This window comes from Salvelinus namaycush, chromosome 30 (assembly GCF_016432855.1).
Source record: "Salvelinus namaycush isolate Seneca chromosome 30, SaNama_1.0, whole genome shotgun sequence".
NCBI lineage: Eukaryota > Metazoa > Chordata > Actinopteri > Salmoniformes > Salmonidae > Salvelinus > Salvelinus namaycush.
Window position 1 is genome coordinate 20,444,193 of NC_052336.1, and position 106,283 is coordinate 20,550,475.

Sequence of the window (106,283 nt, forward strand, 5' to 3'; positions counted from 1 at the left end):
GTTTGTTTTAATTATTTATTTGGTGACGTGAATATATTTAGTATAGGCCTAGTTTTATAAAAAAACAATTAAGTTTTTAAATGTTTCACTTTTTATATATATATATATTTTTTTACCCCTTTTTCTCCCCAATTTCGTGGTATCCAATTGGTAGTTACAGTCTTGTCCCATCACTGCAACTCCCGTATGGACTCAGGAGAGGCGAAGTTCGAGAGCCGTGCGTTCTCTGAAACACAACCCAGCCAAGCCGCACTGCTTCTTGACACACTGCTTGCTTAACCCGGAAGCCAGTCGCACCAATGTGTCGGAGGAAACACCGTACACCTGGTCGATTGTGTCAGCGTGCATTGCGCCTGGCCCGCCACAGGAGGCGCTAGTGCGCGATGGGACAAGAACATCCCTGTCGGCCAAACCCTCCCCTAACATAGACAACGCTGGGCCAATTGTGCACTGCCCCATGGGTCTCCCGGTCGCGGCCCGCTGCGACAGAGCCTGGACTCAAACCAGGATCTCTAGTGGCATAGACCTTAGACCACTCAGGAGGCACTATATTTATTTTTATGAAATTCACTGAGGAGGATGGTCCTCCCCTTCCTCCTCTGAGGAGCCTTCACTGATTTTCAACCACATAAAATATGCACCCAAGACGAACTGAAGTCTTATCAGAAACTTGTTTCTTTTTAAGGAAATGAAGCTTTTCATTTCCTTAAAACCGGTCAAACTGATGACATTTGGATATTTTGCACAGGACCAATCTTTCCACTGTTTTGGAGTTATTGCGTTTTCTTCCCGGTCCCTAAACAAAACAGACAACTTTACCATTGTTACCTAGATTACTAATGCATTCATTCTATCGATGTAAGACATTATTTTGCTGAGCACTACTTTATTTAGTCTTCTGGGGCAACAAGTTATGACAGAAGAGAAGCTGCATGTATCTTAACTATAGTTGACATACCAAATGTCGAACAAAATGTCTGAAATTATAATATGGCCTACCAAATGTTGGAAATTATAAGCAGAAACATGTCTAAATTAGGGGTGAAAGTAGCCAGTAGGCTATAAGGTCCAATGCGGTGTATCAGCAAAATAAATAATTATTATTTGAAGTGATTTGTTTGACAATCAGATGTAAACATCATCACACTACACCATGATATGTGAAACTGAGCCTGCACAGACTGCGAAAAACATCAGTAAAGGGGATAAGATGTTTACATGCCTCAGTATCCCGTCTAAGATCTGCATATCCCAGGCATCTTATCCGAGTTTCTCATACCCGGGATACAAGATTTTTCGGGTTATTGTAAACGGAATATGATGTTTATGTGTCAACTAAAAAAATGAATACTTGAGTATCCCGAATAATAACGGGATATTGGTGTGCATGTGAACGTGGTCAGTGTAGTGTACAGATGTAGGATCTTAATTTGAGCCATGTTTGCTACATCAGGAAAATAATCCTGCAGCAACAGGAAATGTGAATTATATGTGGATTACAATGAAATTACATTTTTTGTAGGGTTTAATACATTTTTCATAAGGGAAAATCAAGTCTGAAATTTCAAGATGGAAATTACAAACTTCATAAGCCTTTTTAAACCTCAAATACAATTTTTCCATTTCCTGCATTACATCATTAGGCTATATCATTAGGCTATAGGCTAACAGACGGTATAATGGGTCCGCACTGAAAAAGATGTCACATAACGCTTACTTCATTTTTAGGTTTATTTATTATTTTTACTGTATCAGGGATAGCGTACACAGACGTTTCGGCTTGCAGTCTTCTTCAGTGTGTAGGTACATTTTTTTAAATTCAAAACAGTATTGGTAGGGAAAAACCGGTGAGCAGCAGGTGCTTCTAATCAGGGTTGCCACTCATCTGCCAATCAGGGATGTGGCTTTTCTGATCTACCTGTATACCACAAAGAAATTCAGAATTATTGGGTATGGGAGCGGCCACGAAGGGCAATTGAGGGCATCAGGCGTGAACCATTCATGAATCAATTGCTTTAGGTGTCTGCTCACTTGGATACATTATATCAATTCATGAGATAGCTTACCACAGCCTATATCCTTTTTGAACATTCATTTTGTTGATTTCATTTGCATCATGTAGGCATTGTTAAAGTTGAGCAAAATAGACAAAAAATACATTTCTATAACCCTTTAACCATGTATATTTCATATACATTTTGAAAAAACGTGGACATGTTTGGTTTGTGAAAGTTATCTTGATAAATCACCTGTATGGCATTAAATTAGTGCAGCAGTTTCCCTTACCAGCTGATCATTCTACCACAGCGGCTGTCTGTATATCCTACAACCTGATGAACAAAAGCATGAAGAATGGTATAGTAGCGTAAGTATCACCTTTGGACATGCATAGCCTGGGCTGGCATAAAACAATCCCGAGGGGATATACAGTTGAAGTCGGAAGTTTGCATACACTTAGGTTGGAGTCATTAAAACTCATTTTTCAACCACTCCACAAATTTCTTGTTAAAACAAACTATAGTTTTGGCAAGTTGGTTAGGACATCTACTTTGTGCATGACACAAGTACATTTTCCAAAAATTGTTTACAGACAGATTATTTCACTTATAATTCACACTATCACAATTCCAGTGGGTCAGAAGTTTACATACACTAAGTTGACTGTGCCTTTAAACAGCTTGGAAAATTCCAGAAAATGATGTCATGGCTTTAGACAGGCTAATTGGCATCATTTGAGTCAATTGGAGGTGTACCTGTGGATGTATTTCAAGGCCTACCTACAAACTCAGTGCCTCTTTGCTTGACATCATGGGAAAATCAAATGAAATCAGCCAAGACCTCAGAAAAAAATGGTAGATCTCCACAAGTCTGGTTCATCCTTTGGAGCAATTTCCAAATGCCTGAAGGTCTCACGTTCATCTGTACAAACAATAGTACGCAAGTATAAACACCATGGGACCACGTTGCCGTCATACCGCTCAGGAAGGAGACGCGTTCTGTCTCCTAGAGATGAACGTACTTTGGTGTGAAAAGTGCAAATCAATCCCAGAGCAACAGCAAAGGACCATGTGAAGATGCTGGAGGAAACAGGTACAAAAGTATCTATATCCACAGTAAAACGAGTACTATATCGACATAACCTGAAAGGCCGCTCAGCAAGGAAGAAGCCAGTGCTCCAAAACCGCCATAAAAAAGCCAGACCTGTTTGCAACTGCACATGGGGACAAAGATCGTAGTTTTTGGAGAAATGTCCTCTGGTCTGATGAAACAGAAATAGAACTGTTTGGCCATAATGACCATTGTTATGTTTGGAGGAAAAAGGGGGAGGCTTGCAAGCCGAAGAACACCATCCCAACTGTGAAGCATGTAGGTGGCAGCATCATGTTATGGGGGTGCTTTGCTGCAGGAGGGACTGGTGCACTTCACAAAATAGATGGCCTCATGAGGCAGGAGAATTATGTGGATATATTAAAGCAACATCTCAAGACATCAGTCAAGAAGTTAAAGCTTGGTCGCAAATGAGTCTTCCAAATGGACAATGACCCCAAGCATACTTCCAAAGATGTGGCAAAATGGCTTAAGGACAACAAAGTCAAGGTATTGGAGTGGCCATCACAAAGCCCTGACCTCAACCTTATCGAAAATTTGTGGGCAGAACGTAAAAAGCATGTGCGAGCAAGGAGGCCTACAAACCTGACTCTGTTACACCAGCTCTGTCTGGAGGAATGAGCCAAAATTCACCCAACGTATTGTGGGAAGCTTGTGGAAGGCTACCCAAAACGTTTGACCCAAGTTAAACAATTTAAAGGCAATGCTATCAAATACTAATTGAGTGATTTTAAACTTCTGACCAATTGGGAATGTGGTGAAAGAAATAAAAGCTGAAATAAATCATTCTCACTACTATTATTCTGACATTTCACATTCTTAAAATAAAGTGGTGATCCTAACTGACCTAAGACAGGGAATTTTTACTATAATGAAATGTAAGGAATTGTGAAAAACTGAGTTTAAATGTATTTGGCTAAGGTGTGTGTAAACTTCCGACTTCAACTGTAACTTTAAAAGGACACGATAGCTATTCAAGAATTGGGGAGAGCTTTGCTTATTTGCAGTTCTCGCTCCTACAGACTGCTCTCATAGACTAGACATATTACTATGATATGCTACATGGTTACATAAGATAGAAGGTTACTTATGGCAAAAAATTAAAGGAGTGGGGTTGGTCGAGGTGGATGTATAATGCGAACGGCGTGTTCAAGTCTAATTACGGAAACTTCAGCATTTTAGCAACTTTTCGCTACTTTTTAACTGCTTAGCATGTTAGCTAACCAGTGCTTGACTTGGACTGAAATAGGTACCGATACTGTTTTAAGGTTAGGGTTAAGTGAAGGGGTGGCTCAAAGTGGCGCAGCAGTCTAAGGCATCTCAATGCAAGAGGCGTCACTGCAGTCCCTGGTTTGAATCCAGGCTGCATCACATCTGACTGTGATTGGGAGGCCCATAGGGCGGTTGGGGGTAGGCCGTCATTGAAAAATAAGAATTTGTTCTTAACTGACTTGGCTAGTTAAATAAAGGTATAAAAAAAAGTGGATCAGGTTAGCTTGACTTGGGCAAGAGCTCACTGAGTACCGGCACCTTAACTGTTCTACTGCTTGAGCTCCTGTTCCTCTTATAGAATATTAGATGAAAAGTATTGTGGAGCTCCTGCACCTAAATATAACGCTTTTAGCTAACCCTTCACCTAACCCTAACCTTAACCCTTTTAGCTAACCCTTCCCCGAACCCTAACTTTAACCTAACTCCTAACCTTAACCCCTAACCCCTCATGCTAGCTAGTGTTAGCCACCTAGCTAGCATTAGCCACCACAAATTGGAATTCGTAACATATCCCTTTTGCAAATTCGTAAAATATTATATGAATTGCAAGTCGTAACATATCATAGTAATTTGTAACATATCATACAAAATGGATGATGGACATCCACAAATTAATACATACCATACGAAAGGTAACATATCATACTAAATGGAGTGTCTCAGATTTATGTAGACTACAGAGTAATACGAAATGCTCTAAAACCACGTTGGCTCCTATGGCAACCCATCAGCTTCATGAATATTCATCCTACCAGAACGTTTGGGACAATAGATGTCAGCGGGTCCTTGGATGCTGCTGCTGATGCAGCCTATGGTGCGTGATTGCATTGCATTGTTTATTATTGAGAGGCAGCTGACACGAATCTGGAGGAAAAGAGCATCCCTCCTTACGCTGTTCATGACCTCCTCGTCTCCTCTCTGTCAGTCGGCACGTTCCTCACATATCATGCTAAGGTGGCTTCTACCAGCTTTTTCCCCTCACTTGGTGCGCACACGGTTTGAGCGTACGTGCCTACCATGAGTGTTATGGTGAATCGGACTGTCAATGCAGCGAGAGAAGGCATATCTAAACTGTAAGGTAATGATCGAGAGAGGAGCCTCTTCCTGTATTTGCACCAGAAGAGCCACAGCCGCCCGTGTCATGTGTATCAGTGTAATGCTTTCAGGGTTTGAGATTAGCTCCAGACTGGTCGCTCTCACTCACAGATAGGGAGCTGTGAGGTTCGTGGCAATACTTCTCAACAATAACCATCGTATTCTGGACATCTATTGCATTTGAAATTGTTCGTTCCGTCTCAATGTCATAATGGACAGGTTGCACTCCTCCATGCGTAAAAGGCTCTACAGTTTGCCACAGCATATTGGACAGAAAGCTTCTATTATGGGCGAAGGAGAAGACGGCGACAAGGACACCCGGAGGAAGAGTATTAGGATGAAACCCTTGCCGTCACCAACCTCCAGAGGAAGCTTCAAAGGCATTGGGGAGACCAGAAGTGGAGACACGGTGATCATGGAGACGGACATTGGAAGACCAACGAAGACCAGTTTAAACGGAGATTGTCGGAGATTTCGTGGCAGTCTCTCCTCCATCACCAGTCGGCATGTGCACGACTCAGACTCGGCGGAGCAGAGGCGCCTCATCACGGAAGGGGACGTCACCCCGAGCGAGGAGAGCCCCCCCGGAGCTATTGGCGGCGGGGTGGACCAGGGTGCGCAAGGCGCCAGCGGGGGTGGTGCTGGTGGTGCCCAACATGCTTCTCTTGACCAGGAATCAGGGTTCATAAAGTTGGATGGCATTGATCAAATTTTGCCGGACGACGAGAGATTGTACCAGGCAGGATTCATACACAGGCAGTTTGGGGCAATGCTGCAACCGGGGGTCAACAAGTTCTCCCTAAGGATGTTTGGGAGCGAAAAGGCGGTGGAACGGGAACAAGAGCGGGTTAAATCCGCCGGATTTTGGATAATTCACCCTTACAGTGATTTCAGGTAACTAACTCTATTGCGCTCTGGTCAGACGTCAGAGCGTCATGCGCGGATGAAGTGTAGGCAGGATGCGTTCATACACACTCACGTAGCCTACAAGGCAAATGAAATGGGTACTTTATTTTCAATTGATAATTTCACTATCTCACTATCAGGCACAATGGCAAATGCATTAGTGATAGGGTATTTAATGATGGCATAAGAAAATGCAGTCATCTCGGATATAAAAGGATACATTTGGTTTAGCCCTAATTCTGTGCATAAATGTGTGTGGAACAATTTGTTTAATGAATTGAAAACAAATAAAAAATAATTTACACGTCGGAGGATTACATAATCCCATGATATTTACTCTTCATTTTAAATGTATTTATTAGACATCAGCTATAATATAGCTATTCAACATTGGAAATAGAACGATAAAGTCAAAACAGTCAAATAAATGTAATGTAGGCCAATATATACGTGGCATCAGAATAATGTGTGGCAGGAACATGCCAAACATCACACACATAGATGGTTCTCAAAGGTGTCTGTTCAGTTTAAAAAACAGAATCAATCGAAGTGCACCAATGTAATGTTCTCTCTTTTTCATTAAATCCAAGTTATATTCAGGGAAATGATTTAACACTAATCAATGTACAGCAACTCTATTGGCTTTATGTGAGGTGATGTGCTAATGACTGAATAATCCCCCCCCCCCCCCCCCCACACACACACACACACACTAGTATTTAAGGTTTCAGGTTTCATGTGTTCAAAATTATCAGAACCAGTTCTACCTATAAATTACCAGTATCATTCTTCAAGTTTTCATATGAGGTATAAATGGAAGTGCAGCCACATTCTCTTGTTATTCATTAAGTATTGCCCTTGACTGTGACATTGGCTATACAGTACAGTGCATGCATGCATGTGATGCATGGCTTCAAATGTAAAGCACAGGATTGCTTAGCATTATGGACATTGTCCATTATTGATGCTATACGTCAAGGGCCTACTGGCCATATGTCCAAAACCATACAGTGAATTCTGAAGTATATCCAGAGAACGGGTGAAACATTATGGTGAAACATTATGGTGAAACATCATGGTGAAACATCATGGTGAAACATCATGGTGAAGCATCATGGTGAAGCATCATGGTGAAACATTATGGTGAAACATTATGGTGAAACATTATGGTGAAACATTATGGTGAAACATCATGGTGAAACATCATGGTGAAACATTATGGTGAAACATCATGGTGAAACATTATGGTGAAACATCATGGTGAAGCATCATGGTGAAACATTATGGTGAAACATTATGGTGAAACATCAGGGTGAAACATCAGGGTGAAACATCATGGTGAAACATCATGGTGAAACATCATGGTGAAACATTATGGTGAAACATCATGGTGAAACATTATGGTGAAACATTATGGTGAAACATCATGGTGAAGCATCATGGTGAAACATCATGGTGAAACATTATGGTGAAACATTATGGTGAAACATTATGGTGAAACATCAGGGTGAAACATTATGGTGAAACATAGCTACAGAGAGTATGATATACAGCCAAACCAATATGAATGTAGCCTGCATTTATAAAGCATTTTCACACATTTTCAAAATATGCAGTGATCTTTATAATCCCAATAATGTAATTAAGTTAATAACAACCTCTTACACAGGTTTAATTTATGTAGTGGATTGTAATCATTCAGCTCATGCATGTAATATAGGATAGATTAGGAGGGAATATTTTATTAAGGAATAATGTTTTTACTCCAAAAGTGGATTACAGTATCGCAGCAACCAGCTACAAAGTTTGATATTGCAATTGTAATATTTGTTATGCATAATTTAAATAGTAAATATATATTGTACAATATCATACTATATTAAACTATATTACAGTTGAACACAATTTGAAACAAATGATAGTAATATACATGAATGCTTATTGTTCTTTCATGTATGAGTTCAATCAAATTATCTCAAATTCATTCAACATTTGAGAGGTGATCTTAACTTACCTAGTCATCATACTTTCCAGTATTCTGATACGTTCAAAAACATTTAGGTAATTTATACATTTAGTCTCTGGCTGCCATATTGGGGATCTGTATCAGCGTTTCAAGGACAGTGAAATGGCACATGAAAACCTTTTCAAAAGTTGACCTCTGACCTCATGCTTACCTTATTTTTTTGAGGTGACACTGAATTGTCAACTTGACATAGACCATCTCTAATCATATAGTTAAAATAAAAGCCTCCAGCTATTGACATTACATGTTGGCTAATGCCTTTATTGTTACCAGATGAAACGCTAAGTGCAAACATGTATCATAGTGTTGTGAAAGACAATAGCAGAAGCCTAATTGCCCGACAGATCTTTCCCTGTCCTTGACATTGGATTTGATCTAGCTAGTTTGTCTTTGGTTCATCTACTGTACACTGATATAATGATATACAGTAATGCCTCATCCAAGCCCATCACCTGTCACACAAGCAGAAGGTGTGTCATAACAGTAGTGCTTCAAGAACAAGACCAGGTTTGTCTCGCTTGTGAGAGACAAGTCTGCGTGACGAGTGTTTACAGGCAGGCTAGGCTGGCGGCCAGAGAGGGAGAGAGGGAGCAGGCAGGCAGCAGTGTCAGGCAGGCAGATAGAGAGGCTGTGGATAGAGAGAGAAGGGCTCAGGGAAAGGAAGGCTCTCCATGGAAAACAGACTGATTTATCTGCTTGTTTCCCCATTGGTCTTGTGAATCTACACAGACATTCTGCTGCCTTCACATCACAGGATGGTGCACATTTCTCAGATGCCTGGATTACTTAGCTCAGGCTGCCAAGAAAAGAAATGGGATGTAATTTGCTTTGCCTTTGCAAGAAGTGTATGTGTCTGTGTGTGGGTGTGTGTGTGCACTGTGCAAGTGACAGTGTATAGTAGTAGAAATGCATATCAGTGTAAGTTGGGAGTTGAATCATACGATTTATTGTACCATCATTTTTGATTTGTTTCATCCAGGGTTATATTCCAACAGTGTTGAGTAACCTTCATAGTACACAGTATTCAGCAATTGGAACACTGGATTCCTTTTGTCTTATTGTCAGTATTCTGATTATGTTTACGCATTTCATACCAAGGTTATAGGATGATTTCTTTCTCAGTGGGGAGTATTGATATTCAGCCAGGGCTAGATCACAGATGCTGCAATCAATTACCTGACTGTTACCCCTCTCTCCCACCACAAGTGCCATCGTCTCCTTTCCCAATGTGACCCCTCCCACCTGTACCACTACAGTTAGCACCTCCTACACCAAAGTCACTCCTCTGTCTCCCACACCTGCAATTGCCTCCCACTCTTGCTATAATTACCTACACTCCCAACTCCACTCTTTCCCCTTATAAAGAAGTGAGACGAGAGTTACTCTATAGACAGAAGTCTGCCATTTCTATTATACCCACTCCCTCGGTATCTACAGTCTCTGACTCCCCCTGGCATCCAACACATCCTAATGTCCAGTGGCCATGCCTGCCAAGTGGCATGAGAATCAGGTCAATCACTTGCCCTGCTCAGTGTGTGTGGGAGGGTATTACTGTATATCGGCGTAATTATATTTGAAACATTTCGGCTAGCTGACAGCAGTTTACACGCTATAAAATCAGTTGACTGATTATATGGGACGTTCCTCTCACTTGTGCAATTAAAAATCTCTTTCAGTCCTGACTCATTGTTAAATGGTCTGCTATCGTTATAATTTAGTCATCCAGTTGATGCCTTTACCCTTAACATAGGTCACGATGAACATTCTGTGCTTCAGCAAGCTTAAGTGTCCCCATTGAAGTACAATACTCTGCTAATGAGTAGTCTTGAAAACCCGACTCTAAGCAACACAGTGACTAGGGTCTGGTTTCAATGATGGAATCTTTTGGCATAGAGGAACTGTCACTGCCTACGTTACTACTTTATCACCTTAAATAAACTATACAAAATAGTTGCTAGCAAGATGGAGATCACAGAGGCTATTTTTAATGAGTGCGTTTCTCAAGTGGCTAGTTTGCACTGGTTTTAGTTAAGGTAGTTGATGCAAAGGTATTGACTGCAAACTTTGGTTCTGAATCGTGACGTTCTGGCATGTCTGCCTCGTGATTTATTGGGAGTGTCCGCAGATTTTTTGTCTTCCCTTATCGATGTAGGCAGTGACGTAGTTCCTCTATGCCAAGAGTCCATCATTGAAACCAGACCCTAGTCACTGTGTTGCCTATGGTCAGGTTTTTGATACTAGCTAATGAGTGCAACTGTCTAAATGTATATGAGTTGAGCAAACAAACTACTTTTTTGCAGTGTCATCCCACTAAGCACCCTCCACTAACAGGTTGTATAGTTACAGACTTGTGTGAGAGATTGGATTAATTCTTGTTTGCGTGGAGAATCATTGTACCATCTAAATCGCTGTGAAATATATTTACCATAACCAAAAACATTGTATTTTCATCTGTTTGAAGCTGGTGTACAAAACCGAAAGTAAAATATGTAAAAACAAAACTTAAGAACTGGAAGCATAGCAATAGCGAACATAGAACAGATCTACTGCTTCTTAGACTTGCTTTCAAAGAGAATGACATATCTATAACTCACATTTCTATGTGAATTTGGTCAGGTCACCCAAAAAGTTGCATATTGCAGCTTTAAAAGAGGAGGATTATGATAATGAGGAAGTGTTTGTTTCTGTGTTGTTGCCATAGAATAAACACAAAATAGTGCCCCTGGCAGGCATATTGACTACAATCAGAGACAGAAATAACACATGGCTGAAATTAAAGTATAGAAGGAGATGAAGGATTATCTTGTAATGGGCATGGTTGGAGAAGTCAGAACTCTGTGATTGAGTTTCAATTTCCCTGGCTGCACCAAAGCCTTTGCTATTTAATATTGTCATTATAAGCACAAATTAAAGTGTCACTGGGAGTCACACACAGTCATGACTACAGAAATTCAGCAATATTTTCTCTTCTCAACTATTGTATAACTTTGAGAGGGAGAGGAGGAGCACAGCACATCTTCTGATGGGAAAAGACGGCTTAAAAATGGCATCGTAATCCAATCTAAAGGCTCATTTCCAGAGCCAAAGCTGTACAGCCTCATTTCTGCTCATTGCTGAACATGAGTCTTCTTCCTTCCTGTGGGGAAGTGATGTAGTCAGCCAGCCAGCCAACCAGCCTGCAGCAGATGTGATTGATTGGTGTTTTGTATGGGGTGAATCAGTGAGAGATTTGGCAAGGTTAATGACGGATGATGTGGCAGCAAAACGTTATTCTCCAATCTTTAAGTACCTTTTAATAACCTTGTAATTCAGCAGCACCCTTAACGATGCATCATCAGTAGTAGTATACTGTTTAATACTGCCGTATCCCCACGGAGTTGGAAAAATACAAGATTTTTAACATGAAAGCTTATTTTGGTTTTAAAGACTCTATTAAGCATAAAACAGTGCTGCCAACCCAATCAGAAGAGGGGGTTAACCTGGCCTGCTGTGTCTGTCAATCAGTCGACTTCCTCCCTCCGTCTCACCCTCTGCCAGGAGATTCCCTGTTCAAACCTTCAAATCCCACATCTCAACTGGCGTTTTATTCATCCTGCATAACCATCACCATCTCCCCAAAGAGATTTCACTCGGCAGTAAAAAAAGGCCTCTAAAAAGGCATCTTCTAGTTCCTTCTCCTGTTACCTTTCCAGAGGAATACATTAAAGAGAAGTAGAGCAGATTTAGAAGACAGAATGCACATTACTGTAGGTTGAATGCATTTCAAGGGCCAAGAAACACCTTTATGTCCAAATGTGCATTAGCAGAAATACTTCCTTCTGAATGCATATTGTAACACCCATTAGTTCAGCTTGCTTTAGCTCCCCATGACAGGGTTATTATCCTGTTTCTAAAATACATCTCTGTTTGGAAATGTAGTGTAGCGATCAGCCTGTAAAACTGGGATAAGAGTTGTGCTTGTCATTATGAAGCTAAAGGGGAATGCTTGCTGCTGAATCAAAACTGTTGCTCTGGAAATGCAAATGTTTCAGCAGCTCAAAAGTAAATATATGAAATGTCCCTTGTATTCCAGTCTGGACAAGTATTCTGTGTGTATAAAGGCTTCAGTTTGTATCCCCTTTTTGGTTCATCCAAACAATAATGGTATCCCAATTCAGAATGAGGTCGTATAACTGACTCCACCTTTTCTATTTTGTGTACATAAATGAAGATTGCACATTGAATGAAAGCAAAACTGTATTTGTATGGTGGCTCGTCATATTGATCTTGTGACAGTGCTTTATAAATGTGTCTGTTGGAAGCACAACAAATAGCTTGTCATACAGAAATTCAGCTTTGCCTGTTCAGTCATTGATTGTTTCATAGGTTGAGAAAACTTTAGGCTAAATCAATGTAAAGTAGACTGTTTCTAATACACTATAGTGACTGGGTAATAAAACCTCTCGGAAAATTTCCATTTGAATGACAAATGACACAGGTTTAATACATGGCTGCAATGCTCTAGTACTGTTCCTCTGCTTGCTGACACACACGCTCGCACACACACACTTTATCGCTCTCTCTCGACTTGCTCGTAGCTCAGGTAGAAAGGGAGGGGGTGGGATCAGATGACAGTGTTGTCTACGTTCAGCCAGGTTGAGTACAGTTGATTTGAGGGTGCGTTTTCATATTGATTTGTTTGGGTCTTACGGGACCTCTAGCTTGTCATTGGGTGATTTATAGAAAATGAGCTGGGAGGAAATAATGCAGTCTCTCCACCCTGCTTGGTGGCCACATGCAGCCGTAGGCTCGGACTGACTGCTCAAACCCAATTGGTGGGTGTTGAGAGTGAGAGTCGCCCCCGGCTCCGGCCCCCAGCCAGCCCCCATGGAGCATGTCTCCCCTCTCCTCTGCACGGCACACCACAGTACAGTGCTAATAGCCTATGGAGTAGGGGATGCCATAGTGGGGAAATGGGTGCGGCGGGAGGAGTCATTGCACCCTTTTTTAATTTAGTGAAGGTAAAGCACAGGATTAGCGAGAGCTCTGGGTCTGGCCGAGCCTGAGAGTGGGGTAATCAAAAGAGGCTGCTGCCGTGTCCATCCACCAATATTAGAAGCACACATCACATCACAGGAGATTATTACAACACAATTTATTTAATGGAGGGAGGATGGGATGGAGAGGCTGAGGGTGGGCCGTGCCGTGGGGGCGGGCTGCCAGTCAACGTGGCACGGCGGCAGAGTGATTGAAATGTACCGTGTTACCTCAGTACACTTGTGGGACCGTGACACGCAAAGCAAACACGCCTCATTTGAGAATATATGTATATATGTATGTCAATGTATGTATGTCAATGTATTTTTTTCCTATTATGTCATTTAATTAGAAATTAACAATAGCGTTGGTAATCTGCGGGGGTGAGATTATATTGATTGATATAAATTTTTTTAATGTATTTTTGTCACCTGGCAAATACTGTGTTGGTTCGTTGTGTGTCCATCCCATTGCACTGTCCTCTGCAACGTCAATTTATAATCTCACCAGGTGGATTCACAACCCCAGACAGCCCAGATCCATTCACGACTTTTTCTTCTTTTAACACTTTTCACTATCAAATGTGTTTTTCCTGCCGCTAGACGTCTGTGATTATTGTTCCGCGGACCAGTGGTAAATATGTCAGTTTCAGTTATCTCAACGTTTCAGGGGCAGTGTTGTGTGATGTGAAAAAGTTATTTTTATCTCTATTCATCACCCTACAGTGAAGGAGAAAGTCTCAAGCCCTGTGTGTGTGTGTGTGTGTGTGTGTGTGTGTGTGTGTGTGTGTGTGTGTGTGTGTGTGTGTGTGTGTGTGTGTGTGTGTGTGTGTGTGTGTGTGTGTGTGTGTGTGTGTGTGTGTGTGTGTGTGTGTGTGACATCTAGGTGACCTAGAGCTCTACAGCCTGCTAGGCATAACTATCCCCAGGCCATTTGGATAAAAGACCTGTGATAGGAGAATATAGAATGAACTAGCATTCCCACATGAGATAGGGAGAGGGAGTCTAGATTTTCTGACTAAAATCTATGTGGATTACAGTCAGATATCATTGTGGTGATGTTTCTTAATCTGGGGACATGATGGCAGCCTTGTGAAATTAACAGCAAACTTTCTTGAAGAAATAAAAGTTTGATTTGTAATCATCAAAGCCAGCTGAAGCAGTAATTACCATTGCTGCAGGTTCCAGTGACACATTACTGAACACATTACTGAACACATTACTGTGTGTATCAGTGACGTGCGGGGAGGTCGGTGGCTGGTGAGGCACTAGCTATTATCAAAGCCAGATTTACTCACAAATAAACCTTGCTGAAGCCCAAGTTCACCATACAACAGATAGCTTCAACAACCAGAGTGACATAGGCTATTAACCGAAATTGACAAAAATATTCACCAAATGTAGGCCTAAATACAAATGTAGCCAAGATACACAAGCGATAGCCTCCGATGGCCGAATATTTCATATCATCCGACGCTGCTCAACTCAGCCCCACCATATCATAGACCGATGTACCCAATCACAATTACAAACAATAGGTGGCATTAAAATACCAGTATATGGACACAATTCCACTAATGCACCGCATGTGCAAGCAGGCACACACACATATTATGAGAAATATTATTACACACACATATAATTAATAATATTTCTGTCACATCCTGATCTGTTTCACCTGTCCTCGTTATTGTCTCCACCCCCTCCAGGTGTCGCTTGTTTTCCCCAGTGTATTTATCCCTGTGTTTCCTGTCTCTCTGTGCCAGTGTATTTATCCCTGTGTTTCCTGTCTCTCTGGGCCAGTGTATTTATCCCTGTGTTTCCTGTCTCTCTGGGCCAGTGTATTTATCCCTGTGTTTCATGTCTCTCTGGGCCAGTGTATTTATCCCTGTGTTTCCTGTCTCTCTGTGCCAGTTCGTCTTGTATGTTAGTCAAGTCAACCAGTGTGTTTTTCCCGTACTCCTTTTGCTATTCTCTTTTTGCTAGTCCTCCCGGTTTTGACTCCTGCCTGACTCTGGACTTCTTTCCCGCCTGCCTGATCATCCTGCCTGGCCTGACCTTGATTCTGCCTGCCCTTCGGTACCTTTTGGACTGGTTTTGACCCTTTTGCCTGTCCACGACCATTCTCTTGCCTTCCCCTATTGGATTAATAAATATTGTAAGACTCCAACCATCTGCCTCCTGTGTCTGCATCTGGGTCTCGCCTTGTGTCATGATAATTTCTAACGGTCCAATTATCACGTTTCAGGTAAGACCCAAATGCAGACTGTGTCGAAGTAAGAATGTTTATTACAGCAACGGGGCAGGCAAATGACAGGTCAAGGCAAGCAGGTGTCGATAATCCAGAGAAGTGGGGCAAAGGTACAGGATGGCAGGCTGGCTCAGGGTGGGCAGAAAATGTAAAAATAATCAAGAGACAGGAACAGAGGGCAACGCCGCATGGCGTCCTACCTGGGCGCATAAATGGTTGAGTGGGGTGCTGGCGTTGGAACTCAGAGATGAGGCCTCGGTCCAGGATGTCCCTTGCAGAGACCCAACACCTCTCCTTCAGGCCATAACCCTCCCAGTCAACCAGGTACTGGAATCCCCTGCCCCGAGGTCGAACCTACAGGAGACGCCTCACCATGTATGCCGGTTGGCCGTCGATGAGACGGAGAGAGGGGTGGGCCTGGAAACAGGAGACAAAGGGCTGTGAGACATGGGTTTACATCTAGACACATGAAAAGTAGGAAGTATACGGAGGGTATGAGGCAACAGAGGACAAACAGCAGAGGAGGTAATGATCTTGGAGCAGGGTAGAATGGTGTCGGCTTCCGGAGGTGTAGCCGCAGGGCTATAGCGGCGTGCCAGCACATCAGGCTTGACATTCTTGGGTACCGGTCGGTGTTGCGGAAGCGAAGTGGCCCGGGCCTTACTGAACCCCTCCCGGAGGTCCTGGTACTCCGCAGGAATGGCAGAGAGGTCCGGGGCAATTTCCAAGCCCTCAAGAAGAAGTCCCGGGGCAGGCAGCGCTGACTTCAAGCAATGAGTGTGGCAGAATTGGCTCAAGCCCACAATGACACCAGTAGACCAGTCAATAGAGGGATTGTATCGCTGGAGCTAAGAGAATCCCAATACCACGGGAACCTGCGGAGACTCAATTAGCAGGAATTGGATCATCTCGCTGTGGTTCCCCGACACTCGTAGGTTGATGGGGGTGGCATGGTGGGTGACCCGGCCTATAGAGCGCCCGTCCAGCGCTCTAACACCCATGGGAATGGAGAGGGGTTGAGTGGGGATGCCCAGCTCGGACGCCAGTTTAACGTCCATAAGGCTCATATCGGCCTCCGAGTCGATGAGTATCTGGAGAGACTTGGAACTGATCGCCCCACAGCAGGGTGACATAAAGAGGGGGGCGAGTAAAGGGAGAAGCAAAATTATCTTTAAGACCCACCAGAGTACTCATTCCTACAAATGAGCTAAGTCTCTTGAAGGGACAGGTAGACACATAATGACCGGCAGTACCACGATACAGACAACTCTGGGTGTTAAGTCTGCGTATGCGTTCGGCTGGAGACAGCCTAATCCTGCCAAGCTGCATTGGCTCGGGAAGAGGCAAATCGGCAGTCTTCGGAGGCTCATGGAGGATCTCAGGTAAGCTCGGATCCTCTCGGGGACGTAGACGCCGGGGACTTCCGGAGTTCGTCAGATGCAGGATGGGATCCTTGAGTGAGTGATTGGGACCACAATCAGACCTCTTCCCCCTCCTACGTTCCCGTAGCCGTTCATCGATCTGGATGGTTAAGGCGATGAGTGAGCTGAGATTCGTCGGTAGTTCCCGGGCTGCAAGCTCGTCCTTTAATTCCTACGATAATCCGTGCAGGAACGGGTCGAACATCGCTTCCGGGTTCCAGGCACCCTCCGCTGCTAGCGTACGGAAATCCACCGCATAGTCTGCCACACTGAGGGAGTCCTGCCGAAACTGGAGTAGCTTCCGGGCAGCCTCTCTCCCGGACACCGGAGCCTCAAACTTTTTTCTCTTCCACGAATCCCTCCAGACTGAAGCATACGGCCGACTGTTGTTCCCAAATGGCTGTAGCCCAGGCAAGGGCCCTCCCGGACATAAGCGTGATGAGGTACACTATCTTCGAGCGGTCCGAGGGGAAGGAGGAAGGCTGCAGCTCCATGACGAGGGAACACTGAGCGAGAAACGCCCTACAGGTGCCCGAGTCTCCATCGAAGCGGGGTTCCCGGGAAACCGGGGTTACGGTGCTGCTACCAGCCGGGTTACTGAGGGGCTGGGAGGTTATTTTCGTGGTAGGGTGCCTAGTAGACAACCCACGGAATTGCTCCCGCAATGTGTCCAATGCTTGGTCATGCCGTTCAGCCACGGTCTGGAACCCTTCCATCAGACCGCGAAGCAACTCCTTGTGCCTATCAATGGTGGCTCCTTGGGAGGAGATGGCATTGCGGAGCTGGTCCAAGTCTGCTGGGTCAGTCATGGCCAGTTCGTACTATCACGTTTCAGGTAAGATCCAAATGCAGACTGACTGTGTTGAATTTACAATGTTTATTACAGCAACAGGGGCAGGCAAACGACAGGGCAAGGCAGGCAGGGGTTGATAATCCAGAGAAGTGGGGCAAAGGTACAGGACGGCAGGCAGGGGTTGATAATCCAGAGAAGTGGGGCAAAGGTACAGGACGGCAGGCAGGCAGGCTCAGGGTCAGGTCAGGCAGAAGTCGGTAATCCTGAGTAGTGGGGCAAAGGTACAGGACGGCAGGCAGGGTTAAGGCGGGCAGAAAAGGTCAAAACTGGGAAAACCAGGAACAATCAAGAGACAGGAACAGAGGGAAAAACGCTGGTAGGCTTGACGAAACAAAACGAACTGGCACCAGACAAACAGAGAACACAGGTATAAATACACAGGGGATAATGAGGAAGATGGTCGACACCTGGAGGGGGGTGGAGATAAGCACAAAGACAGGTGAAACAGATCAGGGCATGACACCAATGCAGCCGCTTTTATCTCAATATCAAATCGTATCTGGGTAACAATTAAGTACCTTACTGTAATTGTTTTTCAATTGAAATGGTCAAAAATAAAAACAAAAATACGAAAAGAATAATAGCTTCTCAGCAAAAACAAATTTCTCAAGCAAGAATTTTGATAGGACTGCCTGGGAGTGGTCTGAGAGAGGGGCCTCATTGCATGAGCCTAATAGGAGGGATATGTAACCTGATAACTAATTGTTATTGGCAGAGAGAAGGGCAAACTCTCTTTGTTATTGGTCTATTAATGTATATTGCCTGGACCTCCTGAGTGATGCAGTGGTCTAAGGCACTGCATCACAGTGATCGAGGCGTCACTACAGATCCGGGTTTGATCCCGGGCTGTGTTGCAGCCGTCCGCGACCGGGAGACGTCAATTCAACGTCTATTCACATTGATTCAACGTAACTTCATTGTAATGACGTGGAAACAACGCTGATTCAACCAATGTGTGCCCAGTGGGTTAGCATTGTGCATGGTCACATGTTGTTTTTGCTGCTCATTTGTCTTGTGGGGTATGCATGGGTCTCCGAGCTGTGTGTTAATAGTTTAAACAGACAGCTCGGTGCATTCAGCTTGTCAACACTTCTTACAAAAACAAGTAGTGATGAAGTAAATCTCTCCTCCACTTTGAGCCATGAGTGATTGACATGCATATCATTAATGTTAGCTCTCCGTGTACATTTAAGGGCCAGCCTTGCTGCCCTATTCTGAGCCATTTGTAAAGTCCCTCTTTGTGACCACATGACTGAACAGTAGTCCAGGTGTGACAAAACTAGGGCCTGTAGGGCCTGGTCAAACACTATTTTTTCAAAAGGTTTACCTAGGGATGGTAACATGCTGATTGGTTGGCTATTTGAGCCAGCATTCTTAGGTAGCGGAATGACTTTTGCAAATAGGAGTGGCAATAATTTACCATCCAAGTTGTCAGATCACAGTGTCTTGTCATTGTTGATAGACAACAATAATTTTTTCACCTCTTCCACACTCACTTTACGGAATTCAAAATGATGCTTGTCTTTCAACATTTGATCAGTTATACTTGGATGTGTAGTGTCAGCATCTGTTGCTGGCATGTCATCCCTAAGTTTGCTAATCTTGCCAATGAAAAAATCATTAAAGTAATTGACAATATCAGTGGGTTTTGTGATGCATGAGCCATCTGATTAAATGAATGATGGAGCTGAGTTTGTCTTTTTGCCCAAAATGGTCATTTAAGGTGCTCCATAGCTTTTTACTGTCATTCTTTATATAATTTATCTTTGTTTCATAGTCTAGTTTAGGCACATAATTTCTCAATTTGCAGTACGTTCGCCAATCGGTTGTGCAGCCAGACTTATTTGCCATTCCTTATGCCTCATCCCTCTCAACCATACCATTTTTAAATTCTTCATCAATCCACAGGGATTTAACAGTTTTTACAGTCATTTTCTTAATGGGTGCAAGCTCATTAGTAACTGGAATAAGCAATGTCATAAATGTGTCAAGTGTCTGGTTGCTCCTCATTACACACCACAGATCAACAACATAGGAATCACTACAAAACTTATTGTATGACCTCTTATACACTATATTATGCCCAGCCTTTGGAACTTTGGTTTTCCTAGATATGGCTACTATATTGTGATCACTACATCCGATGGATCTAGATACTGCTTTCAAGCTAATTTCTGCAGCATTAGTGAAGATGTGTTCAATATACAGTATGTTAATGGTTTCATTCCTGTGCTGTTTCTAACTACCCTGGTAGGTTGACTTATAACCTGAACCAGGTTGCAGGCACTGGTTACAGTTTGAAGCTTTTTCTTGAGTGGGCAGCTTGATGAAAGCCAGTCATTATTTAAATCACCCAGAAAATATACCTCTCTGTTGATATCACATACATTATCAAGCATTTCACACATGTTATCCAGATACTGACTGTTAGCACTTGGTGGTCTATAGCAGCTTCCCACCAGAATGGGCTTTAGGTGAGGCAGATGAACCTGTAGCCATATTACTTCAACAGTATTTAACATGAGGTCCTCTCTAAGCTTTACAGGAATGTGGCTCTGAATATATATACAGCAACACTTCCACCATTGGCATTTCTGTCTTTTCTGTAGATGTTATAACCATGTATTGCTACCACCACTGTATCATCAAAGGTATTATTATCTAAGTGAGTTTCAGAGATAGTCAGAAAATGAAATTATGAGAAGAGCAGGCAGTACAGGTGAAAACAGTACAGGTTATTTTTGTTCATACCACTCCTGTGGTACGATCTGATGATTTTCTGTTCCTTCTTCTGAGGAAGGTCAGGAAGCCAGCTGTTTTTTTATTTATTTAACCTGTATTTAACAAGGCATGTCAGTTAAGAACAATTTCTTATTTACAATGACGGCCTACCCCGGCCAAACCCTCCCCTAACCCAGACAATGCTGGGCCAATTGTGCGCTACGCTATGGGACTCCGGATCACGGCCGGTTGTGATACAGCCCGGGATCGAACTCTGGTCTGTAGTGACGCCTCTAGCACTGTGATGCAGTGCATTCAAACGCTGCATCACTCAAAAGAAGATGTATAGTGTCCATTTTGTCAGGTTGTTTTTACTCGCTCTCTAGCTTCCTTACGCAGTTTACGAGATGAGCAACACATTATGTAGACACGCCCAAATAAGCAGTGCTTTTCCCACACAGCTTGTTTAAGCCTTAAAGGCAATATGCCAGCGCAAAATAAGAAATCCGCTCAATGCATGGAATGGAGCTAGTGTAAGCAGCCAGGCCTATACCTACCCTGTCCATCAACAGTGACGGCAGTCAGGAACGGTGGTGTGTCAACGATTTGAATGGATGGGAAGGTAGGCAGGTCGACAAGAGCATTTGATGCAGTTTTAGCACATTTGTGGATTTTGGGCATGAAAAACACCAAACTCATTGTGAAAAAACATTACATTGCATAAAAGAATGGCAATTTTGTATATAATAGATTTTTTCTTTCGTATATAATTGAATTTCTTTTTCTTTTGATACAGCTTTTTTATTAGATTAGAACAGTATAGGGCCTACCCTGACTGCACGTCACTGGTCTCTCTCCGGCAGCGCCCCATTCTACACGCACCCACACACACACACACACTTTCTCTCTCTCTCCTGCTGAAGAGGAGCATGCATAAAAGAGAGACAATATTTTGAGTCCTATTTTTTTAATCATCTACCATAAGCGAGCTATTAATAGTGAGTGTCTGTAGAGAGTGATTGTCTATACACTGAGAGAACAAAACATTAAGAACACCTCGTTCCATGACATAGACTGACCAGATGAAAGCTATGATCCCTTATTGATGTCACATGCTAAACCCACTTAAATCAGTGTAGATGAAGGGGAGGAGACCGGTTTTAAGGCTTGAGACAATTGAGAGATTGTGTATGTGTGCCATTCAGAGGGTGAATGGGCAAGACAAAAGATTTAAGTGCCTTTGAACGGGGTATGGTTATAGGTGCCAGGCGCACCGGTTTGAGTGTGTCAAGAACTGCAACGCTGCAGGGATTTTCACACTCAACAGTTTCCTGTGTGAATCAAGAATGGTCCACCACCCAAAGGACATCCAGCCAAATTAACACAAATGTGGGAAGCATTGGAGTCAACATAGGCCAGCATCCCTGTGGAAATCTTTCGACACATTGTAGAGTCCATGCCCCGGGTTGCACAGAGTGAGTGTGTAGAGAGGGAGTGTCTGTAGATCGTGTCTATACAGAGTGAGTGTCTGTAGAGAGTGAGTGTCTGTAGAGAGTGTCTATACAGAGTGAGTGTCTGTAGATAGTGGCTATACAGAGTGAGTGTCTGTAGATAGTGTCTATACAGAGTGAGTGTCTGTAGAGAGTGTCTATACAGAGTGAGTGTCTGTAGATAGTGAGTGTCTGTAGATAGTGTCTATACAGAGTGAGTGTGTAGATAGTGAGTGTCTGTAGAGAGTGTCTATACAGAGTGAGTGTCTGTAGAGAGTGAGTGTCTGTAGATAGTGTCTATACAGAGTGAGTGTCTGTAGAGAGTGAGTGTATGTAGATAGTGTCTATACAGAGTGAGTGTCTGTAGATAGTGAGTGTCTGTAGATAGTGTCTATACAGAGTGAGTGGCTATACAGAGTGAGTGTCTGTAGATAGTGTCTATACAGAGTGAGTGTCTGTAGAGAGTGTCTATACAGAGTGAGTGTCTGTAGATAGTGTCTATACAGAGTGAGTGTGTAGATAGTGAGTGTCTGTAGAGAGTGTCTATACAGAGTGAGTGTCTGTAGAGAGTGAGTGTCTGTAGATAGTGTCTATACAGAGTGAGTGTCTGTAGAGAGTGAGTGTATGTAGATAGTGTCTATACAGAGTGAGTGTCTGTAGATAGTGAGTGTCTGTAGATAGTGTCTATACAGAGTGAGTGTCTGTAGAGAGTGAGTGTCTGTAGATAGTGTCTATACAGAGTGAGTGTCTGTAGAGAGTGAGTGTCTGTAGATAGTGTCTATACAGAGTGAGTGTCTGTAGAGAGTGAGTGTCTGTAGATAGTGTCTATACAGAGTGAGTGTGTAGAGAGTGAGTGTCTGTAGATAGTGTCTATACAGAGTGAGTGTCTGTAGAGAGTGAGTGTCTGTAGATAGTGTCTATACAGAGTGAGTGTGTAGAGAGTGAGTGTCTGTAGATAGTGTCTATACAGAGTGATTGTTTGTAGAGAGTGAGTGTCTGTAGATAGTGGCTATACAGAGTGAGTGTCTGTAGATAGTGTCTATACAGAGTGAGTGTGTAGAGAGTGGCTATACAGAGTGAGTGTCTGTAGATAGTGAGTGTCTGTAGATAGTGTCTATACAGAGTGAGTGTGTAGAGAGTGAGTGTCTGTAGATAGTGTCTATACAGAGTGAGTGTCTGTAGAGAGTGAGTGTCTGTAGATAGTGTCTATACAGAGTGACTGTCTGTAGAGAGTGTCTATACAGAGTGAGTGTCTGTAGAGAGTGGCTATACAGAGTGAGTGTGTAGAGAGTGAGTGTCTGTAGATCGTGTCTATACAGAGTGAGTGTCTGTAGAGAGTGAGTGTCTGTAGAGATTGTCTATACAGAGTGAGTGTCTGTAGAGAGTGTCTATACAGAGTGACTGTCTGTAGAGAGTGAGTGTCTGTAGAGATTGTCTATACAGAGTGAGTGTCTGTAGATAGTGTCTATACAGAGTGAGTGTCTGTAGAGAGTGTCTATACAGAGTGAGTGTGTAGAGAGTGAGTGTCTGTAGATAGTGTCTATACAGAGTGAGTGTCTGTAGAGAGTGTCTATACAGAGTGAGTGTGTAGAGAGTGTCTATACAGAGTGAGTGTGTAGAGAGTGAGTGTCTGTAGATCGTGTCTATACAGAGCGAGTGTCTGTAGAGAGTGAGTGTCTGTAGTTAGTGTCTATACAGAGTGAGTGTCTGTAGAGAGTGTCTATACAGAGTGAGTGTGTAGAGAGTGAGTGTCTGTAGATCGTGTCTATACAGAGTGAGTGTCTGTGGAGAGTGAGTGTCTGTAGAGATTGTCTATACAGAGTGAGTGTCTGTAGAGAGTGAGTGTCTGTAGATAGTGTCTATACAGAGTGAGTGTCTGTGGAGAGTGAGTGTCTGTAGATAGTGTCTATACAGAGTGAGTGTCTGTAGAGAGGGAGTGTCTGTAGAGATTGTCTATACAGAGTGAGTGTCTGTAGAGAGTGAGTGTCTGTAGATAGTGTCTATACAGAGTGAGTGTCTGGAGAGTGAGTGTCTGTAGAGATTGTCTATACAGAGTGAGTGTCTGTAGAGAGTGAGTGTCTGTAGTTAGTGTCTATACAGAGTGAGTGTCTGTAGAGAGTGTCTATACAGAGTGAGTGTGTAGAGAGTGAGTGTCTGTAGTTAGTGTCTATACAGAGTGAGTGTCTGTAGAGAGTGTCTATACAGAGTGAGTGTGTAGAGAGTGAGTGTCTGTAGATCGTGTCTATACAGAGTGAGTGTCTGTGGAGAGTGAGTGTCTGTAGAGATTGTCTATACAGAGTGAGTGTCTGTAGAGAGTGTCTATACAGAGTGAGTGTCTGTAGAGAGTGAGTGTCTGTAGATAGTGTCTATACAGAGTGAGTGTCTGTGGAGAGTGAGTGTCTGTAGATAGTGTCTATACAGAGTGAGTGTCTGTAGAGAGGGAGTGTCTGTAGAGATTGTCTATACAGAGTGAGTGTCTGTAGAGAGTGAGTGTCTGTAGATAGTGTCTATACAGAGTGAGTGTCTGTGGAGAGTGAGTGTCTGTAGAGATTGTCTATACAGAGTGAGTGTCTATACAGAGTGCAGAGTGAGTGTCTGTAGATAGTGTCTATACAGAGTGAGTGTCTGTAGATAGTGTCTATACAGAGTGAGTGTCTGTAGATAGTGTCTATACAGAGTGAGTGTCTTTCGAGAGTAAGTGTATATAGATAGTGTCTATATAAAGTGAGTCTCTGTAGATAGTGTGTCTGTAGAAGTTATTTTGATAGTGAGTGTCTATAGATAGTGAATGTGTCACGTTCTGACCTTAGTTCCTTTTTTATGTCTCTATTTTGGTTTGGTCAGGGCGTGAGTTGGGGTGGGCATTCTATGTTTTGTGTTCTATGTTTTCTATTTCTGTGTGTTTGGCCGGGTGTGGTTCTCAATCAGAGGCAGCTGTCTATCGTTGTCTCTGATTGAGAACCATACTTAGGTAGCCTTTTCCCACCTGTGTTTTGTGGGTAGTTGTTTTCTGTCTTTGTGTCTGTACCAGACAGGACTGTTTCGTTTCATTCTCTTTGTTGTTTTGTTTAGTGTTCTGTTTTAATAAATTAACATGAACACTTACCACGCTGCGCTTTGGTCCGATGATTCCACTTCATCTTCAGACGACGAACGTTACAGAATGTCTATATAAAGTGAGTGTCTGTAGATAGTCTGTAGATAGTGAGTGTGTATAGATAGTGAGTGTCTATAGATAGTGTCTGTTGATATTGTCTTTAGATAGTGTCTGTAGATAGTGAGTGTCTTTAGATAGTGTCTGTTGATAGTGTCTGTAGATAGTGAGTGTCTGGGCCTCTGTCCCAGTCTCAAATCTCTGGAAGACTGAAACAGGTTTCCCTCAAGAATTTCTCTGTATTTAGCGCCATCCATCATTCCTTCAATTCTGACCAGTTTCCCAGTCCCTGCCAATGAAAACATCCCCACAGCATGATGCTGTCACCACCATGCTTCGCTGTGGGGATGCTGTTCTCGGGGTGATGAGAGGTGTTGGGTTTGCGCCAGACATATCGTTTTCCTTGATGGCCAGAAAGCTCAATTTTAGTCTCTACTGACCAGAGTACCTTCTTCCATATGTTTGGGGAGTCTCCCACATGCCTTTTAGCGAACACCAAACGTGTTTGCTTATTTTTTCTTTAAGCAATGGCTTTTTACTGGCCACTCTTCCGTAGGCCAGGTCGCAGTTGTAAATGAGAACTTGTTTTCAACTAGCCTACCTGGTTAAATAAAGGTGAAATAAATAAAGCCCAGCTCTGTGGAGTGTACGGCTTAAAGTGGTCCTATGGACAGATACTCCAATCTCCGCTGTGGATCTTTGCAGCTCCTTCAGGGTTATCTTTGGTCTCTTTGTTGCCTCTCTGATTAATGCCCTCCTTGCCTGGTCCGTGAGTTTTGGTGGGCGGCCCTCTCCTGGCAGGTTTGTTGTGGTGCCATATTCATTCCATTTTTTAAATAATGTATTTAATGGTGCTCTGTGGGATGTTCAAAGTTTCTGATATTTTTTTATAACCCAACCCTGATCTGTACTTCTCCACAACTTTGTCGCTGACCTGTTTGGAGGTCTTGGTCTTCATGGTGTCGCTTGCTTGGTGGTGTCCCTTGCTTAGTGGTGTTGCAGACTCTGGGGCCTTTCAGAACAGGTGTATATATACTGAGATCATGTGACAGATCATGTGACACTTAGATTGCACACAGGTGGATTTTATTTAACTAATTATGTGACTTCTGAAGGTAATTTGTTGCACCAGATCTTATTTGGGGGCTTCATAGCAAAAGGGGTGAATACATATGCACACACCACTTTTCAGGTTTTTATTTTTTATAGTTTTTTGAAACCTGTAATTTTTTAAATTTCACTTCACCAATATGGACTATTTTGTGTATGTCCATTACATGTAATCCAAATAAAAATCATTTTAAATTACAGGTTGTAATGCAACAAAATAGGAAGGGGGATGAATACTTTTGCAAGGCACTGTAGTGTCTATAGATAGTGAGTGTCTATAGATAGTGTCTATAGATAGTGTCAATATATAGTGACTCTCTATAGATATTGTTTATAGCTAGTGTCTATAGATAGTGAGTGTCTGTAGATATTGAGTGGCTGTAGATAGTGAGTGTCTATAGATAGCGTCTGTAGATATTGAGTGTATATATATAGTGTCTATATATAGTGTCTATAGATAGTGTCTGTAGATAGTGAGTGGCTGTAGATAGTGAGTGTCTATAGTGCGTGTCTATAGATAGTGTCTGTAGATATTGAGTGTCTATAGTGAGCGTCTATAGATAGTGTCTGTAGATATTGAGTGTCTATATATAGTGTCTATAGATAGTGTCTGTAGATAGTGTCTGTAGCTATTGAGTGTCTATATATAGTGTCTATAGATAGTGTCTGTAGATAGTGAGTGGGTGTAGATAGTGCGTGTCTGTAGATATTGAGTGTCTATATATAGTGTCTACAGATAGTGTCTATAGATAGTGTCTGTAGATATTGAGTGTCTATATATAGTGTCTATAGATAGTGTCTGTAGATAGTGTCTGTAGATATTGAGTGTCTATATATAGTGTCTATAGATAGTGTCTGTAGATAGTGTCTGTAGCTATTGTGTGTCTATATATAGTGTCTGTAGATAGTGAGTGGCTGTAGATATTGAGTATCTATATATAGTGTCTATAGATAGTGTATGTAGATAGTGCGTGTCTATAGATCGTGTCTGTAGATATTGAGTGTCTATATATAGTGTCTATAGATAGTGTCTGTAGATAGTGAGTGGCTGTAGATAGTGAGTGTCTATAGTGAGTGTATATAGATAGTGTCTGTAGATAGTGAGTGGCTGTAGATATTGAGTGTCTATAGTGAGTGTCTATAGATAGTGTCTGTAGATATTGAGTGTCTATAGATAGTGTCTGTAGATAGTGTCTGTAGATATTGAGTGTCTATATATAGTGTCTATATATAGTGTCTATAGATAGTGTCTGTAGATAGTGTCTGTAGCTATTGTGTGTCTATATATAGTGTCTGTAGATAGTGAGTGGCTGTAGATAGTGCGTGTCTATAGATCGTGTCTGTAGATATTGAGTGTCTATATATAGTGTCTATAGATAGTGTCTGTAGATAGTGAGTGGCTGTAGATAGTGAGTGTCTATAGTGAGTGTATATAGATAGTGTCTGTAGATAGTGAGTGGCTGTAGATATTGAGTGTCTATAGTGAGTGTCTATAGATAGTGTCTGTAGATATTGAGTGTCTATATATAGTGTCTATAGATAGTGTCTGTAGATAGTGTCTGTAGATAGTGAGTGTCTATAGAGAGTGAGTGTCTATAGTGAGTGTCTATAGATAGTGTCTGTAGATATTGAGTGTCTATAGATAGTGTCTATAGATAGTGTCTGTAGATAGCGAGTGGCTGTAGATATTGAGTGTCTATATATAGTGTCTATAGATAGTGTCTGTAGATATTGAGTGTCTATAGATAGTGTCTATAGATAGTGTCTGTAGATAGTGAGTGGCTGTAGATATTTGAGTGTCTATAGTGAGTGTCTATAGATAGTGTCTGTAGATATTGAGTGTCTATAGATAGTGTCTGTAGATAGTGAGTGTCTATAGAGAGTGAGTGTCTATAGATGGTGTCTGTAGATATTGGGTGTCTATATATAGTGTATGTAGATAGTGAGTGTCTATAGAGAGTGAGTGTCTATAGTGAGTGTCTATAGATAGTGTCTGTAGATATTGAGTGTCTATAGATAGTGTCTGTAGATAGTGAGTGGCTGTAGATATTGAGTGTCTATATATAGTGTCTATAGATAGTGTCTGTAGATATTGAGTGTCTATAGATAGTGTCTATAGATAGTGTCTGTAGATAGTGCGTGGCTGTAGATATTGAGTGTCTATAGTGAGTGTCTATAGATAGTGTCTGTAGATATTGAGTGTCTATATATAGTGTCTATAGATAGTGTCTGTAGATAGTGAGTGTCTATAGAGAGTGAGTGTATGTAGATAGTGTCTATAAATATTGTCTATAGATAGTGTCTGTAGATAGTGAGTGTCTATAGAGAGTGAGTGTCTGTAGATAGTGAGTGTATATAGATAGTGTCTATAGATATTGAGTGCCTATAGATAGTTTATATGGATAGTGAGTTTCTGTATATAGTGAGTGTCTATAGATAGTGAGTCTGTAGATAGTGGGTGTCTATAGATAGTGAGTGTCTATAGAGAATGAGTGTCTATGGACAATGTCTATAGACAGTGAGTGACTATGGACAATGTCTATAGATAATGAGTGACTATGGACAATGTCTATAGATAGTGAGTGACTATAGAGAGTGAGTGACTATGGACAATGTCTATAGATAGTGAGTGACTATGGACAATGTCTATAGATAGTGAGTGACTATGGACAATGTCTATAGATAGTGAGTGACTATGGACAATGTCTATAGATAGTGAGTGACTATAGAGAGTGAGTGTCTATGGACAATATCTATAGATAGTGAGTGACTATAGAGAATGAGTATCTATGGACAATGTATATAGATAGTGAGTGACTATAGAGAGTGAGTGTCTGTAGATAGTGAGTGTCTATAGATAGTGAGTGACTATGGACAATGTCTATAGATAGTGAGTGACTATGGACAATGTCTATAGATAGTGAGTGACTATAGAGAGTGAGTGTCTATGGACAATGTCTATAGATAGTGAGTGTCTATAGAGAATGAGTGTCTATGGACAATGTCTATAGATAGTGAGTGACTATGGACAATGTCTATAGATAGTGAGTGACTATGGACAATGTCTATAGATAGTGAGTGACTATAGAGAGTGAGTGACTATGGACAATGTCTATAGATAGTGAGTGACTATGGAGAGTGAGTGTCTGTAGATAGTGAGTGTCTATAGAGAATGAGTGTCTATGGACAATGTCTATAGATAGTGAGTGACTATGGACAATGTCTATAGATAGTGAGTGACTATAGAGAGTGAGTGACTATGGACAATGTCTATAGAGAGTGAGTGACTATAGAGAGTGAGTGTCTATGGACAATGTATATAGATAGTGAGTGACTATGGAGAGTGAGTGTCTGTAGATAGTGAGTGACTATAGAGAGTGAGTGTCTGTAGATAGTGAGTGACTATAGAGAGTGAGTGTCTGTAGATAGTGTCCACTATCAGTTGTTGACTATGAGAAGAACCCTCTTGCAAAATGTTTGTTATCTTACCTTTTCTCAGACCAGTCATGTTTGAGAAACCGACGTGGCCTCTATTCACCAGGCCGTTGGCAGCAGTAGCAGTGCTGCCTGCTAGAGTACTACTAAACGATAGGGAACCAGTGGGGCTCCTACTCAGGCCCTCCATAAGTGGAGAGGTTGTTGCACTGAGTGGAGTCTAGCAGAATAAAGAACCCTGTCTGTGTGGTTGCCATGATTCACAGGAAGTACTTCCCCGTTCCCCAGCCGCAATGTGTTTAGCCTCCTCCCACCCTCACGCTACGCTGGCCGTCTGACTAGAAGACTCGGGAAAATGGCTGGATTGAGAGACATGCAGTGTTGGTGTGACTCTCCCATTTCTCTTCCCCGTCTCCAAAGACATCTTCTTCCCCCTGTTATTTGTAAATCAGCTTATTTTCCCGGGCTGTTGTTAGCACCTGAATAGGGAAGACTGAATAGGGAAGATGGTGGCAGGGAAATATGTTTAAATCAAATGCATTTGCACTATTAAGCACATACACTCAAGAAATGACATAAATAACAAATAAACAAGATAAATCCGCTCCTATTTGGTTTAACAGTCAGATAAGCCTCTGCTTTTGCCTTCTCACGCAGACCAGATCAACTCTGCATTGCGTCCCACATTTGTATTTCATTTTATGCTTAAAAGGACTTCTTAGTAAGGGTTTTCCATAAACTGCTGGGTTTTAAGCTGCATTAATTTTGGCTATATTTTTCCCTCTTACCCATATCTTTTTGGGGGGGAGGGTGGGATAAAATGTTCTAAAATGTGCTTACAATTTCTGTGGAGTTTCGAGCAACAGGGCTCAGTATATGAAAAGAGGAGAGATTATGTGCTCCTTTATCCACTGAGCAGAATATAAGGAGATTCATTCTTCCTCCCTCATTCTCTCCTCAACCTTTCTCTCCCACTCATTAGTTTCACACCATCTTGTTTTCACTCTCGGTTCCCTCTCTCTCTCCGTGTTCCACATTTATTTCTCGCCCTTTCTCTCTCGCTCTCACTCTGACCGTGGATCAACATCTCTGAGATGGATAGAAAGGCTCTCATTCCTGCGGCTCCATTTGCTGATTACATCACCAGGTTGGGGAAGATAATTGACAGGTCGGGACTAAGGGAGTGAGGGGGCTCGGGGTAGGAGGGAGGGCTGGGGCTCGAGCTAGGCTAGGGCTGAGTGATGAGGGGGGCTCTGGGGCCGAGGTTGGGGTGTGAGGCTGGGGCTACATGGGGCTGGGGGTTGAGATTGGGGTCTGGGGAAGGGAGCGGCAAGGTGACAGTGTAGCCTGCAATGTGACTGACTGCTAATATAATGGCAGCTACAGTAGTACATTAGGTTAGCTCTTCATCTGGTTTTGGAGACAGCTGTTCACTCTACTGGGAAACAGGGTGATGTGTGTATAGGAGGCACCCAGCACTGCGCTGTTCACTCTCCCACATCAACACTCAGTGGTTGACTGATAGAAGAACCCTAGACATGACATGGGAGATACAGTACATAGATAACAATGAATCATGATAATAAAGATGGCTGCAAATAGGGTGCGAAATGGCAGGCAGGCAGGAAGTAGAGAATGGTGATCCAGCTGCATGTAGTCTGGGGGATGAGAGCAGGCTGGAGAGCAGTCTGTGGGTGCATCTCAAATGGCACATTATTCTATGGGCCCTGGTCAAAAGTAGTGCACTATTTATATAGAATCGGATGCCATTTCAGACACAGCCTGTGTCTATGCCCTGTGTTCTCCTCTGATAGGCCTATGGACTGTGCACAGTGGTCCTTTTGTTTTTGTGGAGGGCACAGTGAGTTGCTGACTGCGCTGCTTGCGGAGTATCCTTGTGGAGTCTTTTATTCCCCCGAGCAGGTAACTAACGGGCCGTGCTCTGTTCTGCTTCTACTCTGCTCTGGGGAGGGACTCTGCTGTGTGTGAAGAACTCTGTGCGCTGCGACCAGGGACAAGGACAGGGACACTGTGCCTCTCTACTGGTGGTGGCAGCCAGCAGCACCTTAAATAGAAAAAATGGTAATATGCTACAGGGGTGCTGGGCGGTGGGGAGAGTCTTCTCCGACTCCTTCAAACGTTCGGTCTCCCTTGTACTGCTGTTTATTCTGCAGTGGCTACGTTGATTAGATTGTTGATATTCAGAAGAGAACGATTGAGTATCCAAAACTGATACATATTTTAGATGGGCTTATTGCTTGATCTCTAGCTTTGCTGTGTGGCTTTGTTTTATTATGGGGTCTTAGTATTTGTCTTTGGAAGTGGTTCATTTTTCATGAATAAGCGGTACATTGCATGTGTTTTCCAGTCACTGGTCACAGTGGAGGTCATTATACGCTTGACAGTTACCAGTATGCATTCTCAGTCTATATGCAAAAGGATTGGACTCTTCTTAGCTGTCAAATCCCAGAATATACGATCTATTAACTCTGACTTGAATATAGACAAGGCCTTAGACAGTATAGATCTCTACCAGCTTCAGCATCAGAGGTCAAACCTGTCTCTGCTCTGGAGTTTAGGTGCAGCTGGGAGACTCTTACAGAACAGGGTTTTTCAGCTGGATGAAATTCCTGCAGTGGACCAGCATCACCTGGCTATTGTAGTCTTATTAATGGTATTATTCATATGTTTTGCACTATTAGGAAAGGGCTGTTCCTTACATTAGATTCCCTTTTCTCATGTTGGTGTTTAGTAAATCAATTTGGTGCTTTCTCTCCGGTGAATTCTTCTTACAACAACGGCAGTGCTCAGGACTGATAAAACAGTCAGTCTCACCTAAAAATAGTCACTTTCGACTGTGTAGCCCAGTGTCAGTGATGTGCTCCCTGCTCGCAGTGAGCCCGCCGGCTGTGCTTAGCAAAGTCAGTGCCGTCATTGCAGTTCATCGGAGCGGGGTGTCAACAAACAACCCTTTTAACCCGATTCTCTCCTGGACACTTCATTTTCCCCCTGTTATTGTCTCATAGTGTGCCATCTGGCCCAATGGAGAACTGTCTTGCACAATTGCTATGCAATGTGTTTTGTAGCCTTCTGTGTGTATGTATATGTGTGTGTGTGTGTGTTGTCTTGTCCTTTTGGCAAAATTTGCTGTCTGGAAAATGTATGGCTGTGTTGTCCTTGTAATAGACTAACATGCTTCATTTTCACTCATCACTCGCCTATCAGAACAGGCCTAAGGGTTAATGGATTCCCGCCACTGCACACACCAACAGACACAAACTTACAGTTACACACACACTTACAGTTACACACACACTTACAGTTACACACACACACACACACACACACACACACACACACACACACACACACACACACACACACACACACACACACACACACACACACACACACACACACACACACACACACACAGTCAAGCCAACTGTTCACTGTGCCCGTAGTACAGTAGTGACACCCCTAAGACGGGTTAGAGTAGCCAGTGGCCAGTAGTCAAATTGATGCAAGCAGTGTCTGCTGCTTGTGTCTAATGTGACATGGGGCCGCATCCTCAGGCAAATGGCGAATCAGCAAGTTTGACGAGGATTCCTCATCCTCACACAAAACAGCCTCTCACAAGAACTAGGTAAGGGAGAGAAAAAAACACACAAAACAAGGGCATGAATTATTCAAGAGGGGAACTGCTTTTCATATTCATAAATAGATCAACATCAGTCATTCAATCAGCCAGAGTCACATTTACAGTGGGAATGACTGTGCTGCTGCTCTCTGGGAAGAGCAGGGAGGAACAGGAACACCACACACTGTTGTTCTACTGTCCTCATTCAGTCTGACGCCATGCCGAACGAACACACACACACACACTGCTCCTCATTCAGTCTGACGCCATGCCGAACGAACACACACACACACACTGCTCCTCATTCAGTCTGACGCCATACCGAACGAACACACACACACACACTGCTCCTCATTCAGTCTGACGCCATGCCGAACGAACACACACACACACACTGCTCCTCATTCAGTCTGACGCCATGCCAAACGAACACACACACACACACTGCTCCTCATTCAGTCTGACGCCATGCCGAACGAACACACACACACACACACACTGCTCCTCATTCAGTCTGACGCCATGCCGAACGAACACACACACACACACACTGCTCCTCATTCAGTCTGACGCCATGCTGAACGAAGAGGAACACACACACTGCTCCTCATTCAGTCTGACGCCATGCTGAACGAAGAGGAACACACACACTGCTTCACATTGTCTGATGCCATGCCGAACGAAGAGGAACACACACACACACACACACACACTGCTCCTCATTGCTGTCTCTGTCTGCAAGACTAGTGTACCCGACATGACAGACAACCTACCTGGATGCCATGCCATCGCTCTCCCAGCGTGTCTGCCAACAGGTAGAGACAGCACCCCGCGGGAACGCACGCACACACACACACACACAAACCGTCTGTAGATCCTTTATGCCTTTTCAACATGTTCATGTTGGGTGAGAGTAGTGTGTGTGAGTAGCTCACTGTGGGTGATGTCAGAGCCCCAGTGTGACGGTGACACCAGGCTGGGCTAGTGTGGCCCCAGGTAGCTCCAGGACAGGGTGGCGAGTGGGAGAGAGGTTTATCTTGTAGCAGGAGGCACTCTGAGGGTAAAAACATGGGTCTGCAGTCCTTGGTCTCTTCCCAGGAGAGCAGACGGTGTGGTGTGTACCGTACCTCTGTCTCTGTAGACGAGCAGGCATGGAAATGTCACGGTCTGTCGTCATGACAGTGAGCAGTCCCTCCCCAGCACTATAACAACTCAGGTGTAAGCTATGCAACCGGGGTCATTTCCCCTCTCGCTCCCTCTCTATCGCTCCCTCCCTCTCTGGATCTCTCTCCTCCCTCAAACTCTCCCTCTCTCTATTGCTCCCTCCCTCTCTATGGCGCTCTCCCTATCATCCTTCTCCTCCCCCTCTCTCTCCCTACACCGCAGCAGCGTACCCCTGCCTGCACTGATATCACCATGAAGGACGCTGCCTTTTGTTTTATAAAGGGAAAAGCTATCAATCCACAAGTCAGTGCTTTCAGACAGACATAGAGATAGGGCTTTTGTGCCTTTGCGATGTTCGTCCACCACCCTGCCCTGCGCTGCGCTCACTGCTCAGTCTATCTATATTTATAGAACAATGTTCCTTTATGTCAGGATAGAAAACACAGTAAATGGATCCCTGCTATGTTTAGGTGGGCTGACCCCCATCAGAAGGCAATAGCAAGAGTGAAAAGGAAAAAGAGCACACACACACACACACACACACACACACACACACACACAGAGACACAACTCATGCACATTTACACAGAACCAGATGTGTGTCCTTGATTCTCGAATAGAAATACTAATACATACACTACATGACCAAAAGTATATGGACACCTGCTCGTCAAATATCTCATTCCAAAATCATGAGCATTAATATGGAGTTGCCCCTCTTTGCTGCTATAACAGCCTCCACTCTTCTGGGAAGGATTTCCACTAGATGTTGGAACATTACTGTGGGGACTTGCTTCCATTCACCCACAAGAGCATTGTTGAGGTCGGGCACTGATGTTGGCGATTAGGCCTGGCTCGCAGTCGGTGTTCCAATTCATCCCAAAGGTGTTCAATGGAGTTGAGGTCAGGGCTCTGTGCATGCCAATAAAGTACTTCCACACTGATCTAAAAAAAAAATCTGTATGGACCTCGCTTTGTGCACGGGGGCATTGTCATGCTGAAACAGGAAAGGGCCTTCCCCAAACTGTTGCCACAAAGTTGGAAGCACAGAATCATCTAGAATGTCATTGTATGCTGTAGGGTTAAGATTTCCCTTCACTGGAACTAAGGGGCCTAGCCGAACCATGAAAAACAGTCCCAGACCATTATTCCTCCTCCACCAAACTTTACAGTTGGCCCTATGCATTTGGACAGGTAGTGTTCTTCTGGCATCCGCCAAACCCAGATTTGTCCGTTTGAATGCCAGATGGTGAAGCGTGATTCATCACTCCAGAGGACACGTTTCCGCTGCTCCAGAGTCCAATGGTGGAATCCAGAGTCCATCTCTAGCAGGGCAGACATTTGATGAACTGACTTGTTGGAAAGGTGGCATCCTATGACGGTGCCATGTTGAAAGTCACTGAGCTCTTCAGTAATGCCATTCTACTGCCAATGTTTGTCTATGGAGATTGCATGGCTGTGTGCACGATTTTAAACACCTGTCAGCAACGGGTGTGGCTGAAATAATTTCAAGGGGTGTTCACATACTTTTGTATATATAGCGTAGGTTTCCATCCAATTGACGACAGATTTTCATGCGAATTTAAAAAAATCTGCATAAAAACAATATGCGCATTTTCCCACCAGAGATGTCTTTCCTTCTAAATGGACTTGTTGCGGATAAAATGTTGTGCATAATGGTGTAGTGCACATAAAAATTACTTTAGCAGTTATATTCACGTAGCATTTTCAACTCTACCGATGGTTTTGTCACAAAAACAATGTCTGTTATAAAGCAAATGTGCCCGCTCTGGTCTTGCCACATGTACTCTAGTCAACAGTTCCTAGCCTACATGATGAGATTATTATGGACAAGAGCCAGATCATTTTTATTTGTCAAACCGGCAACGAAGCATCAATCATCATGTCACCAGAATCAGACCATCAATATTTATTGGAAAGGAGCATCAAGATCATTGCGCACTTTCACCACCCTGTGAAGTTCCTCATAACTTATTTAATCTGTAGTTTAATAAACTGTATGCTTTCCAGAGTCGTAGTGGGAGGACAACACAACATATCATCACTTGACTCCAAGTTTACTTCGATATGATGGTTATTATATCAATATTTGCGCATAAAGGCGTTTCTACAGGCATTTCTCACATAATACATTTTACAAACACAAAAATAGCTCACCTTGTCTTTAGTTTTTTCATCATTTGAAAGTTTACTGACAAATTAGCTGTTTCCATCAGGCCTGTCTGTAACGATCGTCGTCATATTCCTCCTCCTCGGATGAGGAGGAGCATGGATCAGACCAACACGCAGCGAGGTATGTGGACATAATGATTTATTAGACAAAACGACGAAACACAAAATAACACTTTAGAAAACAAAATAACAAAACGAACTAAACAGACCTAAACTTACGAACTTACATGAAACGAAGAACACACAAACAGGAACAGACAAACCGAAAACAGTCCCGTGTGGTAACATGTACTGACACGGAAGACAACCACCCACAACAAACAATGTGAAACAACCTACCTTAATATGACTCTCAATCAGAGGAAACGCCAAACACCTGCCTCTAATTGAGAGCCATACCAGGCAACCCATTAACCCAACATAGAAAACACATAACATAGACTACCCACCCAAAACTCACGCCCTGACCAATTAAACACATACCAAACAACAGAAAACAGGTCAGGAACGTGACACTGTCTTTCATTTTTTTTATCCGGCATGTACCTTACTCGCATAAAAAGGTTGGATGGAAACCTGGTTAGTAGCTAGATTTCCATCCAATTGGCGACAGATGGTAGTGTGAATACTCTAAAGTCTGTATAAAACAATATGCACATTTTTCCACCAGAGATGTTTCCATCAAATTGACTTGTTGCGGATAAATCGCTGTGCGTGATGGCGTAGTGCACATAAAACATATCTTTTGCGGTGAAATTTCCATGTACTGCTTCAAAAACTTGATTGAAATGTGTTTTCATTGCATTTTCAACTCTACTGATGATTTTGCCACAAAAAACTATTGCGTTATATAGCGAATGTGCCCACTCTGGTCTTGGCTCGCACGCTTTAGCCAACAGGTCACAGATACAGTGCGGGTATAGCCTACTTCATGATGCGATTATTATGGACAAAGAGACAGATTATTTGTATTTGTCAAATGGCAGCCAAGCATCGATCATCATGACACCAGAATAAGACCCTCAATATTTATTGGAAAGGAGCATCAAACTCATCACCTTGCACATTAATCACCCTGTGAAGTTCCTCATAACTTATTTAATCTGTAGTTTAATAAACTGCATGCTTTCCAGAGTCGTAGTGGGAGGACCACACAACATATCATCCTCACCAGTTGATTAATTAAATCAATATTTGCGCATAAAGGCGTTTCCACCGCCATTTCTTGCATAATTAATTTTACAGACACAAAAAGATCCCATCTTGTCTAACGTGTTTTGTTTTGGAACGTTTAACGACAAATTTGCTGTTTTCATCAATCCTCTCGTGAAATGTTTTATCCGACCCTCGCATTAAAAGGTTGGATGGAAAGCTGGTTGTTTGTTCCACAATATTTTCATCGTGGGTCACAACCTTCATGACCACGGTTGTGAATCTCTGACATTGAGGAGACTTAGAGACATGACGTATCGGGGAACAGACACACGGTTGATGTCTGTAGTAGGCTATAGTATGTACAGTACATGACCAGTGGCTTGGGAAGGCTGTTGACCACAAATACCCCATTACTTTATCCAAGGGAACAGGTGGAGTTCACACAGGTGTGTGTCTCCTCTCTTGGCCCCAGGCCCTCTCAGGGGATCCTGACAGTAGCTTACATACCCCTCCATCCCTCTCTCTGAAGCCCAGTAAGCATGTGGAGGAGCACTCCTCCCCTGCCTCTCCACAGCCTTCCCCTGTCTCTTCTCAGCCTCCCATCTCTCTCTCTCTCTCTCTCTCTCTCTCTCTCTCTCTCTCTCTCTGTCTGTCTCTCTGTCTCTCTGTCTCTCTGTCTCTCTGTCCAAACAGACAAGACAGTCAAGACAGTCTGCCAGCTGGGCTTTTTCTACTTCCTGATGTCTGTGTTCGTTTCTTCACGACCCAGTTTAAACTAACAGTCAAGTCCTCTGAGGTCACCATGAAACTGGCAGAAAAGTGGCGAGGACAATGAGCAGGTGTTGGCACGAAAATAAATGGATATATTAGCACATAGTGATTGCAGCGACATTAAGGGCCGTTGGTGCACCTCCAGCCCGTTAGCAAGCTGTTTTGTGTTCATGATGTCAACTCACATACTTCTTCCTGACATGGGGAATACGAAGAGTAAATGTCATTACCCGTGTACATGTTATTTCCTTTGAAGTTTTGTCTTGTCCTCTTGGGCTTTAAATCTTAACATGAGCAAACACAGTGGCAGAAACGTCTTTCTAAATATAACTCCGCTTGACTAGAAACTGAAACCGTGGATACCCTTTTACTTTGAAGAAATACTATTACTGCCACTGTTTCGTGTGTCAGTGTGTAAGCGAGAGGGCGTTTAGTGTGTGTCAGTGTGTGCGTGCATGTGTGTGTGAGTGAGTGTGTGTGTGTGTGCATGTGTGCACACGCAGGTGTGTGTGTGTGTATTTTTGTAAACCGTAATCCATGGCTCAACTGTCTTAGACAGCTGTGTGTGTAATATCTCTGTAATGAATGTTTATTTCAAAGTAATGTAACGTGTCCACAGACAGGCAGCACAGTGATCTCAGAGGCAATTGGAATGTTCATCTCCACTGAGAGGCATCACAGCAAAGCAACTATCAACATTGTGAATAGTATATTTTTCATTCTTCTGGGTCTCTGCTTTAAATTGGTTTTGCTCTGAGATGGATTTTTATGGGTCCAGTTAAACTTGAGTGGTTAAATCATCCTGCCCTACCCGCAAGAACCAGTTTACAATGCGTGACGCGCTCCCTCTGTACCATCTATAGAGCACCAAGGATACTGTATATCAACATTTATACAACACAACCAATCTGGATTCAATTACAAAGCGGGCGGAGAGTGTAATTTATAACCAAACTGCGACTGGGAAGATGGACAATGTCACCCAACACTTTGTAATCGACATTTAACCCTCGTTGACCTTTTTAAATGTGCGCCCAGTAACCACAAGCAGGAGACAAATAGGTTACGCATCAAGACAGACTGGGCAGCCCAGCCTCACATTCAATTCGCGCATATATGTACAAAATGTATTTCAGCAGATTTCGTGCGTTTTTGTGCATTTTTGGGGTGGTTCAATTCGTTTGAAAATACACGAATTTCTGTGCTACTTAATTCGTGCGAAAATACACTAATTTCTGTGCTACTTAATTCGTGCGAAAAGACACGAATTTAACCAGTAGGCGACACACAAGCCGTTGCAACAACCATAGACGCGATCGCCTGTATTTATTTATTTTACGTTATGAATATGTAGATATTTTGTCTTTTTTTAACCATTTAACCATAAGAGGTTATATATATATTGTCTTTATTTAATCCCTATTAAAACATTGTGGTTTTATGCCTATATGTACTGTTTTCGATTTTTTCTGAACAGACTTTTCAGGATAGAATGAATGTAAGCAATGCATGATGGTTAATGGTGTTTTATTCGGTTGTAGTTCCATGTATTTCTTAAAAAATAAACGTGTAAACCATTTTTATTGAACAGAATGTAACTGAAAATACAATGGCAGCCTTGCCATTGTCCATCAATAACAAAACATTTTTTTTTCGTATAACATTTGGGGAAACGTATGCAGTCATTGTAGTCTTACATTTTGTTGGCCAACCAAAATTACCAAAACGTTAACCCGTAATAAGGCTAGGGTGGCTGAGTGTAAATACATGGCTCTGAGTGTAAGCACCTTTTCACTAGAAACGTTCTTGTGTTCAAATTACCGTCAGTGCGAAATAGCTAGAAAGCTTTCGTATTTCCACTTGGCTGCACCTACGGTTACAATAACAATAACGATAAATCAAGTGCAATACCTGCGTCGACCTGTGTCGAGCAGCAAAACACCGGAAAGCTTCTAGCCTACCGGAAAGTTACAAGAACAAGAATAGTTACCTCATCCGGTCATGTGACACTCTGGATGCCCCCTAAAAGCAATTTCAACCGTTTTGAAAAATGACGCCTGGTAACCCCAAAAAAATACCAGGTGCATGAAAAGTTTGGACTTAGAATATTTTTTGAAAACCTCCATAAATCACTCAGGCCATTGACTCGAGAAGAAAAAACCTAAAATATTTTCCAGAAGAAAAAACAGAATATTTTTTGAAAACCTCCATAAATCACTCAGGCCAGCACCCATTGATTTGGGGCGGTAGTATAGCGCTCCCAGAGCGGGTATGGAAGTCTGGATCCCCCCTAAAAGCATTTAAGGCTCTGTGTGTCTTTAAGCACCATACTTTTTCACTCCATCCTTGCTGTGTGTGTGTGTGTGTGTGTGTGTGTGTGTGTGTGTGTGTGTGTGTGTGTGTGTGTGTGTGTGTGTGTGTGTGTGTGTGTGTGTGTGTGTGTGTGTGTGTGTGTGTGAGAGAGCTTTTCTTTGACATCTGTTTAGCGAAATTACTGATTTACAGTTCATGAGGGTTGACCGATTCACACATTTAAAGTTTTGGAAAGATCTGACTTTTTTAAACCTTCGAAACAGCACCTATGACCCCATTTTAAGGCACTTCCGGTTGGCACAGGAAGCTATAAGTAAATACATATCCTGATCGGGGTATGCTTTTACAGAATCCTGAGTTTTAAGTCTATACGTTAAGAACTGACTGATTTACACAGGGTTGAATGCACTATATATCACAAACTGCTGGTTGGGTATGGCAAAACACTTTTAGGGTGATTTTATCACTTCCGGTTGCTCCAGGAAGCTTAGAATCAACACAGGTAGACCTCATAGTGGCTTGATGGATTGTCATTGAAGACAGGTTCATAAGACATTCATAACCCACATAGGCTTCAGGTTGAATTTAGGGGTGCAGGCAATGTGTTCCTATGGGGTGAGATGTCATTGTAAACTGTTTGACGTAAACACCTTCTTTTAACTGTTAAGGGTTAATGCCACACGGTCAATGTTAGGCTTGCACAGAGACCTTAGGAACGTTCCTGAGGTCAAATTGTGCTTCTAAACCTTAACAGTTCTCTCTCTGTCTCCCAAAAGCAAAAGACTTGAAATGTAGGTCAAGGGTCATCTTCTTGTCACTGTCGCTGCGCTCAGACCGAGCAAGCTACGGTCAAGCGGGGCATCTCGTTGAACTCGGCACGGCTATGGTGATGTCATTTTTAGTGGTGATTTCAGAATGCTATTTTGGTGGTTTTTCACTGTTGAAACATATTGCAAATGCACAAAAGTCAACTAGCAAGTCAGTGTCCATCAGCTAATTAGATATTTTCAGACACCAAACTGATACCATCTGACTCCAAACTCACTTTTTCCAACTCGTTTAGAAGCCAACTATCACATATTTCAGAGCAGGCCCAAAATTCACAGCGCCTTCCATTTAAACCATAATAAAACAAATAATACGTAGTTATGTTCTAGCTGCGGGTCCAGTTTTCACATTATGTTTAGCCCTATGTGAGGCGACCTCGAATCCCAAGTTTCGGCTCGATAGGTCATTCGGTGCCCGAGCAAAACCTTAATTGGTGCTGAAATTCCACTTTTTTCCATGCCTTGCTACGGGGTCCTTGAATGAGCTATCGGACAGAAATGTCGGGGTCCGTCTCTATGAGCCGAGCCGGTTTCAATGCACCTAGTCTTGCAACTCTGGGACTTTTCTAAATGTCACCATTTTGTAATGCTCAAAATGAATTGAAGTCAATGCAAATGCACCGAGGCTTTTTATCGGTCCGAGAACCTTCTAGAGCCACATAACTCACCGTGCTTAATCGACCTGAGCTCTAGAACAGGTTTGTAAAGTTTCAGAACTCTAGGTCTGACGGTTCTTTAAAAGTTCAAACAAAAGTAACTATTGCAGGCACTGTCTGCCTCTAAGCCCCTCAGTGTGTCACTCCATCCTTTCTGTGTGGGTGTGTAAATTTTTCCTTGAAATCTGATGGGATGAATGACTGATTTACAGTTCATGAGGGTTGCCTATTCACATATATTAAGTTTTGGAAAGATTTGACTTTTTTAACCCTTCGAAACAGCCCTTTTGACACCAATTATGGCACTTCCGGTTGGCACAGGAAGCTGAAAGTAAACACATATCCTCATTGGAGTGGGCTTTTACAGAATCCTGAATTTTAAGTCTATACGTTAAAAATGGACTGATTTACATAGGGTTGAATGCACTATTTCTCTCAAACTGCAGGTTGGGTATGGCAAACACTTTTAGGGTGATTTAACCACTTCCGGTTGCTCCAGGAAGCTTAGAATCGACACAGGTAGACCTCACAGTGGCCTGATGGATTGTCATCGAAGACAGGTTCATAAGGCATTATTAACCCACATAGGCTTCAGGTTGAATTTAGGGGAGCAGGCAATGTATTCCTATGGGGAGACATGTCATTGTAAACTGTTTGATGTAAACACCTTCTTTTAACTATTAAGGGTTAATGCCACACGGTCAATGTTAGGCTTGCACAGATCGGGAGGACCTTAGGAACGTTCCTGAGGTCAAATTGTGCTTCTAACCTTAACGGTTCTCTCTCTGTCTCCCAAAAGCAAAAAACTATGAAATTGAGGTCAAAGGGTCATTTGGGTCCTTCTTCTTGTCCCTGTCGCTGCACTCAGACCGAGCTAGCTACGGTCAAGCGGGGCATCTCGTTGAACTCGGCACGTCCTGGAGATAATGGCAATGCCATTGCAGGCTTTGTGTGTCTTTAAGCACCGTACTTTTTCACTCCATCCTTTTATCCCCTTTTCTTCGTGGTATCCAATCGCTAGTAATTACTATCTTGTCTCATCGCTACAACTCCTGTATGGGCTCAGGAGAGACGAAGGTCGAAAGCCACGCGTCCTCCGAAGCACAACCCAACCAAGCCGCACTGCTTCTTAACACAGCGCGCCTCCAACCCGGAAGCCAGCCGCACCAATGTGTCGGAGGAAACACCGTGCACATGGCCCCCTTGGCTAGCGCGCACTGCCCCCGGCCCGCCACAGGAGTCGCTGGAGCGCGATGAGACAAGGATATCCCTACCGGCCAAACCCTCCCTAACCCGGACGACGCTAGGCCAACGGACCTCCCGGTCGCGGCCGGCTGCGGCAGAGCCTGGGCGCGAACCCAGAGACTCTGGTGGCGCAGCTAGCACTGCGATGCAGTGGCAGAGCTTCGAGACCCACTTAAAAAATGTTCGTCTGAACACACTGCAACTGGATCTGTAACTTTTTTTTTTTTTTTACTCCTTTTTGTGAACATGACCAATTTGTCAATGTACGATTTCTCTTAAATTACGATAGATAAATGGCTGGTTCTTTTTTTCCTGACACCGTATGCTTATGTACTTTGACGTGAAGCGGTCAAATTAGCACCCTACTTTACGTTTTTGACCTTTAATCCCAGAAAAATGGCCATAACTCAAAAAGCGTTGAGGCCTCGACGCCATCTTGTTTGGGGCCAACTGTCCATTACGTCTTCGAAATATTTTCCGTTTAGGAGAAAAGGCCACATGCATTTGCAATGTGCTTGTGCATTTGCAATATTATTTATTTTCCCTCTGGTGGGAATTTCCTAGACTGCGGAAAAATGACCAAAATGTGTTATTTTTATAAAACGGAAACCGAACGTCCGAGAGATTTAGTTTGATGACTTCCTGAAAGATCTCTCCCCCGCGCACGGCCCGACGCCGTCCGCGAATTTTAGAAACGTTGCAGGACGTCTAGTAAGGGACCTTACATTTGCAATGTGGCGTTTCTCACTAACCATATGGCGAGTGCTAAAATGTTCCCTTAAGGTATGGAAAGGCCTTGGAAAGGCCATAAGTGTAAGCCAACATAATTCATTATTTTACATTAACATGTAATACATGCATTATGAAGAAAATTGTGTAATTTAGGCTCCACGAAATATGAAATGGGTTATGAAGAAAATCGTGTATGGTTGCCTACATGACAAAAAGGCGTTCTGATTACAAGTGCACCAGTATCCAAAGTATTAAGCGAAATCAAGCACAGAAAACAGCATTGGCATTAATAAAACAATATTTCCCACGAATTAAGTCGCAGGTAAATGTGCGTCTTTTCTCAAAAATTCTGTTCAGCAAGTCTAAAACAGTACATATAGGCATACAACGACACATTTTAAAACATGGTTAAACAAAGACAACATTTCTGTATATTCATGACGTTGAATTAGCCATTAAGAAGAACAAAAATGAAATACAAATTATCGCGTCTACATGGTTGTTGCAACGGCTTGTGTGTCACCTACTGGTTAAATTTGTGTCTTTTCGCACGAATTAAGTAGCACAGAAATTCGTGTATTTTCAAACGAATTGAACCACCCCAAAACACCCCAAAAATGCACAAAAACGCACGAAATCTGCTGAAATACATTTTGTACATATATGCGCGAATTGAATGTGAGACTGTGTTGGACTGGGAGATGTAGGCTAGGCTGCGTGTGTGGGCCATTACTCCTTCACGAGAGCCACAGTCGGATAACATGTGAGCACATGTTGTGACAGCCATGAGTCACACAGGTTCAAACTGGCCGTATCGGGGATTTAACAGTTAGTTTAATTCAATATTTCATATAACATTTTTTTTTAAAGGCCTTCAAAGACAGGATTTAGTGGCGGGTCAAGACACATGGCCATAGTGTACACAATCCTAAACCACATTCATTATTGAAAATGTTGAATGTCAGTGGCGGTATAAAGCAGTTCAGTACAGTACAGTCTATGTGATCGTTTAAAACGAACCGCTCATCCAAGTTAGCTGCTGTAGCTTATGTACATTTATTGTGATCAGTGGTAGCGGTTCTTCTCAGGGAGAGGTAGCTGTTGATCTTCTTTTCTCCTAAATCCTCTCGCCCCAATTCCTGTCTCTCCCAGGTGCTGCTGGAGTTGACTATACTGCTACTGATTGTGGGGAACCTGATCAACATCCCTATGTGGTTCTTCCTGTTCTCCCCCAGGTTCTAAGCCATCTGTGGTTCCTCATGTTCTCTCCCAAGCTCTAAGCTCTCTGTGGTTCCTCCTGTTCTAGGTTCTACTGGGACCTGACCATGCTGCTGCTGATGGTGGGGAACCTGATCGTCATCCCGGTGGGCATCACCTTCTTCAAAGACGAACACACGCCCCCCTGGATCATCTTCAACGTGATCTCAGACACCTTCTTCCTCATGGACCTGGTGCTCAACTTCCGCACGGGCATCGTCAAGGAGGACAACACCGAGATCATCCTGGACCCACAACAGATCAAGATCAAGTACCTGAGGAGCTGGTTCGTGGTGGACTTCATCTCCTCCATACCTGTGGACTACATCTTCCTCATCGTGGAGACGCGCATCGACTCCGACTTCTACAAGACGGCCCGGGCGCTGAGGATCGTCCGCTTCACCAAGATCCTCAGCCTGCTCAGACTGCTCAGGCTGTCCAGGCTCATCAGATACATCCACCAGTGGGAGGAGGTAGGGTACTGTAGGAGGGTGTGTGTTTGTGTGTTGTGTTCGTACGTACAATATGTGCGCGTGAGAGAGGGGAGATTATTATAATCCATAGTATATCTACCAAACACAGAATACCTACACATGAACACGGACCGTCTTTACCACAGTCGACTGTCCTCTATAGAGTATAGCTCCTCAGAGAGAGATAACATTGTTTACTGAGATCCATAATGTGTTACCTTTCCCCTGGGGTTGGGCTAGAGGAAGCTACTCTAGCTAGCTGTGTCTGATTAGATCCACTAGTGAGGCAAGGTGAAGATGCTTTTTGCTTTACCTCATCCACCAGTGAGATGATGAAGAGAGAAACGTTGATTACTGTTCTGTGCAGCAGCAGTCTATCTACCCGGCTGACGAAGGGAGTCTAGAGAGAGAGAGAGAGAGAGAGCCTCTGCTGCTGCTGAAAATACAGGGATGATTATAATTGCCGTAATAATTAGAAATGTTCCCGTCCCTCCCTGGGTGTATCCTTGAGCACTGTCCCAGAAGTAAGAGGTGCAAAGTGAAGCAGCAGAGCCCAGCAGGAGATGCATTCACTCAGTCAGTCACTAAGGAGACAGAGACACTCCTTCACCACCAGGAAAGCAGGGCGCATACAGACCCAGGCACCGCCACAGTGAATTTACATAGCAGCCAACAGATGGGGCCCAACCACTGCCATTCATGCTCTAGCATTTACAAACATTGTATTTGTCTAAACTGCACATTATTACTCTATTTGAAGCCTTGTCATGCACTCTTAGAAAAAGGGTTATTCGGCTGTCCCCATAGGAGAACCCTTTTTGGTTCCAAGTAGAACTCTTTTGGGTTCCATTTAGAACCCTCTGGGCTACAATGAACCTAATAGGGTTCTGCCTGAAACCCAAAAGGGTTCTTCAAAGGTTTATCCTATGGGGACAGGCGAAGAATCCTTTTAGGGACTAGATAGCACAATTTTTTCAAAGATTGTGGAGCATTGTTTATTTTTTATTTTAATATTGCAGATAGAAGCCACAATCTAACAATGTAATTGTCTGCATCATTTCCAATCGCCCATATATATTTTTTCAAATATATTTTCCTTTATTATTTACCCCTAACCCTCCACCCCTCCCCTAATTGGAGTAAACTAATGGACAATAACACTTAGGCTTCTACTTCCAGCTTATACACACTATATACATTTTACTGACACAGTATATTTTACAATAGTTATATTTTGTTTGTTTTTAGTCTCATCCTTCAGTGTGGAGTATTGTTTGTACCATTGAAATGTTTGTCAGGACAGGTTCCCTCTCCTTCTCTCTTCTACAGTACCACTTAGACAGAATGATTGTGTCCACCTCTATAATGTTTTTTGATCACGGCTCTATTCAGCTCTCAAAACCAACTGAGGCGCTCTCTTTCACAGTTGTTGTAAAATGCCTTCAAATCCCTGCTGGGTGTGTTCACCTGAGAGTTTTACTCTGCATGAACAATGGGGGGAGTTTGAATAGCTGGCTGATTGCCAAACAGACCACAACACTAAACCACACCATACCCAGGGGGTTTTAAAAGGGGCCTTTCAACCACATCCACAGACAGTTTGAGGCACCACTCAGGTTGTCAAGTATACATCAAAGAGGCAGCATTGCTAGTAAATGAATCTCATCACCATCAAACCCATTTGTCTTTATGTCTTCATGTGAACTGGGAACTGGGGCTGATATGAGGGGCTAGCCAACACAGAGGCAGATTCTATTTGTATGTGTGTGTGTATATGTGTGTGTGTGCGCGAGGCGTGCTGATCGGCGCTGGGTAGGCAGGCTCTGCCAAAGGCCAGCTCTGCCTCAGTGCTGGAACACTACAGTGGTAACCCCACAGAAATGTCATCTGGCACCCCCGAATAACCTGTCGACCACATCTCACCACCTGACTGACTTTTTTACTTTTTCGTAATGGCGACTACATTTCAATTTACGTCATATTTTTAAAACTACATCACCATTTGAGCTTTTCGAATAATATGTCTTCTTAAATTGCTGGTAGCTGAAGAGCAATCCTCAGCGCCATAGGAAATACAGTACTTCCTGTTTAACTTGCAAGGTCTTTGATGTTGTTGACTCCGTTGCTTCCCTCAGCACAGCGACATTGCTCGTTGCTCTGTCATAGTTGGTCCTGGAGACGTCTGATGCCCTCTGACCTGCTGAGTGAAGGAAGGCTTCATGTTCTCACCTGTCATAGTGAACAGAAGACAAATGCCTCCGCAAGGCAGCTCCCTGTAGCACTGTCACAGTCAACAGAACAGCTCAGCCCCTAGTCTCCTCTAATCACAGCTGATATTCTAACATCCAGGCCCACACATACCCTGACATTAAGGGTTAAATGAACCCCCTGGCTGTGGAGATGTCAGGTGCTTTATTTTCTGTGTGTGCGTGTGCCTGTGTGCTTACATGACTTGCTACTGTAACATGTGTTTAGGGGCAGTATCTCAAGTCTTGATTGGTGCCCCGTAGTCAACTATGACCCTTTGTTGCATGGCACAAAGGACTTCCCATCCTATCAAATCAGCATCTCAAATTTGAAACAGCTATCTGTTAAACCACACAACATTAACTAACCAATAATAAACGTTTACAGAATAAAAACATTGATCAAAGATTCCATTCCAAGACGTAATCGCCGAGAGGGCTCAGTGAACTACAGCGTTTTACAGCTGACAGACAGGCGGTGGTTGATGGTTGTGTGTGTGTGTGTGTGGGGGGGTGCGATAACATTGTCATAGATAATGATATTCTAAGTGGTGTGCAGATATCCATCATATCAAAGGGAGGAGGCTGCAATCAGTGCCCAGGCATCTCTCCTGTCTGTCCTCCTATCCCCATCTCTCCCTGTCTAGACAGCTGGGCTGTACTCATTGTCATATTTCATTGGGATAAAAATAAGACGCTGGCCGAATATCCTCCTCATCGGAGTTGTCTCCTATAGACAAACCCAGTGACTTGAATTAAATTAGTCAACATGTTATTGAATCAAACTCAAACGAATGCACTAATGACTAATTTGCGAGAGTGGCTCCCATGCCAGATGTCTTCAACATCACCATCCCCCCGCTTGCTGCTTTTAGCAGGGATGCAGAGGCATTTGGGGCATTGATGAGGAAATAGTTTAAAAGCCAGAATTGTCAACGGCCTTATGTGGAAATAGTATAAAAGCCAAAGCATCAAGTCCCAGATTTGGATTTTTTATCTCAGTCAGCACTTAGCTGCACTTAATTTCGCAGAAAGAGAGAAAGAACATCCTTAAATACTTTTCCGACTTAGAGTTAACAAGAATAACATTAGTGGGCGGCGGTGGATCATTTTCAACATGGCAAACAATTCCACAGTGCTTTGAACTTGGTGTCAGGAGCTTTGGAGCACTACCATCTGTGTTTGTTTAGTGCATGGAGGCAGGGAGTCCATCTTCCTATTAATATTGGCATCTGGGATTGTTAAGATGGATGGCTTTTCTGCCCAACTGGCTGTGTGCAGGATGGAGGGGGGGAATGATCCGATATGCCACAGAAAGAAATCCCAAGGTGCTTTGATAAGAGTGAGCCACGTGGTCGCCAGGCAGGCACGCCGCGAGGGAGGGGAGGGGAGGGGAGGGGAGGGGAGAGGAGAGGAGAGGAGAGGAGAGGAGAGAGAGAGAGAGAGAGAGAGAGAGAGAGAGAGAGAGAGAGAGAGAGAGAGAGAGAGAGATTCCACCCAATAAATCAGCACACACAAAATATGTAAATAATGCAAATCAGCCAATCAGTCCTCCACTTGGTGACCCGTACCTTGGCCAAGGACTGCTCTTTCACAGATAAGAAAGAAGAAAAGGTTTAATGGGGTATTATTGAGTGCACAATGAGGCTTGCCAGCAAGAGTGACAGGTCCTCAAGACTGTCTGTGAATGTGCCTTGTGTGATATTAATACCCGCAGCAGGGCCCCTTAGAAGACTTCTACATTAAAATGTGTAATCCGGCACGCACCCATCGATGCTTCTCGGTAGGAAGCTGAATGAAAGCATTCTCTGGCTTCCTCAAAAGCCCTCCAGGCCAAGGCTTGTATAGACAGCTGATGAAAGAGTGCCCCATGTCGTCTTCTCTCTCTCTCTCTCTCTCTCTCTCTCTCTCTCTGTCGCCCCCATTTCTTTATCTACACAACTCCCTTGTCTACCATTACAGTGTGGATGAGGGTCTGGCATTTTGTCAGGGCATTTTACTGTGTAGCCCATGTTGTCCTTTTATACTGAAATCCAGCCCAATGTTGAACTAAAATCAGAAAAGGGGGGTGGGTGGCAATGTGAAAGTGGCATCAGTGAAACAATAGGATTTTTCTTGGATTTGGTGGTCGACACATGATGCCAGACATTCATCATCATTAGCAGCCTGGACGGCAAACACCAGATGCCACAGCATAGCATTACATTGACTGTGTCTCACTCACAGACATATGCATCTATTCTCTTTCTCTCTCGCTCTCTCTCTCTCTCTCTCACCTGGACCACGCTCTTCTCTCCCTCCATCTGTCTGAGATGACTATGCAGCTGTGACTGTGACTTCCTGTGTGTCCCAGATAGCTTCCTGACACGATCAGGTGTCTCCCTATTGATCAAATGGATGTCTTGTCTGGGCATGTCTGTGTTTCTGGACTGGGTTCTGTTTTTTTCCACTGTAACGTCTCGGACAATTTAGCTTTCTTTAAATCTAAAAGAAACAAAGCACCAATGATCCTTCCACATTTACGATTTGTTGAGAAGATAACGATGATGCACATGTGAATATGCAGTGTGCATTAGATGGAATGTTTTTCTTATTCATCTTGACCACAACACAGACACATAACAGTTCGATATGTCATTAGTTCTGTTGAAGACATTCCCTAGCTATTAACCGTAGTAATGTAAGGGGCACTGAAGGTCACCTAGGTGATAAAAGCCTTGGTTTCAAACAGAGTAGAGCTCGTCCATAGCTCTCTCCATTGAGAGCACTGATGAGGTTACGTGTTAGAGTAACGTGGCTGCCAATGTCAGAACCCCTGCCCTTAAGATGCCTTTCTGGATTGTCTGGGTGCCCTCGTCATTCATGGCTCTGTTGTTTAGCCGGATAGTCATGCAGCCAGGATTATTCTATGTCCCTATCAATTAAAACAAAGAGGCCAGCCATCCATCATCCCTTTAATGTGTTGTACTCTACAATGCAGCGTGTGTGTGTGTGTGTGTGTGTGTGTGTGTGTGTGTGTGTGTGTGTGTGTGTGTGTGTGTGTGTGTGTGTGTGTGTGTGTGTGTGTGTGTGTGTGTGTGTGTGTGTGTGTGTGTGTGTGTGTGTGTGTGTGTGTGTGTGTGTGTGTGCGTGTGCGTGTGTGTGTGTGCGCGTGTGCGTGTGTGCGTCTGTGTGTGGCTAAGCTGCATGTTATGACATGCCAGCAGCCCCAAATGGCTTTAGAAGCAAATGACAGTGAGTGCATGGTGCACAGTGTCCAGCCCCTCCCCTGTACATCTCTAATGAACACTTGGCAATTAGGCAGGGTCTAATTGGTGAAGGACAGGGGTTAGCAACAGAGCAATTTGTTTTTTTTGTCCCCCAAAGTATATCGAACAGGTTGTTTTTCCATTTAGTGGGAATGGGAATATTTTTGGGGTAATTGAGTTAAGGCTGAGAGAAGATATAGGCTAGGAAGATATATAGCTAGGAATCACCACCCCCCAACTGAAATGCACTATTTAAAGCCCCTGCTCTCTTTCTCTGTCTCATTTGCCAGTACTATCTGGAGATTTGCATTGCATTATTCTGAACAAGTCAGGAGAGCTTTATTCTCCATTCAGTACAGAAGTTCAAAAGTATTTTAAGGGCACATCCCACTCGGCACAGACGTCAATTCAACGTCTATTCCACGTTGGTTCATCGTCATGTGAAAACAACGTTGATTCAACCAGTGTGTGCCCAGCGGGATGGAACTTCAACAGTTACAGGGATTTGACAGTAGAGTTTTCTTTGTACAGCACTAGTAGTCATGGACAGGTATTAGCATCTCACCTATGTAGCTTCCCTATTCAAATAGAGCAATATATATAGAATAAGCGACCTTCTTAGCTCTATCAGTTTGACACTTCACGTTGACTAGCTCCATGACTATTGTAATGTTAGTGACATAAGATGCTCAGATGGGAAGTGTGAACGGATAATTAATTCACTGTTTTGCTGTTTGACTGTGATCCTGTGGGCTTGAACAATGTATGTTTTATATCATCCATTTTTAATGGGCAGGAAATGTCTACATTTAAATGCATTACGAATGCATCCACTATATCAGAGAGCTCACACTCCCCTCTTGGAAAAACAATTTTACAAATTAAAAAAATCTCAATCTCATGTGTGAGATTGGATTGGGTAGTTTATGATTTATTAATTTGACACACATGGGGATTTTGACAACTCTTTAATGTTATGGAATGCCATTTAGTTCCAGCTGGAGAATCAACATCACAATATATTGCCTCGTATCAGCTACCATAACCATTATTGTGTTTGGAAAGAGAGTGGGCTCTTTAAAAACCAATATCTCCTCATTGTGTTTGGAGTGGAGCACAGCTGTAGAGGAGAGAGGCAGAGAGGAGGTGAAGAAGAAGAAGCGAGTGGTTTGGTAGATTAAGTGAGAAGGACGCAGCCAGGGGAATGACTCTGCTCAGATGATGTACAGTTGATGTCGGAAGTTTACATACACTTAGGTTGGAGTCATTAAAACTCGTTTTTCAACCACTCCACAAATTTCTTGTTAAAACAAACTATAGTTTTGGCAAGTCGGTTAGAACATCTACTTTGTGCATGACACAAGTAATTTTTCCAAAAATTGTTTACAGACAGATTATTTCACTTACAATTCACTGTATCACAATTCCAGTGGGTCAGAAGTTTACATACACTAAGTTGACTGTGCCTTTAAAAAGCTTGGAATATTCCAGAAAATTATGTCATGGCTTTAGAAGCTTCTGATAGGCTGATTGACATCATTTGAGTCAATTGGAAGTGTACCTGTGGATGTATTTCAAGGCCTACCTTCAAACTCAGTTCCTCTTTGCTTGACATCATGGGAAAATCAAAAGAAATCAGCCAAAACCTCAGAAAAAAAATTGTAGACCTCCACAAGTCTGGTTCATCCTTTGGAGCAATTTCCAAATGCCTGAAGGTACCATGTTCATCTGTACAAAAAATAGTACACAAGTATAAACACCATGGGACCACGCAGCCGTCATACCGCTCAGGAAGGAGATGCGTTCTGTCTCCTAGAGATGAACGTACTTTGGTGCGAAAAGTGCAAATCAATCCCAGAACAACAGCAAAGAACCTTGTGAAGATGCTGGAGGAAACAGGTACAAAAGTATCTATATCCACAGTAAAACAAGTCCTATATTGACATAACCTGAAAGGCCGCTCAGCAAGGAAGAAGCCAGTGCTCCAAAACCGCCATTAAAAAGCCAGACTACAGTTTGCAACTGCACATGGGGACAAAGATCGTACTTTTTGGAGAAATGTCCTCTGGTCTGATGAAACAAAAAAATAGAACTGTTTGGCCCCAAAAAGGGGGAGGCTTGCAAGCCGAAGAACACCATCCCAACCGTGAAGCACGGGGGTGGCAGCATCATGTTGTGGGGGTGCTTTGCTGCAGGAGGGACTGGTGCACTTCACAAAATAGATGGCATCATGAGAAGGGAAAATTGTGTGGATATATTGAAGCAACATCTCAAGACATCAGTCAGGAAGTTAAAGCTTGGGTGCAAATGGGTCTTCCACATGGACAATGACCCCAACCATACTTCCAAAGTTGTGGCAAAATGTCTTAAGGACAACAAAGTCAAGGTATTGGAGTGGCCATCACAAAGCCCTGACCTCAATCCCTTAGAACATTTGTGGGCAGAACTGAAAAAGCGTGTGTTACAGGTACACCAGCTCTGTCAGGAGGAATGGGCCAAAATTCACCCAACTTATTGTGGGAAGCTTGTGGAAAGCTACCCGAAACGTTTGACCCAAGTTAAACAATTTAAAGGCAATGTTACCAAATACTAATTGAGTGTATGTAAACTTCTGACCCACTGGGAATGTGATGAAATAAATAAAAGCCGAAATAAATCATTCTCTCAACTATTATTCTGACATTTCACATTCTCAAAATAAAGTGTTGATCCTAACTGACCTAAGACAGGGAATTTTTACTCTGATTAAATGTCAGGAATTCTGAAAAACTGAGTTTAAATATTTGGCTAAGATGTATGTAAACTTCAGACTTCAACTGTAAATACGCCCCGGACTAAACACTTTGATCAAGAGCCCAGACCTTTAGCTGTATGTTGTCACAAATCCCGCCGAAGATGGTGCCTCTTCCTGTTCGGGCGGCGCTCGGCGGTCGTCGTCACCGGCCTACTAGCTGCCATCGATTCTCTTCTTTTTGTTTCTGTTAGTTTGGGCTGATTGGGTGCACCTGTTTTGAGTTTAGTTTTGTGGGTAGGCTATTTAAGGGCAGTAGGCCCGCTGGCTTTTGTGCGGGCTTATTTCTCTGTTATTTGGTGTTGGATTTTTATGTGGATTCTATATTTTCCGGACAGTTTAGTCCTGTGTTTGGACTGGTATTTTCATGCGCCCGTGTGTTTGGGCATGATCGTTTTCCCTGTCTTCAGGAAATAAATCCACGTTCTTGAATACCTGCTCTCTGCGCTTGACTCCTCCACCCAGTACTCCTAGCAGCTCTGACATATGTCTCTGCCATACACTCACTCTGGAGCCTGGCGGCCTGACGCTTCCCTCTTACCCCAGCAGAAACTACTTGGGGACATTTTTGTCTCTCCCCTTTCTGGCTGGCCCCTCTGACGGAGGTGATCTGATGTGATGGCCCAGCGTCCACACTGTCCCAGAGAGGCCCGTCACACAGCCTGTCTCAGTACTAGTCCCTGGTCCCTGTCTGTTGTTTCCACACAGCCACTCCGATAGAAACAACAAAGTGTCAGATCAACAAGCACTGGGCTTTAGGAGGCAACCGGAGACATCTAACCTGGGTCAGGAGGAATGGTGGAGAGCGACTGTCTGTGTGTGGCTGGCTTCTCTTCTCCCCTCTTCCCAACGTTCGCCAGCAAAGACGAGAGAGATGGAATATCTCTGTCTCAGCCTTAAGCTTTTAAATGGCGCTGAGTGGCTTGTAATAAGGAGAACAGCAGTTAACAGTGCACACCGCGGCCCTCAATGGAATTAAGTGGCTTTAAATTGTTGAGGCCATTAAAATCCACACCAGCGTAGAGTAGGCGTCCTGTAGCTGCTTATGAGTCTATTTATCATTAGGATTAACAAAGCTCGCCCGTGCTGCACACACTCAGTCCGCAGGGACACATACACACACCTGCCCATCCCTCCATCCACTTTGTGTTAGTGTGCTTACCTAAGTAGTTGATTAGAAGGATTCAATAAAGCCTCCTCATAGGCCAAGCCATGCTCACATGACCATCCTGACCATCCTCTACAGACCACCCATGTCAACGTCTGTAAAAAGCACAAGTGTTACATCAACGATGATGTTCGTTATGTTGCTGTACGTTGAGGCAAGGGCCCTGCATGTGTGACGGAGAACACTGTGGCCTCGGACTAGAACGTATGCTCAGATTCAGACTCAACGTGGTCTGGCTCAGCCCACGTGTTGCATATAGGAAATCCACTGCTTGGGCTTCACCTTGACTATAAAAAGTATCGACCAAAGGGTTAGGGAACAAAGTAAACAGGCAACACCCCTGGAGAAAAGGGTCTTTGTAAACCAGGGCTTTGTCTGCCATCCAGCCTACACATGTCTTTGTGCTCTAACACAATTCCTCTCCTCCTCCTGTTCTGCTCTCCATCCAGGGGCGCTGCTCTGTGGCTGACCATGTGCCTCTCAGCGTGTATGTGTGAGGGGTTGCACTAAACAGAAGACACATTTTTGTTTCTCACAAAATGGACAATAATGTATTGTATTGTATTCTGCTCTCTAGATCCTCCACATGACCTATGTCCTAACACAGTCCTTTCCTCTTCCTGTCCTGCTCTTCAGATCTTCCATATGACCTATGACCTGGCCAGTGCCATGGTGCGTATCGTCAACCTGATTGGTATGATGCTGCTGCTGTGCCACTGGGACGGATGTCTGCAGTTCCTGGTTCCCATGCTGCAGGACTTCCCCCAGGACTGCTGGGTGTCCAAAAACAAAATGGTGGTAAGTAGTGCTTTGCTGTGCTCCAATACTAAGTGAGCATCCAAAATGACACCCTAATATCTAGGAAGTTTACTACTGGGCTCTGGTCGAAAGTACACTGTGTGGAAAAGGGTGCCACTTCAGACGGAGCCCAAGTCTGTCTAAATCAGATTAGTCCCTCCCTGTTATCTCATCTCTCTGTCTCTGTAATTACTGTGCTAAGCCTGTAGCATCATGGGAAATGGCTGCCTTGCATATCTGTCCGTTTTCCCACCTAAATCAAATGTTTTTTTTTACTTTCTCCTTTATTCGCCCACATTTATTCAATTTGCTGCATTTTCTTCAGTTATTTGGAGCTCTCTCCACCAGCTCTGTATGGTTTGGTTTTCTATATTCTGAAAGTGAGAGCTAGGCGGTGAGCTTGGCCTCGTATGAAATAATGACTTTCAGAGGACAGAAAGCTCTTATCCAATATTGGTCAAGTATTGACAATTTTCCAGCGAGCACTCATGCTGTTCTTTAATTTCATCACATTGTTAGCTGCGCTGCTGCTGCACGTCTCGGGGAGAGAGGGGGAGAGAGAGGGAGAGAGAGGGGGAGAGAGAGGGGGAGAGAGAGGGGGATAGGGAGGGGGAGAGAGAGAGAGAGAGAGGGAGAGAGGGGGAGAGACAGAGACACTGGAAAGAAAGCCCTATGTCTCGTAATGACCGCCCTCTCCTCTGTAATTAGGTTTTCTTTGTGGTTATATAACCGGACTCTGCGACACCTGAGGTGTGACCCTGAATCAACCGCGGCACACGGACGCACAGTATAACCTGCCATGTTCCGAACGAACAGGGCCTTTTGACAGAGAGAGAGAGATGATTTATGATGAGGATTTGTTGTAGAGCTCACGGCAGACAGGCAACTCCCATCCCTCAAAGAGGATTAATCTGGGATCTGTGAATAAAAAACAATCACATCAAATTCTAATTAGGTAATTAAAGACAGACAGGCCAGTAGTCAGTCAGTGGAAACAGTAGCCTAGCGAACACCTTTGGCATGGCAAGCTGTCTACTGTCAGGGAGGGATCGCTTTGACTTAAACTCCTGCTCTGCATTACACAACACCACGATGAAAAACTGAAGTACTGCCTTAGCTGGGTCTTTTCTGCTCGGAGCAGAAAAGTTTGGGCCTGATAAGAATTAGAGGGTAGTGGTGCTGTGGCTCTTGTCTTTCCTTACAGTAGCTGGCCCATTATCTTATTGGGTCATCCGTTTTATACCTTTTTAGGAGGCACTAATAACTTTCCTATCTCTCAGGTTTTACCCCTGTGGAAATTTGAAAGCAATTGGACATGTCACCTCAGGAAAGAGCAGATATTGATTCTGCTTGGACCACCACGGGATCTAAAAGAAAAAAACGGCAATTTATCCACAAACGAGAAACGAGAAAAGAAAAAAAATCACATTTTTCTAAATAGCTGACCTACTTTTTGCCTTGCAGGCCTCTTGTGTCTCGGGCTCCATCCATTCAGTCACCCTCATGGTTGTGTTTAGTTTCTGCTCTGAGCAGAAAAGGCCCAGCTAAGGCAGTTCTCCCCTGAATACTTACATATAGAAGAGTGTATTACTACAGTATGTTGGTGTAGCCAAGTGTTGATGTTCCTATTGAGGCATGATGAAGAGGACATCTGTGGCTATCCTCTTACATGATGATGAGGATGATTATTATGATGAGGGTGAGGACGATGATGATGATGATGATGATAATGATGTTGATGATGATCACTGTGAGGATGATGATGAGAATGAGGATGATGATGATGATGATAATGACGTTGATGATGATGATGACTAGGAGGATGATGGCGATAATGTCATTGATAATGATGATGACTAGGAGGATGATGGCGATAATGACATTGATAATGATGTGATAATGACATTGATGATGATAACTAGGAGGATGATGGCGATAATAACATTGATAATTATAATGATGATGATAATGATGATGATGATGAAATGACATTGACGATGATGATGATAATGATAAGAAGGACTCTGGTGGTCTTAGTGCTTTCTGACCTTTTCCCTCCAGACATCTGGCAGAGTGAGAACAGTACCCCCATATCACCATATCACCATATCCCTCTCTTCCCTCTGCCACCTTTTCTCGTCCTCTCTCCCCCCATCCAGAACGACACATGGGGCCAGCAGTACTCCTACGCCCTGTTCAAAGCCATGAGCCACATGCTGTGTATCGGGTACGGCATGTACCCACCTGTGGGCATGACGGACGTGTGGCTCACCATCCTCAGCATGATCGTGGGCGCCACCTGCTATGCCATGTTCGTGGGTCACGCCACTGCACTCATCCAGTCTCTGGACTCCTCCCGTCGGCAGTACCAGGAGAAGGTGAGTAACGTTGATCAGAATGGATGGGAATATAACTGGGTAACTGGATAAGCAGCAGGAGATCAACATGTAAGGAGAACAGTATATCTGTACCCAGAGGAGAGTTAGGAATCTTCACAATGCAAATTAAACCAACCGGACTTCATTTGGACACCCAAAGCATTGAAAATATTAGACTTCTTTAGATGTGTATTAGCCAGTCAGTACAGTACAGTTAAGCTCAGTTTTAGACCTAAATGAGGGCAGATTGATGCAGGTTTCCGCCTCCCTTCAACCCCTGTGAGCTGCAGTGCTCAGGGCTGCATGAGAGCCAGAGTCCCAGGCTCCCCTGTGTGGGGATGGGAAGGCCCTGGTAGCTGCCCCCCTCCAGCGTGCCCCAGCCTCTCCATGGGCCCAGTGTGGGTGATAATTAGCCTTGTTGCCAGGCGGACACATTGCCCACCATCTGTGGAGAGGGACAGAGGAGGAGACCCCCTGGAGAGAGTGGCTGGGGCTGTAGAGACCCCCACATACTGTACATCTCCCCTCAGAGAGAGAGGGAGTGCTGGTGAGAAATAGAGAGAGAGAGAGACTGAGAGAGATGGGTGAGGGAGTTGTTCAGGTCAGAATCAGCAGAGCCAACCAGTGTCTCTGGATACCCACTGTATGTGTGTGTGAGCGAGAGTCTGCTTACTGTAATGTGAGCACTGAGACATTGTATATTTGTGTGGGTGTTTGAAAAATCAAGAGGCTGTCCTTCATACCAGGAGGGATCAACAGGGGTAGGAGACTGGCGTCAAATGTGGGCTCCAGATAGATACAACCACCAAACTGCTGTGCTATGGATGTGGACTGGCTGGCTGCATGACTATTGCTGTTGATGCAGAATTCCTGTTGAACTAGAGGGGAGCAGACAGCCATCCCAGCTCAGCGCTCAGTCTAGTCCTGCTTTAGAGGTGCTCCGCTTGCTGCCAATAACATTAGGCTTATTAACAGCTGTCCCGCCTGGCCCACCTGGGACTGCTCACCACAGATCAGCATGTGGAGCAGGGACCATTCTCAGCCACCATGCCACCCTGCTGCCACCTTCCCATGGGGCCACAGCCTCCTGCCCCATCCCACGTCTCTCTGAATCCTCTCCCCATTCTCCCCACTCTCGGTCTGCCTGGAGGAACATTGGCACTATAAATTGCAATACATTTTTAAGAGTGTGTGTTTTCCCATTTATCTTTCTGTGTGTTCCAGTAATTAAGCACAGCCTGTCTGGATGCTGCCTCCCTGTCGCTCCCTGTCGCTCCCTGTTTCTCCCTGTCGCTCCCTGTTTCTCCCTGTCGCACCCTGTCGCTCCCTGTTTCTCCCTGTCGCTCCCTGTTTCTCCCTGTTTCTCCCTGTCGCTCCCTGTCGCTCCCTGTTTCTCCCTGTCGCTCCCTGTTTCTCCCTGTCGCTCCCTGTTTCTCCCCTGTCGCTCCCTGTCGCTCCCTGTCGCTCCCTGTTTCTCCCTGTCGCTCCCTGTTTCTCCCTGTCGCTCCCTGTTTCTCCCTGTCGCTCCCTGTCTCTCCCTGTCGCTCCCTGTCTCTCCCTGTTGCTCCCTGTTTCTCCCTGTTGCTCCCTGTTTCTCCCTGTCGCTCCCTGTTTCTCCCTGTCGCTCCCTGTTTCTCCCTGTCGCTCCCTGTCGCTCCCTGTATCTCCCTGTTTCTCCCTGTTTCTCCCTGTCGCTCCCTGTATCTCCCTGTCGCTCCCTGTCGCTCCCTGTCGCTCCCTGTCTCTCCCTGTCTCTCCCTGTCGCTCCCTGTCTCTCCCTGTCTCTCCCTGTCGCTCCCTGTTTCTCACTGTCGCTCACTGTTTCTCCCTGTCGCTCCCTGTTTCTCCCTGTCGCTCCCTATTTCTCCCTGTCGCTCCCAGTTTCTCCATGTCGCTCACTGTCTCAATGGTGTAGTCTGACACTAGCTCAACACCAGACAGTTCCATTACAACCTTTCAGACACATGGCGTAGTCAGACACTGTAGCCAGTAGTTAGAGGCTGTAGCTAGACACCAGGCAGGTCCACTACAACCTTTCAGACACATGGCATAGTTGGACACTGTAGCCAGTTGTTAGAGGCTGTACAGTAGCTAGAAACCAGACAGTTCCACTAAAAGTTGTAGTTAGAGGCTGTAGCTAGACACCAGACAGTTCCACTACATGGTGTAGTTAGAGGCTGTAGCTAGACACCAGACAGTTCCACTACATGGTGTAGTTAGAGGCTGTAGCTAGACACCAGACAGTTCCACTACATGGTGTAGTTAGAGGCTGTAGCTAGACACCAGACAGTTCCACTACATGGTGGAGTTAGAGGCTGTAGCTAGACACCAGACAGTTCCACTACATGGTGTAGTTAGAGGCTGTAGCTAGACACCAGACAGTTCCACTACATGGTGTAGTTAGAGGGTGTAGCTAGACACCAGACAGTTCCACTACATGGTGTAGTTAGAGGCTGTAGCTAGACACCAGACAGTTCCACTACATGGTGTAGTTAGAGGCTGTAGCTAGACACCAGACAGTTCCACTACATGGTGTAGTTAGAGGCTGTAGCTAGACACCAGACAGTTCCACTACATGGTGTAGTTAGAGGCTGTAGCTAGACACCAGACAGTTCCACTACATGGTGTAGTTAGAGGCTGTAGCTAGACACCAGACAGTCCCACTACATGGTGGAGTTAGAGGCTGTAGCTAGACACCAGACAGTTCCACTACATGGTGTAGTTAGAGGCTGTAGCTAGACACCAGACAGTTCCACTACATGGTGTAGTTAGAGGCTGTAGCTAGACACCAGACAGTTCCACTACATGGTGTAGTTAGAGGCTGTAGCTAGACGCCAGACAGTTCCACTACATGGTGTAGTTAGAAGCTGTAGCTAGACGCCAGACAGTTCCACTACATGGTGTAGTTAGAGGCTGTAGCTAGACACCAGACAGTTCCACTACATGGTGTAGTTAGAGGCTGTAGCTAGACGCCAGACAGTTCCACTACATGGTGTAGTTAGAGGCTGTAGCTAGACACCAGACAGTTCCACCATTAGCGCCCACTGTACTGCTGTGCTCAAGGTCAAGCAGTGTTAGATGAAGTGGCCAGGACATATTGGCTGGTCTCTCTAGCTAGCATGCTAGAAGGACAGACAGACAAACAATGTGATTGGCCTTTTAGGTCAGTGTGTGTTAGTGTTGTGTAACAAAAGGATCTAGGCCTGTAGAATCCACTCTGATTTCTAGTAGTAGGTTAGTGCCATAATCCAGACAAGAAGCTCCATACAGCACAATCCCCTGCAGCTTTGGGAGGACAGGTGGCCATGTTCAGCCAGTGGTCCAGTTGTTGCCCATCTGATCTGTGTCATGGAAGAGCACAGCTGTTTCTGTTCTGTCTCCAGGGCCTCCAGCCTAGAGAGAAACCAGCTGACACTGCAACAGCAGCCAATGGACAATCCTGCTCAGTCATCACACTGGCCCTGTCCTACCAGAGGCTTGGATTGGAGAACGGGGTGTGGTTCTACGTTGTCACATTAGCAGTGAGGGTAGGGCATGTAGCTCTGCAGGGTGAGGCTCTCGCTTTGGGATTAGCCTGCAGATTTGAAGTGAGCAGGACAGAAAGGTGCAGGATAGAAGGGCATCATTGCTACAGTAAGTGTGTGGACAGTTAATCTGTTGGTCTGTGGGCCTATGTTCTGACAGAACTCTGCTTAATGTGTGGAACTGCTCTGTTCTGCTGTTGGCGTGGACCAACAGGCACGATCACCCCAAGGGGGCAGTGTTCAGGCTTCCTTCCCATTTACACAGAGAGGAGAGGACACAGGAGACTGGAGTCCTCAGCTCAATGAGTGAAACCAGGACAGAGGAGAGGGAATCAGAGCCAAGCGACACAACACGCCACATTTATCTGCTCAGTTAGCTGTCTCCCTTCCTCCCTCTGGCTCTGATTCACAGGGCTCCTACAGTCATCAGAGCATAGGGGGAGGGAGGGGCTACAGGTAGCTGCAGAGAGGGAACTTCTACAGACAGGGATGTATGGACATTGGGCAAGATGAGAGCTGCAGGAGTGGTATGGTGACAGTCTTTTGGTGACATACTGGTAACAGTTTAACTTGACCAAGAAACACAGTCTGGGTATATCCCCTCTGGGCAGAGAGAGGGAAGAGAGAGAGAGGGGAGAGAGAGAGAGAGAGAGAGAGAGAAGGGAGAGAGAGAGGGAGAGAGAGGGGGGGGAGAGAGAGGGAAGAGAAAGAGAGAGAGAGAGGGGGAGAGAGGCGAATCTGTGAATAGTTCAGAAGTATGTTGCAGAAGGAAGATGGGAGGGACGTTTGCAATGCTCCACAAAGACGGCAATAAAATGATCATCAGAAAGCCTGGGTATAATCTGCTGTGAATAGAGAGTTCTATTACAATGTGCCTCCATGTGATAAACGGCAGGCTGTCAGAAGCTAGCAAGCAAGCTTAAAAGAGCCCTTAAAAGGAAGCAGGAACTGTGGTAACTGGTACAAAGCGGAGAGCCTGAGTTATCATACTCTCAAATGCTGTGGCTTGAACTGTGACACGGGAGCCAGATAGGAGATATACTTTTGATTTATTTCAGGAGCAAGGTTTTTTTCCATATTAGCCAACAACAATCTGACTCTTCTTCGCTCAGTTCAGACGGAATCAGCGGGAAACAAAGTCAACGGGGAAAATGCTTTCTGCTGATTTTATCATTCAAGTATTTCTTTTTTTCTCTTTTTTTTGTAACATCCCAACATTTTGAGAATTGCCTGGAGGGGTGCACGTCCCAGGTGGTGTCATACTCTGTGCCTCTCCCTGTCCCTCTCTCCCCCCTCAATCCCACAAAGGGAATATGTGCATGAGATTGTTCCTCAGCTCACCCCTTCCCTCCCTCCAAACCCCCAGTATTACCGTGCTCCATGCATGTGTCTCTGCTAGCCTACAATATCTTAAGGTGTGAGTTGGAAAGGGTCTCCAGATTTCCCCATGGATTCCAGCATCACAGCTAAGGCATGTTGAGACCCATATCACACAAAGGGAATTCCATCTCTCCAGATTGAGGGCACAGGCAGCAGCACATCTTTATGGGACTGTGCATATGCCTGTTTCCCTCCCCGACTGTATGTCTGTAACCTCATGTAACCTCATGTAACAGTGGAAGTGAGAGAAACCAGGGGGGGGAAATATTCTCATTTTCCTACCAAGATATCAGCAAAACGAGACCTTTCTAAACCCTTGATATGTTTGGTGTTAGCATGTAGTTATTTCCATTATCATGATGGATATTTAGTCAATTCCACAACCTAGTCCTATGGCATCAGGACAGTGAGAATCTTGACCCCCCAAACCGTTTACTATTCCCAGACCATCACGATCACACCATTCTCAGTATACAGCATAGTACGCACTCTCCCTCTCTCCCCAGTCACTTATTTTCTCTCAACTACAGTGTAAATGACAAAATGGTGGCCGGCAGTCAACATGGTAAGTCCCTGACAGTACATCTATCTGCATTGCGGTTTGGCAGGCAGGCCAGATCCCAGGCAGGCCAGAGCCCAGGCAGGCCAGAGCCCAGGCAGGCCAGAGCCCAGGCAGGCCAGAGCCCAGTGTGTCTCTTCACTGGTTAATCCCTCACTAAACTGGGAAGAGGAGGAGGGGGGGGGGGTCTACTGTAGTGTCCTGGCGGTAATGGACACAACACCAGCATTCTGGGTTTCCACTGCTGCTTTGTGTCTGTGTTTGTTTGTTTGTATCCTATCGGTTCTTGGCGGTGTTGGGTAATGATTGTGAGAGCAGCCAGGGAACCAGAAGGGGCTTGTGTTGTTGGGAGGCTAAGTAGTGCGTTGTGACATGCTAGCAGCCCCAAATGGCTTTAGAAGCAAATGACAGTGAGTGCATGGTGCACAGTGTCCAGCCCCTCCCCTGTACATCTCTAATGAACACTTGGCAATTAGGCAGGGTCTAATTGGTGAAGGACTAATGTAAGAAGGACCTGAAGCTGATTAATCCTGGGTGCTACTGAGGCTCCAGAGACCCTCTGTTCTCTTCTCCCCATCTTCAATCCCCCCATCAGAACTATTCAATGAAATAGTCATGGTTCCTCCTTGGGTACTGTGCATTCACTGGAACTGTGCTTTGTACATTAACCCATTTGTTCCCAAATACACCCATTTCCTAGCCCTAAATGCCCTATTTATTACTCATAAACCCTAGTTCCTCTGCCATTACACCGCATCCCTGTTACTTGCCTATCTCAGCCCTGTTACCCACTTTCTATCACTTTTCAGGAGAAGACTCAGATGCAGACAGTGTCGAAGTAACAAAAGTTTATTACTAGAACAGGGGTCAGACAAAACGACAGGTCAAGGGCAGGCAGAGGTCAGTAATCCAGATCAGAGTCCATAAAGTACAGAACGGCAGGCAGTCTTGGGGTCAGGGCAGGCAGAGGTCAATAATCCAGAGTGGTGTGACAAGGTACAGAACGGGGGGGTGGAGACAAGCACAAAGACATGTGAAACAGATCAGGGTGTGACACTTTCTTTAGGCCTGTATTCCCCAAGTCACCAACAGTAACCTATATTCAGCTATTCGCTGCACATTCCAACCCTGTTATTTGTATATCTAAGTCCTGCGCCCTCTGACCTGTATAGGCTAATCATGTCAAAGATAAACTCATAGTAAAGGGGTTTAACACATGTGCCCCAGCCCCATTAACGTTTTTAATACCACAAACGTTTTGCCAGAAAGAATGTGAATGGGCAATAGGCAATAGACCAACCACACCCATACCTGTATGAGCCTTCTGTATCCTGACACCCCATTACTCATATAAACCAGGTAAAACCATGGGCATACTCATATAAAACCAGTCAACCCCAGTGCACAAGCATCAGCATTCATACAAACTAGGTCTACACATGTACTTCAGCCCCAATATTCTTACAGACCAGGTATACACCTGCACATCTAACTCAAAATAGATTTTTTTTCCAAACAGGTCTACTGCTGTACTTCACCTCCAATTTACATACCTCCAATGTCTGCACCTGTGCTGGAACCCAATTACCGTAGTCAGCTAAGCCAGGTGTGCCGAAGCCTGAATGTGTCAAAGCCTAAATACTCAAACTGTAAATCAGGACTACCCCTGCACCTCAGCTCCAGTATGCCTATAAACCAGGTCTACACCTTTGAGTCCCAATACTAATATAAACCAGATCTACACCTGAATATCTCAGCCCAAATACCCATACCAGGTTTACACCTGTGGCTATGTCCCAATAATCTGATCAACCAGGTCTACCATTGTGCAAGAGACACTTAACACATTTATTGACAGAAAATATGTGTTTATTATACTTATTCCGTTTATGGGTCTGTACATGGCCAATGAAACAAAAAAATATGAAGTTGTACAGTCCAAATCATTGATTTAAACATATGTAAAGACGAATGGATAATGGTAAAATGATCTGTAAGATCATTTTGATCAAATATATCCATAACCCAACTCAACTTCAATCTACTGAAAAAATAAATCATCTGCTATGATTAAATGTATACGGTGCATTTGGAAAGTATTAAGACCCCTCGACTTTTTCCACATTTTGTTACTTTCCAGTCTTATTCTAAAATGGATTAAATATTTATTTTTTTCATCAATCTACACACAATACCCCATAATTGTCACGCCCTGACCATAGAGAGCTGTTTATTCTCTATGTTGGTTGGGGCGTGACAGTGACTAAGGTGGGTTATCTAGGTGATTAATGATCTATGTTGGCCTGGTATGGTTCCAAATCAGAGACAGCTGTTTATCGTTGTCTCTGATTGGGGATCATATTTAGGCAGTCATTTCCCCCATTGTGATTTGTGGGATCTTGTCTAGGTATAGTTGCCTGCACTACTTTGAGCTTCACGTTTCTTTTTTTTTTTTCGCTTTATTGTTTTTTCCTTTGAGTTTCTCTTCCAAAATAAAAGGATGGAAACATAACACGCTGCATCTTGGTCCACTCCTTATAACGATCGTGACAATAATGACAAAGCGAAAACAGGTTTTAAGAAATTGTTGCAAATGTATTAAAATAAAAAAACAGAAATACCTTATTTACATAAGTATTCAGACCCTTTGCTATGAGACTTGAATTTGAGCTCAGGTGAATCCTGTTTCCATTGATCATCCTTGAGATGTTTCTACAACTTGATTGGAGTCCACCTGTGGTAAATCCATTTGATTGGACATGATTTGGAATGGCACACCTGTCTATATACAGTAAGGTCCCACAGTTGATAGTGAATGTCAGAGCAAAAACCAAGTCATGAGGTCGAAGGAATTGTCTGTAGAGCTCCGAGACAGGATTATGTTGAGGCACAGATCTGGGGAAGGGTACCAAAAAATGTCTGCAGCATTGAAGGTCCCCAAGAACACAGTGGCCTCCCTCATTCTTAAATGGAAGAAGTTTGGAACCACTAAGACTCTTCCAAGAGCTGGCAAACATTTCTAAAAAACATTTTTGCTTTGTCATTATGGGGTATTGTGTGTGGATTGATAAGCAAAAAATATAATTTAGTCAATTTTAGAATCAGGCTGTAACGTAACAAAAAGTGGAAAAAGTCAAGGGGTTTGAATACTTTCCGAATGCACTGTTTAAAAGGTAGAACCACTGTATTTTCCCATTGGTCACAAATATGACCTCTAAGATATTGTATAAATACCACAAGCATCATGGACTCTGTCACGACTTCCACCGAAGTTGTTCCCTCTCCTTGTTCGGGCGGTGTTCGGCAGTCGACGTCACCGGCTTTCTAGCCGCCACCGATCCATGTTTCATTTTTCCTTTTGTTTTGTCTGTTTACACACCTGGTTCCCATCTCATAATTATGTTCCTTATTTCACCCTCTGGTTTCCCTTTCTGTTTTGTGCGTGATTGTCTTTCGTGTATTCCGGTGTGTTGTATTTTGTGTCCTGTTTTGTCCTTGTTTGGAACGGGATTTTGTTACGTTTTGGATTGAGTAAATCAGTGATTGTTACTCTTACCTGTGTCCTGCGCCTGACTCCTTCGCTATCTTTTAGATAGACTCTGACAGACTCAATGTATTAAATGTTTTTTTTTTTTTCACTATTGTGACTGATGGGATTAAATGGGTTGGGAATTGTAGTTTTGGTAATACAAAAAAAGACTAAAATCACCAGGAATTAAGTTCAAATGAGTTTAATGTAGAAAATCCGTTCCCATGTGTTCCCACGAATAAAAAAAGAGACGCGATCGTGTGTCAATGTAATCAAGGAAGGAAATTATTGTTATTTTCAAATACAATCTCTTTTTGGGCTCAATTTGAAGTGTTCAAATGATTATAATGATGTTCCGGCCCCCCGACCATCCGCTCCGACAACAATCGGCCGGCGGCTGGATCTAGTTTCCTACCCCTGGTGTAGGAGAAAGGGAATAAGGTAGAGAGCTCATACAATTTTATTTAACCTTTATTTTGACAGGGCGTCATGCTGAGACCAAGGTCTCTTTCTCAGGTGAGCCCTGCATACACATCAAAAACATCAATACACATCAAAATACAATATACTTAAGCAAGAAAGCACGAGGGGGTGTGGTATATGGCCAATATACCACAGCTAAGGGCTGTTCTTAAGCATGACGCAACGCGGAGTGCCTGGATACAGCCCTTAGCTGTGGTATATTGGCCATATACCACAAACCCCAGAGGTGCCTTATTGCTATTATAAACTGGTTACCAACGTAATTAGAGCAGTAAAAATAAACGTTTTGACATACCCATGTTATACTGTCTGATATACCATGGCTGTCAGCCAATCAGCATTCTGGGCTCGAACCACCCAGTTTATAAACATCAATAATATACATCAAAAACATTAATATACAGTACACTATACACATCAATAATACACATCAATAATAAACATAAAAATTCACATCAATACTCTAAAAGCAAAACAAAATCATATAAAACAAACACAATCTTCAGTAAAAAGGTCCTCAATCAGCCTTTTGAATTGCCCTATTCATACAGCTTTAGAGAGCCTTGGAGATTATTCCACAAGTCAGGTGCAAAAAAAAAAAAATCTGATTTACCTAACTCAGTGTAGATCGAAGGGATCTCCCTGAGGCCGGGTCTGATATCTCGTACGTCTATAAATTAACAATGAAGTAAGGTACGGTGGAAATTTATGCAGGGGGGCTTTTTTAAACCAAGAGTGCAATGCATTCATCTACGAGATTTCAAAGAGGGCCAGCCTACTTTCTAATACAGAATGCAGTGATGTGTACTGAACCTATCATCCGTAATAAAAAGTTGTGCGCTATGATAAACTGCGTCCAATGTCTTCAAAACATTGGCAGCTGCATTCATGTAGACAATATCCCCAAAGTCTATAACCGGTATGCATGTCGACTGAATGATTTGTGTTCTGCTATTTAATGAAAGACAATCAAGCCAAGGACATACTGCACTCATAGAATAAAGGTTTCCAAAAGGGGTTTCAACTCTCTGTGGAAAGGGTTCCATGTAGAACTCTCTGTGGAAAGGGTTCTACATAGAACCCAAAAGGGTTCTTCAAAGGGATCTCCTATGGGGTCAGCCAAAGAATCCTTTTAGGTTCTAGATAGCACCTTTTTTTCTTCGAGTATAGCTGTGGACAAGTTGAGCGACTTTTTGTGTCTTGCAGTAGGAGCTATTGTCATTAGCCTGGGCCTGGCTGGTGGCGTTAATCTGAAGGGGCCTCCTCTCCTCAGAGAAACTTCTTACTGCTGAGTTAAGGCTCTTAATTTGGCCCCGAGGTACCCCTTCAAAATGCTAGCTGCTTGATCATATATTTTCACAGCTTGTAAAAAATACAATTAGGAAACGAATATAATATATAATATATTGAATACTGAATAGTGCATTGGGGAAATGTATTTATTTATTATAATTTTATGATATCCAACTAGTAGTTACAGTCTTGTCCCATCGCTACAACTCCCGTACGGACTCGGGAGAGGCGAAGGTCCAGAGCCACGCGTCCTCCGAAACACGACCCGCCAAGCCGCACTGCTTCTTGACACACTGCTCACTTAACCCGGAAGCCAGCTGCACCAATGTATTGGAGGAAACACTGTACAGCTGGCGACCTGAAGTCAGCGTGCATGCGCCCGGGCGCCACAAGGAGTCGCTAGAGCGCGATGGGACAAGGACATCCCAGCCGGCCAAACCCTCCCCTAACCCGGATGATGCTGGGTTAATTGTGCGCCGCCTCATGGGTCTCCCAGTCGCGGCCGGCTGCGACACAGCCCGAGCTCGAACCCGGATCTGTAGTGACACCACTAGCACTGCGATGCAGTACCTTAGACCGCTGCTCCACTCGGGATGCTGCATTGGGGAAATTTGAATATTCTTTAACACTCTTGTAATTCTTTGTCACAGCTATGTAAATGGTTAGAATTCCCAAACGTCCCTGAGCCCCCCCTCCCTGGTTATGAAAATAGCCAATTACAAGAGTGAAGCTACCCTATCACAGGCATGCCGAGAATATGAGTTACACCACTGTAGAGGACACAGATAACACACCTCTGTAGAGTCCAGAAACACTTACATGTCTAGGAGTCACCCCGCCAGCATCACTTATCCTCCTTCACAGGTTGTCTCACAGTCACTGGCTGCTGGATTAACTTCTGCTTCTGCTGCCATTGACTCCTCTGCTCTCACAGCCCTGAATTCAATTACATCTAGACTACCTCCACAAGACAACGGCACGAAAGTCCTGAATTGAAATGTCATGGCGCACGTAGAGCTCTCCTTTCGCACAGAACATTCAGATCGACATCAAAAGTGTAGCCAGTGTTATATGCTCCTTTATTGTCTGTTGCCTTGTAGAGAGCTCTGATCAGGGGTGTCAGGGTGCAGATGTTCAAGGCTTCAATGAACACTGTGTCTACCTTACTCATATGGAAGGCACGGATGGAGAGAGGGAGTCAGAGAAGAGGGGGAGACAGAAATGTTTAGAAATTACAATTAAGTGGCTGACATCTCTTTTGGGAAATGAATAATGCATGTTTTATTTGGTAAAGATTTGCATCCAGGAGGAGAGAGTGAGTAGAGAGGTACAGGAGGCTACTGGGGAGAGATATCGACAGAGACATACTCTTTAAAAAAAAAAAAGGGTTCCGCGGCTGTCCCCATGGGAGAACCCTTTTTGGTTCTAGATAGCACCTAAGAGTGCAGAGAGACAGAGACATAGAGAGAGAGTGATAGGAGGAAGAAAGTGAAACAGCGAGAGCACAGTATGGCCATATGGAGAGAGAGAGATGGTAGAGAGTGGGGAGAGAGAGATGAGAGAGTGAGGGAGGGATTGTGCAGTAAAACAGCATCAAGGGCTCTAAATCCCTTTCTCTCATGGGAACCGAGTGTTGGATTGAATTGACTGAGGTTTACGGTTAGAAAGTGGATGCCCTGGAGAACTGATTAGCTTCTCAGTACTGACAATGATTTGATTTGTCTAAGTAGCAGAAGAAGAGGAGCAAGGTTTCTTCTGTTAGTGAACTGATGGCTATGAGGATATAACATCATTTCCTGTCATGCTGGGCGTTATCAGCCACATCACTTCCTCAAGAGAGATCCATCCCCTAGTTGCGTGTGCCCTAGTCCACTATGTGTCCTCCCCTGGGCTCCAGAGAGAGAGAGAGAGACGGTGGCTGTGGCTATGCGGTCGCTACGCTCTTAGCAAAAAGGGTTACAAAAGGGTTCTTTGGCTGTCCCCATAGGAGTACCCTTCCCAAAACTGTTCTACCTGGAACCAAAAAGAGTTCTTCAAAGGGTTCTCCAATGGCGACAGCCGAAGAACCCTTTTAGGTTCTAGATAACACCTTCTTTTCTAAGAATGTATGTGCTAGTGATTCACAACACAAACAGGGAATTATCTTCAAAGACACAGTTTATTTTCACTTGGCTAAGGCCCTTTCATGCTGAGGGGAATCAAATTGTATTCCATTACAAAGCCAAGGATAAATGGATGAATTCCACAGTGACAGTGTTTTATGGGAATACAGGAGGTTAGAAGACAACTAGAAAACCTAAATCCTTGTCGTCATTGAAACGGAGCAAATGTCTGTGATAAATCTGATGCTTCCCAGTTCCCACAGAGAGATGTCAACAGGGCAGAGACAGACAGACAGGTTACAGAGACAGACAGACAGGTTGTAATCTTCAGTAGAGGATCACAAACAAGCATGGTTAGCTCACATTTTGGCTTCACAACCCAATGAGGCTGCAGTTTATGAGTACCACAGGAGTACTTTCTCATTGTGTTGGACAGGAGGACTTTCTCATTGTGTTGGACAGGATTGGACAGGATGACTTTCTCATTGTGTTGGACAGGATTGGACAGGAGGACTTTCTCATTGTGTTGGACAGGATTGGACAGGAGGACTTTCTCATTGTGTTGGACAGGATTGGACAGGAGGACTTTCTCATTGTGTTGGACAGGATTGGACAGGAGGACTTTCTCATTGTGTTGGACAGGATTGGACAGGAGGACTTTCTCATTGTGTTGGACAGGATTGGACAGGAGGACTTTCTCATTGTGTTGGACAGGATTGGACAGGAGGACTTTCTCGTTGTGTTGGACAGGATTGGACAGGAGGACTTTCTCATTGTGTTGGACAGGATTGGACAGGAGGACTTTCTCATTGTGTTGGACAGGAGGACTTTCTCATTGTGTTGGACAGGATTGGACAGGAGGACTTTCTCATTGTGTTAAACAGGATTGGACAGGAGGACTTTCTCATTGTGTTGGACAGGAGGACTTTCTCATTGTGTTGGACAGGATTGGACAGGAGGACTTTCTCATTGTGTTGGACAGGATTGGACAGGAGGACTAGTTCTCTGAAGGAGAGGAGGAATGTGGCTCTTTTTCTAGTCATTCTGGTTCATCATCAGATCAGGAAATGTTAAAATTTATACCAAGAGATTTAATTTGAATAGACTTCCTGATAAGAGATAGATTCAATGCTTAGCTCATGGCAGAGCTTAGAATTCATCTCTCAGATGCCCCGGGAATGAATATCTTCATGTTTTTTCTGCCTCTCTTTCTTCTTTTGAAGTCCTATCACTTAGTTTTCCAGATTCACGTTTTTTCATCGATTGTTCACAGCACAGCATTGTTAATACTGCCATTTTATATATGAATTATGCAATATAAGAGTATAACCAGGATTAAAGGAATATGATCCTCCAGTTCTCACCATGTCTTTTATCAGGTGCATTTAGTGTCTATATCTGAGTGTGGTTTGCTCTCAAACTCCACCTTTCACTTTCAGCTACATCGTCCTAATTCAGACGGTCGACCCTTGAACTCCTGTGTATGTTGTAGCGTCGTGTGTGTGGCTGCGCACATCTGTGTGTGTACATGAGTATTAGTTTAGGTGTACATATTGTGTGTGTGTGTGTGTGTGTGTGTGTGTGTGTGTGTGTGTGTGTGTGTGTGTGTGTGTGTGTGTGTGTGTGTGTGTGTGTGTGTGTGTGTGTGTACATCCGTATATGTGCTTGCGTGTGTGTGTGTGTATGCCTTGAACGTGATCACGGGGTGCAACACGTTAAATAGCAACCGTGCTCCTGCTCCTGCGCCTGCTACCATTTTGGAGGTGAGTGGTCACGGTCGACCGCTCGGCATCATCGGCATGCACAGGCTCACACTCGGGCTCCAGACTGTCCTTCATTCTGTAGAGGAGAGGAGGGCGAGGAGATGGAGGAGGAGAAATGTGATTCGGAAGGCAGGCTCAGGAGCCTCTGGCTAGATCCAGGCGGACAGAGACTTGTCTACATCTGAGGATGAGGTGAAAGACAGAAGTGAAAGCTGAGCGGAGGTCAGAATTATAGACCTTCCTTATAAAGACGTCAGTCGGGAAAGAGAGTGTTGAAAAGGAGAGCGGAGAGGGGATTGAAAAGACGGATAGAGAGAGAGAGAGAGACAGACAGACAGACAGACAGACAGACAGACAGACAGACAGACAGACAGACAGACAGACAGACAGACAGACAGACAGACAGACAGACAGACAGACAGACAGACAGACAGACAGACAGACAGACAGACAGACAGACAGACAGACAGACAGCTGTGCAGTTGTTGCTCTTCCATGAAGTGAGAGCGATTATTATTTCATTAGCTGGCTCCCTCCCTTTTTCTGCCTTGACGTGTGTTTTTGTGTGTGCGTCAGCAGTGACAGCAGTGAGCCTGTTGTGCACTGTGTGCTCACGTTGAGTGACCCGCTCCCTCCGACTGGCCAGGCCCTGGTTGCCTCCTTAATGGCACCCTATTCCCTATATAGTGCAATACTTTTGACCAGGACCCAGGGCACTATAAGGAATAGGGTGCCATTTTGTAAGCAGCACTAATGTTTCTCTTCAGGCACTGCTGCGGGCACCTCATCACAGGGGTCTGATTCTCAGGGAGCCAGTCACTACCCACTGTCATTAGTGATGTCTCCCTGGAGGTAACAGGTTTCTCTCTCTCCTGGAGAGGGGAGGGAGGGTGAGAGGTGGGATGGAGGGAGATAGAGGGAGTGTGTGGTTGAGGTCAGTGGCTGGAGGTAACAGGTTTCTCTCCGGGAGACAGGTGGAAGGAGAGAGGGAGTGTGTGGTTATTATGAAGTCTGTGGCCACAGTGTGCCGTACGTTAATGTCTTATCTCTACATAGCCTCTCCTCTCTGATTTGTAAGTAATTTCGACCCGGGGCTGACGCAGGGCTATCTATGTTTTAGGAGAATATCTCAGAGGATGAAATGGCTGTCCACTCTGACTGTACATTCAGCTTGGGGAAAGAGACACGTAAGGTTACCCCCCCCCCCCCCCCCCCCCCCCCCCGCCTATATGTTGTAACAGTATTATGCCTGTATGAAGCATATCAGGGATGATCAAAGTGTAACCTAGGCTCAACAGTAGAATGTAGTGACTTTCCATTCAGACAGGGTTTAGTGTAGTGACTTTCCATTCAGACAGGGTTTAGTGTAGTGACTTTCCATTCAGACAGGGTTTAGTGTAGTGACTTTCCATTCAGACAGGGTTTAGTGTAGTGACTTTCCATTCAGACAGGGTTTAGTGTAGTGACTTTCCATTCAGACAGGGTTTAGTGTAGTGACTTTCCATTCAGACAGGGTTTAGTGTAGTGAAGGTCTGTGATGCTCCTCTTCCTGCTGCTGTTTCTTATTTCTGTGTGCTTTGATCTCTCTCCTGGTCCAAGAGAATCGGGCCAGAGAGATCTCATGCTCCTCACACACACGTTCTCACTGTAAAACCAGCCCCCTCTCCTCCTCTGTCAGGTTTTTGGGGGGTTGAATCATGCGATAGTAGATATTAGCTCAGGTGCCACAGGGATTTTGTTGTTACCAATTGTAACACCTTACATAGATACATAGACACACACACACTCAGGGAGGGAAAAACACACACATGTGTGTACAAACACACACACACACACACACACACACACACACACACACACACACACACACACACACACACACACACCATCAGCCAGCATCTTGTATTGACATTTTTGTAATTCATGTCATTGCTCTGTTCCATTGTTTGAAGTGCTCTCTCTCTTCCTCTGTTTGCAGACAGTGGTTTTGGAGGCGTGCTCTGAATGCTGTCTCATCACAGCTCCCTCAGTGGAGTCCTTCATTCAAACTTTTGTGAATCTCATATTAAGAAACTTTTTCTTTCTTTCTTTCTCTCTTTTCTTTCCACCCGCCACCTTTTCTTCCCCCCTCTGCTCTGTTCATCCACCTCTGAAGTCGATGCACTGAGAAAGGAAACCCGAACGAAGCCGGTGTCTGTAACTAAATGAAGCTCTCCCAATCTCTTTCTGTGTGTGGTCTGAATGACACTCGCCTTATCTGTAGCCCCGTAGTAACTCTGCTAATTACCCAACTGTGATTACTCCCACTACCCTGCCCGCGCCACATCTCGTGCCACACATAGACCTGTGCCACCTGTATACCCAACTACCCCCCAGACATAGGGGTATCACCGATTAACCAGGTCTCAACTGTCTCTGCTGAGTTGGCTCATGACCCTGTGGTGTTTGGTGGTCCACATGTGATTGTTTTGTGTGTGTGCGTACGTGCGTGCGTAGGAGGTTCCTGTGTGATTTCCCCCTTCAACCTTCTCCCTTTTCTCATCAATGGATTCTGGTTGCAATCAGATACAGTACAGTACTTAGGGAAATGTGTTCCCAATCAGTGCCTCTCCCCATCATTCTCTCTCTCTCTCTCTCTCTCTCTCTCTCTCTCTCTCTCTCTCTCTCTCTCTCTCTCTCTCTGTGTCTCTCTCTCTCTGTGTCTCTCTCTCGCTGTCTCTCTCTCTCTCTCTCTCTCTCTCTCTCTCTCTCTCTCTCTCTCTCTATCCACTTATTCCTCCTCTTCTGTGCTGCCAGCCAGTGCATATTCAGAATGGAAATATACCGTACTATAAACACCAGTCTGCTATTTTCAGCTTTTATTTTGTGTGGGGCAAAATGTACAAGCAGTCTTGTGTGCTGTGTGTATATCTGATGTGTTGTGTGTAATGGAGGGCTTGACCTCTAAGCCTTTAGTAACCTGTAGGGTATGACTCAGTCACAGTGCTGTGGGGGCGGTGACCTTGGACTGACCTTATTGTGTTTCATCTCTCTCTCTCTGTCTCTTTCTCTCTCAATCTCTCTCTCTCTCTCGCTTTCTGTCTCTCTGTCTCTCTGCTGTGTCTCTCTGTGTCTCTCTTTCTGTGTCTCTCTCTCTGTGTGTGCCTTTCTGTCTCTCTCTCTCTCTCTCTGTCTCTCTCTGTGTGTCTCTCTCTCTGTGTCTCTCTCTCTGTGTCTCTCTCTCTCTCTGCGTCTCTCTTTCTGTGTCTCTCTCTCTGTGTCTCTCTCTCTGTGTCTCTCTCTCTCTGCGTCTCTCTTTCTGTCTCTCTCTCTCTGTGTCTCTCTTTCTGTCTCTCTCTCTCTCTGTGTCTCTCTTTCTGTGTCTCTCTTTCTGTCTCTCTCTCTGTGTCTCTCTCTCTCTGCATCTCTCTTTCTGTCTCTCTCTCTCTGTGTCTCTCTTTCTGTCTCTCTCTCTCTCTGTGTCTCTCTCTCTCTGCGTCTCTCTCTCTCTCTCTCTCTCTCTCTCTCTCTCTCTCTCTCTCTCTCTCTCTCTGCGTCTCTCTTTCTGTCTCTCTCTCTTTCTGTCTCTCTTTCTCTCTCTCTCTCTGTGTCTCTATTTCCTCTCTCTCTCTCTCTCTCTCTCTCTCTCTCTCTCTCTCTCTCTCTCTCTCTCTCTCTCTCTCTCTCTGTGTCTCTCTCTCTGCGTCTCTCTTTCTGTCTCTCTCTCTTTCTGTCTCTCTCTCTCTCTCTCTCTCTCTCAATTCAATTCAATTCAATTCAAGGGGCTTTATTGGCATGGGAAACATGTGTTAACATTGCCAAAGCAAGTGAGGTAGATATTATACAAAAGTGAAATAAACAATACAAATTAACAGTAAACATTACACATACAGAAGTTTCAAAACAATAAAGACATTACAAATGTTATATTATATATATACAGTGTTGTAACAATGTACAAATGGTTAAAGCACACAAGTTAAAATAAATAAGCATAAATATGGGTTGTATTTACAATGGTGTTTGTTCTTCACTGGTTGCCCTTTTCTTGTGGCAACAGGTCACAAATCTTGCTGCTGTGATGGCACACTGTGGAATTTCTCCCAGTAGATATGGGAGTTTATCAAAATTGGATTTGTTTTCAAATTCTTTGTGGATCTGTGTAATCTGAGGGAAATATGTCTCTCTAATATGGTCATACATTGGGCAGGAGGTTAGGAAGTGCAGCTCAGTTTCCACCTCATTTTGTGGGCAGTGTGCACATAGCCTGTCTTCTCTTGAGAGCCATGTCTGCCTACGGCGGCCTTTCTCAATAGCAAGGCTATGCTCACTGAGTCTGTACATAGTCAAAGCTTTCCTTAAGTTTGGGTCAGTCACAGTGGTCAGGTATTCTGCCACTGTGTACTCTCTGTTTAAGGCCAAATAGCATTCTAGTTTGCTCTGTTTTTTTGTTAATTCTTTCCAATGTGTCAAGTAATTATCTTTTTGTTTTCTCATGATTTGGTTGGGTCTAATTGTGCTGTTGTCCTGGGGCTCTGTGGGGTGTGTTTGTGTTTGTGAACAGAGCCCTAGGACCAGCTTGCTTAGGGAACTCTTCTCCAGGTTCATCTCTCTGTAGGTGATGGCTTTGTTATGGAAGGTTTGGGAATCGCTTCCTTTTAGGTGGTTGTAGAATTTAACGGCTCTTTTCTGGATTTTGATAATTAGTGGGTATCGGCCTAATTCTGCTCTGCATGCATTATTTGGTGTTCTACGTTGTACACGGAGGATATTTTTGCAGAATTCTGCATGCAGAGTCTCAATTTGGTGTTTGTCCCATTTTGTGAAATCTTGGTTGGTGAGTGGACCCCAGACCTCACAACCATAAAGGGCAATGGGCTCTATGACTGATTCAAGTATTTTTAGCCAGATCCTAATTGGTATGTTGAAATTTATGTTCCTTTTGATGGCATAGAAGGCCCTTCTTGCCTTGTCTCTCAGATCGTTCACTCTCTCTCTCTCTCTCTCTCTCTCTCTCTCTCTCTCTCTCTCTCTCTCTCTCTCTCTCTCTCTCTCTCTCTCTGCGTCTCTCTCACTCTCTCTCTTTCTCTCTCTCACTCTCTGCGTCTCTCTCTCTCTCTCTCTCTCTCTCTCTCTCTCTCTCTCTCTCTCTCTCTCTCTCTCTCTCTCTCTGTGTGTCTCTCTCTCTCTCTCTCTCTGTGTGTCTCTCTCTCTCTCTCTCTCTCTCTCTCTCTCTCTCTGTGTCTCTCTCTGTGTCTCTCTCTCTCTCTCTCTCTCTCTCTCTCTCTCTGTGTCTCTCTCACCCTGGCCCGGCAGTACAAACAGGTTGAGCAGTACATGTCATTCCACAAGCTGCCGGCTGATATGAGGCAGAGGATCCATGACTACTACGAGCATCGCTACCAAGGCAAGATGTTTGACGAGGAGAGCATCCTGGGAGAACTCAACGAGCCACTCAGAGAGGTGGGAGAGGGCTGAGGGCTGTGTGTGGGTGTTAAAATAGAATACTTATTAATCTCAAAGGGAAATTGTTGTGTGGGTCGTGGATTTAAAGTGTGATGAATTCTTCTCTGAGCACTTTCTGTCTCTCTGAGGGTCTGTAACTAAAGCATCCATCTTCCTCTATGTGTGTGTGTGTTCCTGTTTGCAGGAAATCATTAACTTTAATTGTCGAAAGCTGGTGGCTTCCATGCCACTGTTTGCCAACGCGGACCCCAACTTTGTGACCTCCATGCTGACCAAGCTGCGCTTCGAGGTGTTCCAGCCCGGAGACTACATCATCAGAGAGGGCACCATCGGCAAGAAGATGTACTTCATCCAGCACGGAGTGGTCAGCGTTCTCACCAAGGGCAACAAGGAAACCAAGCTCTTAGACGGATCCTACTTCGGGGGTAAGAGAAATAGTGTACCAGGGCAGAAGAAAGGTCACACACATACATTATGCTGCAGAGCTTAAACCTCTTCAGCTTTAATATTCATAATGGTGGCCTGGAAAAACACAACAGCACAAATTAGCTTCTTAAGAGGTCAGCCTAGGTCTGCTTTCAGGCACGCTGCACAACTGCATGAGTGTAAATGTAATTTCTGCTCTGTTCTTGTCTCTCACGAGCTGGCCCTGATAACAGGGTTGTCTAAAGCACTACTCATTATTCTGCCTGTCATTCTGCAGGGTATGATGCCTGTTGATTTTATGTTTTATGTGAGGCTGGTTACTCTTCCAATTATCAATATGATCATTGCATAATTGCATAAACATGCCAAATGACAAAGAAGAACATAGTTGACATATACAGGGGTTGGAACCGAAATTATGTTCCAATCGTTTCATTCTGAACAGAACCACCATTTTTTTTGTTCAGTTCCGACCAGAACAATAAAGTTCAGAACTGGTTGGAACTCCAGAAAAGTAAATTTTTTTATTATTCCTTTCTTAAATTGTTTTACCTGTGAAATCAACAGTTGTTTACTTTTAGCTCATTAAATTATTTCACCAATAATTGCGGATAGAGCAGACAAGCTAGTTGTTTACATGCGTGATGGACAGACAAGTGTAGCCTATAGCGCAAGATGCAACTGACATTTTGCGCGTGGGGGAAAGAGCGAGAGGGTGGAGGAGGAGGCTTGAAGCGCTGGGCATCTTGTTATGACATGCATTATCTGAATTAGGTCCACAGAATTATACCTATGTAGGAGTGGCTTCTATGGAGGAACTTTTAATGTCCTTTGAGCTAGCTAGCTAACAAGCTTGTGTGTGCAGAATGGCACCAAAATTAAAAACACGTCTTACATTTTTGTAGTTAATAAATCCAATGCGATAACTAGGCCTATAGTATCCTTAACTACTAGCATTGAAAAAGTCAGTGGTGTAAAGTACCTCATTAAAAATAATTGTAAGTTTTACTTAAGGAGTTTTTTTGGGTATCTGTACTTTACTATTTATATTTTTGACAACTTTTACTTTTATTTCACTACATTCCTAAAGAAAATTATGCCCTTTTTACTCCATACATTTTCCCTGACACTCAAAAGTACTTGTTACATTTTGAATGCTTAGCAGGACAGGAAAATGGTCCAATTCACCAACATATCAAGAGAACATCCCTGGACATCATTTACTTGAGTCTATTAAAGTATCTTTACTTTTACTCAAGTATGACAATCGGGCACTTTTTCCACCACTGGAAAAAGTGAATCCATTCTTCTCTCACTAAACAAATGGGCGGCAGGTAGCATAGCGGTTAAGAGCGTTGAGTAACTAACCAGTATCTAAAAGGTTGCTGGTCAGATTCCCCGAGCCAACTAGGTGAAAAATCTGTCAAAGTGCCCTTGAGCAAGGCACTTAACCCTAATTGCTCCTGTAAGTCGCTCTGGATAAGAGCATCTTCTAAATGACAAAACGGTCAACTGTAAAACTGTAATAAATATCTCTCCCTATCTTCTGAATCCCTCTTGTAACATCAGTACAGTACTATGCTTCTGAGGGGGGAGGGGCTGGTAGCACACATACTGGCAAATATTTTCAGCTTGCAGGCAGACACTCAAATACGTTTCTGAGTTACAGAGTGAGGGATTTGCATAGGAACTTTGTTGATTTTTTTTCATGGGACTAGAAATAAATGCCTGGATCCTAAAATACCATTATTAACCGGCTCCAACCCCTGATATACAGTGTACGGTATATGACAAAATACTTGTTAAAAGGTAAATAAGGCTAAAATGCTTTCAGGCTTTTCAGTCCTGCATTTCCAAGGTATTATAGAACAATCACGTGCTAGTTGTTCTTTCCCCCAACAGGGTCAGACAGCTCTTCTCATGGTGTCGGGGAGTGTATGACACGTGTATGACTTCGCTCTAGCCAGTCCTCTTACCAAATACCAATTCATTTGGACAGTGACAGTGACAGTGTATCATTGAGAAGACACTGTTTAAGTAATGAGAAACCGCAGTGAAGCATTTAACAGCACATGACCTGCCTGCTGAAGTTGAATTACGCTGCTCCCTGCTCTGGACCGTCTCCGTGCCCTCTCCCTGGGGGGCGCCGCAAATAATAGAAAGATGGGAAGCAATCTATCTCTGCCTGTGTGTGTGTGTGTGTGTGTGTGTGTGTGTGTGTGTGTGTGTGTGTGTGTGTGTGTGTGTGTGTGTGTGTGTGTGTGTGTGTGTGTGTGTGTGTGTGTGTGTGTGTGTGTGTGTGTGTGTGTGTGTGTGGTGTGTGTGTGTGCACGCCAAGATGAATCAACATTTCCGCCTGCCTGGTGTCTCCCTGGGTGAGGGAGGAGTGAAGCATCATCTTTCTTTGTTGTTGTTTTCCCTCTATTTAAACATGTATTTTGACTTACACATGAATTGCATGGATCAACACAAAGCACCACTGCCACTGCAAATGCACCGTTTTTGGAACGGAACTGGTTGCCTCGCATTAAATATTTAAGCCCTCGATCTGCAATTATTTCTCCCAAACGCGTTAGATGCACTGGGCTTTGCAGGTTTTGATTCCATTATCCGGCAGCTATTCCTAGCATCCAGGGCCAGACTGGCTGCTCCAGGGGGAGGCAAGGCCAACCAACCCAAGCCCACCATGCAGCCAGAGGGAGTTTGTTACCAAACATGAGTTAGTCATTCATGAAATGAATTGATGTAAGAGGAGCACCAGGGATATGTCACATCTCTCTCTCTCTCTCTCTCTCTCTCTCTCTCTCTCTCTCTCTATCTATCTCCCTCTCTCTCTCTCTCTCTCTCCCTCTCTCTCTCTCTTTCTTTCTCTATCTATCTCCATCTATCTCCCTCTCTCTCCTTCTCTCCCTCTCTCTCCTTCTCTCCCTCTCTCTCCTTCTCTCTCTCTCCTTCTCTCTCCCTCTCTCTCTTTCTCTCTCCCTCTCTCTCTCTCGCTCTCTCTCTCTCAGCCCTACCAAACAGGAAGTGAGAGAAAGTGAGCATTTCCAAGAAACAAACACCAAGGGTCAGAGGGGGGTGGACACTCTGAATGTGTGCATTTTCTGTATTGATGACTATACTATAGATGTATGTGTGTAAGCTCATTAATGTCCTGTACAGTACATGCTGGTCATCAGTAACAGTATGCATTATTCACATTAATATATGCTCAGTAGTCTGCTCCTGTTAACTAACTGTAGGATCAGCTTTCTCTGGAAAGCCTAATATGGGCATTGTGTGTGGCATGTTGTGGATTCGAGTGCTGGGCAGAAATATAACAATCCAGGGGAGGTGGACATATAATGTGACTGCAGTATTCAAGCCAAAGGACACATGGAGCATAGCCAGGCCCACTCACTAGTCTCTCCTCTGGGCTCACACACACACACACACACACACACACACACACACACACACACACACACACACACACACACACACACACACACACACAACACACAACACAACACAACACACACACACACAGCATCTAGAAGACCCCCTCCCTCCCCAGACTGGGCATGTTACTGTGTTAGTATAGGTCATCCTTGTGTAATTACTGTGTGACTGGTTGAACTGCAGCTCTCCTGAATAGTGCAGTTACATCAGTAGAGTGACCCGTGGCTGGAGATGTCCATCAGACCCTGGTGCTTATCAAGAGGCAGCTTTGATCACTTTTCCTTCAAGTGAGCTGTTGAGGGAGGGGGCAGGGGCGGGGGTGGTGGAGGAGGAAAGAATCAACTGTACCGACTGAAATCTCTCGTGTCATCTTGTGCCTGGACTGAGCTCAGGTTAGTCCTCTCTGAGCCAGCTCCTCTTAATCTCTAGGCCCTTAAAGTCCAGGCTGGAAAGAAGAGCTTTCTGGTACCCAGGCTTCTGCTCTGAGCCCTGTCTCTGCCTATGTCTCTATTCCTGTCTCAGTCCCTTTCCCTGTCTCAGTCCGTGTCTCTGTCCTTGTCTCAGTGCCTGTCTCTGCCTCTGTCCCCATTCCTGTCTCTGTCCCTGTCTCTGAGCCCTGTCTCTGCCTATGTCTCTATTCCTGTCTCAGTCCGTGTCTCTGTCCCTGTCCTTGTCTCAGTGCCTGTCTCTGCCTCTGTCCCCATTCCTGTCCCTGTCTCAGTCCGTGTCTCTGTCCCTGTCCTTGTCTCAGTCCCTGTCTCAGTCTGTGTCTCTGTCCCTGTCCTTGTCTCAGTCCATGTCTCTGTCCCTGTCTCTGCCTATGTCTCTATTCCTGTCTCAGTCCCTGTCTCTGTCCCTGTCCTTGTCTCAGTCCCTGTCTTTGTCCCTGTCTCTGCCTATGTCTCTATTCCTGTCTCAGTCCCTGTCTCTGTCCCCGTCTTTGCCTATGTCTCTATTCCTGTCTCAGTCCCTGTCTCTGTCCCTGTCCTTGTCTCAGTCCCTGTCTCTGTCCCTGTCTCTATTCCTCAGTCCCTGTCTCTGCCTCTGTCCCCATTCCTGTCTCTGTCTCTGTCCCTGTCACAGTCCGTGTCTCTGTCCTTGTCTCAGTCCCTGTCTCTGTCCCTGGCTCAGTCCGTGTCTCTGTCCCTGACCCTGTCCTTGTCTCTGTGGAGAAGCAGACTGTAGAGCTGCCAAATGGCTGCCCTGACTGAGTGAGTCATTGAAGAGGGTTGGCAGTGGAGTCGCAGGTAATCCTCTCGCCCCCTTAACCCATTTTAACACAGCCTCACCACTCCTCCTAGAGAAGGTGGAACGGGGAAGGGAAAAGAGTCAGGGACTGAGTGAATCTATTCTGTAAGACTGTATTATAGTCACTGAGCTACACGTTTAACCGTTGTATTAAGCTAGTAGTTCCCCCATGCAGCATCAAACAGATCTAACAGCAACAGTGTATAAGTAAATTACTGCTGTTAGCATTGGAGGAAGAAGGAGAGGCGATGAGAAGTGACATGACACCAGCTATGGTGATGGCTAAACCATACACTCCCCGACCCCTCTCATCATAGGCCAGTGTGTATTTGCCTATGCTAATGCTGGGAGGGAGCAAGCGAGCGCGGTGTGTCATGGGGAATCAGGCTGCCCGGTGCAGATGTTTCAAAGGTTAGAGAGTGTCCTCTCAGAGGGCCTGTGGGCTGCCAGGGGCGATGGAGATGGGAGCTGACAGCAGAGAACCAGAGTCCAGGTGAGGCTCCCCAGACCAGGCCGGAGGACACTGATACCTCACCATGGGAGACCCAGCTAATACACACACACATAAATGAACACACACATACACACAGACACACACACAGACACAGACACACACAGAGTCTTCCCAAGACCAACCCCCATCATTTCCCAGTCATTTCCCAAACCCTTCCAATGTGAGCCAGCCAGTTATGTGTGTTGTGTATACAAGGTCATACTGTACTGTACAACAGCAAATCAAATTAAGAGAGTCAGTGCAAAAAAGGAAGATACAAAACATAATAAAGGGGTCAATGTAAATAGTCTGGGTAGCTATTTGATAAACTGTTCAGCAGTCTTATGGCTTGGGGGTAGAAGCTGTTCAGGACCGCTTGCCGTACGGTAGCAGAGAGAACAGTCTATGACTTGGGTGGCTGGATTTTTAGGGCCTTCCTCTGCCTGGTATAGAGGTCCTGGATGGCAGGAAGCTTGGTCCCAGTGATGTACTGGGCCGTACGCACTACCCTCTGTAGCACCTTGTGGTTGGATGCCAAGCAGTTGCCAGCGGTGATGCTGCCAGTCAAGATGCTCTCAATGGTGCTGCTGTATAACATTTTGAGGATCTAAGGGCCCATGCCAAATATTTTCAGTTTCCTTAGGGGGAAGAGATGTTGTCGTACCCTCTTCACGGCTGTGTTGGTGTGTTTGGACCATGATAGGTCCTTAGTGATGTGGACACCGAGGAACTTGAAGCTCTTGAACCGCACCACTACAGCCCCGTCGATGCAGTCCACAATATGTTCCTTTGTTTTGCCCACATTGAGGGAAAGGTTGTTGTCCTGGCACCACACTGCCAGGTCTCTGACCTCCTCCCTATAGTCTCATCGTCGTCGGTGATCAGGCCCACCGCCGTCGTGTCGTCGGCAAACTTAATGACGGTGTTAGAGCCGTACGCAGCATCCTTCCTGTTTCTCCCATTTCACATCCCATTTGAATTGGAGCAGTTCCATTTACACTCCAAGCACACAGTGTAGTAGACAGTTGTCACTGTATGTGTTTCACTCCAATTATGAAATCAATTTTCTTCCTTGAAGAGCAGCAGGAGCAGCTAAGACAGACGAGAGAAAGAAACACGCCACTACATCATATACACAGACCTGGATAAAGTAAGCCTGTTCAGTGATTTCATGCAGGATTTTTGTACTATTGCGTCAGACTGTAAAAGTGAGTCAGCATAGAGATTAAACCATTCATACATAATTTGACTGTTAATGGTGTACTAGCAAGAGGAGTTTGTGCTTGAGCAGGGTAGAACAGAGGTCACAGTGCCTTTAGATGCACCATCGAATAAATGTTAGTTTCATAGCCGACGTAGGCTGCGAGCAAAATCAATTAGTCAATTACAATTAGTGCTTCGGGACTTTCACAGTACAGCAGAGCAGCAATGTTTAAACACAGAAAGAACCACATGAGGATGTTTCCTTTTAAAGTCAATAGCTTTTTTTAGCAATAACACCTATGGATAGGGAGCGACAAATTTCCTCAAATAAACTCAGGAAAAAAGAAACATCCTCTCACTGTCAACTGCGTTTATTTTCAGCAAACTTAACATGTGAAAATATTTGTATAAACATAACAAGATTCAACAACTGAGACATAAACTGAACAAGTTGCACAGACATGTGACTAACAAAAATGTAATAATGTGTCCCTGAACAAAGGGGGGGTCAAAATCAAAAGTAACAGTCAGTATCTGGTGTGGCCACCAGCTGCATTAAGTACTGCAGTGCATCTCCTCCTCATGGACTGCACCAGATTTGCCAGTTCTTGCTGTGAGATGTTACCCCACTCTTCCACCAAGGCACCTACAAGTTCCCGGACATTTCTGGGGGAATGGCCCTAGCCCTCACCTTCCGATCCAACAGGTCCCAGACGTGCTCAATGGGATTGAGATCCGGGCTCTTCGCTGGCCATGGCAGAACACTGACATTCCTGTCTTGCAGGATATCACGCACAGAACGAACAGTATGGCTGGTGGCATTGTCATGCTGGAGGGTCATGTCAGGATGAGCCTGCAGGAAGGGTACCACATGAGGGAGGAGAATGTCTTCCCTGTAACGCACAGCGTTGAGATTGCCTGCAATGACAACAAGCTCAGTCCGATGATGCTGTGACACACCGCCCCAGACCATGACGGACCCTCCACCTCCAAATTGATCCCGATCCAGAGTACAGGCCTCGGTGTAACGTTCATTCCTTCGACGATAAACGCAAATCCGACCATCACCCCTGGTGAGACAAAACCACGACTCGTCAGTGAAGAGCACTTTTTGCCAGTCCTGTCTGGTCCAGCGACGGTGGGTTTGTGCCCATAGGCAACCTTGTTGCCAGTGATGTCTGGTGAGGACCTGCCTTACAACAGGCCTACAAGCCCTCAGTCCAGCCTTTCTCAGCCTATTGCGGACAGTCTGAGCACTGATGGAGGGATTGTGCGTTCCTGCTGTAACTAGGGCAGTTGTTGTTGCCATCCTGTACCTGTCCCGCAGGTGTGATGTTCGGATGTACCGATCCTGTGTAGGTGTTGTTACACGTGGTCTGCCACTGCGAGGACGAACAGCTGTCCATCCTGTCTTCCTGTAGAACTGTCTTAGGCGTCTCACAGTACGGACATTGCAATTTATTTCCCTGGCCACATCTGCAGTCCTCATGCCTCCTTGCAGCATGCCTAAGGCACATTCACGCAGATGAGCAGGGACCCTGGGCATCTTTCTTTTGGTGTTTTTCAGAGTCAGTAGAAAGGCCTCTTTAGTGTCCTAAGTTTTCATAGCTGTGACCTCAATTGCCTACCGTCTGTAAGCTGTTAGTGTCTTAATGACCGTTCCACAGGTGCATGTTCATTAATTGTTTATGGTTCATTGAACAAGCATGGGAAACAGTGTTTAAACCCTTTACAATGAAGATCTGTGAAGTTATTTGGATTTTTACGAATTATCGTTGAAAGACAGGATCCTGAAAAAGGGACGTTTCTTTTTTTGCTGAGTTTATGACCAGGCGTCCATGTATAATGACTCATCTTTAGTTCTGATATGGGTCAGAGGAACTCAGTGTTCCTCTGTCAGGGTCGCAGGGTTTGTCCCTCCATTTATCCCAGGTTCTCCAGGATTGAGTGTTAATCTCTCATTGTTTAGCGTTGAGCTCTAGCTGCTACTCATTGCTCCATGCTGGGTCTTCTACAGTCAGAGTTCAGATACCAGTGCTAAGAGTCTGGGCTTTACATCCTCTTCTCTTAAGACAGGCAGATAAGGCTGGAAGAAAGGCTCTGCAGCTCAGTGTCTCATCTCAGCAGTGCTGGTTTCAGCCAGAAAGCCACGAGGCAAAAGGATTTAATACAGCCAGGCAGGGCAGGACGCTCCTCTCCAGAGGGGATTACTGGGAGCAGAGCAGGCCTGCAGAAAACGGACCCCCAACACAGGCCCGAGCCAGAGCTGACCTGGGAGCACACACAAACACACAAATGGGGTTACCCAGCAGCGCAGACACACACAACTCCCTCTCTCACACACACACACACAGGATGAGCTGCACATGTTGTTTTTCATTAGGGCAGACATGGTCAGGGACAAGGAGGCTTTGCCTGGCTGGGTATCTGGCTGCACTAGAGAGAAGGCAGAAGCCCTCATCCTCTCTAACCCGCCATGCACTGTGCAATACACAGAGAGGCAGTATGAGAGGGGAAAGGAGAGGGGAGAGCGAGAGAGAAAAACAGATTAGTGAGAAGTGAGATTCAAAGTGATATGATGGAAGAGGGATTCCTAGTAAATGTTACATAGGGAGCAGTAGAAAGGCAGTTAATTTTGCAGCAACTGAGAATTGAATAGAAGAGTTGGAAAAGGCTTTTTCTGAGAAAGACTAAGTGTTATCGTGGGATTGGGACTGAGAGTTGGAGAGTAGATGAAAGTGAGAGTCGGAGAGTGGCCCACAAGTGGGATGTGTGTGATTGTGACAGAAAAGCACATGGCACGCATACTGTAAATTCACACACACTCACACACAAACAACACACACACACCCGCGGCAGGCATACGGCATAGGGGTGCTGTTGATACCAGAGCTCCACAGCACGGCTGACTGTTAAATGGAACATTATTCTCCTGATCTGGCATGACAGAGGAGGTCTAGCAGACCTCTAAGCTTTCAAAATGGCATTTAGTGCTTCAGCTGTGGATTACAGAAAATTCTCATTTGTAATGCTAAAAAGGAGAGGGGAAAAAACTGTTCAGCACAGGGGTAGGCATCCCTGGTCCTGGAGTGCCGCAGGCACTTCATGTTTTTGACCTGGAAGACCAGGTGTGTTGAATTTAGGCAATCACTGAACTGATCAAGTAGCTTAGTTGGTCTGGTGTGGTGCCTAGTTGGAACCTAATCCTGCAGTACCTGTGGCACTCCAGGAACACGGTTGCCTACCCCTGGTTCAGCGGTTCACGTTTTTGTTCCCCATTTTCGTCATCATAAACGGTAAGTGGGACAATAGTGATATTTATCTATTTTTCACAGCAGCGTGTGTCATCCCTTCAGGTCTAGTTTACACATGAGAGAATTCAGTCGGGGTGATACATGTCATAGGAAACATTAGGTCTTAATACTTCTGTCAGCCTTCACAAAGATTTCCCTGACATTTGATAAGAAGTGGACCAACGTTGGCATAACATCAGCCCTACTCGACAACAGGATCTCTACCTTGACCATAGTGAACATGTCACCATGACGTCATAGTGTGTCGACTTTCCTCTCTTCCTGTGTCCTGTGCAGAGATCTGTCTGTTGACGCGGGGTAGAAGAACAGCCAGCGTCAGAGCAGACACCTACTGCCGTCTGTACTCTCTGTCTGTGGACAACTTCAACGAGGTCCTGGAAGAGTACCCCATGATGAGACGGGCCTTCGAGACTGTGGCTCTGGACCGGCTGGACCGCATAGGTAAGAGACTACATAGTACAACATGACTTTCAACTCCATATGTATCACTGTAATTGAGCTGATTGTTACAGCCAATCATCCGCCTCTCCACTGTCAAGTATTGTGAAGTATGAATGTATTCAAAGACGTGTTACAGTCCCCAGGTAACACTCTGTACTAGATTGCCACTGGTTAAAATCCCGGATGGAACAAATGAAACGTGATGTTGTAGTAAATGGATATGGATTGGCTGAGTAAATTACAAAGTGGAGTCAGCTGCCGGTCACTGTACTGTACATGGAGGTGTCTGTCTGAGAATCAAACACAGATGTGCCAAAGCTGAGGAATCCTCTGGAGGGGAGCTGTTTCCAGCTAAGTGAGCAGCCAGCGAAGAGGAGAGGAGGCCATGCAGTCAGTGTTTGTGTATGTTAGTTACCTGCTCAGGGCCAGTTGGACCAGTAGGCAAGGCAAACAGATGTGTCATATTAGCTCAGATGTCTCCACCCCTCCCACGCTGGCCTCCACACATCTGGCACCGTGGGCCCTGGCTGCCAGGGAGGAGGGACGGATGGGCACCACAGAGAGAGGAGAGGAGACAACTCTCTCTATTCTACAGGATATTGTTTTATCATCTCATGTGATAATCTCTCCAGGCAGGGACAGTGATGTAAGTTAAAGAGAGGAAAACCCCATGGTGGTGGTGAAGAACTCACTATATATAGCTCACCTAGTTGTCCTAGTGAAAAGTATAAGTGTATTTAGTTTGGTTAGTTATATACAATTTACATAACAGACAGTGACAGATAAAATGTCCGGTGCTAACAGTAAGAGAATGGATCATCTCACATCTGTTGTATTGGCCCTGAAGAACAGGGGAGGTAGGTGTTTGGAATACAGTAGTTAAGTACATAAAATACTGGTTATTTTCATACTAGCACCACTTCAGTGACGTGTACAGCGTGTGCACTGATATGACACTTCATTCAGTTCTCAGCCAGCCCAGACAAATAGAAGATTCACAATAAACGTCAGCACGCCTCGATCATAACTGAACTATCTCTGCGTTCTTCATTACGGCCCTGGGTATGTCTCTAATGAAATGTTGAACAATGGCTGCAGGCAAGGGGCTCTTTCTTTGGTGAAAATGGCTGCTTTGAAGCGATGAGGGAAAGCCTCCTCCTCCTGCCTCCAATATCAACCTCTCCTGGTCCTGATGCCTGATGCCTTTGTGTCTGCATGTTGTAAATAGATGGTGTTCACCTTTCCCCAGCCCTCCTGCATAATGAAGTCATTCACACAGCGATGCCCTACTAATTAATTACTGTCTTAATGGACCCTGTGCAATCGGATCAGAGCTGGGCCTGCTACGGCGGCGTGCGAGCGGCGTCGGGGTCAGGGCGGACCGAGAGACAGCCCCCAGCACTGCTCCCCCTAATCGCAAGCCTCTCATATCTGAAATGGAGAGAGATTGATCTGGGCCTAATTGCATTGACAGTAGCGAGCTGAGCGTGCGGGTACTGTACGATTTCAATCCCACCACATAGCACCAGCCTTTCAGGATTAGTGCTTTAGAACAAACGGTGAATTAACCCTGTCACTGCTGGCATGCCCACCCAAGACGGATAGGGCCAGAGTTGAGTTCAACTTTTTGTTACTTAGCTTGTCTTGTCATAGAGAGCTATTTCAGGCCATCCCCATCCTGTCTCTGTAATCTGGTGAGTGGCTGACCCCTGACCCCTCCACCACTGGCCATGGAGCTCTGGCCATCCAATGACAGCAGAGGAGCACTGCCCTACACTGTGAAATCACTGACGTTAGTGTGAACACTGACCAGCCCCTCATTCTTTCCATATCAGTCAGCCATGTCCCCATTCAGAGCCGTGTTTCATCTGCATTCACTTTGCCTCTTATCTACAGCTCCACAGTAAGAGCTAGTCAAACAAACACACACACACAGCCTGCTGGAACTATCATGCTTCCTCTGTGTTATTCCCCTTGGTAGGCTACGTCCCCGTCCCCCCTCTCTCTCTCTCTCTCCCTCTCTCCTCCAAGTTTCAGCCAGGGTTTCTCTTTTCAAGCTCTGTTCTTGTGCTCGGTGCTGTTAGGGAGAAGTGCTTCAGAATGCAGCGACCGTGTGACATAGGAATCAAAGAGGAGTCTGGGAGTAGGCTGATCACAGCCATTCTGACGCCCTTTAATAGTCAATGTGCAGCCTAGGGGCTAAAACTCAGTAAGACTCAGCGGCCTTTGTTGGCAAATGTGTTGCTTGTTCACAGGATCAGAGGTGATTATGATGTAGCTGGTTATTGTGCAGTAGGGCCAGGCAGTGTGTGGCTAACTGTATAGTGAAAAAACTATCTCTAAATCAGATGCAATTCCAAAGTGTTTAACTAACTAACTGGACGATCCAGCTAATTGTACTGTTTCTGTGTGGTCTGTCTGTCTGTCTGTCTGTCTGTCTGTCTGTCTGTCTGTCTGTCTGTCTGTCTGTGTCTGTCTGTCTGTCTGTCTGTCTGTCTGTCTGTCTGTCTGTCTGTCTGTCTGTCTGTCTGTCTGTCTGTCTGTCTGTCTGTCTGTCTGTCTGTCTGTCTGTCTGTCTGTCTGTCTGTCTCACAGGGAAGAAGAACTCCCTCCTGCAGCACAAGGTGCAGCATGACCTGAGCTCCGGCGTTCTCAACTACCAGGAGAACGAGATCATCCAGCAGATTGTGCAGCATGACAGAGACATGGCCACCTGCGCCCACCTACTCCAGAACATTCCTCCACCTCAGCCCCCGTCTTCGGGGCACACCCCCGTCATCTGGGCTCCCCTCATCCAGGCACCCCTGCAGGCTGCTGCCGCCACCACCTCTGTTGCCATCGCCTTGACGCACCACCCCCACCTCCCACACCTCCCCGCCGCGCTCTTCCGCCCGCCGGTCACGGTCCTGGGCTCCAGGAACCTCCAGGACCCTCCCCCTGATCGGCTGAAGAAGTTCCACACGTCGGCGCCCACCTCCTCCATGGGGCCTGACTCCCCTTCCAGCACCCCATCTAAACTGCACTGCTCTGGGATGGACACAGCCCTGCTGGCCTCCTTCCGGGCCCACCACACGACTCAGGGGTCAGGGGCAGCCAGCTCCAGTCAGCAGGCGTCCAGCAGCAGTGGAACCCAGCCTGGGCCTACCGGGGCCTCCGCCTTTCCCTTTGGGCCTTTCTCCTCCTCCGGGGGCTCTCCCTCCCACAGCACGGCCCAGAGCACGGCCCAGCTTCACTCACAGCCCCAGACGCAGCAGCCATTCCGCTGCACCACCCCGCCTCTTGCTGCCCTCTTCCAGCAGGGAGCCATGGGGGGAGCCGTGGGGACAGGGATGGGTGGAGCAACAGGGGGAGCTATAGGGGGGGCTACAGGTTGGTCTTCAGGAGGCGCTACCGGAGGTGAAATAGGAGGGGTTGCTGAGGGGGCCACGGGTGGGAAAATAAGAAGGGCCACTGGTTGGGGTAGACGTGGGTCTATAGAAGGATATACTACTGGAGGGCATATAGGAGGAGCCACTGGGGGGTACTCAGGAGGGGCTAGTGGTGGGCACATTAGAGGAACTAGTGGAGGCCATATAGGAGCTGGTGGAGCAATGGGAGGGGCAGCTGGAGGGCATATAGGAGAGGCAATGGGAGGGGCTACAAGTGGAATGACAATTGGAGTTCTGGGTACCTCTAGTTCTGGTTGTAGTATCAGCCCCCAGTCCACTGGTTCATCCAGCAACATGAACCCCTGTCAGCTGCTCCACAGCCAGCTGCCCCCCAAGCCTCCACAGGTGGGCTCCCTGCAGCAGTTTGCAGGCGGGGGTAGGACTCCTTGTGGGTTCTACCACCTCCCCCCTCCAGGCTCCCCATCCTCCTCCTCCACCCAGCAGGCCCCAGAGGGCTCCCCGTCTCCCCTGACCCAGTTCAGCCTGGCAGGCTTACAGTCTGGCCTGGTCCCTCAGCTGTCCCTGGAGAGGTCTGCCCTGGCCTCGTTGGCCCAGTACGGCTCAGGTAACGGCTCGCCCTGCTACACCCCCCTGGGGCCTAGCCCCACGGTCCAAAGCCCAGTCACAGGAAGGACTTTCCACTACAGTGACTCGTCCAGTGCCACGGGGTCCCACAGCTCTCTGCTCATGCCCCAGACCTCCCTCCCCAGCCAGCAGCACGCAGCCGGCAGTGAGTCTCTGCTGGGGCTGGGCAGCTTCTCTGAGGATATGAAACTATTGTCCTGTTCTAACCCCTCCCTGCCCCAGGATGTGGCCCAGGCCATGGGATACTCCTCACTCCCACGCTCCTCACCCCCTCGCACCTCGCCCCCACGCTCCTCCATGGAGCCAGGATACTGCCTCTCCTCGCCCTACTCCTCCCCCATCCTAGTTCCAAAACCCTGTAGCTCGGTGTCAGGGCACATGGCTCCTCCTGTCCCTGCCCAGATGTCTCCAGGACACCTGCAGCACCAGACTCAGTCCCCCGTGGCCTCCCCGGCCCTGCCGCCATGGAAAGGCTCTGCAGCCCACTCTGAACTAGAACCTGTCCGCTCCAAACTAACCTCCAATTTGTGAGGTTTGATCACACCCTCCTGTGCACCATCCCTGGACTAGTACACAAACGATCTTCCTGTATGATGTCATTCTCTTTTAGGCTTCACTGTGTTCTAATCGTTATCATTTCCACCATCTTAATATTACTGTGATTTTAAAAGATGACACTTAACCAGGTAACTTCGAGCTCCCTAGTCTACTGCTCTTTCTTTGTTTTTGTTTTGTCCTCGTCCCTTTTTTATTCATGCGTATATACATAGAAATATATTTAAAATATATGCTAATCAAGGGACAGGAGGGTGTGAACAGAAAATGATATCCATTTAAGAGATGGTCATTTCTTTGTTTCTAACTATGCCAAATTCATATGATGGGGTTTGGTTTGATGGTTAGATGGACAACACAATAGTACTTTTTTGCAGGAACCTATGCACTAATACCTGCATGTATAGATGCTTTTTTGTGTGTTTTAAAAGAACAGAATCAACCTTTTCAGCGGAAAATACATGCTTCAATAAGAGCAGACAGACGTATTTTTTCATCCTATACAGGATCACATATTGTTGATCCTTAATCATCTATTATCGATTATATTACTTATTTATCCACTGTATAGACTTTACGAAACCTTCCGAGGTGGAGAAGAGATTTTAGGAAACCAAAAAGACTTTCCTCTGGGGTGATCAATCTGCCTCCTCTTTGGCCTGTGTGTCGTTGTATTGTCGTAGTATTGGGGGGTGTTGAGTGGGCTACAGGCCCTCCATCCCTGTAGTGAGACAGTATGATGTGTTAGTGATAGGCTTCCTGCAGTGTCCTCAACCCTGTCCTAACAAATTCACTTTGTCTTCCAAGCTCATCATGCCGCAAATGTTTTGGATGGACAAGGACAAGTTGAGCCCTGCAATCTGTGTGCTAGTGGACAGAGTGTGTGCATTTATGTGTGTGTGATAGTGACTGAGTGTGAGTGTGTGTTTGAGTGTGTGTCTGTGTGTTTAAGAGAGAGAGAGAAAGAGAGGGAGAGTAGTCTAATGCAAGGCAAGAGCTTGCCAGACTAACCAAGGGGGGTTTTGCCTTTTCACAAAACTAGGACTACCATCCCAGCTTGTGTGTGGAGTTGTGTACCTCCAGGACCCTTCAATCTCTCAATGCTAGAAACGACTACACTCACTAGTGCTCCAAGAGCCGTCAATCACACATACTTCACAGTCAGATAATGTAGCAAACACACAGGAAATAGACAATTTGGACATAAGCAATTACGTTTATTATTGTAATGATATCAGATACCTGTGTGCTGCTTGATAGAAAAGATCTTACCACTCCACATTACTACCCACAGCTGCTATACGGTCAACGTAGACATTCTCCCACATTGAATGGCAGTGTTGAGTTAAACATGTTGAATGTATGTACATTTCATTTATTTTTGTTTAGAATAAATATGGGTTATGCAGTTTTACATCAAGGAGGTACAGACAGGAAGACGGGTCATGACAGAATAGAAATGGTAGTTGTGGACAATTTCATAGTCCTGTATGTTGAGATTAATCCCAGCGGACAAGAATGGTTGAAATTACATAATTCCAGCCAGATAACATGACGTAATTTCAACCGAATATCTTGACGTCATTTCAACCAGATAACATGACTTCATTCCATCCAGATAACATGACTTCATTCCATCCAGATAACATGACTTCATTCCATCCAGATAACATGACGTCATTCCATCCAGATAACATGACGTCATTCCATCCAGATAACATGACTTCATTCCATCCAGATAACATGACGTCATTCCATCCAGATAACATGACGTCATTCCATCCAGATAACATGACGTCATTCCATCCAGATAACATGACGTCATTCCATCCAGATAACATGACGTCATTCCATCCAGATAACATGACGTCATTCCATCCAGATAACATGACTTCATTCCATCCAGATAACATGACGTCATTCCATCCAGATAACATGACGTCATTCCATCCAGATAACATGACGTCATTCCATCCAGATAACATGACGTCATTCCATCCAGATAACATGCCGTCATTCCATCCAGATAACATGACGTCATTCCATCCAGATAACATGACTTCATTTCAACCAGATAACCTGACTTCATTCCATCCAGATAACATGACTTCATTCCATCCAGATAACATGACTTCATTCCATCCAGATAACATGACGTCATTCCATCCAGATAACATGACGTCATTCCATCCAGATAACATGACGTCATTCCATCCAGATAACATGACGTCATTCCATCCAGATAACATGACTTCATTCCATCCAGATAACATGACGTCATTTCAACCAGATAACATGACTTCATTCCATCCAGATAACATGACGTCATTCCATCCAGATAACATGACGTCATTCCATCCAGATAACATGACGTCATTTCAACCAGATAACATGACGTCATTCCATCCAGATAACATGACGTCATTCCATCCAGATAACATGACGTCATTCCATCCAGATAACATCAAATCAAATCAAGTTTATTTTATATAGCCCTTCGTACATCAGCTAATATCTCGAAGTGCTGTACAGAAACCCAGCCTAAAACCCCAAACAGCAAGCAATGCAGGTGTAGAAGCACGGTGGCTAGGAAAAACTCCCTAGAAAGGCCAACATGACGTCATTCCATCCAGATAACATGACTTTATTCCATCCAGATAACATGACTTCATTCCATCAAGATAACATGACTTCATTTCAACCAGATAACATGACTTCATTCCATCCAGATAACATGACTTCATTCCATCCAGATAACATGACTTCATTCCATCCAGATAACATGACGTCATTCCAACCAGATAACATGACGTCATTCCATCCAGATAACATGACTTCATTCCAACCAGATAACATGGCGTCATTCCATCCAGATAACATGACGTCATTCCATCCAGATAACATGACTTCATTCCATCCAGATAACATGACGTCATTCCATCCAGATAACATGACGTCATTCCATCCAGATAACATGACGTCATTCCATCCAGATAACATGACGTCATTCCATCCAGATAACCTGACTTCATTCCATCCAGATAACATGACTTCATTCCATCCAGATAACATGACGTCATTCCATCCAGATAACCTGACGTCATTCCATCCAGATAACATGACGTCATTCCATCCAGATAACATGACGTCATTCCATCCAGATAACATGACGTCATTCCATCTAGATAACATGACGTCATTCCATCCAGATAACATGACGTCATTCCATCCAGATAACATGACGTCATTCCATCCAGATAACATGACTTCATTCCATCCAGATAACATGACGTCATTCCATCCAGATAACATGACGTCATTCCATCCAGATAACATGACGTCATTCCATCCAGATAACATGACGTCATTCCATCCAGATAACATGACTTCATTCCATCCAGATAACATGACGTCATTTCAACCAGATAACATGACTTCATTCCATCCAGATAACATGACGTCATTTCAACCAGATAACATGACGTCATTCCATCCAGATAACATGACGTCATTCCATCCAGATAACATGACGTCATTTCAACCAGATAACCTGACGTCATTCCATCCAGATAACATGACGTCATTCCATCCAGATAACATGACGTCATTCCATCCAGATAACATGACGTCATTTCAACCAGATAACATGACGTCATTTCAACCAGATAACATGACGTCATTCCATCCAGATAACATGACTTCATTCCAACCAGATAACATGGCGTCATTCCATCCAGATAACATGACGTCATTCCATCCAGATAACATGACGTCATTCCATCCAGATAACATGACGTCATTCCATCCAGATAACATGACGTCATTCCATCCAGATAACATGACGTCATTCCATCCAGATAACCTGACTTCATTCCATCCAGATAACATGACTTCATTCCATCCAGATAACATGACGTCATTCCATCCAGATAACATGACGTCATTTCAACCAGATAACATGACGTCATTTCAACCAGATAACATGACGTCATTCCATCCAGATAACATGACGTCATTCCATCCAGATAACATGACGTCATTCCATCCAGATAACATGACGTCATTTCAACCAGATAACATGACGTCATTTCAACCAGATACCATGACTTCATTTCAACCAGATACCATGACGTCATTTCAACCAGATAACATGACGTCATTTCAACCAGATAACATGACGTCATTTCAACCAGATAACATGACGTCATTTCAACCAGATAACATGACGTCATTTCAACCAGATAACATGACGTCATTTCAACCAGATAACATGACGTCATTTCAACCAGATAACATGACGTCATGCCAACCAGATAACATGACGTCATTTCAACCAGATAACATGACGTCCTTTCAACCAGATAACATGACGTCATTTCAACCAGATAACATGACTTCATTCCAACTAGATAACATGATGTAATTTTAACCAACCAGCTGTATGCCTGGCTGTATGTTCTGTATAGACAGGTAGCAGTAATCACCTCTGCCTCTCTCCACAGCCCATCATAAGGAGCAGCATGTTACCCTGGGTTCAGACAGCTGGGTCCATCTCTATCTCAGTCACACCACTCAGCCACAACACTCTTTTTTAACAACACAGCCCCTGACCTCTGACCCGTGTAAGGCCAGCATGATCTTGTTGACAGAAGTGCACAGTGACCACACTCTAGTCTCTCATTACTACCTCCCTCAGCAGACCTGTAACAAGGGATAATCACACACACACACAGGAACGCATGCACACGGATATGCACACACCCATGCACATGCATACACACACACAAGCCATGACAGTCTCCCAGTGCAAATTGCAGTGCTGAATTGAATTCATTTGAACAGGACAGTAAGATTTCTATTGATTAAAAGGGCTTTTAAAATGAGTTCTGTTCTCCCATTGGAGTGAATGCAGATCTAAAGTATCGGTTTTAAATCGTCTCTCTTTCTCTCTCTCCCTCTGTTTGTTGTTGTTGTTTTACACCTGGTCTCCGTCTGCAGCGAGGCGCTATCTATCTAGAAAGCTCTGAAATATTTATTCACTATGGGTGTCTGTCTGACGTGTGGCACCTGCCGCTCTGACAGGTCGGCTGACGGTGGGAAACCCACAGACATCACCTCAGACAGACAAACAGACAGGAAGGGAGGGAGGGAGGGGGATGCGTTTATTCTCTCAGATAGAACACTCAGCAGCGTGATTGGCTGGACACAGGGAGGGAACAGGGAAGTGATCAGCTCCAGTGGAGGAATATTGATGTCTATAGTGTGTACAGTGCAATCGTTAAAGCCTGTGACTGCTGGAGCTGTTAAAACACGAAGCTAATAGACTGCCGTGGCTGTTTCACATCTGAACAAAAAAACAACAAGAACCTCAACCGGTTTGTTTATTTTCCACAATATGACCTCATTAAGTCTGAGTTGGGAAATGTGACTACTTTGGATCGGGGTTGAGGGAGATAGTGGTTGAGACAGAGGAGTAAATGTGAGGAGACTCTGATAGATTGAAGGAATGACGTGGTTGGTCAGACGGTCAGGGCGCTGACAGGTAGACAGGCAGCCCATGGGGTTCGCAGGCTGACGAGCTGCTTGTTTTCTGGGGGACGTTGAAGGCATGTCACCCCTGCCTTATGATTGTTCCGGAGCGCTCGTGGAGGTTTGTGGGAGGCAGGAGGATATTGATTTGTGGGTATTTGAGGCAGCTTTTGGGTGTTGCTGAGGTAACGGTGTGTGTGCCTGTGCGTTTGTACATGTGCGTGTGTGTCTGTAGGAGAGATCTCAGCCCAGCGTGTTCAGCCCAGTGCCAGGGTCGATGTCTGGGAGTGGTCGGTGTCTGAAGATGGGTGGGCAGGGAAGGCACAGGTCATGGCTTAAAGAGAGATAGGCACAAGACAGTGATCGATTAGCTGGGTCTGGACCTGCCCTGGAAGACCTGGGCCATTATCACAGATAAGGAGGTGCATAGTGTGTCAATCATTCCAGTCTGTCGTTCAGGGAGCTGTCAGTGTCCCGTCTGAATGTACATGACTCTGTCTCTCACCTAGGCCCCACCTCCCTAACACTGAACTGTCTGGTCTTCCTTTGATGCTATTTATTCTTCAAGTGGATTATGTTGTCTTTGGCCATGTCTACACTTGACACTTACATGCGACTTCTGCTATCAGAATAGGAAGATCGCATTGAAAAGACTGGTCTAGATGCACAAAAGTTCCATTGTGGCCTGGTTGTGTTCAGATCTGCCTGACCACTTCAGGAGGGAGTCAGGGATGCATTATGTGCAGATTTCTCCTCAGTCTGGACACAATCAGGCTACCGAAAGTGCATGCAGTGAGCGACATCATCAGCACTCTGCCCACAAGTCTCCAGAAAACTGTGTTTTGGGTGCGAGAGGCCCCTTTTCATAATAATGTTGGAGGAAATACAATACCGGTCAAAAGTTTTAGAACACCTACTCATTCAAGGGTTTTTCTTTATTTGTACTGTGTTCTACATTGTAGAATAATAGTGAAGACATCAAAACTATGAAAAAACACATGGAATCATGTAGTAACCAAAAAAGTGTTAAACAAATCTAAATATATTATATATTTGAGATTCTTCAAATAGCCACCCTTTGCCTTGATTTGCTTTACTCACTCTTGGCATTCTCTCAACCAGCTTCATGAGGTAGTCACCTGGAATGCATTTCAATTAATAGTAGTGCCATGCTAAAAGTTAATCTGTGGAATTTCTTTCCTTCTTAATGCTTTGGAGCCAGTTGTGTTGTGACAAGGTGTGTGTGTGTGTGTGAGGGGGGGGGGGGGGTATACAGAAGATAGCCCTATTTGCTGAAAGACCAAGTCCATATTATGGCAAGAGCAGATAAAATAAGCAAAGACAAACGGCAGTCCATCATTACTTTAAGACATGAAGGTCAGTGAAGATGGAAAATTTCAAGAACAAGGTTTCTTCAAGTTCATTACCAGCCTCAGAAATTGCAGCCCAAATAAATGCTTCACAGAGTTCAAGTAACAGACACATCTCAACATCAACTGTTCAGAGGAGACTGTGTGAATCAAGCCTTCATGGTCGAATTACTGCAAAGAAACCACTACTAAAGGACCCCAATAAGAAGAAGAGACTTGCTTGTGCCAAAAAGCACGAGCAATGGACATTAGACCGGTGGAAATTTGTCTGGGATCTGGGTCTGGGATCCAAATTTGAGATTTCTGGTTCCAACCGCTGTGTCTTTGTGAGATGCGGTGTGGGTGAACAGATGATCTCTGCATGTGTATTTCCCACCATAAAGCATGGAGGAGGAGGTGTTATGGTGTGGGGGTGCTTTGCTGGTGACACTGTCTGTGAGGCACTCTTACCCAGTATGGCTACCATAGCGTTCTGCAGCGATACGCCATCCCATCAGGTTTGCACTTAGTGGGACTATAATTTGTTTTTCAACAGGACAATGACCCAACACACCTCCAGGCTGTGTAAGGGCTATTTTACCAAGAAGGAGAGTGATGGAGTGCTGCATCAGATGACCTGGCCTCCACAATCCCCCGACCTCAACCAAATTGAGAGGGTTTGGGATGAGTTTGAGAGTGAAGGAAAAGCAGCCAACAAGTGCTCAGCATATGTGGGAACTCCTTCAAGACTGTTGTAAAAGCATTCCAGGTGAAGCTGGTTGAAAGAATGTCAAGAGTGTGCAAAGCCTTCATCAAGGCAAACAGTGGGTATTTGAAGAATCTCAAGTATAAAATATATTTTTGTTTTACACTTTTTTGGTTACTACACGATTTCATGTGTGTCATTTTATAGTTTTGATGTCTTCACTATTATTCTACAATGTATAAAATAGTACAAATAAAGAAAAACCCTTGAATGAGTAGGTGTTCTAAAACTTTTGACCGGTAGTGTACATACCTAGCATGTGAGGAACGTGTTTGCTGGCTTCATAAATGCTAGCCAGCTAGCTAATATTTTAAAAAAGAACAATGTTTTGTTTGGCTAGAGTTATGCTAACCCGTTTGCAATCCCTTTAGCTTTGCTAGCTAGTTTGCTGGCAGAGTTTAACTTGCTAGTTAGCTACAGTAGTTGGCTACTGCCATCAATTTGTTTTGTTATTATCAGATTTAGCCTGTTCCACCATTTGCAGAATGCATACTGCATTTGAATATAGGGAAAAGGGAATCCGGACACAATGTGGACACGGTAGACACATTTAAATGTAGGTGTAGACGTGTGAGGTTTTCAGACCTCCATGATCAGAATATAAAAGCTGCATGAACTGTCAAGTCTAGACATGGCCTTTGATTAATTACTGCTGATCTATGTGTAGCTTTCTATAGATTGTCTTTAAGGATGTCTGTGGGGAACAGAGGCAAACAGGCATAGCAACTTTATGTCCTTGGAGATTTCAGAGCTCATCCATAAAGACCATCTATTGTAGACTATAAATAGACTTAATTCTACAAAACAGTGAACCGTGTTTGAATTCTACATATCAGAGACTGACTCAATATACAGTAGAGTTATTTCCATTACATTTCCCTTTTACCATCCATCCAACATGGGAAGGTTGATGTGTTGTGGAATGCCAGAGAAAACATATGAAGGACATATCAAGGGCAGTGAGAGCATGCAACTAAAGACTACTCTATCCAAATACAAACAGCCCCTCCATTCTGAATTAATTTCAGGGTAGGCAGATATAACCCCTGGATGTTGTCTTTCTGTAATTCAGTATAACAGACCAAACAGGTTTACTGTAGAATGACAGGGTGGGAGTTTGTTCTCTTTCCTTCCTTCTGCCTGCAGATGTATGTCATTGTGTTCACCTCTGTCCAGATCACTCCAGGGCCTTAGTGTGTTAGCATGCTCTGGTCCTAGCAATAGCCAGGGCTGGAGAGCTGGAGGGAGTGGAGGGAATGGGATTCTGTGCTGCTGTTGTAGTGCTTCATCCTGGACTCTGTCTGTACGGGAGACTTGGAGAAGCTTCTCCTGGCATACCCAGCAGCATTTCCAATTCATGGCGGTCTCTGTAACACAACACATTTTGATTCCATTTGGGCCACTCCCAATTTCCAAACCTAATCTTTGCCTCCCCACTTCCCTTTGTGCTGTATTACTGGGCCGTGAATGTGGGTGGGGGAATCCAGTGGTGCACACTAAAATGAAATCAGCTGCAGTGATTGAGGATTAGATGTAACAGCAGCAGAACCGTTGTGTTTACTAGACGCCTTCATAACTCATTTAGAACCACAGATTCATTCTTAACCTTCAACAAACAAACCATCCCAGCCTATGTAGGCATCTGAGGCAGGGACACATGTATCAACACATTTCAAATAGAGAAATCGCATGTGGTTAAAACTACTGTTTATGGCAGGGCCTGATGCAACTGACCTCTTTTCCACTCTACTTCGGTCAGATAGAATAACATGATAATTATGTGAGTTTAATCCCAAAGTATGCTGTTGGGAGCAGTGTTAAGGGTGCAACCCAGATATGGCCCAGTTTAGTGAGAGTGTAGCAAATGTGAGTGCGTCAAATCAAGGATGGGTGGAACGCATGAGTGTGCAATTCAGAACCGCATCACCTAGCAACACAGAGGCGCCATGGGTGTTAGTCAAACAAGGCTGCTTTGGAGCAAGACCCTCCAGTCCTCCTCACTGGCTTAGGGGGGAAAGGGCATACAGTACATGGAGTGGAGGTGAGGGCTCAGTACCAACCTGCTTCTCTCTCTTACTGTAGCTTTCGTTTTGCTGAACTATGTATATCTCACATACTCTGCTGATACTTAGGATCATATGTCAATGTATATTTACGTATACAGATTTATATATTTCCATAGGACCTATTTATATTTCTGTATTTATTTTAGATTCTTAAGTGACGTCATCATCACCATGATAAAGATAAGCAATGTTCACCAAACTGTGTGTATGTACAGATTCATATCATCATTATGGTTTTTAAAAGAAACATTGATTGCAATGTATAATCTCTTTGACTTTGGTAATGTGCAGGAGTGGGACATGACGCGCTACGGTACATCACTCTCTATCAGATGGCTTTGTTCTGTTTTGTAACCGCAGTGACAGTACCACAGCTGTCACACAGACACATCTCTGCTGAGGACAGTATTTTTGACTGCTTTGCTATTGATCAATGGATATCAATATATATTTTCTGTGTTTAAAATGGGAACCATGGGATATAGCAATAAGGGAGATGTACAGGTATGTTGTGACTGGCTGTGTTTACCAGACACTGTGCTATCAGCACGACCAGCGCTGTCCACTAACAATGTGGATGATGGGGGGGGTGGAGCGAAGCAGAAATGGGGTTGTTGATAAGCACACATACTGCATAATATTAAAAAGGTATAGAATAAAATATAAGGAACAACTGCTTTGAGTTTTTTTCCCCATTCATTGTTTTATTCACACATGCCCTAACCAATACATTCACTAGTACATGTAGCCACACAGTTCAGTACACACTCCTGCCTTTCACATTTTCTCATCACCACTCAACACCTCTCTCTCATTTTCTCCCCTCTCTATTTTACTCTCTCTCTCTCACACATGCACACAGGCAGGACGTGAGAAGAAGTGAAGCTCCTCAGAATGCTATGCTGCAGGGGGACTGTCTAACTCTGCCCCTGTGAGCACTCAGCCATCTGTTTCATTAGAATTCCCCCTTGAGGTAACCTTCCCTGGGAGGAGGGGAGAGGAGAGAGAGGGACTCATTGAAAGTGAAGGCCTTTTGTTTTAGATTGTCTCTTGTAATTATACAGAATTGTCCTCTCGTGAGGAGTGTGCAGAGATTGGCATACGACTGCCTACTAACCCTATGTTCAGAAATGAGACAAATCTCTGCATAGCAAGCAAGCCAGCATGTGAGTAGCACTTCTCCGACGTGAGACTCTCATATCCTCCGACTGTGGATATATGTGTGCATCCACAGTGACATCCATCCCACTGCCTCATAGCCCATCATCTCGGTTTCTCCTGCCATAGTGGGATGGACAGCTAGCGCTAATGCCTTTTTGTGAAGCATCTGGGATAATCTGTTCTGGGCCTCCTTGGTTCAAACTCAACAGTAATTAATCCCACTCATTGCCCTGTGAGGCCGAGGCTGGGGTAGAGCGGCTGTGTGTGTGTCTGTTTCTCTCAAGTCTTCCCTCCTTTCCAGATGATTCATTTAGACTCTCTCTCTCTATGCCGGAGCATTCTGTGGTCATGGAGGGGGCGGTAAGCAGGCCTTGACTTTTACATAAATTAAAATGTTTTCATAGTGGCATTTCAGGGGACATGGGGATTAGAGTGGATTTCAACAAACCAGAGGGATGAAATTTAAGTATGCTAAAAGTCTAAGAGCTATGCTACAGTTCTGCTCTGGATCAGAAGGAATAACCTATCATTATAGAAATTCACATGAGCACAACAAAGATTCATCATTATACGGTTAAGAATTCTTAATGTTATGTTTGTCTGCCAATATCCCCTTGTAAAAGGAGAAGACTGGCTTTGAATCGACTACTCATCTCTTTTCTGCAGATCTTCTCACGCCCGTGCTGAAGCATGCTGGCCTGCCCCCTTGTTTTTTGGCAGTCCCAGACATAGTACACTCAGTAACACACACAGAAACTACAGCACATCCGTATTAGTGTTTTTTTTACCCCTATAAAATCCTACCGTCAAAGCCTTTTGACATCTGCCAGCATGTTCACAAATATTGTCAAAAGGCCAACTTAGCAATGCTCCAGCCTTTGATGCGCATGGCTGAAAGTTTTAAAAATGTTGTGTCGATGTGTTTATTTTGCGGGGTAGCTCCTTAAGGTATTAGGGTTCAGGGAAGTGTATGCATGATAAACCTTGAGATTAAGAAGTCCACAGGCCACCCAACCTGATCCCCATTTTCACACAAAAATTGTCATTTTTCCCAATGAAACTTGTCAATGTTCATGGATGGGTACATGCCTGCCCTATTTAGAATTAGGAGAACGAGACAAGTGACATAACTGGACTATCTGTGAGTCGGTCCACTTTAGGGAAAAGGTCTTTACTGTTTTGACGTGTGCTGCTCTGGGAATTGTGTGACATTTCGCATGAGCATTAGCTCAACATAGGAGCTGTGCCGTAACTCATAAGCTTTATTGTAGGTTAGGGTGTATTTTAC

At 44.7% G+C, this 106,283-nt stretch overlaps 1 protein-coding gene across 1 annotated transcript; it reads left to right on the forward strand.

Moving 5' to 3' along the window:
• Window positions 1-5,686: 5,686 nt before the first annotated feature.
• Window positions 5,687-94,100, forward strand: hcn4 (hyperpolarization activated cyclic nucleotide-gated potassium channel 4). Its single transcript, XM_038969734.1, has 8 exons — window positions 5,687-6,369; window positions 45,860-46,283; window positions 56,373-56,534; window positions 58,694-58,912; window positions 78,841-78,987; window positions 79,175-79,415; window positions 89,392-89,556; window positions 92,152-94,100. Exons 1-8 carry the CDS (start codon window positions 5,687-5,689, stop codon window positions 94,098-94,100), a joined length of 3,990 nt encoding a protein of 1,329 aa, XP_038825662.1.
• The last annotated feature ends 12,183 nt before the right edge of the window (window positions 94,101-106,283 follow it).

Bases quoted from the DNA above. Each gene is read 5' to 3' on its own strand.
- hcn4 (XM_038969734.1), top strand. From the start codon at position 5,687: ATGGACAGGTTGCACTCCTCCATGCGTAAAAGGCTCTACAGTTTGCCA. The intron at 6,370-45,859 runs GTAACTAACTCT...CTCCTGTTCTAG, and splicing joins CACCCTTACAGTGATTTCAG to GTTCTACTGGGACCTGACCA. The intron at 56,535-58,693 runs GTAAGTAGTGCT...CCCCCCATCCAG, and splicing joins TGTCCAAAAACAAAATGGTG to AACGACACATGGGGCCAGCA.